The sequence below is a fragment of the Teleopsis dalmanni genome, chromosome 2 (assembly GCF_002237135.1).
Source record: "Teleopsis dalmanni isolate 2A chromosome 2, ASM223713v2, whole genome shotgun sequence".
In the NCBI taxonomy this organism is placed as follows: domain Eukaryota; kingdom Metazoa; phylum Arthropoda; class Insecta; order Diptera; family Diopsidae; genus Teleopsis; species Teleopsis dalmanni.
In genome coordinates, this window is record NC_051847.1 from 27,293,042 (window position 1) to 27,437,220 (window position 144,179).

General features: G+C 29.2%; 2 protein-coding genes across 3 annotated transcripts in view; both read left to right on the plus strand.

Moving 5' to 3' along the window:
- Positions 1–1,845: 1,845 nt before the first annotated feature.
- Positions 1,846–110,461, plus strand: LOC119682691. The gene is made up of 6 exons (XM_038096184.1): positions 1,846–1,977; positions 60,193–60,865; positions 102,488–102,691; positions 103,215–103,444; positions 106,820–108,591; positions 110,194–110,461. The coding sequence occupies exons 1-6, from the start codon at positions 1,912–1,914 to the stop codon at positions 110,342–110,344; spliced, it is 3,096 nt and encodes a 1,031-aa protein (XP_037952112.1). The 5' UTR covers positions 1,846–1,911; the 3' UTR covers positions 110,345–110,461.
- A 25,331-nt stretch (positions 110,462–135,792) lies between these two features.
- The window catches only part of LOC119682125, a gene marked incomplete at its 3' end in the record, with an annotated part of 8,820 nt that continues 433 nt past the window's right edge, over positions 135,793–144,179 (plus strand). The window contains 6 exon segments of one of the 2 annotated variants that reach the window (XM_038095492.1): positions 139,021–139,147; positions 139,203–139,258; positions 141,501–142,830; positions 142,895–143,111; positions 143,171–143,430; positions 143,493–144,179. The exon segment at positions 143,493–144,179 is cut by the window's right edge and continues 433 nt beyond it. In XM_038095492.1, coding sequence (XP_037951420.1) covers positions 141,557–142,830; positions 142,895–143,111; positions 143,171–143,430; positions 143,493–144,179 — 2,438 coding nt within the window. In that variant the 5' untranslated portion in view covers positions 139,021–139,147; positions 139,203–139,258; positions 141,501–141,556. 2 annotated transcript variants of the gene reach the window in all.

Below are 144,179 nucleotides of genomic sequence, written 5' to 3' on the forward strand. Positions count from 1 at the left end.
AGGGAATTAGCTCTTATACACAGGTTCCCGATATATTCTATCAATTTTTCGAATTATATTCAGAATTTTATTTTTTTTTACCAGGTATAGTCTTGCCTATTAAATCCACTTATTTAATTTTTAAGGGAATTAGCTGTCAGATACGGAGATGGTTTTCTTCTTTGGCAAGAATTTAAATAAAACTTGTATTTCTTATAAAAACTTTAATTCTTTAATTCTTTTTGTTAAGACTACAACAGAGATTGGAATTAGAATTAATCTTAATTACGAAGCAAGCAAGCAGACAGAGAATTTAACTTAAATACAAAGAAGGCAGAAAATTAAATTATGGTTAATAAAAATATAAACATTTTGTTTCGCTATCAACTTAGAAATCATAACTTATAAATTTAATATAAACCATTTAAAAATTAAATAAATAATAAAATAATTAAAATCTTAACCACATTTTTTCAATAATTTTTCTCTGCTTCTTCCTTCTTATAAGCGATTAAAAATCCACTTGCAGTGCAGCAAGAAAAACTCTTCTTTCTATTGCCAACAAGATTAAGACCAATTTTGGAGAGTGTATTTGTGTTAACTTCACACAGCAACCACTCATACGCAGCTGAGAGCAAGACCAACACTAACGCATTTATTTATCAGTGAGCAAACAGAAGCAGAAAACACAAAATTTTACTGAGAATTTAGTTGTGCGACAACTTGCGGTGTGCGAAGATGTTGTAGCGCAAGTTCGAAGTGAACATTAAATCCAATAGCGAGTAGTAGAACAAAAAAAAATCCAAATCAAATATAAACGAAAGATAAATAAAAGCAGTTAAATGTGATTATAAATAAATTGACAATTGTGCTCTATTAGTAAATAAAAAATCAAAGTCAGACAATAGAACGAACAACAACAACAAGAACCAGAACAAAAAATACTAAAAAGAACAAATATGGCCAACGTATGCACCGCAATTGTCGCGTATGTTTACAATTAGGCAAGTGAGCTTATCACGAAGCAATTGACATTGCGTGTTGACAGTCGCTGTAAGGCGCCCGATCAAGTGTGATGTGTGTGACGGATTCTTATTCTAATTGACACTAAATACAAATACAAAACGCAGAGTATCAGAATATATGCCATTCGTCGAACGTTAATCGCTGCACACAAAGCCTCAATCAATTAATAACTTAAGGTGTAAGGATAATCTCGAAGGATGTACATATAATATATGTAAAGCAAAATAAAAAATTAAAACTTATATTACGTTTGATGATAATAAAATAATTTTTTTTTTGTTTTTGATATTTATAATCACTTTATAAATTAAACTTAACGTTAAAGGTGTGTCCATTTTTTTTATTTTATAATTAAATGGAAAATATTATACGCGTATTTATTTTATTTTATATTTCTGAGTGATAAGAAGACTTCCAACTAAAACTATCTATCTAACTATCTGTGCTGTGCATTGACTTTGTATCGGTAGGCGTTCATTAGTCGTTTTAGTTACGCTTTAGATTTCGGTTCCAAATGACTTCAGTAACAGAGATAAAATTCCTAAGCGGTGTTTTTAATACTAATGACGTCGCGTCAACGCTTTAAGTAACGCTTTAAGTAACGCCATTATTAATTTCCGTAAAGGAGTAATAGAAGTACCGTGCACGGTACTGTGAATTCTGTGTCGAATTCTAACTTAATTAGAGAAATCTCAGATATTTTTCGTTACTTAACTTACACAAATCAAACCTTAGCTTAAACGTGTGTAATACGTATTTCTAAATAAAAATAAATAATAAAAATAATATGAAAATTTATTTCAAATAAATTATTTAATGAAAAAAATAATATATATTTTTTGCGGTAGTCAATATTAATTAAAACTGAAATAATTCAATTAAAAATTTAACTGAACGCAGGCTACCATGGATTTCCAAAGTGCTATGGAAACTTTTGCAGAAGCTTGGGTAGCTGCTAATGCTGGACAACAGGTAGAATTTATTTTTAAAAACATTTTTTTAATAATTAAATTAATATTACATTTACGTATACAGAACTTTAAACCATTTATATTTAAACTGAAATATGAATATAAAATAATAACTGTTTCTCACATGATACAGTTAGAAGTAAGGAGAGATAATCCCTCTAAACTATTCAAAAATCTAACTAATTTTTTTTAATATACGATTATAAGCATCAGAATATATGGACAATAACATTTCAAGAATAAAAATATAAAAATTTTATTGGCACCTCTTTAGGCTCACAAAGCTTATGTTCTAAAATTTAGTACAAAAAGCTATTACTTCTTTATTTTTTAGTGCAATTTGTTCAAATTCTAATGGTTTTATTGATTTCAATATATTATATGAATTCTTTCTTAACACATATTTTTAAATATAAAAGCTTTATTGACTGAAATTTAGTACAATAAACCATTATTTCGATGTTCTTAAGTTCATTTGATTGGGATTCTAAAAATTCTATTAATTTCAGTAACATATATGAATAATTTTATTGTTATTTATTTAAAACTTTTTAATTAGAAATGATCAATTTGCACTTATATCTAAATTTATAAGATTTAGTAAATGAAATCTATCTTTATTCTACAAGAAAACAATATTAAGTCTTGAAATTCCATTAATTGCAATCATTTCCATGAATTAATTCTGAGTTTTCGATCCTAGAATTAAAATAAAATAATATTTAATAGATTTTTATTAGAATCTAATAATAGAATAAATGCTTTTACGTTAAAGGTTTGATTTAAAGTTTAGTGTTCTTACATAAATTTTCTCAAACTAGTGATATCTTTCTTCATGTTAGTCATATATTGAACCATTATTCTTTAAACTAAAATAAAGAAAACAGGTTCGAAAAAATGAAGAAAATACTACTAAATGATGCTCAACTTAATTCATTTCAATTAAGAAAGAAAATAGGTTCAAAAAAGTGAAGAAAATACTGCTAAATGATGTTGAACTTAATTTATTTCAATTGATATTGTATAAAATTTAACAATGTAGGTTTCACATCCCAAATTATATATTTCTCCTAATTTTACTTAGTATTGTCTTACTCATTTAATTAATTATACCATTGTACTGTTTCAAACTGTTTAAGTTGTTCTAAAATTTAGTACAAAAAAATTTATATCTCTTTAGTTCTCTAACTATATACACTTTTATAACGTTTATATCTGAAATTACTCTTATTATTAAGAAAACCAAAACTATTATATTTTAAATACTAACACATCTATTACATTTTAAATGCTTATCCTGCGTCTTCTACAAATACATATGCACAACCAAGTACAGTTAATTGATATTTATTTTCATCATAAGATATACATTAGGCATGACCTTAAGCAAAAATCAATCCACCAAAATCTGCACTCAAAGATCAATCAAGTTATATTTTTTCTAGCTATATAGATCAACTGTAATAAGATTATCTTAAGAAGCTTATTCACACAGCAGAAGTGATTTTAGCTTTGATTGTAAACAGCAAAACTCTCATCTTATTTTATTCTTGCTTTGCTATATTCTGTGAGATGTACTCATAATATCACTTTAATAGTATTATATTGAAGTCCCCTCTTATTTTATCGAAGGTAAAAATATTATTAATTTAATTCGTTCCATAATAAGACATATTTATATCACTTAATTTGTATCACTTACTCTGTATAATTATAACATTTGCTTGATTAATAACGCCTTTTATGTCTATTCAATAAGTCCACACAGGTTACTGTTTATCGCTGAAGATAGTTAGTTCATTTCCAAGACTCTTAAAATTAAATTTAAATAAAAATTTGAGATAAATGTATCAAATTGATAGAAAATTTATAAGATATATTTATAATATGTGAATTATAAAATGTATTATATATACATAATATAGTTTTTTAGAAATTTATTATTTATGTGATTTATAAAATCTATTAGTGCTTTTATTAGGTTTAAATATGATACATTATTTGGTTACTTGAAGTGGTGACTAGATCCATGCGTTCAACCAGGGTCTATTTCTTACCATATCTTGGCTCTCTAGTGTTTAATTGATTGTTTGATAAGCAGCTGGGTTCATTCCAGGCTCCATACAACTTTAAAACCATTTTAGAATCTCCCTAAACTTAATAAAGAGCGGTTTTTCTAAGGTGAGTACAGACCGCTTTCAAAGAGCATACTATTCACAGAGGAATCTAAGAATAAAACATGGCTTTATAACAAAGAATTGATTGTTCTTATATTTATCAGTTGTCGGGTCCTATATATTTAGTACTAAAAGCATTTAAAAATATGTGTATTCACTTCAGATATATTTAATAAAAGTTATGAACAAATGTTTTAAAACTCAACATTAGTAATATATTCCAAAACAAATATTTACTTAACCATTTACAAAAGTATCATGTGATATTACTGAACCAATTTATTTTTTTAGATTACTTTAACATACACACCTATAGTTGGAATATATCCACATAAGATTATCTCATATTTTTTACTATTAAATACCGTCGGTATGATAAACTGATAAAGTGACTCTCCTCTGTCTCTTGTATTTACTTTATTTATTTATTTTTTGCATAAATGCAGTCAGTTAAGCTGCACAAATAAACTCTAAATAACTTTATTTATATAAACAAAATACTCCAGTACGACTTGGCTTCATTATTTGTTCAAGTATGCAAGTCCCAACCGCTGCTGCATTGTGGTTTGCTCAGATTACGATAATCCTTATCAGGTAATGTTTGAAGAGATACTTGATAACGCAGAACAAATAAACTTACAAATCTTTGAAAAGGCAATGGAAAGGTAAAACGAATGATATCACTTTAATACACTGCATTCAACCTCTCATACTACATTTAAAATTATATAAATTACTCATATTAGTTAAGTAGTAAATAATTTTTTTTATTTAAATTTTAATTTGTAATATACATTTAAAATTTTTTTTATCTAGAAATCATTAGATTAAACTAGTTTTAAAGTTAATTTAGTATTTATTCTACCAAAATATTGATATAAACATTAAAAATCTTTTAAGATTCAGAAAAACAAACATAAGTTGACAGTCGAGATAATATATCTGCAGAGCGGATAAATACGAGTATCTAAAATCTAAATAAACATTTAATAGCAACGAAGACGTAATTTATTGTAATAATTTTAAACATTAGTAAATTAGGTAAAAGATAGCAAAATGATGAAATATCTTTTAATCACTTTATATATTTAATATTTAATATATTTAATATACTTAAAGTGGTACTAGTATTAAATTTTAAAGAAAGAAGCATCATGTACTGATCGAAAGCTATATATATAAAGATCCCGTCAATGTTTAACAACTACCATATATTAGTACTATACTCTTAGTTATTACAGTACTCACTTGAAAATGTGAACACTAGCTTTTTAAACCCTGGATTAAAGCAATTCTGTTTTTTCCACAGTTCCACATTTCCTAATTAAGTAAAAAGTAATTATCATTACTAATAATTTGATCAGATATCATAATAATATATTATTATATATTACGTAAATATTAATTAATTTACATTAGTTATATGATATTATATATATAAATAATTTTATTAGAATAAAAATATCGGTCATCCGATATTATGGTAATTCGACCAAGCTTTCGCACTTCATTCTCCGGATTATAGAGAGATTTATAAATTCCATTTATTTAAAAATTTATCACTTTATAAAAAATAGATATATAAAATAATATATTAAAGACTAAAGTTCGGAAAAATTTTATAAAATTACTTTTGTAGGTTGGGGCGAGTCTGCGACAGACTACACATAGAACTTGTATGAGTCCGTTACTTTAACCCCAGTGCGCTTGTTTTAGCTTATTTTCGTTCCCAGTGTTTTCATATTCTAGACAGTGTCTTTAATATTTACTTGTATTCTTGATTAAAGAGAATTCTTTATTATATATATTAACTTACATTTAAAGTGATTTTATGGTACTTCTAATATCATTTTTGATGGCACTTCGGAGCTTTTGAAAATGCGTATTCCAAGAATTGTAATAGATGAGAGTTAAGTAATACTTAATTTCTTTAGGCAGAGTCGGCAAAAATTGTGGGTAGAACTCCAAGTTTCTGCGTATGCCTACCTATAAAGCAAGAGCCGATTAATAGCCAATAACCAAGCAATATAATATTGTCGATGTCCGTCTTATTCAATTATTTGATTATAATACTTTGTTATTATAGATGATCTGATAGATTTAATTTTGGTTAATGTTGTCTCATTTTCCCATCTCATTTATGGTGTTTTGAGGAAACATAATTGTATAATGAAGTTATAGTTCTTATTTATTAAATTTAAGAATCTGATATGAGTTCCTCATTTAGCTGGATTTTTGGAAGCATACTATAAATATATATCACACAGGTAAAAAATTGCCTTTTTTAGAGTTTATTGTAAATGTGTACTAAGAAGACTATTCTTGAAGGCATTTTTGCGCATATTGCAATAATTGAATTAGAAATTCTAACAAAGTATCTTTATATCACCCAAGGATTGTGATTAACAACTATTAACTATTTTATTGAAATAAGAAAAACAAATTTAATAAAAACTAAATACATCTTTTAAAAAACTTATCAAATAATTTTAAAATATTCTTATATATATTTTGATCTGTGTTTTGTTATAAAGACTTTATATATACAATCTCTGAACTACAAACCCAATTTATTTTAATTATCAATTCAAAAGTATTTAAAAACAAAATATATTATATAAAAAAAATTAAATTATAATTAATTAAAGATAAATCTTAATTGTAGCTCTTTAAAATTTTCTAAAAATATTTCTGTTTATATTACTATATATGTATGTACTCGAATGTATTTATTTATATTTATTTTAAAATAGGTCTGACTCACGTTTTCAGTACTTATGATACAAACGTTTTCATGTTATTTTGTAAACTTTTTTTCGTTTTCAAAAAGTATTTAGTAGCTTTTCAGTTTCGAAGATAAGATAATCCGAGCGACCCACTGAATACGCCGCAGTGATTTCAGCAGAATATTTAATGACGCTTCTACCGCTCGTAGACATTACATACTTCATTACTTTTTTTTCAAATTTTTTTTTTCATTTTGTATCGCACTCATATTTATCTAAGGCTTTAGTTTAACTTAGGGTGAGACACTTTTTGCGGATAGTATCGCAATTAATCCACATTTTTGATAAAAATTGATTTTATATGTATGTATGTATGTACGTATGTAGCCGCACTAAATTAGGTTGTGTATAAAACCAGCTAACCATGTACCCGGTGCTTGTTGTTGTTGGTTGTGCTGTTATATGAAACAAGCATATGTCGGCATTAGTATATTAGCAGAATAATTGATTATGTTAGGAGAGTGTAATTATTTTATCTATAAAGCTGAAAAGTTTGATAAAATAATAATTTTTGATGACTTACAGGGTGACTAAGAAGATTTGCGCTTGTATAATATATAAGTAATTGTATCAATATTTATAAAATCATGTGTCTATGAAAATGACTTAAAATGATGAAAGGAAATTAGAGGTATTATATATATTAGAAATGTAAGTATATCCGGAATATGTGAACTGTATCGATGATCTAACATATAACTCGGGTGATATATAGAATATTTTTAAGTAGGCAGAAAGGTCTGCTAAAATTGACAGTTCTTCCACTCTCAAACGATTACTGTCTATTGCGGTGTCTTCAAGTTGTTTGATAAAGATGGGTTACATATGCTCTTCCAGATAAAGCTGTACTAATTGCCCAATTCCGCTTTCATTAACTCTACTTGACCGGTAAAGAAACAGTCTCTAAAATACTGAAGTCGCTTTATCTATGAATAAGGGCATAGAAAGTTATTAAGAGATTATAACGATAACTCGTACACAATCTAATTGTTGGCATCATTAAAACACTGGTGTAAGGGCATAATCTCCTTTATTTTTAAAATGAAGAACATGTACTATTTCGATAATCTATACTTCTATATAAAATCTGAAATCGCCTTAAATGAAAGTTCTTTAAACGATTACCAACAATGTATGTACATTTCCTAATCAAGTTCGATTTCTTTACTAAATTGTCTCCAATCAAAGTTCTCTAAACTAGTACCAGATATATTTGTACATTTACTAATCTAGTCTGATTCCTTTGAATTACTATTTCACGCTCTCTATAAGAAGGAAATTGCAAAGACATAAACAAAGACAGGTAGCAGAGATTGCTGCTGCATTATTAGCAATAGGTTGTGATATTAATATAAAAGTATTATATAGTTCAAAAAAAGACACATATATTTTTTAATCGACACATTATTTTTTTTTATTTCATCTTATAGCATCACACTTACAGCTATTTCAGTCGGATTAGTTATTATTACAATCTAGTATTATTATCCTACTTATCTAGCTTTCTAACAACCGTTTTTAAACTCATGTATCTTAAGTTTGCATAATTTTAATTTTAAGATTATAGATAAATACTAAGAAAGGCTAAGGTTCACACTGGACTGTAGTGCCAAATAAGAAGAAGATAAATACTGGCTTGAATACTTATTTAATACTTATTCCAATTTTGAATAACTCTTTCCGATATGCTATATGTTGACATAACTCAGTTATCTAGATATCAAACTATATATCGCCAATGTGAAACTGACATTAACTATGTTATAACATATTATGATTCATTATTCACATTATCAATTGTTTATTGTTTGGGTAATCAATGTTAAAGTTCACAACTTTAAACCCCAATATTTCGATAATTGAACTAACATATTCCGGTGTATTGCGTCGTGAGAGAATATCCTGAAAATTGCTGACTCTACTAAAATCTAAATCGGTGTACCTTGGAAATTTGTATCGCCTCGATTTAATTATATATGTCATGTATAATATATATGATATTATGTAATCTTCATATAAGATTATACATAACATCAGCAGCGGTTTACATTAAACACCCTGTTTTTCCGTAGATTTAATAAATAATATCGTTTAATATTGAGCTTTCAAAGTGGGATTAAGTCTAATGCTTACTAAAAAAAACTATTTTTACGTAAATTCCAGAATATGGCTTATATATTTATTCATAAATATATATATGTAATACATTTCAATGTATTTCTTTTTGACTTAATAAATTAATTTTTGTGGGGATTTACGCTTTTTTATCGCATAAAATTGTGAGTTTCTGTATATTTTTTAACACTTATGTCGACATTAACTACAAAATCGTGTATATTGTATATTTTATTAAATTCGAAAAATCAAAGACCACTTAATCTATATAATAAATAAATCGCGGTATTAAGTTTATGCTGATTTCACAATCATTTCACTGCCGGTAAACTGGCAAGCTGGTTAAGTTAAGAAGTTACCACACATGTTGTCCATAGACCTACAGCTCTCGATAGGTGTCTGATAATAACTAAAATTATAATATCGCCCCCAGTACGCAGTTTTCTCTATAATAGTTTTTGTTTTTTTTTTTTTTTGTGGGTTAAATAAAATTTTCTCTGATTTTACCGCTTTAACACGATACACTATAATATGCTTGTATAGTATATCGTATAAAACAAAAAGTAGTTGAATCTATTTTTGACAGTTTTATTTAAGTTCGCTTTTGTCATAGCAGCGAGATTAAGATAAAGATACTCATATCTTTCTAACAAACTAGCGTATCTGTGATTTTTTTCAACAAAAGAATAAATATTAAATTTGGTTAAAATTATAACAAATCATTTTATTAATATTTTGTTTGTTATTTATATGTATTTTTCTGTTTGTGCTTTTATTATTTTGGTATAATTATAAAACGTTTAATTTTATTGTGTTGATAATATTTTATTGTTGCTGCGGTTGTCTTTCTGCATGGAATATTGAAATAGATAATGACATTCATATCTTTCCTATATACACAGATATGGAACGCTAAGCAGCACATAAATTTAATGCTTAATCTGTTAATATTATTTGTGTTCTCAAAAATATTTCTATACATAATATTCTTACATATATATGCAGTCAATCATATATACATATATATAGTTAGGTATGCGTGTGTGTAAGTTTTGTTTTAAGTTTATGTGGTTAAGGCATTCGCTTTTAGAATTAGGTGGCATAGATAACGGTTCAGTTCTATCTATTTTACAGGTGATCGTTACTTATTCATATCTCATAATATTTATGTCACACAATATCATATATAAATAATCTCTGTTAATTTTAAATTGTAAAACTATAAATGCGTCGTTTGCTTTTAACAATATTTGGAATAGAGTTAGGTCATACTTGTGCGTAATTTAGACGAAAGTTCTTGAACTAATTATACCATCATATGTACTGATTATTACTGAATTTATATAATAAAATTTACCAGAATAGCAGAAAATGTTCTCATCTAGTTTATAAAAGACATTATCTACAGTTAGAAAAATAATTTGGATGATTCAACCAGAATTTAAATAAACCTCAGGTTAAAATATTCTTACTAGACGCATCATGTTGGTTCAACCATACCACATGCTAGTTTTCATATCTTCTTTACCATATGAGTTTAAACTTTTCCAATAAAATGATCAGATCAATTTTACTAGTATGTGTCTAGAGCAGATTTTTCTGAGTATACAAAATACGCATTCAAATACCAAAATCAGGACGACTTTAAAAATCAATTGCACGACAACAAATTTGTGATGCAGAAATAGAAAGATATGATAATCTGAAAACAACATATTGCGATTATATGGTTGATGCATTAAAACTGTTGATGGCGCCAAAGATATTTTTATCCAGTAATAAAAAAGAAGTGTAAACGATTTAGTATTCCTCTGATTAAACATAAAATGTATTTCGTACCAATTTTGATCTTCTATTTTTAACTTGTGACTTCAATCATATTAATTACTGGTCGTATAATGAAACTAAGTACAATCTCACGAAGCACAATCATCAACTTCCTAGTCTTTAACCGCTTTACTCCGTCACACTCCATCTCTAAACAATAAATATCATTCTTCCACACCAATATCGAGTGTTCCACTTCATAGTCTTGGAAATCATACGCAACAAAATGGTTAGATTTCCAGTCAAACACATTTTTCATATACACTCACGTCCATATTCTTCCTAATTAGTATCGATCATATCAATTACCAAATCTAAACTAACCTAACTATTCCCTAACGTTGGGTCACGATAGAGTGTCCTTACGAAAGAGAGCACAAATATTTTCAAATACTTCCATGGCCTTTCTCTTCTTTATCGTTGTTGTTGTTGTTATTGATGTTATAGCACGAAGAGCAAAAAACCTACAAAATAATTACTAAATACGGATACACGGATTAGGATATATATTTGATAGGCAGTCGCTAAGATGAAGAGCAGTTGCTTGGGATAAGGAATGGTAAAGAGATGATAGGATAGGATTTAATTGACACTAATTTGGGTCTTAGAGATAATTTTGTTGAATATTTAATATTTTTAGCAAAAAATATTATTCAGAAAATTACTACCAGGATTTGGTAGGATTTAATTGAAACTAGCTTGGGTTTGGCGAATATTTCTTTGTCGCAATATTTTTGTTTTTAATACTTAATATTTATAGCAAAAAATATTACTCAGAAAATTACTATTAATATTACTTACATCTAATACATCCATATATATTGTAAATATAATTCTATTTGGCCCACTAAAATTTTTTTATCCCACAGCCAGTAAAAGCTTGTCATTCCATAGTTATTACTTTAATGTTTATTAATTAATTTAAACTCTAAATATAGTTAATAAAAATATTTTTTTTTATTTATTATAAATAAGAAAAATTATTTGAAATTAGTTGAAATTGTCCAATGTCCATAATCCATAGCAACTATTTTTGTAATAATATTTCCTGTACCTTTTTTCTCTTCTCTCCTTTTTGTTATTTGAAATCACTTTCCTTATTTGTTTTGGGAACAAAAAAACTTCCTGCTATCCGTAACCCTAATCACACCGAATGTACCATAGTGCGGCACATTTGAAAGTGTAAGACCTTGACGTTTGCATTTTTATTGTCTCCATTATTGTAGCTAACACATTCATTTATCATAACGTGGACGCTCCATGCACTTGTTGATAACCGGAGCTGTGGGCATACACGCAGCTTGTCGTACGGTCAATTTGATTAAAATTCTCACACATTCGTAACGCATTTGGGGGCAACGATTATAACAAATGTTAAATTCCAGTAGTCAAATGTGCATTTAATCGTCATCATAATAACTCCAGACGCATTGTTGTTACCTTCACATATTGTTCCCATTAAGAAATATTATATTATTTTGGTAGATGGGCCGGCCGGCCTGTGTCTACGGTTGGTGGTGTTTTTTGTTCTTTTCTTTTTGTGAATTTGTGCTCTTTTAAGTTTTCTTTGGTGTTTTGGTAGCTTTTGCTTTTAACTGATTTTTATGCGGCACTTTTATTTGGCTTAGTGCCGTTCCACAATACTTTTAAAATTTTATTAATTTTTTTCTTTCTTTTTATGTTTTTACTTTAGTCGTTTTTTGTATTTAAGTCGTTTTAGCATTCTCCGTTTTATATATATTTTATTTAATGCCAACCATCCAACAACCAACAACAGCAGTCAATGATTATTTGTGCCGTACGAAGAATGCGGTTTAAAATTATTAATTATTCAAATCCGATTGGATTATAATAATTTATAAAGATAAGTTGTCGCCTTTGCTTAGCGTTAAGTAGTACGTTGTCTGCTCTGCTCTGCGCTGCTCTGCTCTGCTCTGCTGTGCTCTGAACTTGATCGCATTACGTGGCTGACTCGTAGTATAGATTATTGACATAAAATTAAACAAAATTTATTCAAGAGATAAAGCTTTTGTGGGCTTAATTAGAAAAAAAAGTTGTGTCATTTGCCAGGGGGGTGTGGTGTGCTTGTCAGCGGATTGGAAGAGTTAAATTGCTTTGCGAAAATATATATAATAAATTTTATTTTAATTCCATTAATGTTATATAAATTTAATTTTTTCAGACTTGTGTTTTTGGTGTGTTTTTAATAAATATTTCACTTAAAAATTTACTTCAACACTTGTTAATAATTGAATTCTGCTTTCTTTCCAAATGAAAACAAAATAAAATTTTATCTCTCAGTATCAAAGTATCTGCGGGCTTTACCCTAGAAAACTGGTGAAACTAGCGCACACCTTTTCCGTCAAGAAGCTAATATCTGCAAACGTTTCGAAGCTTTCCAAAGTAAACCTGAAAAACGTTTTAAGTTAATTACAGATTTTTTTCTATTACTTTGAACAATTAAAACCCAGAAAAACATTTGAAAGTTGTGTGTTTTTTAAAAATGTTGTTTCTTTTTGTAGTTTTGTGCTTGTATTTATCTAAGCCTTTTAAATTGCCGCTCTTTTGATAATCAAACATGTACGGAGTTTGTTTTGTTATCATAACATTTTGTAAAAATTGACAATTTGATAAAAATATTAGTGAAACATTGAGATAAAAGGAGTTTTAAAGAGTTTATATACATAAACCTGTGATTGCATAAGAAATTTTCTATGTTACAGTTTATTCTCTTTTTATTTGGAACTTTATTTACTTTGTTCTATAGTGCTAGAATTTTAGAAATTTAAGATATTCTCTTAAAGCCAGAAAATTCAATACAACACCTTATTAAAATATAAGATCTAATCATTTTAGATGTAAAATCTAATATAGATGCGTGACCATTCTACATCTATATGCTGTAGACCAGTCTATATCTTTATGCTGTAGACCTACATGTATATGCTGTAGGCTGGTCTACATCTATATGCTGTAGGCCGGTCTACATCTATATGCTGTAGGCTGGTCTACATCTATATGCTGTAGGCCGGTCTACATCTATATGCTGTAGGCCGCTAAACTCGAAAATCATATTTAAAAAATTTTTATGGATAGGTTTTCGGGACGTACATCACATAACTTCGCTTGATGGAACATTACAATTAACATCAATACAGCTATAAGCAATAAAAGTCTGAATTCAAGTACTCTGGTATAGCATACGAGTATACAGTAATACAAAAGCTGTAGTGGGTTAGAGAAATAGTAATAGCATCTCTGACATATGAACTGTTATGAAACAATATAGATATTTCGATGGCCATCCCCTTAGCTTCTGAAAAGTTTTTAACCCGTACAATTTTGTGTATTTGTTTTCGTATGGTTATTCACGATATCTTATTAATAAGAAAACGTACCCCTGTCACAAATAAATGATTTTTTAAGCTCTACAGAATTTTTGCTCTTCAAAACTCAGTTACTAAATATTGTTTTATTGATCATAAACTATAACGATGAGATGATCGTATAGGCTCCAATAATTTGAATCCTTTTGCTTGAGCATCTGTGTGTCTATCAGAAAATTATTGATTGTTATTAAAAATATTTAGCATCGGAAAAATATGAACTCAATACGTGATCCACATTTCATCTGAAAGTTGGAAAGTAGAAAAACTTTTCTATTCTCTGAGGTCCGCTTGCAATGAGTAACCACAGACGAGACCAAACACCAACACTGCATGTTTGTTGAATGGACATCAACGGATAAAAACTAAGCAACCAAAGACATAATAACCGGCGGAAGAGCTATGTTAACTGGGATTTATCAATTACTTCTGGAAGAGAAAACAAATCAACAATTATTGTCATAAAGTATTCTTTTGAATGTACTTTTCTATCAAACTTAGAATCCACGTCATAAGTGAATGGTATAGACAGATAAATTAAACGATTTCTTGCACTTCGGATAGTTCTCTTACCAAAAGCATTTTAAATATATATTTCTTTAACTGTATCCAAATGTCAAATAAATGATCCGTGGAAAGAGTTTTGTTTTAGTATTTTGTTAACTAAAACAGAATACTGTTTCAACCATCTTTACGTTCTCTAGAACAATCGCTCTAGAAACAATACATGAAAATATGTTAGAAAACAGTTAAAAGTGTATGAGTTGAATTAAAATATAATGATGACATATTTATTTATAAAATATTACAAGTACTTTAAAGTATTCCACTGCCATAACATCATGTTACTATATAGTGATAGTATAACCATATCCCTTATATTGAATACAACTTCTTTTGCTTAATTTTATTTTTTATATATTTTTGTAGTACTCATTAATATTTATCAATATCAATATTTATTTATTTATCTTTTGTTAAGTGTGCACACCCTGTATTTTAATAAACAAGATTATATATCACAGTTTGCATGTTTTGCTTATTCAACTGCGTAAATTGTTATTTTTACCTTAATCTCTTCAGTTTCTGCGGATAAAAACTAATCCCCTGCATAAATACGACGATGAGTAATATAAATATTATTTGCAAATGTATTGGAAATGACAGTGGATAGGTAGAGAGGTTGAGAAGTATTTTTTTATGACTTCGATTTTTAAAACAGAAATTTATTAAGAACAGATTATTTATCCTTAAATACTTTTAATAATTAATTGCTTTCAATAAGTGGAGCAATCTGTGGATATTCCAGAAAAAAAATGTGTAGTATCGAAAGATTAAGGTAGTCATTGTACTGTCTTAGAAAAGCACAGATACTATGGTTGAGAAAAGCTATAAATTCTATAGATTCCATAGATTCTAGATTAACCACAGTCATTGTGTATGAATATTAAAATGCGCTTTAATTAGTAAATTAATATAAATTAAACTCAGTTTTATTAAATCTCTTTAAGTTTACTGACTTCTCTTGTGATTATATGGTATTGAAGTTTTAATAATACATAATTTACACTTACCGGGTTCTAGGTCATTTATTGAACAAATTCTAATATAAATAAATTAACGTTAAGATATATATTGTTAAATTTTTATCTCTTTATATTTGAAGCAATTTATATAAATAAATATATAAAAAATTAATCACATATGTTTTATAATTTTGTATTATATTTTATATATATAAACAATTATTTATATTTATTACATTATTTATATTTATTATTTATTTTATAAATATATATATTTATATTTTATAATTATATTTTCGAATTTTTTTATTATTTTATTCATTGCGCCTGTTTAAATATCAACACTAATTAGCAATGTTTATACATCGGGAACTTAAAATAGTCGATATTAGTCCTTATCTGTAATATTATAGTATAATTATAGTATAATATGTTAATAAATTAATCAAATCAGCCGGTTTGGTTCTATTAAGATATTTTCGAATAACAATTGTTATTGTTGTTGTCAATTGTTATTGTCAATTTGATATTGTCAAGATCGGATTGACAATTATCAATTTTAAAAACATTGAATTAGATTATTTATGTATTTAAATTGTATGAAATGTAATAAAATTATTTTAAATGCTGATTTAAGATTACTCAAAAAGTAATACTAGATGTCTATGAGAGTCGTAATATTATTAGAATAAAAAAAAACACAAAACACATAAAAAGGTTTTTAAACAACGCCTACACTTATACTCACAATCATTATTTCATTAATGTTAACCCATCTTTCACATATAAAAAATACTCAACAAAAAAAAATATTTTACTAAGAAAATATCCAACTTTAACGGTTTCCTGTGTCTTAATATCAACATTACTATCTTAATTTTTTGATGTCCCCTATTTTGTTATTAAAATAAATTTACCTACGCCTCTGCTCTAAATCAATAAGCGCAATAACTCGTCATAAATCAAATCGCTTGGCTAACAATTCTTAATACATACAAACTGTGTGTGCAAATCAATGGACAGGCGAGGATTAGTGAATGCATATGCGTGTCTAGATGAAGGTATGGCAAGATCCAAATGCATTTCCTAGCTTTACAAATTCTCTTATTTTAGAATGCTTCAATGCAAAACGGATTAAATGACACGATATCTTAAAACGAAATCAAAGAACCTTGCACTAATTAGTTAAGCTGAGTATTAGCATTACTAATTAAAAGTATTTTCATGTTCCAGATGCACACTTTAAAGAGGGTAAAATTTATTTATAAATTAATTTATATCTTAATCTCACTCACATATATTAAATCCACTTTGTACCATCATGTAGATTTAAAAACGTTGTTTCTTCTACTATATTTTATTTTTTAATATTTATTTGATAATCAATGCCATCTGGTTTTGCTAAATAATTTTTGTGTCTGTTTTGTTTTTGAAAAAGAAGCACCAAACACATAAATTTGCATTGATATAGTGTGGAAAACTCGATAATAATTTATAAAATTATGACAAGTGGAAAAACTGAGACAATATGAAAATTATAAAAAACCAAAAAAAAAACGAAAAAAAAATGAAAACTTAAAAAAATCTTCATCTACAATATGAAAATCCATTGGACTTACCTTCATCAACATCATCAACGCATTTTGTTGAAATCACTTGATACGGCGGACATCAGCATTTGGCGATATCATTAAATGTTTTCGTTCATTAAATCATGTTTTCTCGTTATGCCGACATACATAAATACTGATCCATCTACTCATACACATGTTATTAAGAAATTTTTTTCTTTCACATCTCATTTAATCTTTCACACTGCTAATAAGCTCAATGAATTGTGTGCGCACATCAGCGTAGATACACATCTACAGATACTCAGATACTCAGATACTCATAAATACTTATAAAGTATCTACGTCTGCAATGTTCGCTTTTCTATCTATTGGTTGGGATGATTACGAAATGATTAGGCGTGTTAATTTATATTTTTCAACACTTCTTCTCTGGTTTCTTTTTCTTCTAGTCTTTGTGTAATATTTTTATCCACCTTTTCTACTGCAACTAAATCGTTGATGGTTTATTTTTGTGCTTCATTAAAAATAAATGTATCATTGATATATTTGGATATCACAGGTGACAAATCAAATTTAAGATTTTTTTAAATTAAATTATATTAATAAATGGTTGCTAAACCGTGGTATTAGTTGCACAGGTAGTGATTTTAAAATACGAGGTTGTCATTTTACATTGTAACGTACATACGTTTAAAAATAAATGATATATTAAGTAGAGAGAAAAATATCTTTGTTATCACAGATTTGGATAACACAGGTAGCAGGTAAAATTTTTTTAATAATACATTTGAATGTATAACATTGTATAAAAGTCAAAACATGGCATTAATTGAACACAAGGCAGTGATGAATATAAAATTAATATCAGTCAGATTAGTTCCAGAAAACGGATTAAAAAATTTATATATTCTTTTACAACATTAATATTACCATTCTAAGTAATTTTACTTCTCATAGAACCACATATTGAAATCATCGAAATTGTACTTTCTTCACTTCAGCCAAATTTCTTCCCATTGAACATGGGAAGCCTGAATTAGAGCTCAGAAATGAAAAATATGCTTTATTTGAGTAAACTTTCAATCCTGATAGCATCTAATTGAGATTTGCAAACTAGAGATTTGTGAGATCGAGTAATAGAGACTGAGAACTTTGAAATAGGCTTTGAACTTTGAAGTACAAGTCTCATAATTGACCATCATCGTAATATGGGAAGTACGTATTATTTAAGTAAAATCTCCTGCCACATTTTTTTGTTTTAATTCGAAAACTAGAGATTTAGTAATTCAACAGTACTTGCTATTAATCAAGTCTGTTGAATAAGCTTGGTGAAAAATTAATTCCACATACAAAGCACATAACTGATAATCGTTATATAGGGAGTATATTAAATTTGAGTTAAACCTTCGTCCTCATAGCATCTATTTGAGATTTGGAAATAAGAGATTTAGAACTTTAATAGCACTCACTATAACCCAGATCTATGAAATAAGTTATGTGCGTAAACAGTTCCATTTATAGGTTGCATAATTGACCATCATTATAAGGAAAATATGTTTCATTCGAATCAAATCTTTATACAATTGAGAGCATCCTCTTGTGATTTAAAAATAAGAGATTTGGATATCTGATAGTTATCGCTAAGAAATAAGATAGGTGCCAGTGCAAGAAATTTGGATATCTGATAGTAATCACTAAGGAGCAGATCTGTGAAATAAGATAGCGACAGAAATAATTTGAAATTTGAAAGGTTGAATAAAGCTTATTGACAGTGGTGCATTTTTTCAGCGAAAGAGAATTTTCGCTAGAGTTGTTTTTTTTTTTGTTCTAATAAAATATTAATATTAATAAACATTAATTATTAACACTAATACTAATAATTAGTATTTATTAATAATTAATAATTGATTAATATTAATAATTGCTACTAATAAAATTATATATAAAAGAAATGAATAATGATTAGGGAATATTGATTATTCTAGAATAGAGCACTGGTGTAACTTACTAAGGTAATCTTATAAATTTTCAGTATCTTTTCTAATAATGGTGTTCTACTTACAACTATAAATATCACTCAATTAAATGCTACCTTTAAAATACAAACTCAATAAGCAAAAGTAGATGGCTTATATTATATGAGCATTCATAAATTACCAAATATAACGTTTACTATGATTATTATGTTTCTAATAAAGTCGAAGCTTTCAGTTAAAAATCATACTAATAGTATATATTTGATTAAGTCTCAAACGATTATTAGATTTCTGGTAATGTCAAAGTTTTCAGTTAATAATCATATTACAGTCGAAATAGTTGAAATAGTTTAATTTGAAATTCTTAAAAAATTTATCTCACAAAAATAATTAAAGATGTTAAACCTAAAAAATTTTAAGCGTACCAAATTCCAAATCTTAACAAATATGTGTTTTTACAAGTCATATATTAAATCCGATTTTTATAATACGCCCCTACGCGTTTAATAACACAAAATATGTTTCCAACAAACTTAAACCGCTGAACTCTTAAGCTTTCTATCAAAGCAACAACCCAACATACTGAGTCCAAAGATTTCCATTGTAAAAAAGAAAAAAAATGTGTAACCTCGATTTATTTAAAGTATTAACTGCTAACTACTCATACCCAGCTTGATACTAAAAGTATTGGCTACAAGGTACGAATAAGTCTTCGAAGTCGGAAAAAAATGGCATAAAGTGAAGCTTAAGTCAAAAGCATGATCATGCAAACTGTAAGCGAATTAAACGAATTGGAATGCCTTAACACAAACAGCTGAACATTTTGTAGTTGGACGGACTAAAAGACATGCCTAAATATCAGTGTACATATCAAGTTAAAGCAAACAAAGATCAGCTTAAGATCGCTGAAGACGCGCTACAGCTAATGAATAGCGTAGAGCTTCATTGCGATATTTGCTGGCGACTCACAAGGCATGTATATAAGAGTCACAAATGTGGACATACATACATACATAAATACGTTCATGCGATATCTATGTAATATACATTAATGAATGAGAAAGCAATAACAGGTGATCATGGCAGTGTAAGAAGTGATCATGCTAGCATATACAAAAGAGATTAAAAGTTATAAACAGAGGAAATAAATGCTAGCGTAGAGTAAAAAAAAAATTGTGAAAAAGTATGTAAAGAAATAGCAACAACAATAATAACAACACTGAGAGGAAATGCCTTTATACTCATAACGTTTGGTGCGGTGCTGAGCTGCTTAACTAAATCCGGCTTAAAATCCGACACAAAATTAATGTCGTTGAAAAACACAGCAAAAGTCACACATTAACACAATACTGTATGGCATTTTAGAAAGGGATAGAATACGTGTAAAGGAAAAAAAAATTTAAAAGATTTAACATACGTGAAATAATGGAAGAGGAGCCAACATAGAAGATTGTACAGGAAATCAGCACATTTGATATTGATGTTTAATACCACCGAGATAGAATGAAGTATGCAGAAAGCATTTTAGTTATACGAAATGCAATAAAGCCGCCAATATACAGGGCAAATCAGGGAAGTCTTCTGCAGACATGTATATGTATTACATGGTACTCATTATACGTTAATTAAGTTGATTAATATTTTGTTTTGAACTTCTCACGACACTTAGGACAATGAAATATTAATTTTTCATGCTCTCATTTATTTAATATGGTCTTTAGAGAAGGAATAAAAATTAATAAAATCATTGTAAATTATAAATATGGTCTTAAGACTATGGATTATATTCTAAAGCGGTGAACACTTAATGAAAGAATGATCAATTTCAGTGTTAGAACTACATAGGAAACTTAAATTAACTATAATGACAAAAGACAGCTGAAGCAAGCAGTTGTATCACATCAAGATGAAGGGCAAGACTATACACCTGAAGCAGTAGTGGGACCTGGACACAGGTTACACTAATGGAATTCTTAAATGATTAATAGGAACCCCAGCTTGAGGTAATACTTAATTACTCCCGTGGTAGGACAAGGTCTCAAATGAAGGAGAGTGGTTTAGTCTATGCGAGTCGTTTTTGGGCTGCCAAATAGCGATCAGTGCGTAGGCACTACACTCCTTCCCGCCATAGAACAAAAAATATTAACTATAATTTAACTATAATTTCTTTAATTAATAAAAAAGCTGAAGTGAAGCCTTTTCATCAATTAAATATAATTTAAGTACTCATAATAAAATGTAACGAAATTTCAAATAATTCATTTTCATATGTATATAATCAATGCTATAGTGGATGAAGAGGTTGCGTACGACATGAAATTGCAGTTAGAGTGACGTTTCATTAGCAATTCTGCTATTTAGATAGCTCGCATTAATCTTTTATTCAATATATGTTATTATGGATCTTCTTAAAAAATAACTACCTCGTCACAGACACCCTTTATAATAAGTCCACCATGAATTCAATATGATGTACTACAATATTCGAAATCTTAAATACAATATAATTACATCTTAATACTAAAACCTCAAACCACTTTATTCACCCTGTTAAATCCACATACACACATAAAAAAATTAATCAATAAACGTGATCATGTCGCAAAGCGATCAACACATGTTAAAGGATTAGTAAACCGAGTGAAGCAAATTGCAGAATTTGCAGTAAAAATAAAATTAATAAAAAACAAAAAATATACAAGCAACCTAAGCCGCCGAAGGATAGGACAAATATTTTTAATGCCAATGAGGTATAATAAAAAATGGATCAAATTGCTGAAGATTCATTATTGACATTGATCAAATGAGATTATACCGGTATACGAATATGTACGAGTGAAAAACGAGACAGAAATTAAAGGATTTTCGGTTATTGTATTGTAACGCGATTGTCGTCGTCTATGCGATCGTCAGAGGGTGTACATATTTAAACATTTCAAATTCCCGGTTCCTTTGTCGTTAATGCATATATGTGCGGAGGATTAGTCGTACTAATGAGATTAAAAATTGTTTGTTTGCATCTTCCAAAAATAAAATAAACATACATATTCACATTCGTAAGCGTTTATATTAAAACTTTATGAGGGTTTAAGTGTGTCATTGAACCATTAAGCAGCACTCAAGGATATATATTGTGTAAGTTTTAAATTAACGTATCCTTATTTTTATGCATTTTTTTATTAGAAATTTTTCCACACAACATAATAATCTATTATCGAAATCTTAAGTATATACACATATGTATATATATATGATTAGGTTTGAACAATTTTTAATACTGGAAATATATCAATAAAGCAGCTGTTAAAGAAATTTTATTTTTATAGAAATAAAAACAATTTTTAATTACCAATTCTTTTTGCTAAAATATAAAATCAGTTCATGTAAATCCTATCTGTCTTTAGATAAACTAGGGATTATTGTTACTTCTTACTAAATAAAATATTAAAAAAAACAGTATACTTTAAATTTAAAACAAAAGTAGACAAGTAATTTTAGAAAAATAGTTCTAAACTTTCTAAACAAAAGTAAAAAATCAAAATAATAATTAAAGTGAATTAAATATGGGAGTGAATTTAACTTATTAAAACCACCTCTTAGGAATGAATGGAAAATATTTCCAGTAATTAGGGGAGAGTAATTAGAGGAGAGAGATATAAGCAAGATACTTAATATCTAGTGGACTAAACTTATCAAAGCCAGAAAGCAAGGGAGTAGCGCAGGTAGTTGAGAGGTCATCAAATATGAGTAAATCACTATATTAAAATTATCACAATCTTGTGACAATAAGTTAATTCTGCCTTTCTTAGTAATCTTACACTTATATATTCTTAAAAATAAACTAAAAATTTTTTAATGATCCTATTATTATATGTCTTCACTATGTTACCCTAAAAACACTATCAATACGATATTTTTAAATTATGATAAAACATTTTCAAATAATAACCCCAATGATATTAATCGTAAATACATGTGTACCAACACTTGCGACTTAATTGCTTCAGTCATATATATTTTATATATGGCCTTATCCATATTAACGTCTCACTTTTAATACCCAAGAAAATTAATAATCGATTAGACAAGTTAACTCTTTTATATGTCCAATTAAAGTTTTATTGGCAGATAAAAACCAATTAAGCTAAGTAAAATATTGTTTAAATTATATTAGTGTATTTACTTTGAAATCGAAAATTATTCAATTAAGAATGCATTTACAAATAAACAGATAATTATTTTCAAATTCTTTAAAAGAATATTATTTTGATTTCCGAAGGAACCTAAAAGCCCTTTATAAAGAAAACTTTTATATACTTCAATAAAATATTGTCTAATATTTTTGAGGACGTAATTGCAATAAAAACACTCAAGACCTTTGTTAACCAAGTTATAATATAAATTTTATAATATAAATAGATATCAATTCAGTTAAAAAAAATATTTTTTCACGCCAATGTTAGGTATGTATTATTTTTTGGATATGCTATAAATAAATAACCGTCAAGTTCATTAATCAAAAAATCAACAGCGGTATCTGAGTTTGTTATATAAATTTATGACTATGATTGTACAAAATGATCTACAAAAAAAATTATATATTTATTAATTCCAAATAAATCCCAGAAGCCAGAGCTAATGCCAATCGCACAACTACTAAGTCGAATAGTTAAATTGTTGAATAGAAAATCCATAACTCGAATATCAAATATCGCCAAATATTTATCAGTGGACTATATATAATTTTTGGACAGTAAGTTTCAGCAATTGAATCCTGTCAAGTTTGAACCGTGGTCCCGCTTGTGAACATACATAGACACCCTACACTTTACTTGGATTATTCACATTCAGAGTTAGAGAATTCAGAGAATTTTAATTAAAACCAATCATTGCACTAGCTGTAAAACTCACAAGAAATAACACATTTATATTTGAATATTAGGTGATATCCGAAACTGTTTCTGAACAATCCAAGAATTAACTTATTACAAGAATCTAAATTTCTTGACACTAATAAATTCATATGTTTATCTAATAAAAGGAATCATAGATTTCTAAATATGAGAATGTAGCTTCAAAGTTGGGCGGTAAAACTACATTACTGCCAAAAGTAAAGCTCTCTTACCTTGTATAATTTATTTAATAATAAACTATTATTACTGATATTTCTATATATAGCAAATTACCTTATACCATATATGTAGTTTATTCCAGTTTCATATTATAATTACTTATCTTCTGCCCATTAAACTTTAGTCCAAGAAATATTAACCCATTGCTGCAGATAACGATGGTATTAACATTTATATGACAAATCAGAAATGATATCTTATAACTTATCGTATATTTTAAGCATGTATATTAAATGTATTATATTTGCCTACGTTTCGAATAATTAATATTTGTCAACTTATATTTGTAGAGTTGTTCCCTTACTGCTACATATCACAAATACTAATAACGATAAAATTAATATATCTTTGCTTTAATCTAACCGATTTCTACCAAATAATAATTCATATCCAAAATATAATCAATTTTGCAAAAGGCCATATAAATTACAATACATACAGCAATGCAATATATATATATATATCTATATACATTCATATTCATATCTGCAAAAGCAAAAATAACAGAAATGTTTACTTAAAATTATATATATATATGTATATATTTATATATATATTATAAAATAAAATATGTAATAAATCGTTTAAGGCAGTTTTATCAAAATCCCATTAATAATTCATTTAACGAATACGCCAAAAAACGTCGCCGACATTTATTAAACGCTGGTTAATCTAATCGCAGTTAACATGCGTTTAAGTAAATTAAACCAAAAGTAACCCCACACAAAAGTACAAGTACACAGTACAGTATTCTAAAGTAGGTCTGCATTCACCGGATAGGCACAATGTTGACCAACCTACAACATGCCAGCAACAAGCTAATAGATAAAGTTATTTGTTCCAAAAATTGTTTCTTCGGTTAAATTACGATAAACCGAATTTTATCTTTATTTAACTTTTTTTAATACACACTCAGCGGATACATAGCTTTTTTGTTGGTTTTATGTACTAATGGGGTAATTTGCGTGATTGATTAGGATTGCGTTAAAACATATTCGTATTACTTGGAAATTCCACGGTTTATTGAGTGTGACACAGTCATAGTTGTAAGGTACATTTTTTGAACATTTTAGATAAAGGTATTAAACTTCACTCATAAATTTTGCTTATTAAACAAAATTTACAAGCTTATATATGAAAATCATAAAATTCATAGATTTTAATATTAATAAATATTTATACGCCTATATTCATATACGAGTATGCATGTATATATATAACTTGTCACAGATCCAATGAGACTAGTAGATACTATGTTGAAGAAGAAAAATTGTACAGTTTTGTTTTAGCAGCAGCACTTTCTAATTTACAAAGAATTAATAATAAATTGCTTACTAAAAATGGATTATACTCATAATATGGATGGCTATTATAAGTAAAGATACTTAAAAAATATACACAGATACTTGAGTGTGTCAGTAACTTTAGTAATCAATTTTTGAAACACCTAATTTGCGTGTCAACTTACAACATTTTTGCACAATCTAACATAGGTCTTAGTACAAAATTTATACTAACAAATTTCTATATTTACGATTGAAATACAAAACGAATTAAAAATACAACAAAATGTACTAAAAAATCTAACACCCGGCTTGCATGTGTTTACGGAGCTTATCTCAAAACCATTAAAATCACAAATTAGAACATGAGACCATGAGACCATGAGACACCCCCTGAAACCTTTAATTTGCGTGTTATCTCGGCTTAATCCAGTTCCGCTATGAGTTTGTTTAAGTTTTGAGATATTTTTATTCAATATTTAGTACATTCGAAAAAACAACAAAACAAATATTTATTTATTCGTTGCGTGTATTTTTTATTATATTTATTAAAGCTTAATAATTATAGTTTTTAGTGTAAAATTAATCTAACGTATAATTATTGTGTAAAAAAAACAAACTTGTCGATTAATATTGAAAGAAAAAATTTTAGAATATCTGTATTAAATTATATGAGGTTTCATTGCAGTAATAAAATTTAAACGCAGAAATTCTACAAACAAATCTATCCTGGCAATATAACCTATTGCTACATATAACCTATATAGTTAAGTTGGGAGTGGTGGCTTTACGCAACAAAACCGTCTTATGCACAAATAATGGCACAAGTATTATGCCTATAGTTTCTATAACAACATCTGAAATAGTTTGAAAAAAAATGTTCTAAACCTACACCTCCACACTAATATAATGCTCTAAGATAATATTTAAATTAAAATGCAAATTCCAATATACCATAAATATAATATACATAAAGTTTAATATATATAAACTTTAATTCTAAGAGCTATTTCAATTTTAGTCTTCTAGTATTATCTTCTGGTATTGAAGAGAAAGAAACCTTTATTTATAGGCTTTATTATTGTAATTATATTAGAATTACTTATAGGCTTTTTCGCATTTTACATAATAAACCCAAGTGTGACCACAGAAACTGTAGCAATGTTTTAGTATCTGCTCTTGTTTTGATTGAAGATTAACATCATCAGTATTATAACAAACTACTCACTTAAAATCATTTAAGATTTATACATAAGATATGAATTTACTACAAATTAAATAATCTTCAAAAAGTCCTTTTATTTCTAAAATGTACTTCTACAAATTACTTCTAAAAATTGCTTCTAAAAAGTTATTCTAAGAAGTGCTTCTAATATGTAGTTCTAAAAAGTGCTGCTAACAGAACTTCTAAAAAAAACTTTTGAAAAGTACTTCTAAAAAGTTGTTCCAAGAAGTGCTTCTAATATGTAGTTCTAAACAGTGTTTCTAAAAATAACTTTTAGGAAGTAGTTTTAAAAAGTGTTTCTAAAAAGTTATTCTAAGAAGTGCTTCTAATATGGTATATAGTTCTAAAAAGTTGTTCTAAGAAAGGGTTCTAAAATGTAGTTCTAAAAAGTGCTTCTAACAAATGCTTCTAAGAAGTGTTTTTAAAATTATAAAACATTCTCTTAATTACAGATTTTCTCGAAATGTGCTTCACGGAGAGAATAAAATATGCATAACATACATACTCGTACAATTACGGGACTGTTCCGCATTACAAAATTAAGATTTATTTAAGTATTTTCTATAATAATAGAAGTTGTAATCAAGTTAGTTTGTAGTGAGTTTGATATCTATACATATATGTAGAACAGCGAAAACTATAAATACCGTACTTTCAATTACATATATTATATAGTACATCCCATTCCCTAGTTTTAAAGTTGTTGATATTAAAAATAGTTTACGTTTAAATAAGTAATTGAAATTTAGTGTCCTATGTTCTAATCCTTAAACTTTTAATCTCAAATAATTGAACATGTTTGAGAACCTTTAGTCGCAGGTATTAACTTAGATGTTAACAAAATTTTACTACATATATTCTGAAAGATATTAGTCTTAATATTGTCTCCATATAAGTTGAAGCTAGTTGAAGCTGGGGGAAGAGCTGCGGATTAAACCAAAAAAAAAATCGTATATATCTTTAATCACTACTATGAATTCATTGAATTATTTCCTCAATCAAATTAATTCATATTCCATATAAGACGTAATAAATGTGAGCAAATGCTGCTGTCTCAGTTATTAATGACTCTTTATAAAATTTACCAGATTTATTTTCTTCTAAATACTGAAAAATGACGTTGTGTTGATATCAATTACGCATTGGTATTTCTAGAACAAAAATTTGTTGTCAGATTATCCCATAATTTACGAGTTTGTTTATAAATTTGTTATGATGATCCATGGTAAATAGCTTCTAACAATGTTGGCAGTTTTTCCCGCATTGTCTTCGATGCATTTGAGAATTTCAATTTCCGAAGATCATTACGCATTACGGTTCACCTCGTCTTATGTACACGCAGGTATGATATGAATCGAATGACAAAAGAGCAAAGATCATTTGGGAAACTGCGATATAAGAAGACAATACAATAACACAACAACAAACAAAGCCAATTGTGCTATGTTGCAGCACTTAATGTGCAGATGACACAACGAATTTGTGAAAATTGTGTCAAACAAATGCAATGTGAACAGGATATGATGAAAAAAATGGCATAGAGTTGAGCATGAATGCGTAAAAGAAAGGCAATAACAACAAAAACAAAAAAAAAAACAAACCGGAAGATGCTTTAGAAAGAAAGATAGGTATATAAGGAAGCACAATTAGTAAATTGTGTGTTGAAAGTGCGTCCGAAGAGAATAGTTAAAGTCCATAAGTGGAACTATCTGTGAATATGATTCGTATATGAGCACGTAGGCTGCATATGCGTTTATGAAAAAGAAAAATAAGTAAATTGCATCGGAAATGCAAACCTAAAATGTAGTGAAATAAGAAAATTATAATCAAATACTAAATAAAATTAAAAAATTAAAAAAGCGAATTCAAAAGTAATATATACATATACAGTATGTGGTTTTGAAAAGAAGTACTTGTATGTACATGAAAAAATGTGACATGCTTCCGTAGGGCAAGTTGCGAATGCAATTAATAACATTTTTACATTTCTCGTGCAACTTCCATAAAAAATAGACAAAATTTAATGTAAGAAATGGGGAAAATGCAATGCCAGTGCAATGCGACTATGCAGTTGAAGTCGGTAAGACTGCTAATTCACCTGTTTACATCGAAAACCGGTGGTAACAATGTTTAGCCGGTAGTTAGTTGTTTATGTTGTAATGTCAGTGGACGCGGTTGAAAAAAAAACGCGATGTGCCGGCTGTTTTCGTGTAATATTTTTTTTTATTTTTATTTTTTTTTAATTTTTGTGGCTTTCCGAAGTTGGCACATGTGTGAAATGTTTTGTTTACAAGGGATGATGGCACAGCAGCAGCACTTTTTCTATTTCTCGCTGACAGAAGATGCCTATCAACACCGTTTCTTAAGCAAATGAAATGAATGAAAACGAATTTCATGAGATACAAAATGTCAACAATGTAATATCTTTCGTCATAGACCGACAACAATGTCATTTTAATAGTTTTGTTGCACTTTATTAACTCCCAAAATAACTTCACTTTGTTTCCTTAAATTAACTTAACTTAAACATCACTTAAATTAGTGCAAATTAACGCAATGTTATCAGTAATTTTAAACTTAATATTTTTAACGAAAATAATAATATCTGTAGGTTTTTTAATTGTTCAATTAATTATAAAAAAAAATTAAATTTAGTACAGTGAAAGTGAAGAAGTATATTAAAGTTTGAAGCGTTGATTTAATAGTTTAAATTAGACATAATAGGAATTTGTTAACGTTTTTAAGTTTATTATTTAATAAACAGTTACTTATATATTTCATATTAGGTGTTTATATTTCAAGTGCTTATTTATTTACCAGATCTTCCCCACGCCACTCATCTCATAAGTCACTTCACTCTTTATTTGCTTGCTCGTATTCATCTCATTCCATCATTCACTCATTCGAAATCTATTCAATTTCTTTCTATTCACAAATTTTCACAAACGTTATAATGAAAGCGAGAACTGCTTTCAAGTGTAGCAGTTGGTATGGTATGTATGGTAATATTATAGAAGGGAGAGAGAAAAATTATCTAACAAATTTGTTTGATTTGTGCCAAAATTACTCAAAAATAATGCTCTTTGTTTAGTACATATATGTAAATTACTTAAAATGTATGAATGTGATTTATAGAAGTTATCCAGTGGACATAAGAATAGTGTACATAAACAACATGATATATAGAAGTTCTCCAGTGGACATAAGAATAGTGTACATAAATAACGATTTACTTAGTCGAAAAACATACCAAATGAAAGTTTTGCATCGTCGGCAAAGATGTCTTTCCGAATGTCAGTACAAGATTTTTGAATAGGTTTTAAGACCACAAAATATATTTTTTTCATTGACATTTCAATGCATTTATCGGGAAAAGTAAATATTTCACAGTTCCATATCAGATAAATATGATTGACTTTAGAAAATTTTTATAAAATTATGTTTACTTTGGAATTCTTTTTGCTATAAACAACTACCAATCTGTACGAAAATACTAAGACGAAAAAGTTCTTCACAATTTTATTGAATATGTTACCCCCGTCATATTTAGATCAAATCTCATTTATTGTGTCCAATATGTTAGAGTACCACTGATCGTATCAGTGTTGAACTACGAGCAACAAACTGCTCTTAAAAGGACCTAAAACAAACCTAAAACAAATTTCATCATAAGCCGATAGCGAAGAGAATGACAATAAAAAATTAAGAGAAAAACGTGAATTATAATTATTTTTATCTATTTAAGTACGAACTATATATGTTGATGTATGTTGATCCTTTTCTCGAGTCAGCGCAACTGGGCACTTTTACTCTTTGATAGCTGGGGGTACTTCAGGGTCCAACCCATCTCATTGACTAATTTATGTATTCCGTATACGCTTCATGATTATTCAGTGATTGATCTAAGATCTGCGTACCTTCACGTGCGGAGAGTGATTACTCTACGATTAGATAGTGCTAAGTAGGATAGCCTGTCAGTTTTCGCATATAACTTCAGGGTTTTGTCCCTTTATGTATTTTTTGTTCGGGTCTATTCTAAGGTCTCTTAGCATATCGTTTGTGCAGATATACCAAGGTACTTTGAAGAAACTTCGGAGAGTCTGACTTTGAGCAACTTGTAGCTTTTGTATAGTAGAGTCGGCAGCTTTGCTATACACAACACATCCATAAAGTAATGCTGGTCTAATTATCTGGCTATAAATCAGTTTTCTATTCCTCGCGCTAAGGGTGTTGTATTTGAAAAGTGGTTGTAAGCATTGCAGTGTTTTAGCGCAACTGCTTCTTTTGACTTGTATATGCTTATGCCAAGTGAACCACTTATCAAACGTGATACCTAAGTATTTAATGCTATCCTCCCAATTAATTACGATATCACCAAATCTTACTCTCGGTGGATGTTGCCTGTGTTTAGGAGTAATAAAAAGGGCTTTAGTTTTCTCATTGTTAATTTTTATTTTTCATTTCTGGAAAATAAATAATAACTTTACCTAATATTAAAATAAGTAATATAAACTGATACTTAATATTAAAAGTGTATTTATTGAAGGCTAAGCCAATACCTTTCAGCCATTTTGTAATTCATATAGGTTTCGGTTCTTACCCTTCTTCAAACTTTTCACTATAAGTAGAGGCCGAGTTGTTTTTCTTTGTGTTTAACTATATATTAAATTTTTTAGTATATTATATATTAAATAATTTAAATATTTTATGTTAAATCTTGTACTTATTTATTTTGCGTACATTTTCATGCGTACTACAGCATTTATACATCGTGGTGTAGAAATGGTAATTAAAAGGTATTGAATCCCTATGAAGCGGAGGACGGCGATCTTGGTAGATATTTTGCCTGAATATATTTTCATAGTATGTTTAATCAGAATTCGTGGTATTCAGTTATGTTAACATCTTCGTTAAAATTTTTGAAATAGTTTTTGTAATTTTATTCGGAATTGTTGAACGTAATTTTAATTTTTCCTTACATAGCTTTGCATTCCGACTTAATGAGAATCAGAAAATAATTTGTGCTTATAAAAACGTTCCTTTTTAAAAATTCACTCCAAGGATAAGCAATCATTGCCACAAAATTTAATGTATGTAACGTATGCAATGTTGACGGCATTTGTTTAATTACATAAGCTATTTTCAAAATATTTCTTTTATGAATGGGCAACATTCTCATAAAATTACAATTAAAACCATTTTAATATATCATCCAGTACTAATTTTCTACTTGTTGGCTTGAGTGAGCATCAAATGCCGCAATTAATTCCACACATTTACTTGATCTTCGACGTCATTATATGATCTACTGAAAGAAACTTTTATGATTATGGCACGCGATTGTCGTTGCAAATTGTCATCAACAGCAATATCAGCCTCAGCATCAGCATCAGCATCAGCACCAGCATGAGTACTAGTACCAGCAGCAGCAACATTATCAACATCAGCAACAATGGCAGTGACAGCGAAAGCGACAGCGACAGCAAGAGCAATGCAAAGAGCAAAATGTTCAAAATGACAACATTGCGAGCATTTTTGCTATTACAGCGAAGAAGAAGCAGGCTAAGTGCGATCGGTACATTCAGCAATTTTGCACTGTTTGCGGTCGTAAAATAGGTGTAAACGGGTGTGATTAAAAATGCAATTAAAATGCGTGCGAAAACGTTTAATGCTGAAACTGCTGAGATGTGTGTAGGGTTCTGCGTATCCAAACCATTGCATTTATTGAATATTATTTATTTAGAAATGAAGGGATATGATGTCTTTAAGAAATCAATTGGGGTAAAAATTTATTATGCTTAGACAGTGCTTAATATAAGTCGTCTAATTTTTTATATACTAAACAAGGTAACAATATTAAGTATAGTAATTATTGAGCATTAATTAAAACTTTATTATAAATAATCAAATATTCTCTTGATCAGTCAAGTCCACAGAGTTCTTTCTCACGACCATTTCATTAACGTTGAAATTTAATTTATTTTTAATAATAAAAAAACGAAATTATAAATTCAATACTTAAGAAAAAGTCATTAACGCGCATTTCGTTAATAACATCTCTGACATTTGATGTGGTCAATATTCCTCACACGTTTTATTCCTTTTAATGTCAAATGGATCCAATGAGTCTTCTTGTTTTTATTCTGAATTCTTTAACTTCTATTTAATAAAATCTAGTAGCTTTTAAGTAACGCAACGGATTTGTATCCGGCTGTACTCATATTTTCAATGGAAAAAATAGACTGTTATTAAAACCAGTAGAGAATTTATATGAAATCAAAGAACTTTAGATGCATTTCAATCTTAAGATGTGGACTAATGAAACGGTGTTTGATTTAAACATGACTTCTCAAAGTCCTTTTGTATAAATGTGACAAAAATAAAATGATTGCAAAGTTTTATAAGGTAATGGAAAACTGTCGATGTAGATATAGATATACATATTTTGTATATGGAAAACTTCTTTTGTTGTTCTTAGGGACAATGAATATCAAAGTTCATAGAAATTTTAAAGAAAAATTGAATTTCAAAATTCGGTCCGCAAAACAAGGCGTATATTTTCGATTTTTGGAAATGTAAAATATTCGTTTCCTTTTCTGTTGAAAGTTGTATAACAAAAAAATTATATCAGTACCCTGAATTTATGGACTATGGACTATGAACTATATTCAAATTGTTGCTGGCAATAAAATATATTTTTCAAAACATTAAATTACGAAAAAAAATATTATTTTAATGATTGTAATAAATGTAAGCGAAAATAAGCGTACAATTCAGGTCTTATTTCCTGGAAATTCAATACGCTCCTAACATAAAAAGTATTTTAAAATGTGTAGTGTTGATTAAATTTATTATAACAGTATTGCAAAGTTATTTTCTCTTCTGTCTCTTTAAATTTCGCTGCATTTTTGTTTCTGGTATATAGCAGAAACATAACCTATTAAAAATACCATACTTCTATTGATATGTAAATCAAAAACTAGCCAGATTCTCAACTTAAGTTATCGATCAAAAAGTTAACTGATGTCTATTTATTTACAATTCAAAGCTTCTAACTTGAATAAGAAATAAACCAGGATCTCAACTGAGTCTGTAGATCAAAAAGTTAACCTAACTCAGGATCTCAATCAAGGTTGTAGATCAGTAAGTTAGGTTAAGGATCTCAATCAAGTTTCTAGATCAATAAGTTCGATTAAGGATCACAATCAAGATCAATAAGTTAGGTTAAGGATATCAATAAAGGCTCTAGATCAATAAGTTCGGTTCAGAATCACAATCAAAGTTTTAGATCAATTAGTTAAGTGATGTACACTTATAATTCAAAACAACTAACTTGAATAAGAAATAAACCAGGATCTCAACTGAGGTTGTAGATCAATAAGTTAAGTTAAGGATGTCAGTCAAGGTTGTAGGTTAATTCGTTAAATAATTTATAACTCGAAGCATCTAACTTTAATAAGAAATGCACCAGGATCGCAACCACGATTGGCAATCAATAAGTTAAGTAATGTGTATTTATAAGAAACCTCTAATTTCCAAAGTTTTGTAAAAAATCCTGTAAAAATGTAGTAAAAATCATATATATATATATATATATATATATATATCTGAATGTTTATGTGTTAATATTAAATATATTGTAGGACAGTATCCAAAGGCATATCCAGGGAATTAATGAAACCATCCTTTACAATATAACCTGCATTATTTGTAGATTGTAGACTCTAAAGAAACCGTTAAACAAAATTATTTTCCAATACATTCACATCACAATATTAGCGATGCCACCGGCAATATTATGTATAATTATAAACTTATTGAAATGAAATCTTAAGTACCAGTCTTTATTAATATTCACTAAGTACAAACTATAAAATTTTTATTGTAGATTTCTTATTTTCACTACAAATCGAATGGTACTTCAATTACACTTTATAAATTCTCAGGTGTGAACAAAATTAATAGCAAACTGTTTCCCGCCTGCGTGAACTCCAATCTCCTGCTGGGTGTTCATGCTCATAAAATAGTGAGTCCGGAACTACATCGTATTCGCATATAAGCTGTCATCTTTAACAAATTTAGATTTAAATGGTTTTTGCACTTCTGTGACATGTTGAAACCATTAAATGTTTGTTACACCGAAGTTGCAACTTCAACGCACATATCACAGGCACATCGCATAGCTCATAAAAGTTTATATGGAACTTGCAAAAACTATGTATTTAATGTATTTTAAAACTAAGAATTTAGCTAAACAGCTATTTATACAAACGTTTTTAAATGAGTAAATATCTTTTCGCTTGAATTCCTCTAAATCTATAAATATACATTGAAGAACGTCGAAACTCAGCGAATAGTAAATTTTAAGAAAATTTAATTACTTCATTAGTACAACTCTTAAGTAAACTTTACGCAAAGGTTAATATTAGCGCATTTACTTATAAACATGAAGTAAAGTAAAACATACATATTTAGTATGTAAAACAGATACTTGATGAATTAATTATTTTTATAAAAAAAATTCATTTTTTTTATTGATGATATGAAACAATTGATTGGATACTTAAAAATTTCACTTTCGCTAGACCTAAGCGACCGGTACGCGATAATTTACGTCTTTTTTGAATTTCATGCAGAAAAAATGCAAATAAATATTGACAGCAGCAGGACGAAAAAATTAAGTAGGCCACGCTTAAGCCAAACACACTGTAAACACCGCTTCAACGAGGGTGTTTAATAAACCCCTCAGCAAACCTCTTGTTATCAACTGCTCGAAAATTATAACAGCACCCTCTGTTCAAAGCGGCAGTGTGTGCCGTTAAGGGTTACGGCACAATACGCAATGCAAGGAAAAGTATAGACTGTTTAAGCCGAACTGCTAAAGCAGACGACAAACGCCTCTTAACTTACCCTCGCTCCCTTATTAGATTACGTGAACATTTCTTAAGATTATCTTAGCATCAAAACCTCGCACCTAATTTTAGTTGGCACAGTTTAAGTTATACAATATCTTGCACAATTTTTCAAGTTTTTTCCTACTTAATATTTCGAGCGTTTCCTGACTTCCTGTCTGGCGAGCAGCACACAATAAATATTGGTGCAGTTCAGATGTTCCTTTAGTGTTTCAAAAACACATATATTTGATATATTGGGGTAGATCCTCAATTACCTTTGTACACATATGAAGCGACTTTTGTTTGACGTTTATCTCTTATGTCTGATCTTGCTGTAGGTCTTTCGCTTAGGCCTATAAGTGTTCACCTTACGAGTTAAGAACAAAGAAAATAATCGAAAAAAAAATTAAAAAATACTATGTATAAAAGTGAAAACAAAAGGTCTACTAACTTTTTCTGTATAGCAGGAATGGCTTAGCTTTTTTTTTTTACTTGCATAATAAAATTGATAGAGTGATCTACAGGAAATGACCTATCACAAAATTGTAAAAAATTGCTGTAATTTTAAACGGCAAAAAATTTTTGTAGTTCTATTTTTACATTGAATTTACATTGTAAAGAAACTGAAAATGCTTAAAAACTTTTAAAAAAACAGAGGAAACTTATTACAAGCACAGCTTTATACAAAGAAATTGAAGGCTTCAAGTTAAGGAAGGAAATAAGCAGCGAGGATTATCGATAAAAAAAAGTCATCATCCAGAAAAAGTAGAGTTTTAATGTATGGAGGTCGTTTTGTATAGAAATAACTTGAAAATATGAAATAGTGAAAATTTATAATTTTTTTAAAAAAATGTGTGACAACTGCTTTGGTTAATGTCACTTACAATAAAGAGACAAAAAACTTAGAACTTGAGAATTGAAAGTTTGTTTCTAATATGACAGGCACGTGTCATACTGCCTGACACTAGCAGTCCGACAAATTATATACGGGCTATAAACATATTAAATAAAAATTCGATTATTTCCTAAAATCACTGATGATTAGTGCTTGGCAATACTCGAAAAAACGTTGTGTGGTCAGCTAAATTTCAATGAATTGATTAAAATTTTTGTTGTTGTTTCATCATTACTGTTCGAACCCTTCTAACTTAAAAATAATGACATTTGGAACAAAAATAATTATTACATCATATTAATAGTATAAGTATTTTGGTAGTATTGGTAGATAATTCTTATACTATAATAGTTGCTAACTCTTCACGTAAGTATCCTTTTACTATAAAAAAAACATGTTTCTAATAAAAAGGCAATCAATTACAAATGCAATTAAAATGGGAGTTACATATACATATACTAGTATTACTTATAAAATATACACTCTATAAAATTTTATATAATTAATTTATTTTTCTAGTTAACGGTTTCAAGTTTCTTATTTAAAAAAATATACCATTCAAAAAAAACTTACAGTTCAATGAGGACATATTGTGTCCTTTTAGATGCATAAACTTTACCGCTGCACTACTCACATTTGTCCACTCCTCTTTTATCTTATCATTTTAATATAATTTTTTTTTTAAATTTTGACATAAAATAAAAACAGAACAAAAATTATTGGTACCCAAATGTACCAAACCTATCAAGGATTTTTATTTTAATTCCTGCCAGACATCACTACAGCAGAATCAAAAAGACCAAAAAAAAAACATATGTGCAAAGTCAAATTCTGTTAGAAATTTAGAAAGGTCAGCGGTATTTCAAATGAAGACTCCTTTGTTGCAGAATTTAACCCTGAACAAAATTAAATTGACTTCCTGTCTATCAATAATAGGTTATTAATAGGTATTTCCGTTCAATTAAGATTTGTTATGTTTTTATTGGCGTGTTTTTGTCATAAGTGCTCTATATGTCCTTTTTATATTTTATGTAAGGACGTTTTTTTGGTTATTAGTGCAGTGAAGTCGATGCAATTTTAAACGTGGAAGATTAGCATATTTATATGTATTTAGAAATCCATATCATTTATTTAAATGATAGATTTTTTAGTAAATCACTTTAATGACTCAAATTGTAAAGTTTTATAAAGTTAAGTGTAGATCAGTTATGTTTGATTATTATTAAATTGCCATTATCTATAGATATTCTAGTATGATATAGGATATAGTGGTTTGTTTTCAGCTAATCCAAGTAATCAGGACTTATTCCCAAAAAGTATATGTGCAAAGTTTTATGCTCAAAAAGGTCTAGTAGAGAGTATTCGATGAATACTCAACAAAAATTATTTTTATATTATTTTAATTAATTGAATTTTTGGCTGACCACACAACAATTTCGAATATTTCCAAATACCCATCTTTGATGAAGATGTTGGAAATTAGTTCTTATATTTAATTATTCATAAAAAAATGTTTGATAGTACAAGTACTAGGATTTGAACTCGTACCCTGCCAAATTTCAAGCTTAGAGTCAGCGTTCATTAGCCAACTGACCCAAAGCCAAAAAGAAAAGAAATAGTTTGAATTAAAAAACACAAATGGTCAGCTCTTGAAGCTGATCAAGAATATGGAGAATCGGATACTTTATGGAGTTTTGAACGATTCTTTCAATGCTTTAAAAATCTTGAGAATCTTAATTTACTCTTTTTACACATTTTTGTGTGAAGATTAGTTTGTGCTCTTAAAAATAAATGTGTGTGGAAAAATTATAAAATTAAAGGAATTCAATGAATTCAATGAATGTCGATATGACTTTCTTATTACTTTTATTCCAAATTTTTTCACGTTGTAATTAATATAAAAAATCCTTGACCTATTTAACGAAAATATATAAAAAATATTGAACAAAAGTTATCCAAATATTAAAAACGAATTAAAATTGCGTTATCCTTCCTGCAGGAGCGTACAGAATTTGAGTGTGCATTACAGTGCATTCCTTTATCTAAGTAGGGCGCTCGATTATCTTTTCGGAAGTCTGCCTACAATCGTTCATATGTATTATTATTTTGTTTTTTTTGTTGATTCCCTTTAATTTCCTTATTAAATTATGTGAATATATACAAAACAATTGGTAAGTAAATGTTACAGGAATACACACAAACAATGCAATGCAATGGAATATTTTTGAAGGGAATCTATCCAAGTGACGTGTCTGCTGCAGCCGAAGAGTGCACTAGGCCTATTTTGTTTACACAGTAAGCAACAGAACACAAACACTTTTATGCACTTCCACCCTAGAAGCAAATTTTGCTTTCAGACATTTATGATATGCTTACCTGCACGTTCGTAAGCCCCGCACATGAACGCAAACAAGTAATGCATGGAGTTGATCCAACTTATGCAGCACCTTGTGCCCTTTTTTCAATACTCCATGCTCTATGCTTCTGTTCTGTTGCTGTTGCTATTGCAAGTGGGGGAATAGAATAGAATTTTTTGCGATTTTTTAAACATTTTGTTCTTGTTATATTGTATTTTAGTAGCAAATTTTGCATCAATCTCATTTTGAATACATTCACGTATTGAATGTATAAAGTAGCAGACTATTAGCACAATGGGAAGTACTTGGAGTGTGCAAAGTTAGTGAATGGTGAAATAGATGGAATATATCTACAAATAGACTGTTGCATTCCATTAATTGCTTGCAAGTGTTAGTCACCGAGACATGTAATTATTAAGTTAATAGATGCCACAGTTGCATAGTCTCAAAAGTTTACACTGTAGTATGATAGGTGCATATAACTATACCCACTCATTGCTTAAGGACGTACTTCTTAGGTGTCCGAGTCACAGTGTTTATTGTTGAGATTGTTTAATATGTTGTTGTCTATTATGTTGTGCTTCTTGTTGGCTTAATTGTTGTCGTTATTGTTTTTAGTGTGAAGTATTTGCGCTTGTGAAACATGACTTAGTTACACATAATTTGGCACGTCAGGATACGATTTTCTAACAATCAGTTAGATAAAATCTTGTATCTTAATTTGATGAGTGTAACTGAATCGCACTTTAAGGTATTTTTTATAAATAAAGTTACTGTAAATAAACGCAGCGTGTGTTTATAAGCTAAAGTAATGCTAAAGAACTTTAAGCGATTCATATGAAACGTTGATATGTTCTGCGCATATCAATCATAGATTTAGTGAGGTGATCATCACACATCATCGATGCTCTCAAATGAAAATTAGACTAAAGAATATTTAAAATGTTAAATCAAGTTATCATTCGTTCACAAAATGTCCAAGTGAAAGTAGGTATCTTTAGGAACTAACTGCTCCACAAATTTAATACAATATAGGTAATCATATTTATGGTATTTATGGAAAGCTGTTGTTGAGAATATAAAGTAGCACTAAATGATACGAGAATAATCAACAAACTTTCATTAAAAGAAAATTTTCAAAATATTCTTATTGGTTTAAGTAACATAAATGGGAGTGGTCACTTTACATAAGTAACTTGTAGTTGGCTTAGTAAACTGGAAAAAGGTTAATGCCAACTTTTCAGTTCCTTTTATGGTTTACTTATGACTGCAGTGGACATAACACTGTCCATAAATCGGTAATTAAACTACGCGAGACTAAGACTGCGCCTTATGTGGAAATTATTGTAAGTGTCTGATGAATTTTATTAAGTTTAATTAACAAAATTTTCACGTTAAGTTATATGTGTGTTCCACACCTCATCTTGGTGTAAATTGAAAATGATTTTCTGATATGCTGTGCAGCGACATTCTTTTGCAATGTAAAGCAGATGAATTAGCAAACTGCAACACTAAATACTATGAATAAATGAAAATAAAACAAAATATGGCCATTCCCACAGCGAGCTTTAAACTCTGTATAAGGACAACATTTTTATAGTTATTCCATAAGTGTTGACAGCGGAAAAATGCTTGCCATATTTCTTGATAGACATTGCGTTCAATCTGAATGCGGAACGGTCTGAGAATTTACTCTGCATAAACAATAAACAAAAAAAAAAAAGATATATACTTGCTCCTTCAGGATACTTGTAGTGTTCAAGTGTCACCGTATGTTACAGTTTGGCTAGCTAATAAGGTATGTTGTCAAAGTCTGAGTTGTTAATATTAGATAAATACACATTCAGTGAAAAGTATTACTGATCTATGGATGAATAATTCTTATAGCGTACACTTTCACGTGCAAGTTGGAACTAAGTGCGTTTTTGTATATCAAACAGCATTAAATTAAATAGTTAGTAACGAAATTAAACAGTTAATAATCTGTGAAGTAGTATCTAAATTTATAGGATTATGAGAAAGGTTCAAACGGTAATGAAGAAACAACAACAAAAATTGGATTAGCTTAAATTAAAATTTACCATACAATGTTGTGTCAAGTGGTATTGCTAAGTATTTATCATCAGTTATCAGTTCAAATTTCTATTTAATTAGTTTACAGTCCGTATGGTCTTAATGTTATTTTACGTAACGTTCTATGTTATGTTGGTCTCACACAACGGTGTTCAAAAACGCAATGATAAAAGGCGTCAACCAACGACCCATTGGAATCTTCTTAGTAATTCCGCCGGTAACAAAAGAAAAATACGTGCAAGACATAACTTTTATATTGGTACAATGCGAGGCCTATCTAAAACCTCTGCAACAATTTGGGGTTTAGCACTCGGTGGTGAATACGCAACTCCATACTGAATGTAAACATTCTTCCCGCATAATTTTGAGTATTAACCACAGCCACTACGAGTCCAACCTCAATTGGTCAGCACAGCCGAAGCTGCGGACCCACTGACTTCCGCAGTACCGGATTTACACCTCCGGTTGAGTGTCGCAAGTGCCGTGTCATAGTCCATGTGTAATTTGTTTACTGGAATTATAGGTATACGGAGTTTATTTAAATAAAAATTTGTGTTTCCTGTAAAAATTTGTCAAAACCAAGTTGCGCTACTTCAACAGGAACAGGAATGACTTCTTCATATTCTTTAAAATCCTGTATTATATTATACATGTTATATACTGTAAAGAAGCATTAAAATGTTTTCAATTATTTATTTTATTTAATATACACAAATACAATTTTTTTAACAAATTCGGTGCGAATTCATTTAGATCCCATCAATGCTACTCTTATGTGCTCAGAGACTGGGATTTAATAAATCAGAGAGTTTAAAATATTGTTTAAAATGTTGTATTTTTGATACTAAAATATTTTTTCCAACTTTATTACTAATTGAGGCCATAATAACTACGATATTTTTTATGCTTTAAATTACTTTAAAATGTAAAGGAAATTTGTTATGGAATTAAACAATATAGGCGTAAGTATCGACAATAAACTCCTCAACTTTTCATTTACCTACATATATATTTACATATATATATTATATGTATATAATAGATATGTATATTATTTTCCCATCAAATCCATCAAGCATAAAAACAAGGACATCATAAAAGGACAATTATAATTAGTAATAAAATGCACAAATGCATTAAAGGACATAGAATGAAATATAAAAAAATTATACCCTATAGCTTATGTGTGTATGCCTATATAATTTGTGTATTTAGCCATGTATGACAGACAGACAGACGTGCAGGACGGACTATTAATAAAGGCCGTGTAAAGGTAGTATAACTAGCAAGGAAGCATTATGTCAGCTTCTTTTTCTCTTTTTAAATTTTTACTAATAAAATGTAATATTTTGTAATGAAATTAGTTGCTCCTAAAATATTAATAAAATGTTTACTTTCTGTAATTTGTTTTAAAAATATAAAAAATTAAGTGCATATAATTTTTTTAAAAAGACTTTATTATTTGCCTTACTAAATTTTATTATTTATGGTAATAATGCAAAGTTGATTTGACAAAAAAAAAACGTTATGATAAAGAAATGCAAATTTATACAAATTGATTGAAATTAATTTAATAATTTTTTAGAACTTAACAAGGTAAAGTTTCTATAAAAGCTTTTGTCCTTGTTAGAATAAAAAATTATATGACAGTGGTAGGTAAGTTACCTATTGCAGCAATATACACACTATTTTCAAAACTGTCTACCAAAGTATCAGTCTACACAAACCGTTAAAATGTGTCGACCGATTCAGATATTTTATAAATTAAGTGTATACAAGGTGATATAAGGTTATAACACTGAACTCCCTAGTCGGTTAAATAAACCCGTAGTTCTGAAAAAAATTACTATTAATCCGGAAAATTCTCTGAATGACAACAGATTGAAGTAACAAGCGTTAGCTGACTTAATAAGGATATCCAATATATCTGCTAAATATCCCATAAATATTTTACAATAGTAAACAAGTGTCCTTCACAGACAATTTAAAAAGTAACGCATTAACTATTTCATTATAAGATATAACATCATTAAAGATATAGGATTGATATCTGATATTCAGTAGGTAAATTGGTAACCAGTTGAGTGAACTGAATCGGTATAAATCAAGTGAAGTAATCAAAGTTCGTCTTAACGACATTGAATAAAAAAACTATTATAAACTTATTCTATAAAGCAGTTTTGGTATTTTAATAGGACGTATTCCCAAAAAAATTAGCATAAAATGTTAACGATAATAAAACGTTTCACATGATAATGACGTTAGTCAAAGTACACTTCTTGCATGAGAACTAGCTTCTTCTTTCGGTATATTTTCTAGGTCTGGCACAGGTACTATACTTTGCCTGTAAAAGATCTTTAAAGAAATACTCTTAAGAAAAATTGATCGTGAATGTTAATTTATTTTAAATAAATTATTTCATAATCAAGAGTTATGAATGTCAAAGAAGCATAAGAAAAATTATACTATAGTTAAAACAATATACTAATGAATATAATCAGACTTTGAAGAAAATTTAATTAGTAGAGTGTAATAATCACTTGCAGTGTACAGTCAAAATGTGGTTTTGGGGATAATTGAAATAGCAGCATTTAGTAATCAGTGGGAATGTTAGCATATAGGGGTCCAAAATATGGTTTTGGAGATAATTCAATTAACAGTACTCAGTAAACAGTGGCAAAGTAAGCATATCTGGACACGGAACGTGGTTTGCAAATATTTCAATTATCAAGATGCTAACAATTCGTGTTGTTCAATATAAGTAACGAATTTTTATTCCGCAGACTCAAACTTTTTTAGCCCGCTTTTCACTGTATTTCATACAGTGAGTGCTACAAGATTTATAGTGTACACTCAGTCATATAATGTTATGTGTTTATTAACTTAATCTATTCTAATTTACATATAACCCTTGTGAAAAGTTTTATTAGCTTGAACACTGACTGACTTGTTTCAATGTCAAAAAGACAGAAGAAAAGATAAAAGCCAGGACAAATGAATTTTGAAAACTCATCTTATATTTATTAGGATCATAAGTAGTTTGATTGCAATTCAAGTATCTTAACAAACTTATATACTTATATACTTATATATTATATATATACTTATATATACTTATATACTTATCTTTATTCGGAATAGTATGAAGGGTGTAGAACGCTTTAAAATTGTCTTAAAAATTATATTTAATCAAGTGTAAAGTTTTTATTTCTTTTCATCAATATCTAATTTAGTAATTTTTTCAAGCAAATGTCAGCTTGGCGTAAGTACTACTTTCTCCTCCTTTTCTATCAACTGTCAATGTTGATTGTTCAACGGTATAAACAACAAGAAAGAACCCTTTTCATACAAGCACTGTTCTCGTGCATCACTAGTGACCTCAAATAGCAGCTGACACCTTTCCGAGCATTCCTGCACTCACTTGAGTCCCTTTCGTATGACTTTGACGAAACGCACTTTATGCTGCCTTTGCCAATTTCATTTTCAAGTTCACATATTTTCAATGGCGGGTGGCATAATTTTTATATCTATCTATACTTCCTTTCTACTCTTCTCCGAGGTCAGCGTTTATTTATATCTAGCTTACCCTTGCTTTGCATACGAGTTTGAGGATCATTATAGCATTCCCAAAATTGTTCAAGTGTAACATACATTTTACTACAAATTTCATTTTTATTTTCGTTTTCTGCTGCATTAGTACTAATTCATTTTCACATGTCTGTCACATAAAAGCGCATAATAGCAACAATAAAAGTTACAAAATTTCAGAAAAAAAAGAGATACAAATTTATGTTCGTAAGAAAACAATGGTTAAATTCATCATTCCTAACCAAAGAAATGAAAACGAAAACTAAATTCAACTGCACTTTTCAGCTCGGAGTGTTGCGCTTCAGATAGTTTTGCTTTAATAAAAAAACAAAAATAAAAATTAAATTATTAGGTGCGCATATGTCCTTTAGGTAAGCAACTTTTATTTTTCTCTCCTATGGACTTTTTTCACGTTTTATCTTCTTTTGTTCTAACCCAATTATAAGTCAATTAAATAGGTTAAGTTTTTATTAAGTAAAAAATATATAACAAAAAGTTACTCAATTAATAAAAAGGGACACAAATTTTATGCATTACTGAACAATAATAAACAATAATTCTAGTAGCTAGCAAAGGATTACAATTTACTATCAGAGATGTGAATATATGCCGACTGAAATATATTTATATGAAATTAATATTTGAATTTGTTACTATAATTCTTTTGAATATGTGATGTTATATCAATTCTATATATATTATAACTATATATATATATATTACATATATCATATATATATATATTCTATCATATCAGTTCTTTAATACTTTTAAATATAGTTTTTCAATACTTTCTTACCACAATAATTCCTAATTAATTGGCTTCAGAAACAATTCTTATCTTCTTAAACATACTATATATCAAACTGGATAACACTAACTGTCCTGCATATTACCCTAACCCCTCAGCAATGTACAATACAAGTAGCAGATTGTCTTGCAAAATTTAGACGACTCACTTATACTCCGAGAAATTAAACCACAGTTTATATATATGATAGGTCTTTGCATATAAAACAGAAGTATTCATAACGCTAAACATTTCAAGATAACCCTAACCCGTACCTGTTGTGGAAACGTCTTATCGAAAGTAGCAAGATATGTACCGTCTTCAAATATAAGTACCGTCTTGCAAGATATGGGCTACTCACTTCGACTCCGATAAATGGTACCTTAGTTTATATCTGTAACATATTTATGCATGTAAAAGAAAAATATACATAACACTAAATATTTCAAGAAAATCCTAACCAGTACCTGTTGTAGTAAACCTTATATTGAAAAGGAACCCTAAACCAATACCTGTTGTAGGAAACCTTTTATCGGTCGATATGCCTATCAATAAGACAGTATCTGGTCAATACGATGAAAGTGTCGGACAATGAGTGACAAGCATGTCTTAATAGTGAATCAGCTATTTTCAAATGATAGACAAATCACATGATTTGTGTAGTTAGACACTTGTGCTTAATGCACCATCTTAAGTTTGTCATTTTAAAATGTTTCGTGGTTCTGTAGCGGGTATAATGCTATAATGTGTAGCAAGTTTACTGAGGCTAAGGCATTTTCTACATCTGACAGGATTGTTGACAGGATTTGTCCCAAGTTTTACGAAACCATTGAGTTTACAATTATGATGAATATTCTTATGACCTGTAATCTATTTTTACATTCTGACACATTCTGAAGACAGTCTTACTCTCATTATAAATTCATATAATCCAGCCAATTTCTCAATGCAGCAAAGCCAAATTTTGTCCTTCTAACCAGTCAATATAACGAATAACTGCAAATTTCTTTTTCTGGCAATTTGTCTATGATTAGAATTTGTATTTCGATCCAATATTTTTGCTCTGGTGTATAGAAGTACATTTTAATGGCATAGAGTAATGCACTACACGCAGCTCCATTAAAAATTAAGATTATTGTATATTGATTGTGGAACTAAAGGATACAATTGAGTGCACCATGTTTAGTTTCCAAAAACTAAAGCTCCAGCTTGACTGTTAAGTTTGACAACATCTGCTTAATATGCGTAAAATGGTATGTTTACCTGTATAAACCCCTTGTACTGAGGTCATTGTTGTCATACCGTTTTCAAAATATACCAAACCGGTTTACTCCACTGCTTGATATTTCATATACTTGGGGGTTTGGAAATGTTTTTAGAAGTACATACCTATACTATTCGAAAAGGATTTATTTTAACTAATTTTGCAATTAATTAAGCAAATTTTTTTATTGAACTATAAAAATTTTATTTTGATATATAATTTTATATATTATTAAATCAAAAATACAAAAATAAATAAAAAGAAAATCTTAAGATTTGATCAAAGCTTGCTTCAAACCCATTCTATGGCATAATTATTTAAACTATTTTTTATGAATGAAATGTTTTTAATATTAAAATTAAAAGAAGTAAACAAGCAAGCCACATATAAAAATAATATAATTAAATACAGTTTAAATTTTAACTAAAACAGCATTGATTTCCACATGTCACTTGGTCGTCACTTGATCGTCACTTGAAATAGTTTGATATGCAAATTTTCTAAGGCGACAAATAGCAGCTTCGAACTTACAATTGCTTCATTGATCAATCATTTCAAGTGACTTAAGTGATCTCGATTGTGTATATCAATCGTATATTTGCATTTGACTGTATGTGCGCGCACTTAAAACTAATCAACACTTTTCTCTTAATGTGCTTAAGTAACAGATACGACACAGCCAAGATACATGAATACAACAACAATAAGAAGAAATCTACAAAGAAGTTGAAGCTAATAAGAAAAGGCGTATAATATGCGGCAGCAATGATTTTAATTAAATCGCACCAATTAAGCCGCATTCGGACACACAACTTCACGATCCTCGCATCTACATGAGATGTGATTCGACTTTGGTGCACATCGATCGACATTCTATGTTAGTGGAATGAACAACAATTAAAGGCAGATGCATTAGAGAATTCTATTGAAAATAATATAAGTAATAATAATAATACTTTAGTCGTAATAAATAAAACATATAAAAATAAAACTTAATAGGAAGAGAGCAAAGAGTTGTCTATTTGCGTCACTGGGCCGACCTAGTGACTGGCGATGAACATTTGCACGTTCCTCCACACCCGACTTTGGGGGTAACGTTTAGCGCCACATTTACCATTAGATTTTCATTGTTTTCTCCAAGCATTAGAATAAATTAAGTACGACTCGTATACGTACGTAAATGCAATGAATTATTAATAAAAGTTGTTCTATTCTTGAATGTTGATTTTTATGAGCCACTTTGAATATTTTTCTCCCAGCACAGTTGGTTATTGGTTGGGTTTTGAACCGCAGAAATTTCACTAATCTGTTGGGGTCAATCGATGTTAAGTAGAATCACGAATACCAAATTAATTGGTTTTGATAAGCGATGTGTGCTCAGTTCACATATGAATATAGGCATACGAGTATATAGCACATGAAACGATCCATTGAGTCTGCGTGAGATGCAGAATTTCTTTGGGACGCGTGTATATATGTCAATCTGAGCTTATAGTAACAAATTGTAAGAAATGAAAAGATGACATGAAAAGTTATGAATATTTTGAATTAAAATTAATTAAAATCAACACTGCGTAATGCTGGGTTAACCGAATTTTCTGTATTCGTTCATTTTTGGAGACGAAATAAATCTCTTATTGATATTAATAAAGTTTTTTATATTTAATTAATGTTATGTAGTAAATTCCTAATTACTCTAAAATATATCACACAGTACTACCTTTAGGGGCGTTATATACACACATATATATAATCTGTAGATACGCGACTTTATTATTACTTTCAAATTCATTGAAGCCAAATAGCATACTCGATACCTTCTTGTTTGGGAGTCAGAGGATTAAAACTTAAGTTCTATTCAGTTAAGAGTTATTCTAAATTCTTATGTGAGAACCTTTTACAGCATAGGACGCACTACCGAAGAAAATACGAAACAGTTATCCATTCCATTAAATAATATTCTTTTAAAATACTTTATATAAGTTTTCATCTGCTTTCTTCAAATATTCTAATATCTATTATCAACAATTAATATTAATTCTTTTAGCATTGAAAATTGAATTTACGTAAGTAATATCTTCGCCTCTATGCTGCGTAATCACAATTCTGGATGTTGCAACTCATAAATAATGTTGCTGTTATTGTTGTTGCATACTCACATTAAGAATTCTCAACATCTTTGATTGTTATTGATATTTAATTAACAACAAATTGACAATTATATATATATATACAGTAACATTTTCGTTTGAAGTTTAGACAAATTTGTACTCATAATCATTTTACGGTGTTTTGTGTCAGAATTTAAGCAATCAAATTCGAGGAGAACACAAAAATTTGTTGGTACTGTTATTATATTTATGAGTAACTTGACGGAATATATATTGCATTCGATTTTGGAGAGTACAATTTTGACACGTATTAATATGCCCAAACATGTTATCAACGCAGCGGCTTAATAATTTAAACATAGGTGCAACCAATACACAAAACAGCACCAACTCGATAAGCTAGACACAATGTATATAATTTCAAACTTCTCGTAACTTTTTTTATAACACAGAGTATGTAAAATTAATGTGGAACTGAATATATGTAATATACCTTCTGCTCAAAAAGTAACCGGATTTTGTAAATAAAACACACAAATTTAAATTTTATTCCAAATTTGTTTTATCTCCTTCAAAATATGCTCCTTCTGAAGCGCTACACATATGCCAACGCTTCCATACACTTTTCGTAGGCCCGTGAAGGTATGGCTTTTAGTTCCTTCAGCGAATTCTCTTTTACCGATTCAATCGACTCAAAACACTTACCACGATGGGGCAATTTGAGTTTCGGAAATAGGAAAAAGACGCACGGCGCCAGATCTGGCGAATATGGTGCCTGAGCGATGACAGTGGTGCCGTGTTTGGTCAAAAAATCGCGTACAACAAGAATTTTCCATAGTAAAAATCGCTAAATGCACTTGAGATAGTCTCACATTAACAGCTGCTGTAAACAAACTAATTGACAGATGGCGCTCAAACTTGTACCACATGTCAAGAAAAGGTGTACCAACATAACAAAAAAATTTTTGAAAAAGGTCTATTACTTAAGGAGTAGTTAACAAACAACAAAATACGGTTACTTTTTGAGCAGAAGGTATGTATTGTACTTCTGTTCCATCCGAACTACTGTTCAGTGATTTAATTGAAATGTTACTATTCGGATATTATAAAAGCTTATTCTATTTAAAAAAATAGAAATAATTTAGTAATATAACTCCTGAAAAGGTTATTGCTTTCTTTACTTTTAAAAATTTCCAGAAATTATCATTCAACAAACCACTTGAATTTTATTATGAGTACGTACAGTATGTTATTGGATAGGCTTTAACTCAACATACCCAATTATGTTGGTTGATTCAATTAAGCGAAAAATTTTATAAGTGTTAATGTTTTCATATCTTTTATAATTATACAATTGGGTGAGTAAATTCCACGCTTCTCGTCACTAAAATTTCATATAGATATTCTTTTTTTTTTGTGCTTAAAACGCACCTCACGCATAACACCAAGTGGAGTATATTGAAAAACGCTGTTTTTGATCCTCGAAGACTTGGCCATTCGCATAAAATTATTGCTTCGCTGTTAAATTATTAATATTTTGTGTTTTGGAACGAATTTTTATATAAAAATTTTGCGCTTGCATGAACCTATAATTGGGGTAAATCTCAGTACAGTAGCACACAAATACACAGATACATATGTTACACAGATACAACCGAAATATCCTGGCACTCGCTTGTCTGTAATTACGAAAGCAATTTTATTATATTTAAGTTTTTATAAGTGACAGTGGGCACACATAATTAAGGAATGCATTACGCGATTTTCCTTCGACTTTTAAGTTAACTGCAGTTGCAGTTTTATGATTATTGTTATTATTATTAATGCTCGCTTCTGCTGTTGGATATATATGGAATTTATCTCTGTCAATTATTAACGAACGGCAGTGCAAAACCAAAGAAAGTATTGCAAATATGCGTTAAGCTAAGTAAAAAACTCAAAATTTATCTAGATGAGTAAGAGCAGCTTCAGTGAGTTTTAAAGAGTAGCCAACCTAAACTGCACTGTATAATGAAGTATAAAAATAATTAAATGTTTATCGTTTTCGTCCGTCTTGCAGTCCTCCAGCTCGCTGTGGTAATTTGGTAAAATTCTTTTCATGTTCGAGTACAGTCAAGACATGACATTCCATCTGCTGGTGGTTAACTCATCTTGAACTCTTATATTTTACTCTGTCAACCAGTTTCGATTTGGCAATTAAGTTTGTCTTTTGTTTTTCTTTGCAATATCATTCTGAAGTGTCATTAAATAAGGTTTTTTGACACAATATTATAGATCTTTTGAAATATTAGACAGAAAAACATTTTTGATAAATATTTAAATATATCTTATACTGAATTATATGATTAAATGAAAATTTAAGGAAATGTATAAGAAAAAATTAATACTAATATAAAAGGAACCAGTCATAAAAGATTAAGTTATTTTTTTTAAACACTAAAAGTGCTGCTATAATGCTGTAGCGTTTGCTGTCTTCGAGCATTTATTTAGGCGATATATGATCATAGATAAAACATATAACACTCAGTACACTCCAGTGTTAAGTCGGCAGCCTGCGGAGTTTATAACAGAGCAGACAAGCTGCCCCAAAAGCACAAAGTTTTATTAATAAGGTTTTTGTGTTTGTTTTTTGGGTTGCGAACGATTTTTTAGTCATAGATTACTTTAGGAAAGATAGCATAATCAATAACAAATAGAGTTATTAATACATCAGTATGAGAAAAAATTGCGTAAAGTAATGTTTTAAGTGGTAGAAGAGTATTGCAATATAATATAGTATCAAAAGTGGATTATAAGGACAGTCCAAATGAATAAATCACTCTTCAAATTTTTGCCCAATTTTTATATATGACTTCCAGTGACTATAATCAGTCTCCACACTTAAAAGTTACTGACAAATAAATTTAGCGTCAATGGAGTAATATCGCCGAAAGTGAAATCTATTTTTAGATAAAAAAAATAATAAATTGTAGTTCTAAAGGCATGAAAAGTTAAAAAGGCAAAGGTATATTTTAAGATCAAAAATAAGAATTTCTAGTTCTAAAGGTATGGAAAAGTTGAAAGAATAAATATCTAACTTTTGAAGAAAATATGTACATAAACACAATCGTATTTTGCTTAATTGTTCTTGTGTTATTAGTCGCCCTACGAATCTAATAGGTAATAAGTAATGAAAAAAAAAATTTAACTTCTATGGAGAAGCTATTGCTAAACCCTATTATCCGACTAAAAATAAAAAATTCTACTTCTATGTTAAAGATATTGAAATGTTAGAAAAGCATTGGAATGAATCTGTACCTATTGAGAGATATTATATTGATGTTTGGCTAAATAGTTGTTGTTTTTTAAGTTATCCTACGTATTTATAAAGTATTATATTATTAATATAATTAGTTCTTAGAACTGTTTTAAGTTTAAAGAGCTATTTTCAAATTAAAAACAATAAAAAAATTATTTTTCTCCATAAATAATTTAATATTCGCAAATATTCACAAAAAAAATGCGGTCTGTTTAATCTTCTTAAAATGGATTTGATTAGTGGTGATCATTTCTACCTTTTTCAATGTTCTAATAACCTTTAATCAAGATCTGTTCAAATTCTTTCATTCGTATATCCCAGCTTTCTCACAGAAAAACTTTCACGAATTTTATGAAAAAGAATTAATAGAAATAACTTAAAAATTCAGTGATATAAAGTTTTTGTGTAAATAACAAAAAAATTCGTAAATATTCACAGTCAATAACATATGATTCCACGGTTTATTATTTAAAACGAGCATAAAAACGGCTCCACCCAATCGTAAAAACACCAGGAATATACATATAATTTTAGGAGCCAATGATAAAGTCACAAAAAACTAAACCAGACATAATCTCAGACATTAAAGAATGCAACATTCATGGATTGCCACAAAAACACGATACAAAATTCCATAAGTAACAAATTTCATTTAAAATGCCAAAACTTCCACAAGCACAGCAAAAAAAACCGATAAGATACTTTATAAAAACAAAGCTAAACGAACAAAAATATTTGATTAAACACGTTTATGAACGTTAAGGAACTTAATTTTCCGATAGAGATCACAATTGACAATTTTAACCCCCGCGACTGACAGCTAAACACATAAAGATCATGTAAAAATCCACTGATACAAGCCCAAGAAATGTTTTCCTCCAGTTAATGCCACATCGAGAGCGACAATACCCAGTTGCGCACGTAGCCGTCGATATGTCAAATCGGGCACAAGACAAGCTGCCCAAAATGGTTGGCACAAAAAATATGCAAAAGCAAAAGCAAAAGCAAACCCAAAGATAAAAGTAATAAAAAGCAAATAAGAAGAAAAAAAGATATTATAATAAATTGGCAATCCATTCCATGATCGATCGTATTGTGACAAACAGTAGCTGATCGCGTGAATTGGTATGAAAAAACTGCCAGTAACATGTACGAATTGCTTACAAATATGTATGCGGAGGCAAAAATCGAATAGGCAGCACAGCTTCGGAACGCCTTCAGTTATGCTGATGCAGTAGCCACTGGACTTTAAGTGAGCCCGTCGTATGGGCCAAGCGAGTAAAAGCCAACGGGCAAATGCGCTTTGAGCGGTGCTGAATATACTGAATACACTCTGTTTTCTGTTTTCGTGTTTTGGTGATCAGCACTGTGATTGCAGCTTTTGAATTTTGTAAAATAATATTTTTTTTCTAAATTTTTTCTTTTTTAACAATTCACTGTTTTTAATACACTTATTTTGTGCATTCTGCGCCAAGTACTCCATCCTTTTGCCCGCGGGACATTTTAGTTGGGCAATTATTTATGTGCTTAAATGAAAAATTTCTACTGCTCTACTGCTACATTGTCGCCATCGTCATCGTCATCGCCATCGCCATCGTCAACGTCATCCTTAAATTCATGTGATGATCGTGATGATCTTCGCGTATCAGTTATGAATACTAAAACACAGTATGGATGATAGAGATTTAGTCGATCATGGCATGCATTTAGCCAGTGCGCGAAAGATGCATGAATGCACTCTATAAAATTGAAAATGCCAAAAGTAAATAATTTAAGGTTTTGTCTCCATTGTGATTGGTATGCTGGTATTATGGATATGTTTGTATATATTTAAAGGGTCTCATAAAGTCTGTAAGTTTCATATTAAATTATTTGTATGTTTTGTGAAGAACGATTTAATTCAGCCAAAGGGTATACTTCACGTGGACATGACCACAGATCTGCAGATTTATTCACTTATAATGACTATCATTAACGCACATAATGGTCAAATTATAATGAAATTTTACTTTAATTCCACTATAAATGTTAACTTTTTTAACCGTATTTGTCTTATACTTTATTATAAAACTTATTAAATTATAAGTTCATATTATATTATAGTTTGCTGATTATTGGTGATTGCCCACAGTGGCAGTTCAGAAACTAACTAACCGCTGACCTCAATTAGCGATCTTAAACCAGTTTGCCACCTTTTTCCTTGCATAATATGTTACCTTAAGATATAAAAAGACAAATTCTAAGTTCATCCCGATGAATTTAGTTTGTTTAATAGATCTGTTCTTCTGATCGATGAATACACTGACAAGCCGTCAAAAAAGTACTTTCCTAAATCCTGTTTCTTCTGGAGGTTACAGCTGGGCATGCTTAAATGAAATTCTTAATTACTTCTATTTTATGTAAGTTTCAACAACTTTTAGATCGAATATTATAAGGAATTCATGAGGTCCCTTTATTGACTTTCTAAGATTTGGTCTAGTTGCATGAGCGTCATATTAACCGGAAAGTTACTCCTGACTTTCCATTTATGATTGGCAGCCCAAAGAAAGTAGAGGTAAGTAGTTTTCATAACGATTGTCAGGAGAACATTAGGCGGTACCTCAAGGCATATATTTAGGAAAGCACCCAAACGTACTAAACTGTTGTTTTTTTATTCCCTTCAATGTTCCTATCTCCAGGAACCGCTAATTTATTAAGTAGCCTAAGGAACAGAAATTCGTACTCATTCAATATTGGAACAACTTTGATTGAAAATTAATCGGAATCTTGTTTTATTTGTTACAAACTAATGTATATAAATATTCCTTAAAAACTGGCTATTGAATTATTTTAATAATCTTTTAAATAAAGTTAGTTACAATCCAATGTTGACCATTGTTCATTGATCATAAAGTTAAAAAAGAAAAAATATTACTAAGAGAAGTCTTTGGTTCTTTAAGCTGATGATTGTTTTGAATAATGATTATTATTATTATGGATAGGCTGTGCATGTAGTTCGACCTGAAAGATCTTTTGTACAGCATTGCGTCCAACTAGGCCAATTCCAAACCATATTTTAGCTAGGTGTTCTGGGCAGACGCTTAGAACGTGTTCTGCTCTTTCCTTCCGAAACTGGATTAAAAGTTTGACAATTCTCAGGTTTCAGGTTCATTGACATTTTGTAAATAAACAAGGATTACCATATTCACTAAACTATATTTACTATTAGTAATTTTAATTAAATGCAAAACATGAAATGAACATGCAATTCTTAATCGCGACAAATTGTGAACTTGGCTAACAGATCCTGTCACTTGCTTAGATAATTTATAGCGATTAATCAAGTGATTTTTAGTGGCCACATACATTTCACTGGGCTTAAGAAAGTGGCCCAACAAGTTTGTTCGTAGTGCCAAAGCAACCCAAAAACTTGGCCACAAACCCGTCAACGTTAGAGGCACAAAGATGCGCGTGGTGATTAAAACACATTAAAATATCCAGTAGCCAAAGTTGATCATATTAACATTTATATTCGTACCTGTCTGCACACAACTTACGAAGGCAGACAACATCAATTATGAGCATGTGCAGCAGCGTCCACTGCCACTGCCACTACCAGTGCCAGTGCCAGTGCCACTGCACATATGGATGTAGACATAGACGTGCATCAGCAAAGGAGACAAGTTCCAAACTAAAAATGTTTACAAATTTTATTTTTTTTATTTTTATTTTTAGTTTTTCGATTATAATTTATATTATTATTAAATTGTTTTTTTAAATTTTTTTTTATGTTTTTAATACAGGGTGTGTGTATGTGTGTAGCTTATAACAAATAATTTCGTACATATTCGTACAATTGATTAAATTCTTGAGCGGTATGTGCACAAATTATTGATAATGATCATTATCACTACGATGATCGCTGGTATCCGTAATATATTTGGCAACGTCATATCTGCACGTACTTTTTTAAAGTCGAATTAATTTTTGACGTTTTTTTTATATATAAATTTTACTTTGATTTGCTACCAAAAAATTTTTGATGAGTTAAAGCTACCTGTTGAGATAAGTTATTTAACGATGTACGACGACAACCGAACGTCGTCCAAAATGTCTCATCATTTCAAATAAGACAGGAACAGAACTTCTGATCAGTTTCTCAAAGAAATATATAAAAAAACTAGAATAAATAAAATTTAAGTAATTTTTTGTTGTAGAAACGGAAGCTGCTCGAGAAGATGAGCATATTATACGTGGCAGTGATTATAGTTATCCTTTCTCATCTGGATCAATGTCCAATATTTTTAATAACATTATAAACTAAAGTCAATCGTTGTAGTTTTTTCTTCCGATAAGTGGAAAGGCTTAAAAGCCACAATGTGAGACTTAAACTGACTGAAACCAACTCTTGAAAACAAATTGAAATTATCTCAGCCATCAGACTGCAAAAAGCTTCTAGAAGAATTCCGATTACTAAGATTAGGGGATGAAAGTTCAGGCTTCTGTTCAGTTGTCAAATACATTTGTACATTTTCTTCTAAATGACATTATTAATTACTTTATATAATTTATACTTCAAAAATTATTTAAGTTAATTTGACTGTTCATGACACTGCGCTCATTGTTGGACTATTGTATCGTACTTACCTTGTAGTCACTAAATGGTTTCTTTCAATTCGTCTAAAACCAGAGTAGTCTTAATATTTTCCAGACCGATGTTTGACTACTAAGATTTATTTATCCATTGTATGCTCTAAATTCTTTTCCTAACCTAGTGCAAGGGCAGAACATTCTTCAAGAATATGTAAGAATATTTCTGAGTGTTCCCAAAATCCTCTTCAATTGTATTACTGGTAGTGGACTGCAACAGTAAAGTTCAATTTGGCAGTTCTATGAAATTAGTTTATGGTGACTTTCATAATCAGTTCAACTTCAGCCTCAGGTATCCAGTGAAAGGTCACTTAATTTCACTCAACTAGATTTTGTAAGACATTACATTATGTGAAGATGTGTACTCCTTTAAAATTCTGAAACACATTGTTCTATGAAGTTCTTTTACTGAATTGTGATAATGTTATAATGTATAATGTAGCAATAGATCTCATAATATAAACATATTATAGGAAAGCTATAAAATATTCCAGTTTTTCGTTATATTGTGTACATATTTAGGTCAAGTTGAGCACTAAATGCAGGTGTAAGTAAACTGATTGATACATTCTTCTGATATAAGACTAATCTTGTTAGAGGGCAAAATATTCTGAATATAAATTATCTGCCAGTTGTTAATATGATTTTCACTAATAACAGTAATACCAACTCTAAAAGAGCACCTTTTATATGTGTAATTAGAAATCCACATCATCTCTTACTAACACACTAACATGATCAATATCATTATCTGGTCCCAGCAATCTACTTTCATTTAATGTAAAATTTAAAACTGCCATGTGATAAGCCGGCTTTAAATAGAGCTTTATTAAAAAAGCCGCCAATTTATTTATTATACATATTTTCGTATCTTACATGTCAATTCAAACTGTAATATTCTCATAAACGATCTTACAGGTACTAAAATATTCGATTACAGATTTCGAGATAAGAAACATATTTTTTTAATCATTTATATCCAATATAACAATATCATCAGCTTATCTATAATAAAATCTTAATGCTTTATCGAAGTCTCATAAAGCCAATATTTTGTGGTTTCCATTTAGACTCAACATCCCAAATCCAAGATTGTTATATCAATCACAATGTGTGCAGCGTTAGCTTCGAATATTTAGCCAAAAGCATTTAAATTTCCGGTACTTTGACAGTAGCGCCAAAATATGATCATAAACACGTCTTATCTGTTTTTCTTGAGGAAAAAAATTAAATATAAAAGTGCAAAAAAAATATTCAGATACTTACGTTGTATCTATTGTGCAGTAGCGTATGCTTTAATCACGACCACTTATCATCAAGAACCCTTACAACATACACACACACACACATAGAAGTACAAAATGCAATGCATTTACTAACACTAATATAGGGAAAGTATCAAACAATTATTGGCATAATCTCCAGCTACCAACAGTATCAATTCCAACATAACTGCAGGGCTATCAATTAAAATTTTGATCGAATTTTCGTCAATTTTTTGACATGTGCTCCAATGTACGCTGATGTACTCGCATATAAAAATCATTTTAATGAAAGCTGTGCCCAAAGTTCAATGTAAAAATTCAGTGCTCCGGGCGCATGTCGCTTATACGTAATATCTGCACAAACAGAAAAAATAAATAAGATCACCAACGGAAAAAAAGATTAAAAATATAAAAATTGATTAAAGCGTAAATGAATTTTTCGACTGGCACATAACTTGCCAAAAATCACAGGATCTCATGTATTCGTTCTTATTCTTGTGGCTGCTGTGTGTTTATGCTGGAGTTCAACTGACGGAAGGATGATTATAACTTGAAATCAATCGGTGTGTCGTTGATCGCTAACTTGATGGAGCTACTGTAGCAGAGGCATTTTGTCAAAAATAATGCATGCAGCAGATACGAACCACTCAAACTCAAATGCATTATTAAGTTTCAAAACACGTCGTTTTTTGCAGGAACAGCACCAATTTTGACAACTTTGCCATAGGCGATATGTAGCAAAGTCTTCTCGTAATATGGTATCGAGAGTTTTTTTCGGATTTTTAATGTATACAAATTGAACATGGTTTATCCCAACGATAAAGAAAGGATGAACCTTTTTGAATTAGTATATAAAATGAAATTAATCACTTATGTTCAAAATATTAATATTCATGAAAAACAAAAAAGAATTTATATTATATTAAAAGCATTTCATTAAGAAAATATATGCAGATATGAATGAATTTTAATTTCTGAAAATATATTCTTATAACCCAACCTCAAATAAATTAATAGGAGAAAAAAAAATTTCATTTAAAATCACTTTAAAAATATCTTATAATTGTAATTTACATTTTACTACATCTTAAATAATTAAGTTTGCATTTCGGAATTCTACGCAGCATTACGTACTCGTATGACCTCACTTGGTACAAAACTGACACTTGTTGATTCGTCGAGGACATTTAAATTCTATTGCAAAATAGCAGAAAATATACTTTCTAATGACGAATTAATTTTATTTCTTTATTTCTTTATTTGCGTATTTACAAATGAAATAACTAATAAATTTTATTATTCTTTCTAATATAAATTTATTTAGCTACGCTTGAAGCTTGAGGCTGTATGTAGCGAAGAAAGCAATCATACAAGATCACTTAAGCGATCAGTCGCAATATAACGAAAACCACAACTGATATTATTTATTGGTTTGACGAAATTTTCTTTTTAAGACCTAAATTAAATAGAGCTTTGAACAAAAGACCTCGAAATCGCATTTAAGAAAAAAGTATTCACTTTAGTCTGATCTTGCACATGATCACTTGTCTAATAAATATTGAAAGCAATCAAATCAATACAAATTAATAGAGAAGAAGCATTAAACTACTGCTTTCAACTTTGTCAAATAATAAACAATAATACAAAATTGGGTTATTTTCTTTTCGATTTTTTTTATTCGATTCTGTTGGGCTTAATTGGTATTGAACGTGCGATTTTTGGCTGCGGTGAACAAACTCTTTAAGTTTCGGTGAAACTTTTCTCAAAAAAAAAAAATGTTTTTTATTAACTGCAATAATAAATAAAAAATATTTAAGAAAAAAAACTCTATTTACTTTATTAAAAAAATCATTTAGTTATACAAATATTTTTAATAAACATTTATGCTTTACAACTTAATTCATATCTTAATTTGATAAAACACTCGTACATACTCGTACATATCAATTATGACTATTTTTAGAAAAAATAAACAATAATAATAAGCTTATAAGTATATATAATAATAAATGAGTTCATTTTTTCTTTTTTCTCTATATTAACAGAGCCAGGCTTTGGCCTTAACACGTGCTGCAAATGCCGCCGCTGCTGCTGTAGCTGCAAATGTGAAATCACCGACGGGTAGCATCACAGATATTGCTGTTAAGAAAGAGCACTCATTATCGCCAAGCAATAATATAAATAATAATGCACAAAGTTCCTCAACGGGTGGTGGTGAAGATACCCCAACACATCATCGACGCACTTCACTGCAAGGCGTACAAGATAAACTGTCACAATTACAGATGCAACAACATAATCAACAACAGCAGCAGCAACAACAACAACAACAACAACAGCAAATGCATCAGTGCAACGATGATGAACAGAGTCCACGTTATGTGACCCCAGGCTTAAACAATAATGTTGCTAGCAGTGGTGTTATTGGCGGTCGACGTTCTACAGATAATGCATCACCCATACCAAATGTAGACACTAAACTTAATCTTACCTCTTCAATATCTAGTCAAAATCTCATACTGACCTCAACACCAAAGATCGAACGCGATGAACGCAATAATGTTGGGAATTTCGCCTGTCTGCCGCCCTCCGCTTTGAATGCAGTAAGTGGGGCTATGAGTTCTTTAGTCGCCCAACAGCAGTGCCATAATGATAAGCTCATAACAACAACCGCTGGTCTTGAGAACCGACGCGATTTCGACATGTCCAAAGTTAATTGTAAGTAAAAATATACATTCTATTTATATATTAATACAAAAACAATATTATATTATATATATTTATATATATATATTAATATATATAAATTTTTTATTTATATGAATAAGTACATTATATGGTCTATATAAATAATACAATTTTATGTATTGTATCTATTTTAATAATTAATTATTATTTCTACCTATATTTCTTTTTAAATTATTAATTATTAAATTAAATTTCATAAATTAATATTTTTATTTTTTATACATATTTTTATATGTAAAACATATTATTTTAAATGGTTTTGAGAACAGACGCAATTTCGACATATCCAAAGTTAATTGTATATAAAAATATATACATTAATATTTTATACATATAAAATTATTTTTTAACTAAATATTTTAATTTGTATATTATTTTTAAATACATATTAATTAATATAAACAAACATTATTTCGTTAATACAATATATTTAGATATTTTAAAGTAACTACTATAATTAATAAGAAAACATGCCTTCTAATATAGATATTAAACGCTGCTATACTAATAATATACTAAATGCATAAGTCTTGACATAATGTAAAAAAATTGAAAAATAATTAAAAAAATTCTAAAAAAATTAGGAAATTTTTGAAAGGTCTTGATATGATATAAAAAAAATAATATATAAAAAATAAATATTATAATATATAATTAAAATAATTTTAAAAAAATCAGGGAGTTTCAAATCATATACTTATTAAGACATATATATATATGCTAGAGAAACTATCTTATAAGAAATGTTTTTTTAAAATAAATGTAGTATATGGCGCTAAACTTATTTTACTATACGTATCTATTTATTCTTTCAATATTATAAATATTAATAATAAAATGTGTCACTTTAAATATTAATTTATTAAGTATTATCAGTTACTTATTCTTATGGATCTACCACAATCTATTCATTACTAATATATAACGTTTTACATGATTATATGTTATATTATTATAAATTGTCAGGTATATATTCTTGTAATTCTATAGCCATCTATTCATTAATAATTTTATATGCTTATATTTTTCTAATATAAAAATCGTTCTCAGATTTTAATTTCTTAATTAATCATACAATTTTGCATATAAAAAATAACAACAAATTAAAATTCTTAGCTTTGATATTTTTATCTCTCAGAAATCTACATGACTAATGGCAAATGTTATGAGTAATTCGTTATCAGTGAAGTAAATATACATTAACTTTTTCAAATATTAGAAAAAAATACTAATAATACTTTTAACAAAAACTAAAACCAATAAAGAAATATTAGCTCATGCTAAGGTATCAAATAGATTTGTGTTCTTAAATTGTATTTTGTATTACTTTGGTTTATTTTACAATTCAACGAGTTCTAGAGAAATACTCAATATATAGAAGTTTAATTTTATACTTAAATTATCAAGGTACAAGTTCAACCATCGATACTATTAACAATTATACTATTAATAATACTATTAATATTAATAAATAAATATCAGAAATATTTCCATAAAAACTACTGTTGATAGGTATTTGGCAATACCAGAATTAATTAAAAGTAAAAAACAAAAAATAAAAAAAAATTTGTTGTTATGATTCACTATTGTTAATTATTATTATTAAAAAAAAAAGGGATTGCGCACTGCAATCTAAAAGATCTATTGTGCTCCTTACTCGGGTTGGAATGTTTCTCCAAATCCGATTTCTTTAATGAAAGACAGTATAGACCCTACCTTAACTAGTCTTGAATCTTTATAATTCATGAAATACCTTCCTAGGTGTTTCTTTCGCTTGTACATCAGTGCCGGGCACTCCCCAAGCACATGGAATGCAGATTGTCTCTCTTCTCTACAGTATCTGCAGTCTCAGTTGGATTGAATTCCTAACTTCGATAATTGATTATTTAATCTACAGTGACCGTAATAATTCTTAGGTTGTTTTTTGATTGTGCTATGCCATCTTTGAAGCGTTTTAAGTTGTAAGTCTCTAACAGCATTTTACGTTGTGAGAGTCCTGATAAACTTTCCCAATAGAGTTCTCTTACTTTTTCCTCTGCATCATTCTTAAGAATAGATAGAGTTTCTTTGCCTAGACCTTTGCCTTGTTATTTAAATATAGGAAATATTTCTAAAAAGACCACTCATTGTAGGTATTGTAGGCATTACTCAAAATAATTAAAAATTAAAATTTTATAAAAAAAATTGTTGTTATAATCTACTATTGTTAAAAAACCTGTTGTTAAATTATTTTATTTTAATTTTTAAAACCAATAAAAACTCTAACTATTCTTTTAATATTATTCCTATGTAAAGAGAAGATATTACAAATAAATTTATTCATTTTTTATTCTTCAAGAAAGCAGTAATTAGTTTCTTCCTACCGTATATCAATAAACACCTTCTTAATGTTCCTGATATTAAATATCTGTCAACTTTAATATATCAACCACGTATTTGAAATGGAAATAAATAAATAAAGAGTTTTTTTATGTATCGAAGCTATATATATATATATATATATATATATATATTCGCATAGCATATAGAATCCGATTTCTCTGCAGAAATTTAAAGTATACTGCATCCTTTTATGTTAAATGCACACTCTTATATGAAACTAATAAAGACCATTTTCGCCAAACGTTTTTACTTAATAGCCATAAATTATTTCTCATTCGCTAAAAACGTGTTATATTCTTGACAAATGAGCTGTGAATTCTTGGTATCTTTATTTCAAACTTAATTAAAACACAACTTTGCTGACTCCTCTTTAAAAAGTTACTTATTGTGAATTTTAACATATGGAACAATAATTGGTGCTTAGAAGTACTGCAATTTTCAATGAATTTCTTGCCGTTTTCTGAAGTATTTTTACTAAGAAAACTTATAAATAAAATGAAATCTTTAATAAACTTCATGTGAAAAGCGCACATACTCTACTGTAGATACAACTGTAGATGGAGTCTCAATAGATAATCAAAAGCGTAAAAATAAATGTTTACGTACCTATGTAATCACACTTTTAATGTGCAGAAAAAGGATTCTCGCCAAAACGTAGTTTAACTTTTAACACTTTGTGCTGGTATTTCTGTTTCTAACATTCTGCTCCTCTACTTATGTTAACAGCATTTTATAGAGTCCCCAATGAATAACGTTTACCAAGGAACTTTTTCATATCCTTGTTTAAGTATTTTCAAGTAAAGATAATTGTATATGTGTCTCTTGTTGTTGAGATTATTATTTTCAAATGCTGATAGATATTTTTCATCTAGAGTTTTGCAAATTTTTTTATTATAAAGATAAATTTAATGCGTCTGTTAATAACATTTTGTATAATTCATTTGTATGAGGTGCATTGTAACACATATGTTTTCAATCTGCCCAAACATTCCTATGCATTTGCAATTCTGAAATTTGTATTGTGTGCCATAGGTATGTTCTTATCAACCAATCCCTTCCATATTTTTTTGTGTAAACTTTTACAGAAAAGCACAATATTTACGCTGATGACACGTTTGTGGATCAAATGGTTGCTTATTCGTATGTTACAAACATTGCCTACGTAAGCGATAGGTACTCCCTTCTACTATTTGTGCTGTTCTACATTCACATATTGGCAATATTATTCTGAAGTACACAAGTTCATAGGAATTTTTTAATGATTGTGCAGTATTAGATGTCAACAGCATTACTATCCGTTGTCAGTTTTCATCAAACTCTATGTGAAAATGTAATAGGAAGTCAACAAAGTACAGTAACGATTGATATTTTAAATAAAGACAGATATTCAGACTATAAACTTCGACTGAATAGTAAAGGATCTTATAACGTATAAGTGGCTTTTTTACATAAAATAATTATTTTGAAAGTTATATATAGTATATAGGTCACCGCACTGTGGAGAAAATCATTAAAAAAATTAAAGAATGAGCGGAACAAAGTCGCACAACTTATTGAAAATGTGATCCGGAAAAAGAAGAAAGCCTTGTACGCAAACTAAAATTAAGCAATCTTTAGATAAACACTTTATAAATCAAAATCGGAGTGGGGACCTGGGCGCAGGTACTACAAGAGACATACTATTCGTTGGCAATCTATGCGAAAGCGGTTTCGGAGGTGACTGATCACGAAGAAGAAGTGGGAAAGCTGAAGAAAGTAAAGGTAAATAATTTTCTTAACGAACTCCAAAGGAGCATAATCCGGTACCGGTACCGCAAGGGATACAACTAGAAAAGTACCGAAATGGCCCAAACTGATTGCTTTTGTGTTCGCTTTAATTTTCCTAAGTCCAGGAACTTAAATTAGAGTGACGACGGCTAACCGGTTTAGCTCCTCAATTATATCTCTATATTCTTCAACTAATTTTGGCTTTTTCATGTAGGACTGAAGGGTTTTTTTTTGTCGCTTGGCTCTTGCGATACATATATATATATATATATATATACTGAATCTAATCTCAATTATTAGGATTAGAGAAACCCAATATACCGAGACCAAATTTACCGATTTCATTAAATAAATTTCGTATTTATAAACCTACAATTTCGTCGGAATCATTATTCTGATTGTTTTAATATATACATAGCATAATCATATGAATGCTAAATTATTCTAAAGATTTTGAAGTACTCATCATAAGCATTATATTAAATTTCTGCACGCCACTGTTAACTTAAATAACATTTTCTAATCATGTAAACGACAACAATAGATTTCATTTGTTAAATCACCAGAAATGTCGCCTCCAATATGCCACCTAAAACAAACTGTTGCAGCACATGAACCTGAAAAACGTTCAACAAAATCAGAGATATACCGATATAAATACAAGCCCCTACACACAAACCTACACGTAAAGATCCTAACCATCGTTAACAAACAAACAAATAAGTAGGAGTATAAGCAAAATAGAATACTCGTAGCACAGAGCAAAACAGAGCTTAGAGCTTAAGTGTTAAGCGTTATACAAACCCCATATGTGACGGGATTTTCACAAAATTTTAAGTCGTACTGGAGAGGATTTTTACCGCCCTCCAGCTGTGCCGCAACAACGAGACATGATACGATTCAGTACGATTCATGCTATGATACAGCATTGAATAAAGCACATTTATAAGCAGCAGGAAGGAAAATTCGAATTATAAGCAAAAAAGGATTTGCACTACAAAAGCTTTTTAAAAAATACAATACATATACAAATGCACATACATAATCGAATGTAACAGCTTGAGTGGGTTAAGTGTATTGCATACAAATGCACAAATAATTCTACACATTTTAATGCCAACAAATGTGGAGGTGTGTATGGTGCCATATATCAATATGTATGCACTCGATAGGACTCGATAGGATGTTTGTAATGTTGCTGAATTTATTTACGAAATGGGGACAAATTCTGAGCTTCCGAATGTTTACTGTATTAAATCCCAAATCTTTACTCATACTGCAAGTACTGCAGAACTAAATTCTGCTAAATTCTAAGTACAGTCACATACGTTCACACAATTATACAATTTTCAAACAAAAGTTGCTTCTGTATACTGAAGCATATCACCTTTTGAGTTTTGCATACACTTAAATGTGCGTATTATAAACGGATTAAAATTCCTAATACTATTGGAGTTATTCGTTTTCCTAGATAAATACATTTCGCTTATAGTTGCCTTCAGTATTACGACAAATGCAAGTGCAAACGTTTATAATTATTTGTGGTATGAGAGGGGGTACCAACTTGTACGAGTACATACTCCATGGCTTAAATCTCATCTAGTATAGATAGATATTAGCGCCCAGAACAAATTTGATTTTGTTTCTGCAGCCAGAGAGATTTGGAAAGCAGTTTTGCATTGGAAACGATTTAGGAGAAGAAACAAAAACAACTTTAGCAGAATGATTATGAGCACCAAATTCGATTGAAAATGTTATTAAGTTCCTTTACTGTTATTATATAAACACATTTAGACATTTAAAGTTGTAGAGCTCAGAACTATGATTGCCAAGGAAAATTGTGTTAGATAAGAAATAATAATGTACACAAAGGTAAATATTAAATTATGACATTGAAATAAATTTAGATTTAATTAACAATTACTGTTAACAATACCTAATAAGAACAATTATTTTTTTTATATTAATCAATCGTTTTCCAACACTGCATCGTACAAGGTACCGAAAAGAGTAATAGAACAAAGATTTTGCAATTAAGTTTTTTTGAAAATTAGTTTATGACATTGAAATAAATTTAGATTCATATAGTGTTTATAGTTAACAAAACAGAGTTACTTAAAATAATGTAGTAGTTTCATTTATATTAATAGTTCGTTTTCCAACATTACATTTTATAAGATATCGAAAAACGTAACCAAGCTTAGATTTTGAGACTTGATTTATATTTATTTGGCAATTATATTTACTATCATATTTTTGAAAGATTTTTAAATTAGGAAGTACAACTTTTAGGTACATATATGTATAATTATATACAATTTGGAAGAAAAAATATGTTAGCAACTAGTTAAATTTTTCGATTTTATTTTAACTCTTTGGTGTAGCTGCCTATAATGCACACAATGGTTCTAAGACGATAGATACAAAAAACATGCTTTGTGAAACAATGGTAACAACATGGATTCAAAATAATTTCATTTTTAGAATACAGCAACGAACTGGTGTTTTTTAGGAATTGTGTAGGTCAGATTCATACCAAGAAGTTTAGTGGTTTAGCACCTAATTATCATACTATCGCTAGTGTGCTATCAAATTTGGTGCTTTGACTTTCATCCAACCTTGTTAAAGTGTTAACTTTCATTTACTGAAGTGCTTTCTCCCAGTGGTATGTCCACGTCTCTCCAGTATCCACCAAAACTTTTTTCTCTCCAGCCATTCATGGTAAACCTAACGGTACAGTTCAAAAACAACAACGGAAACCGACAATTCATACGAGTCCGATTTAGAGTGTTAGAACCAGTTGGTTGTATTTTAATGGGGCCAATTTATAATTGAGCTACAAAAAAATTATTGCTACTATATGAGAAAACTAATCAATTTAATATATATATACTGACATACTATTACATGAAGTATTATAAAGCAAGATTTGGAAATCTAAGTAAGAAGATAGTATGTAGGATTTAGTGAAGTTTAAAAACTATTATAAAAAATATTTATTAAAAATTGTTTATTTTGAAGTTTTGTCAGTAAGAGAGATAGTAAATTTTATCTTAATTCAAATATCTTAAAATAATTAAATGATTATGTTTAATTATATTTAACTTTATGAATTTATACCAAAAATTTAAAGCTATCTGTGCTTTATTGGTCACAAAAATACTTGGAAATATATATTTATTTAAAAAATTTAAAACTATCTGTGCTTCATTAGTCTCAGAAATTTTCGGAAATATATCTTGAATATTTGTTAATTAAATGTAACTTTTTCTGAGCTTTAATGTAGTAATCTTTTAAGCAATTATCTGAATCCTTTTACGTGTCCTGACTCATACTCGTACATCTCCATTTAGTTTACAAAATACAATTCAATGAATCTTTGATTGTATCTGTGAGTGTATATGTAACTGTGCTCAAATATGTATACTCTCCGTTTTCGCTTTTAACCAAAAACGAAAATCGAAATTAAATCCAATAGCTTACGTTGACGTTGGATTTATCTCGCAGTCGACGCTATTGAGCACGTTGCGTTGGTGTATAATCCTCACTTTCGCAAACATATAACGCACCAAAAACAACCCGAATAACAACAACAATACACTTCCTTTACCCCAAAATAAATTTATATTCAATGCATACTAATAAACTCCTCCAGCACAGTAGCATTCGTTCTGTGCCTTCACACTCTGTAAAGGTAGTCAGTTCACAGAGTTGGAGTAAGGGCTTATGCCGGCATTGGGATTTATTAGCGTTTAACTGTATTTGTATATCCTGACGCTGACGTTTATGAACATATCTCATAGCCGTTTAAATACAAATTTAATAGCAACAGAAACAACTTTGGAAACAACAACTGACAGCCCATAATGAATAATGTTTTATTATTCAGTGCTTAATCCAATGCCACACTATACTCAGTGCTTAATGGCAGTGAGAGCTCAACAGAGTCATTCAGTCGTTCAGTCAGTGAGTCAGTCAGTCAGCCAGTTCCCCAGTCAGCCAGTCAGCCAGTTAGTTACTGCAGTTTTATATAATTTTTAAATCCCTTAAATATTCTTCGGCACAGTTGTAGAGTTCTCATGTTATTGGGTGGGAAGTAAGGTCTGCATGCTTAAAGTTTTTATTTATATTGATTTTAGTATTAAGTGTTAAAATTATTATATTGTATGTTTGTGTATATAATTTTATTCCAAAACTAAAACGAAATTATGACTTAAACATTTCCCAGTAAGATTATCCCTATGACATACATACATGTAGGTTTTAGAAAATTTAATTAATTTCAATGACTTTAGCTTATTGGATTAAAATTCAGAATTTTAAACCTAATTGTAAGGGAAAGATATTTTTGTATAGTTTTAAATAAATCTATTCTATGTCTACTATACTTATAAGAGTATAAATGTTGAAAACTTTTCAGCTGAAAATACACACACCTATTTATTTAATTGTCAGCTGCACGAATATAGAAATTTATTTTGTCATATATATTTTATATCCTTAATCTTATTAAAAAAAATGTATATATATAAAAAAACAACTTTTATTTAAAAAATTGTTTGATATAAAATTAAATGTAGATATTAAATTCAAGAATGTTTTGCACCTCATCTAGAAAAGTTTATTTAACAAGAGTTACTAAGTCTTACAAAATCTGTAATTAAATAAAAAAAGGTAGACGTTAGTTCATCAATACAATTTTTATGATATTTTTATTAACGTTTAGCATTTAGTTTTAGTTAAGTATTTAACCCTTCTATGCTATTCCGAAACTTTAACATTTGATTTAAACATATGCACCCTATACTCACACAGTATAGGGTTGTACTCAGTAGTCCGAAAAATATATGTCTAGAATAAAATGTTAAGAGATTATTAAAAACCTTAACTACCAAACAAGCTCAATCATTTCATTAGAAATGAAATTAGAAATTTCTATTATTGAAGACGATATAAGAACGGTAATATGGTTACATTCGCAGTTAATCAGGAAATAACATATTTAATTTTGGCACAATAACCGAAGATACTAAAATTTAAAACTAGATTGGGTGATACCCATAAAATAATACTTGATTGGTTTAAACTGACTAATTTGTAGGAAAGGATAGTTTGATTCTATGGAACTTAGGCTTTTTCCAAGATATTCTGAATGTATCCACACATAAAGCTATCGAACATGAAAACATAGGTAGGTGCTAATCATACAATATAAGTTAATTCAAATAACTCATTGGTGTGAACAGCAAAAACGATAACTATTTGGATTCATATCAGATGAACTAATGTTTTTCGAACTGATTTTATTTATGTATCCTTACATAAAGCTATCAAATATAAACTATTACCGGAGCCTTAGATCTACCATATATTAATCATACAATATAAGTTAATCCAAATAACTCATTGCTGTCAACTGCAAATACGACAACTATATATATACCTTTAAATTAGTATCAGATAAACTAATATTTTTCTAACTGATTTAATCCGGTTAACTATTATATTTGAAACGAGTACTAAAGGACCTCAACACCTAGAGGTTTCGTAAAATTCGACACGATCAAGAAACAAGTCAAGTGAATTCATTTGACTTTTATTAAACTATAGACAGTTTGTATTCTTTAACTAAAAGATATATAATCTTGTTTTTTTTAGTTCGTTCAAAACGCAGAAAGCCTAGGCGTAAGACTTTAACCCATTTAAACCACCTTTCGGAAATGATATGTTAAAAAAAAGAAGCACTAACTCAAACCATAAGGTTCTGATAACATAAGATAACTCCCAATGGTGATTTAATTTAATTTCAATTTAATTTTTTTAAAGTTATATATTAAGAAGATAAATTAATAAGAATTCATAGAGTATATTACCCTATAAAATAATAAATTGAAATCTTAATTTTATATAAAAATTTGAAACTTTAAGGTCAGATAATTTATGAGTCAAACTATATTGATATATGGTATAGTAAAAGAATTGACTCACAATATTAAAATTTAACAAAATCCTACGTCAAATTGAGGTATTCCAGAAATCGTTATAGTATTGCATCTACGAAATGATATTAAATAATCGTGTTAAATGACATATGATAATAATCATATGTTTAATTCTAAATAAGTTGTCCTTTGCGCTATTGGTTTTTTTGTTTTTATGGTTCTCATTCGATCGTTTCATTAATTAAATCATATTAAAATATTATAATTAACTGAAAGTCATATAAATATGAAAGTAACTACTCAAGACGCAAAGCACCTTTGAAGAGCGATGTATCAAAAAACTTATAATATGGACTTTGTGATTCTACTATAATTGCAATACACTATTTTGGTATTGGTTCACTTTTTCTGACGTTGATCTTAATAAGTAGTTGATCATCGCACTGTTTTTGTAATGGTGTGATAATTCATGAACTTTTTATATAACCTTATTTTGCTATAGGATATCGTCATTGAATACAAATATCATATTGTACTACTATGCTGTCCACTTATAAACTATCTTAAGGTTTCAGAGGTAGCTAAGTGGTCATTAATTTATTATCACTTGCAATTTCTGCTTTATATTCTTTTTTTCAATGCTATAAGTCATGGATTATATATGGTGCCTTTGTAGCCATAACCTTAAATAGAAATAATGAATTCAATAATTTTAAAATTTTTTTTCATTTAATAATTTATGAACTAGAAGACTTAAATTTATTAACTTTTCTGCATAAAATTACTTATCACACTAAAGATCTAAATAATTAACTCATTTAAATAACTCTTTACTTTAATATAAATTTTACCAATCAAAAGTTTTATTTGAAAATTCAATCGAAATGCAGCCAATTGATTTTGTATTTATGAAGTATGTATTTGAGTGTATTGAACAGTGCATCCTCAGTGACAGTTTATAAATCTATGTTAATCCACAAATCGTGCTCATATGCATAAATATTCATAAAAACAACAACGAACACTTTTCATAATAAGCCAAATTGAAATTAAAAATAAAAACAAAATATTAAAAATCAAAATTTATATGAAAATGTTATAAAACCGAATTTGATTTAACGTAAAGCAACGTAACATAACGCAGCATAACTCAACGCAACGCAACGAAACGCAACGAACGCAACGTAACGTTGCTCATACAATATTTTTGCAAGCTTAACCTGGTATAACAAACCAAATAAGACAAAAGCAAAAACAACAACAATAACACGCACGTTCAATCTCTTGCGTATAAGCGTTTGTGCATTTGTGCGTACCTGCGTTTATTTGGCTGATACTCAAATAATCAGTAGACAACAATGTGCGTCATTATGATAAATATGCATTATTTCGACAGAGTTTAATCCTTCCGTACACATATATAGTTGTGCACCGTAGTCCGAAATACATGCGTGTATTGAAAGGACGTTCCTGGATAAATACGAACTGAGCTCAACAAAGCACATTGCATTGTATGTCCATTGCATTTGAAGGTAAAAGTTTAGCTTTATGAAAATTTATAATATGTCTTTAAGGTTTGCTAACAAATTTAAACCTAAAAAAAAAAATACAGTCTCATCTAATAAATATAATATTTAAACGTTATGTGTTTGCACTTATAATTTCAAAAAAAAATTTATTAAATTTTCTCTTTTCTGTTTTTAAATAAATAATTTTGCAGGTAAAGGGTTAAACCAGCTGTTTCAATAATCTCGTGACATTTACTAAAACGTAAGCATAAACTCTCTAACTCAGACAACACAAACAATAACAACAAATTCCGCACAAGCAAAATGTAATCCACCAAACATACCATAAAGCAAATATACACTCTATCCCGATATACAAACAAAAAGTTTAAGTATTCAAGGTATATAAAGTATATCCTTAAACTTACTTATCCACGCTAATATTGTAAAAATAAAGCAAAAGGATCAGTCAAATACTGTTGCCTGCAGTACAACAGCAATATATTCCGACCTACCGCAAAAGGAAAACTTACACATTTAAACACCCCAACAACCTTTCGCACTTTGCGTTTGTGGATTTGTGTATCCTGCTTGTATCCTGGACTCTACTCCTCACCCGTGTGTGAATATGTGTGTGCGTTTAATATTTTACAACTGTGTTTGCGCCAAAATTGGGGAAAATATCAACTGACTGTATTCATAGAACTGTGAAAACAGCATTACCCTGAATTCTTTATCCCTTTATCTGGATTTAACTGTAATCCCATCAGGCACAAATGCGGAGAATTGTAGCAAATCTTTTCTTTTTGCTGACGTTAAGTTTTGGTTTATGGTTAATATTTTTGTTTGTATAAATCAACTTGGAAAATTCGAATATATAAATCTATGTATATATATGTGTGTATTAAGTACTATTATGCCATAAAGTATATTTTCCTTCCAGAAAACGTATATTTTAGATTGGGATGAAGATATCTAATTAGATTGATTTCATTAAAAATAAATCTAAGATTAATTTAATTAGAAGTTAAAATTAAAGTAAAAATTATAGAATTATGAAACCTTTAAAGTGAAAGGTAATATGCTGTGCAATATCCTTTGCATATTATAAATCAGTTATTCACTATATACTTTTGAAATTTTTCATAATAACGTGGAGTGTCTGAAAAGTTTTGCGCGTAAATATAAAAAAGATAAAATATTTTAAATATTTTTATATATTAAAAATCACTTATTTGTATATTCTTCTTTTAGATGTAGAATGCCTAAAAAGTTTTGCGGTTAACCATAAATTTATATAAAGGGTTTCAATATCCTGCGCGTAGACAATTACACATTATGATAAATCAAGTCTTTGCTATATGCTTCGGGATTTTTGATAATTAAGGAAAGTATCTAAAAAGTTTTACCCTTGTGTATGAAGAAGGCAATTATATAGGTTTCAATATCCCTTGGGTAAAAAGTTGTACATATTATAAATCACTTACTTACTATTATATACTTTGTGTACTATAAAGTATAGTTTATTACTATACTTTAGTTATAGTATATATCTAGTTATATACTATATTTTGTAGTTACTTACAAAATATAGTATATTTGTAGTTACTTATAAAACAATGTTTATAATAAAGCAGGTTGTCTAAATAGTTTTACATCTAAACATTAAGAAGAAAAAAGGTTGCAATATCCATTACGTAGAGTGTTTGAAAAGATTTACAATAAAACAGATATTACACGGTATATCTATATATACCGTATACCATATATTTGTTTTATTCTATGAATAGTATTTTAAAATCGAATTAATAAAATATCATCTGTTTCTGTCTCAGTCTGTTTCTGAGATAGATAATTCAAATGAAATTACTTATATTGGAACCTAACCGCACCAATTTAGTTAGTGAACACCTAAATAGTCTAAATAGTATTGGTTGAGACACCCTTCTGAGCTTTTGATGCTGCGTTTGTTAACGTGGGCTAAAAACTTAACCATTTGATAAATTGAAAGCATTTATTACTCTAGTAATCTTAGAACAAAACAAAATCAATATTTTGCGCAGAGTTGTAACGGCCGACAACATATGGAACCACCATTAAATTTTGAAAGCCAATTAAAAATTCATACAGTTGACTTAATTGAACAAAGGACTCTGAGAGAGTGAAAGGCTATGCTGTTAACCGAAAGTGTCAAAGCAACGATATGTTCTGAATTGACGGTTCTGTATTTCATAACTGAAGATATACAACATTATTGAATAAATTAAACATCGTACTTACCAAGAATCATCAGCTTTTTTACAAATACACTAGATTCCCTTATTCACTAGATTTGCATGGTGAACATACTCAGTAGCCCTCTCTACACTTTACATGACAGCTACACATGATCCTATGTTTTAAAATAATAATGGCTGAATAAGTTGTGCTGTAAAATATCAGCTGATCTCTTCTACCTTATAGAAAACAATGTTTTCGATTATTCGTACCGGTGTGAAAATAAGGGGAAACGTAAGTACGAATTGAATTTTGCTTTATTGACGTAAACATAGGAGAAATCATATATCAGCTGATATAAAAATTGAGAAATGCATTGCATTGCATTGCTTTGTGTGTGAAGTCTTCAGTAATCAGATTGAACTTGTGTTTTTTGTGTTTTTAAGCTTTCATTCTTAGAGCGTACTCTATCACAGCTAATCACAGCTAATTTGTGTTTTAACATTTAAATTTTTTTCATTTGCTACATCTACGAGAATTAATTCAACCTTAATAAATAATAACAAAAAATTTTATGTATAATGATTTTTCTATATTCTTTTTATCCGGCTATAGTTCACTTTTTGTTAAATAATTAAACTTTTCTTTAATATTTTTTAATATATTCTATTTTTTTTTTTACTCCTTGAGAGTCATTATCAGGATCACGATCTAACATATTTTAATATTAATATAACTAAATATTAATAAAACGTTGATATAGTTTTATCAATATTAATTTATATTAGATCGTGATCCTGAGGATCACCCTCAAGGAGTCAAAATATAGAATATATTAAAAAATATTATGCAAACGTTTAATGACAAAAGTCGTGATGATGACTTTTAAGAAGAGTCGAAATATGGAATATAACAAGCGCTGAATTATTTAACAAAAAGTAACAAAAAACATATATATATATACCAAACCCATTATAAAAAGACATGGCGATAAATAAATTTAAAATTTTACAATTTTAATACATCTACAGGAAATTTTTTCATATAAAACATAATTATACTGTATTGATAAATTTAAGTGCTATTTCAACCTCTAAAATTTTTAAATCGATTTAATCATAATAATGCTCTAAAAAATAACTGTGAGATATTTATCTCTATAACTTCATAAATTTAAAGTATTTATAAAAAAACAAATAAAGATGCACATACATATATAATCACTCACATAATGTATACTATGAATTGAAATCGTTTGTCTATATATAACAATTTATTGATCGAAGGATTATCCTTTCGCATTAATTCGAAAAGCAAAAATTCGTTCATACAATAGACATGGCAGCACTGGCAACGTTTTGAAAGGCATTTGTTGTGTTGAATGTGAATACAGTGAAGTACAGTGACGTACGGTGGCAGCGTCGTACAGTAACGCACACAAATGAAAACACTTATCCCCTATAATCCAGAGACCAGTGCAGTAGAAGACTATACCAACAATCTATAACTTTGCCGTTTCAGTACTTAAGCCATACGCTAAAATAGATACAAACACACACACGCATATAGATATAGATATAGATGTAGATATAAACACGCAAATGATAAATCGCAAAACGCACATGACAAGTTTTGCATTCGTGCTCGTGGATTTACTAGTATCGCTTGCAGTGCCGTTTTGGCTACATAAAACCATCCATTGTTGCTTACGTACGCGTATGTATCATCTACCCGCCCGATTGTTCACTTGCTTACACGCTTACTTGGACCATCAAATGAATCATCTGTACGCTGCGCCTTAATCCCAAAACAGAACGAGCCAAACTCCCCAATAAATGCCAAAAATATTCATTCTCGTACAGCGCACCGCACGAGAATCCCTTGGATTCATTTAAAACGTAGCAAATAACAGACGTCGGTTTGGCGCATTTAAATGGGCAATGGCACTGCTAAGCATATTTTCGAAATAAAACAGATCCCACATTAATCTCAACGACTTTGTGCTTTGGGCAAATGTTGAGTTTGTATTTGTGTTAATCCTTAAACCGGCAGCGCTGTTGCTGCTAGCAGAGTATAAGCTGTGCTCTGCTATGCTTTGCTGTGCTGTGCTGTGTGTGTATGTGTGTGTTAGCACGCGCATTAAAATTGTGCTTATTGCTATTGTGCGATAGGAAAAAGGGGTAAGGAGTGAAGAGTGAAAAGCGTTCCATTATGATAAAAACTTTGTGTTTCGTGTTGGAAGAATCATCGTTTATAGCGTTCAACTTTGCAGCAGTTTTGTGCGTGTGGACGATGTGTTTGTGTATGTGCGTTTGAGTGTGGGCGAGGATTTTAATTTCGTAAGGGATTATTATTTTGGATTTAATTCCTCGTTTTATGAATCGGATGGCATTAAAAAAAATTTTATAAAATCGACAGTGGCAACTTATGAAAATATTCTAAATGAAATTTTCATACCCAATTTCAAAATATTTGCAATGTTAAGATTAGTCTAATTATATATCTATCATATATAAATAAAGAACTATATATATATGTATATGATTCAAAAGCTGAAGTTGTGTGAGATGTAATATTAACTTGAAATCACTATACAATAACTTCCAAATATTATCATTATATACTAAGTCTGAAACTATGTGAATCAAATTTATCCAAAATTTTAAATCTAAGACAGTCTTATGAAATAATTATTAATATAATTTTCTTTTAAAATTAGAAACAGAGTCGTACTCAAATATGCCAATAATAAGCCTATTATATTGCATTATATTGTATATCATTTCTATTGCCGTTAAGTAAATGATTTCTGCGGACATCTGTATATATTTCCTAAGAAGTGCTTCTTGTCTACGATCTTCAGAAAGAAACAAACCATAAATGTTCATCCTATAGGTACAGTTTAAAGAAAATTTGTCATGAAAATATGGCATCGCACCCGATACAGTGTGTCTTTGATAAAGAAGTATCCTGGAGCTGACCAAGATTCGGAAAAATTAAGCTCCTGGCATAGCCAATCGACGCCGTATATGCACTGGACAGTAACAGAGTAGACATGATACACTTTCATTGTAATCTTCACAGATTCACTCTTCAAGCATGGTTCCCAAAACGGCTGTGACCCCTCAACACAACTAACACAAGATTAATATCTTTGCAAGGCATTTCAATGAGATTGCTAGATTTTGTGTATAATAGAATGCTGTTAATTAGCTTATTGAACTGAATTATTAATTCTTATTACTAATTTTTTAGAGTGAACGTTATTATATGGAGTATATTATTAGCCTCAATAATGTTATGAACTTTCTGTCTTATAGTTATGTTATGAAGGATTGTCAAACTATAGCTACAGATATTGCATTTTATTTAAGTGCTAAAACAAAATAATCTCAACATATATTAATATTCAACTCATTAATAATTATCATAATTATAATAACTCTTTGTCTTAATTATTAACCATAAAAGTTTTACTAAACATCATATTTGAATTTTAAAAATAAATTTCCAGTAAATAACAAAATTTAAAATCTCATTTTTAAAGATTGTGGTTGATTTTGTAATTTTGAAATGTCACTAAATCTTTTAAGAAACCTGTAGGTAAGATTTCAAACACTGGAAGTCCTCAAAATATTTCATGAGATTTCTCAAAACTATAGTCAAAATCATATACATATGAATTATATCTATATACAAATAGTTCAAATTGGAAATCTATATAAATCTTATTCCAACACTCATAGGAACATCAGTGATTATTTTGTTAGGAATTCTCTCTGACTCAAAAACAAATACGCTTTGGTAGGTGCATAAGCCATATACCATTAAGTTATACAAAATAAACTACTTATTATAAAAATTACAACATTCACCAAATGTGAATCTGTATATTGAACACAAAACGTCTGCAACTAGATAGATACCCTTTTGTAGTTACAAAGTTACAACGTGTTAAGTTATCCCAATAGTTATCGGCGGTATATTCGTCAGAAGAAATGTTGAAGCAGTGAGTTAAGATCACTCTCCTTCTCTCAACCGTGTCGATAACCATTTGTTTTTTATCATGTAATTTTTTCATTAAAAAAATATTAACAGAATGAATAAAAAAAATTTTAATAAGATGAGAGTAATTAATGTTTCACTCTTATAGTCTGGTTATTTTTCTTCATATATACATACGTATTTATTCCCAGCTACTTTGTTATCAATTATATTTAATTAAATATTATAAAAAGCTAAGTATCTTATAATTTTCTTATTAATATTCTTAAGTCTAGACAATCACCTTCACCGTCGGCAATTTTATAGAAATAATATAATCAAAAATTGTTAGTCTTCTGACTGTATTTTTGTGTATCTTAAGATTTTATATTTATTTTAAATGAGTTTTGATTCTTATTTGATTATTAATATAATTTACGGACTTTAATTAGTATATGAAAAATATAAATAAATATATACTGATATGATTTAAATAAATATTTATATCGATTATAATAAACCTCTATGTATATAAAGCTAAACCTAATCTTAATACAATATATTGAAACTTAACTATTGTTTGTGGTAAATTATTTTGTACAAATTAAAGGATTAAAATATTAATTTTAATAACACAGCTTGATATAGACCAGGTGACAATATTGAGGTAACCCCGTCGGCAAATTGGTAATCTTGTAGAATAAATATTAATGGCTTCATTAAACAGATAGGGTATCTACTATGCGTTTAGGGAATTGTTTATGATAATGGGGCTGCTCAGCCCCATTTGAAATTTTTGTTAGTAACGATAAATTTATTTTTTAATTAGTCCATCATAAACGAATTTAATAATAAAATGCTACACAGAAGAAAGTGCCGTCATTTTTTCATCATATTTTTAATTTCTGTATTAACATTTTTCTTTTAATCACAATAATAGAAAACTGAAATCATTTCTATACTTCTAAAATATTTCGTACGGCTGCACTGTCTTTTTGACAAGAAAAAAAATTGTTACATTGTCCGTATATTAAATGCACCATTCATAGCGAGCACGTTTCAACACAGCCAGAAAGGAAGTACGCGCACACAAATAAATCTACATTAACTCAGGCATAAAGCACAAAAACAGAATTATCCCGTTTAAATGACATCCCTTTGAAATTAATCCTTAATTCCATTCATTTCGCATAATCCCACAGATATGTCATGATAAGCGTAGCTGCTTAAACAAGTGTATGTGTGAGAGCGACAACGAGAGAGCGTATACTTTGAATGCTTTGTGTACATTTTACTTGCGAGTATGTGCCAAGGTCTAGTCTCTCTTTGCCATTGCCATACTGCCACATGTTGCTTGTTGCTTGTTGTTTACAGCGCCTTATCATACACAAGCTCACATAAACAGTTAGTTTGTGGAAGCAGTAAACAGTGATAGCTGTGTGTGTTTCGACAAAATGAAATGCTCTCTCCTCCATGGCAATCAGCTTTAGTTGTGTGCTGAACATGCTGGAAGAAGGTTAGTGTACGGTTAAAATTTTATTAACATTTTCTTTTCGAATATTTTAGGCGGGATTAAAAATGATTTATTTGATTTGTAAATTGTGTTATTGAAAAATACGAGAATATTGGTTGACAGTGATTAAGTGAAATCATTTTAATTTATATTGTGTAAAAAACAAATAAAAATATTTTTTTTAAATATTCTTATCATAACTATTTGTATGTAAAAATCATATATATGTTATAAATAAATTTATATGTAAAAAACATTTTTATAATAACTAACTAATAATATTAACAATAATTACTTATATTAATAATAAATCATATATATAAAAAAAAAATTTTAATTTAAAAACAACACAATTTTATTTAAATCAATTTAATTTCCTAATTTATTATACAAAGTCATATTCGTCAACTCCTTCTATTAAAATTTAAAAATTAAATTAACACCTTCAAATAGTATTTGCTATGCAACTTTTCTAACCATCAGACAGACTTGTTCCTCATAAAGAATTTTCACTCTTCATATAAACAACAACAACAATAATAATAACAATACAAAGTGACTGACATTGTCTCAGGCAAGATTTTCTACACCATTGTCAAGTAGAATTTGTCAACAACGCCAGTCAGCATACAACAAAAGTAAAAACAACATCATTCACAGAGCTTAAATGAACTTAAAAATGTGAAATAAAAATAAAAATAAAACCAAAAAATAAAACAAGGAAAGGAAGAAAGAGAATAGCAAAACCTTTTAAATCTGATGCTTTCGTGCAGGCTAATCCCTGTGAAGTTCACTAGATTTATTCTTGTTATTATTGTGGTTGTTGTTGCTGTGCACACTAAGCAAGACAAGAAATAGCACAAATCTGGCATGCGAAATGCATAGCACAACAACAATTACTGTTATTGTTGTTGTGCAACAACAATAACAAGAATAGTGACAAAAGTAAGTGACACTCAGAAAGCGCAGTTGTAAATAAAAACAAAACAGTAAATTTAAAATAGAAAAGTGAAGCAACTATAGCAACTATAGCTAAAGGGTTAGAAGACAAATGAGTGTATTATGCTTAATCCAAAAGGATATGTGGTTTTTATAGTGTGAAATAAAAAAAAACTCACAAAAGCAACTCAAAATAACACCAGAATTACAACAATAAAATATTGCAAATGTGCACACTTTATAGAAGTTCCAACACGACAGTGGCGTGTACAGAAATAAATAAAATAAATAAAAAAAATTAACAAATAGCATTATTATGAAAAATGCTACTAAATAGTAAAAATTACAACACTAAGTTTGGACTGTTTTATCCCAAAGAAGTCATTTGAATTAAATAATTTTAATTTTTCAAAAATGAAAGCCTTATATATTATTGAAATTATATATATTTGAATATAATATATGTGGAAAGGAGAAACAATGCAAATACACCTAAGAGTACCTCTGAGGCTTGTAGTTTTGTTGGCTTAAAAATAACTATAACTTATAGTATAATATATATCATAATTAATGAAAATATATAATAATGTGTAATATAAGACATCCTTATAGTTTTAGTTTTATCGCCAACAAGACAATTTCAATAAAAGTTGAAAGAGGCAAATAATGTATTTCGCACCGTCACCCAAATCTCTCAGAAGAAAAATTATTCTATATTCTATAAACATATATGAATAGTTATAATTATGACCAGTAATAATCTCGGACAAATATACAAAAGCAACTCGAAATAAAACTAAAATTACAACAATAAAATATTGTAAAAGTGCATATTTCCAACAAGACAGTGGCGTGAACCTTACTGTATATTTAATGCTTCCTAATTAAAAATATTCCCTCTTAATAATATATTTCCATTTATTCCGTTCAATAGTAATGTTAGTTATTTTAGGCTAGAACTTAGAACTTAGGTCTTAGTATAGAACACAAATATTATTAATTCTTGCGAAAGAAATGCTAGGCACAAGGATGATTTGTATCGGGGAATCAGTTTATGAGTCAGTATTCACTTTTAGGTTAAGGGGTTGTTTTATTTAAAGTATTTAGACTTGTCTATTTCGTCATTTTGCCTCTCTGACATATAATTCAAATAAATACAATATGTTGGTGAACAGTTACATCGCTGAATACCCAATAGCTATATTATTATTTGTGATAAATAATATTAATGAGACTAAGGTTTATCAATTTATCCAAAATTTTGAGAACAATTTAACATTAAATGTTAATTAACATAACAATATTTTTAGTAATGTTAAAAATAACTCAGATATTCTACGTGTTATTTGTTTAAAGATATATATCTTATTAAATATATATATTATTAGATATATATATTATTTGATATATGTATTATTTATTGTTTATAGTTTTAAAAACAAAATTTTATTTATATGTTTGTAAACGGGATAACGCATCAGCTGTTTAAGTGATAAACAGTATTTTATATTATTTTTAAACTCTATATATATTATTGTCACTAATATTTTAACTATAAAGTTTGAAGATTTATTACATCATATACATAACAGAAGCAGCTCAATAAATGACCGGAACTTATACACCCTGTTTGTGTTTAATTTTTTAACAACTTCACTACCTATAAATTTATTTATACTTTTTACTTAGATTTACTGTACTATATTATATTATATATATATATTATATTTATATTTATACAAAGAGTATACATTTATATTGGATATATATATATCCGTGTTTTTATTTTAGTTTCTTATAAAGTGTAAAGAAGAGCAAACCACAACAATATTTACACATAGAACTTAGTCACTGCATAGAATCACAAAAAATTAGCAGTTAATCCTTTCAAATTGAATCCCGCACATGTCGTTGATGGCCATATGAAACCAAAAGCGAAACTAAAAAAGCGCAACACTCGTGCTCTCCCCTCGTACGTACAACAAACACAAAACAACACAACACAACACAGCACATTACGCTTAACAATTGTTGCGGTGCATGGCAAAGCTGTTTGGCTGTTGGCAGCATATAACCAAACCACCTTTATGTCTTTCTCCATTCACATGTGGGGCAGCAGCTTAATGCAGCACGGCAATTAGCCAGTGTTGCCACATAATACGCGCGGATAAATATTTAAGATCTTAAGTTCAGTTGTGGATTTAACAGTTTTGTGTGTGTCGCTCTGCTCTTCGTATGCTCTTATATGCAATCTTTTGCTTGTTCATTTATATGTATGTTTATATGTATGTATGTATGTATGTATGTATGTATGTGTATACTAATGCCCTGTACGTACATTTTTGTGACGGAATAGCTTTGGTTATCATTTGCGGTATCACTGTGAACAGATTTTTGTTGTTCTCCGCTTAGATTTTATACTTTTAATTGGTAAGCAAAGATTGACATTATAAGTTTTCGTGTGCGCTAAGCCATTTAAATGCGAATGAGTGTTTGTGCTTGTGTGTGTCGTATCAATGTGTCGGATTAAATGACTGATTTTATTGCGGTTGGGATTAGTAGAACCATATATTTACTTGGTATTTAATGTTTTTAAAATTAAATGAATTGTGTATTTATATTCAATTCAAACAATATGGAAACATTGTATGGGTTTCAGTTAATTAATAATTATATTTATAAATATATACAAAATTATTTCTCAATCGGTTTTAAAATAAAAACTATAAAATAATCTTTTATCTAAGTTTATAAAAATTTTGAAAATGTTTTTTATAAGTTTAGTAATGTTTTACGTAAGTTAATGACTGCATAACAAAATACTTTATTTATTCATATTGATAATAGTGTGAATTTTCAAAAATATCATAATTATGGCAAAAATATCATAAGTAATCTGAAAAATTTTGGTAATGAACCTGAATATTAACAGATACCCTAACAATGATTTTTATTCAAGCAAACTATTTGAAACTCACTTCAAGCAAAGTACTATTATAGGAGTCATAAAGCAACTTAATTATTACTTTAAACCTATATTTCTATATTTCATTCAAACTCTCTTTATTATTTATCAACTTTAATTTTCCTCTTGATATTTTTATATCAACTTTATGAATAAAGACAGAATCTGATTATTGAACCAGATTCATAATATTTCGTTAACAATTAACAAGTTAACAATTTTTCTACTTTAATTCTTTCCCATTTCAATGATTCTCTTATTATTATTTACCAATTTTTAATTTCCTAGTGATCTTTAAATATTAACTCAATTGCTCTAAATATAAACAACTCTAAATTGTACATTAATCCTTCCCTATTTTAATAACTACAACTTTTGCTATCCCAATAAAAGTGTTAGTCACAAAGTTGATTTTATCTTTTGAAGAGAAATATGAATATTACTGTTCAAACCGAAATTCTTTCGAACTCCTAAAAGTAGTGCCAGACACAAAGGTGATTTGTATCAGGGAGTCACTTTTCGAGTCAGTGTTCACTTTAAGGTTAAAGTGTTAGTTTATTTAAAGTCTCTAAACTTGTCTATTTTGTCATTTTGTCTCTCTAACTCAAATACATACAATAATAAGAGAAACAGTTATGGTACTGCTTGCTTGATGACTATATCATCATTTGTGATAAATAATATTATTGAGACTAAGGTTAAAGCGTTGATAGCTTTTCTCCTGATCTTTATATATTTACTGGTATACTTGCTTTCAATTGCAACTCTAAATAGAGATAATTACGAAAACTTAATTATAGCATTTCAATAATAATCAATTAAATTCTGACTTTAATCCTTCTCCATTTCAATAGAACTTTCAATCATGATTTTCATACATTAATTATCTCACTCAGTCTTTTTTCAATTGCAGCACTAAATGTCATAAATATTCACATAACTATTCTCAAATTCAAACATAATTTTTTGTATATAAATATTTGTAGCTCTTGTATTTGAATAAAAAAATTAGTATATTCATATTTTGTATTATTAGCTATATAATCTGTTTCTCAATTTTTCTTATCAATATTTTTAACATCAACGAACAATGTTGCTAATGATAGCTAGTCAAATCTTTTAAAAAATTAGCTTAATCCTTTCACAAGATTTGATACCACAATAAATCCCATCTAAAATAAAGCTCCTTCTTGTCCGTGTCAACGATTCTCATCACAATCGCATACTTCGTTGTCAGCACGGCAGTTGAATAGGCAATACACTTACATTTATGCTTAACGCAAATACTCGCTCATCGCATTCTACATTCGTTATGGTTTAATGCCCGTACACAATCTACACCGTCTACACCGTCTACGTCTACTGGATCAAATTTCATCCCCATCAAAACCCAAATGCAAAATACCAGCACAAAATCCTGCACAATTGTCCTCGTGCCCCGAACTTCGATATTTGTCAATGCATAGATTTAAAAGCATTCAGATTTGTATATTTTTTTTTTGTTTGTTTAATTTTGTTCCTCATTCAACGGCAGCGGCGGTACACAATTCACAGTTCATTGGTGGCAGATTAAGGCACAACAAAGACGCTGGATCAATTAAAAAAGAAAACGAAAATAAAAGAATACAAGAATAAAATATGAAAATCAGAAGCGCAGCAGTTGAAGTTATCGCAAATATACACCATAAGCAGCAGTCAAAGAAAGCAGCAGCACACAGGGTTACCAACAACAAAATATTCATAAGTACTATTAACTTGTACTTAACCGTCGAGTGAGTGGCATCAAGGTAAAAACTGACTGTGGGGGTGGGTGTCACGGTACCACGGTTGGTGAGGCGGAATTATACTTATTCGGTATATACTATAAGCAAAATGCAAACGTCTTCAAGCGGATTATATTAATCAATGCAATACGCAAATAACAACAAGAAGAACAAGAGCAACAACTACACCAACAACCACAAGAACAGCGCCAACAACACTGTCGGCAGATGAAGGTATTCAATAAGGTTTTAAATACCACTGCATATCCCCCTTCGCTTATTGTCGCACACATTGCTTTAGTTATGAGGTATTAAACTATATGCAGGCCACCAGGCTTAAGCATTCAAGCGGGATTTTTTTGTAACTGATTTATATATATATTTTTTTTTTTATTTTTTAATTCCGAATTAAAAAATCGTTGCGAAATATGAATCAATATAAGCGCTAAGTTCCTCTTATACTCGTACCGCTTTTCTTAATTTTTGCTTTTAGTTAAGAGATTGAAATGGTATTTAAATGGAAACAGATACGAATCCGGTAGACTGTAGCCTGCAGACTGTAGTATTGCACTGTAGCAAATATTTCATAGTAACTTGAGGCTAATGAAATACAATGAAATGCAGACAAGAGAACTGCTAACTTAGGCGATTAAAGATTGTGTATTCTTAATACCATCAAAGCGAAGGAGGATTTTTGTACTAAAAAGTTTAAGTGATCTCATGTTATGGACTTTGTGTTCAAAACAAGAATAGATGTTATATTTCAAATTATAAAAATAAAAGTAAATATTTATTCCAAGATGTTTAATGAAAAATATTATGAGACTTTTAAAAATACTTATTAATAAAAAAATTTATTTCTTAAAGTTGGAAAGAAATTAATTTGTCTTTCTCGAAACGTTAATACCTTTCCCGAAGATGATTTTTATTCCACATTAATTACGTAATATAAATTTTAGGTAAAGTAAAGAAGTCTCCGTATAACTATTAGTAAACGAAACTCTGTTTAAAATTAGAAGGAAATTTTTCTTTGGCATTGCCAAAGCTTAAACACCTTACATACAGTTATTTTTATTACAAATCAATTATTTCCTGGTGTGTCGGAAACACTGATATTGATAAATATTTTGCTACTAACAGCATGACAGATTGTATCAAGATTAATACGTTTAAGCTGTTCAGCACAACAGCTGGTCATCCTAAGATTTGTTGGGAACTGCTTTAAAAAATTATGAAAGATGAAAAGAAGATTTGTCGATACCTGTAATTATATATATACAAAAAATTGATCGTATAGATTTTAGGTTCTTTCAATGCATATCAAATTAATTAATAAGAAAATTAATACAATTTTCTATTAATACAAAATTAATCATACATATATTTTTCTTCCTTGTTACATATCATATACGTTTATTGTTATGTACAGTTATAACCCGAAATAAAATACAGTTGATCGAAATAATGTAGAAGCTGAAGCGAATAAAAGGGAAAAGAAACCACTAAGATTTTGCTAAAGCAAATGCTTAAGCCTAATAAGATTGAGGTATTCGATTATGAAAGTCTGAAAACTAATGAATTTGCAAAAGTTCAAGTCGTCCATGATTTCATAGAATTCCATGGTAAAGCGTTTTAATTTTGGCAAACCTTACCATTTACATAAAAAGTCTTTAATGGATTAGTTTTTTTTTTTCATTTCTACTTTGCAATTCCCGCATTTCTAGTTAAAAGTGATATTAAAATTTCCATCGTGAAAGTGTCTTAATCTTAACAGACCTCAATATTTGCATAGAAGGTCTTTAGTAGATTGTTTCTTCCGTTTTACACTGCAATTTCTTTATTTCTGATTGAAAGTAATATAGAAATTTAAGTATAGTTATCTACTGGTCAGTGATATATCAACACTATCATAGATTTTGCACTTGGTTGGATATTAAAGTTACTCTAATTAAATGTTTTCAGGTGGGAAACATAATAATAATCATAACGAATATTCCTAACGTTAAACTTCGAATATTAATTTCCTTTATGAACCACGCAGTTTGATTTTAGAACTAAGGACAGTCAACCAATTGTCCTCAACAACTATGTGTGTAAGGCATTTAAGTTGTGGGTAATCTAAAGCTAACTTCTTTACTTCATAAATCAATTGTTAATAAAGAATATAAAATTTTCTTGGTATAAGTATAATCAGTTAATTTTGTTTTGATTTTAGAACTTAGATTTGTATATATATGCGCTACTTGGATGAAATAGGAAGCTCTGTCACTACAATAACGCGTCAATCAACCATCCTCAAAAACTATGTGTGTAAGGTCTTTAATTTGTGGGTAATCTAAAGCTAACTTTTTTACTTCATAAATTAATTTTTATTACGAATATAAAAAATCCTTAGCATAAGTTAAAACCATTAATTCTGTTTCGATGTCCTATAAGACCAAATCATTGAACTCAGAACCTAAAATTTTAAACCTAACATTTTAATTACTTAATTAATTAAAGTCATTCGTATTTAATCGATACAATGTTTGTCATTCACAGTCCACTAAATAAGTAAATATCAGAAGTTCTTTACTACTTAAACTATTTGAACCCATTATATAGTAGTATCGATGCGATATGTTATTTTTTTTTTGTGTAAAAAATTTCGTTCCGAACAAATGTTCAAATCGAATCATTCAAGCAGCACATTTGAACCTTTAATCCGGCTTTTCAATTTTCTATTTGCAAATTTTTTTAAGCTTTTTATGGAATGAATTAAAATCTTCAATATTACAAAGAAAAAAAAAAAAGAAAGAGTTCATCTACAATGTACTTGTACTGGATATAATCACATTTTTACACATGCACTTAATATTCACAGTTCTTTGGCAGGGCACTCTCAACTCAACTCAACTCCACTCAGCTGAGCTCAGCTCGGCTCAACTCGACTCAAAACTCAATGTCAAATATTACTGAAGTGTGTACGAACATTTTAAGACTTTCCATTGATTTGTGTTCGTCCACACATTCTCACATGCGAAATTAACAAACAAACTTGACATTTACGATTTTTGAATGTGCTGAGTGCACTCATTATTATTTGTTGACTGTTGTTGTTGTTGAATTTGTTGTGTTTGTATGATTTCAACTACTCTTTTAATTCGCAAATTTTAAGTCAATCATTGACATTTTCAAGCATTTTTCTACCCATTTAGTTTTCTTGTTTTTTTTTGTTTTTTTTTTGTTTTTTTTTTTTATTTTGGTTTGATTTTTTTAATACCTACTTTAAAGGAAATCTTAATTCCCTCTTTCTGACTATGCACTTATCTTTTAGTGCTCATTTGCCACAATAAAAATCCCTTTATGCTGTGTGCTTGTATCTGTGTACTTAGTGTATCTGAAATCTTATTGTGGCTCAGGCTTACATACACACACACACACACACACCACACATACATATATGTTGTTTGCTTTATCCTTAATACATAATTTTAATCCTTTTTCTACATTTGTATGTAAAGGTCCTTGTCGTATTTCGTTTGTTTTGCGTTACAATTGAAAATTGTGGTCAGAGGGGATATGCGAGGGTACTTACTTCATTGCGAACAAAATTGTCTAAAATTATTTGCATAACTTTCGTTCCTCCATTACTCTTACTTAACCCCTTCTTCACAAAATCAGCTCAAGGAATCGAAAATTTAACATTGTACCACAATTTCATGCTTTGCGAGTAAAAACCGAGAAGGGTTGGAATCAACAAGGTGTTTAAGATTAAAAACTATACAACTATTTTAAAGTTATGTTCTCAGATTAATTGTGAGCTCAATGAACACAATTTTTTTTTGTTTTTGCAGTTTATTAAGAATTTATATATATTCAAAGGATTATGCATAAATAATATAAACCGATTTAGAAATAATAAATGAGTAGTTAATGCAAATTTCTTAGGGTTTCATGTGGTTCATATATGTGATAGGATATTGGAGAATTCATGTAGCCATGAAAACAAGATTAATTCTTATTTTTTCTAAGACCTCCGTTGAATTGGGAAGCAATTTTTATCAAAAAGAAATTTATCGATTGTGAATTAGTATTTGATAGGAAATGTATATATTTAAAAAATAATAAAATAGTACAATCATAATTTGATGTTTGTATCAGTTATAAAGCACAGAATCATGAAGCAGTGGTGGGAGTTTTCAAGAGAAAAGTTATTCATAAGATCTTTCGTCCCCTATATATTGCCATCGATCACCTCAACTGTTTAAACTACGCAATAATTGAGGTTTAATATGCCATTGATATAGTTAAGCGATATATAATCCAGTTACGTCGCTGACTTTGTTATGTCGTGAGAATGGATGAAGACTAAAGATTTTGAGGCGGCAGTTATACGAAGAGTATATTTGAGAAAAAAATTTTAGGAAGAACTAACTAACTAACATTTAGTGAATGAGAATAGAAATGATATACAAGCAGCTTAGACCCCCTGCGAGACATGCCACATCAGGCCAAAGCCCGGTAACAGGTTGCTATGGCCATTTAAGTAAGTACGAAGCATTGTCTGCTTCTACGCTTTTTACCTGCTAGTCGATATAAGAATACACGGATAATTAATATACTTGATTGTATATAAAATATGAATTATATTTCAAGTCTTTAATGTCAATTTCGTTTTAAAAAATAATGTATCATTTTCGTTTGAAATTTTTTTCTTTTCTTTATTTGTTATGAATTTTTTGGATTCGTAATCAAAGATTTATTTGTTGGATTCATTCCCTTCGTCACAATTATTTTTTTCGATCCAGCTAACAATCTTTAGAAAAATATTTATCACCTTTTATTGAGAAGAATTTATACATACCGCATAATTTCTGCTTTAAAAGACAAAAATAGCTCTAATATATTTTCTGTAGATAAAAAGTTGTATATCTAATCACGTTTCAATATGCTTAGAAAAATAATGGCGACCCATTTTTTAAGTATATTGTTTCTTAGCTAAAGTATATGAATTATGGGTAGGCATTCTAAAACTAATTATCATATGAATACCATTCTTTACAGAAATTAAGTAACGTACTAACTTCTGGAATATTATGAGTTCTTCTTTAAAATTAGTACTTCATAAAAGCTGTTCCGTTGTAGTCAACAAAATAATCCGTTTTTTGTCGCACTCAGATTTTTGATTTACTTTTTTGCTTAATATTTTCCAAGCTTAAGGATGATTATGCTCCTTTGTATAATGCATTTATGTACATTTGCTTAACTATGTTCTGCCTTCTAAGGTTCAAAACAACTCTTCATGTTTTTATACATAAGTTTATATCAACTTACAAATTTCATCTTATGGAAGTAGTTCATTAGAGATACTTTTTGCTTAACCAGATGAATATGTATCACTTTGTTGTTTTGACCAACATTTTTAGTCAAAGAATTAGCATGCATGACAATTGGGGTCTAATTATGCTGTTTGTACATTGTTTTTTAATTATAATTGGAAGAATTAAAAATTTTTCAAAAGGATCAAAAATTTATTTAATCATTTCTTTAAATAACTGTAACGATATAGACATAGATAAGGCTTTGGATATAGTTGCATACCTTCATGGTTTTTTTTGTGCGAAAAGAGTTTCAAAAATGTTAAAGAGCCCATGAGTAAATGATGCCTGTTTGATGCGATGGATCAGTTGTGATGGTAAAAGTTTGTGTATATTCATAGAGTCTGCTGCAAAAAAAAAATGAGTTTTAATTGAAAATGTTTCTAACATTAATTTTAATGTTAAAATAATTTTTTAGTAATTTTTACAATAAAATTTAATAATTTTTTTAATAGAATTAAAGTGTAGTACATTTTTGATTATTAAAAGAAATGTATATTGTCTTCTTTCTGAACTTATGTCCTCCGATCATGCCTTGGCACGAGATATAGAAGCTATAAGCTTATAATGAATACCAGCCCTGCAGTTTACAACAATCATTGACTATTACTTTAATAAAGGCTGTGTAATTTAAAAGAGAGATTTCGAAAACAAGAGAACTACAACAACAAAACTTTTTTTATATTATTTTAATTAATTTAATTTTTTCTATGTTCTTGAAAATAATTCTTGAATTAATTTATTCGCAAAAAGATTTTTTTTTTTTTTGAGACTGCAAGTAACAGGGATTGAACTCGTGCCCTGGGAAATTTGAAGCTTAGACTCAGTTTCAGTTAATAATTATTATTTTACTAAATAGAATTTATATTGCCAAATACCCATTATCGGTGGTCTTGGAATTTATTTTTTATATATAATTATTTGTGAATATTTTTTTGAGACTGCAAGTACTAAGTGTTGAATTCGTGCCCTGAACCTCAAAGTCAGTGTTCATTAGCCAAACCTTAATCTCTTTTAAGATTTAAAAAATTCAAACAAATTAAATATGATATAATCTCTATATTCGTATGTCCATTTATGCATGTAGACTATATATATTTAAACTATATACGATAAACTATTAGTAGTTATATTCTATTATATTTTAATAAAATTATCGTTAAATTTAAATACCTAACAGCAATAATTTCTGCTTAAGTTATACTAGGCTGTACGCAAATACAGCCGAGCTTACTGGGCGATGTGTGCTAAGCTTTAGCTATCTATATTCTAGTTAATATTGTCATATATACTTATTGGATTATTTATGAACACATACTTGCACTTTTCTTGTGCATTACATAGGTAATGAAGCTTTCTGTTCTAGATACTATTTCCAATTGCAAGTCTGTATGTTTGCCATATTTAAGCACTTTGCAGTTATTGCATTATAAGACGCTTATGCACGTTTATTAGTTTAAATAAAGTACAAGCAATATCCATACCTAGTGCAAACATATCAACCAGTACAGTGGTATTGTGATATATAACAAATGGTAAACACAATAGGAAAAAATTTTATGAAATTTTGTATGAATTCGTTGACTTGTGAGGTGATTAAGCACAAATGCATGGGTGGCGTTAATAACTGAAATGGATTATTTCACACTACAAACGCCGGGTAGTCAGATTTTAAAATGACTTTAATATACAATTTGTGAATTCGTATAATAATAATAATTTTTTTTAAATTATATTATTAATATAATAACTTAATGATTATATATATTTAAGATTTGATGGTGTAAAGAAATCACTTTAATTTTTAATATAAATTAAAAAATTTATTTCGATTTATTTTGAACTATTTTAAAGTTTTTATAAATATTATAAAACTATTGTCAGATATGCAAGAAACAAATTTCATTTAATTTTTGATTTTATTAAATAGTTTTCCTAAAATTGCTTACAAAAATTAAAGTTTTGTGCAGAGAAGTATGAAATCACTTAAGAAAATCCTTTCTCTTCAGTATTACTCGTATGTTTAGTACAAATTTTGTTTTAATTTTATTTATTTTTATTTTTTTTTCTTTTTTTTGTACATTTTAAATGCTGTAAGACAAATAACTTCACCTGATGATAGTCCCAAATCACCATTTGTTGTCTTGTTGAAATTTTTGGGAAAAAGGATTTAAACTTAATTCTTGTGCTATTGCTGCTTTCCTTCAGCATTGCCTTGGCTTCTTTGAGCTTTGGCTGGAATACAAAATATTTATTACGTAAATAAGTTGAGACAATTTAAATGCTTTTCTTAATACCACATAAGTATTGTTTTTATGGGAATCCTGAATCCTTTGCCCAAATTCACCAAATTCACTAACAATAAGTGTGAGAGTGGATAATATAAATTGCTGCTTGAGGATATATTTTATATTAAGTATTTTTGAAATATTCATAGAAATTGATAAACTCTATTTTATAAAAATAAATTTTATATATATTGAATTTATTGACATAAATATGTGTTTAGTATATCACATCAAGTAAAGAAAAAATGTTTATATTCTAAAAGCGATGTATTCCTATATATATATTAATAGAATGATGGTTTAAATAATAATATGAAATGAGATTTAAAATTTTTTAAAAAAGTGCTTTTTAAACAATCCAAAAAAGAGCCCCATTCAACACAAGTACAGTCTTAAAAATTTCTAAAATCTACTATTGATACCATTGAATATCATATATTCAATTAAATATTCGTCAGATGTTAGAATAAAAAAGTAGAGAGAGTAGCTCTCCATCGGGAGAACTACCTAAATTGTAAATCATATTTAAAATTAAATTAAATAATAAAAAAAAAATTTAATATTATATATTAAATATATATAGTCTTCGCAAATTTTCACACTTATCTGAAAGGCCGAATAAATTCAAGACTATAATTTCATCAAAGAGATCAATTTAGGACAGATTGCCAATTTTATTTAAATAAAATATATATTTAAATTAAATAATCTTAATAGCACTAATTTTGAATTTAAATAGACTGTTCGGTAATATACAGTTAAATACATTAATACGCAAACTCATCACGGGGAAATTGATAATTTTGTTAATGTAACATAGTTTTTTTTTTTGAATAAAAGAAAAGCGCAAAAGCCTAGTTAGTGGTGGACTTAAACCGTTCTAAAATCTCCCCTCGTGGCTCATACAGGAACCACCATTGGGTAATACGTCTGAATATTTAATGAAGCATTCTACTTAATCTCCACAATTGCTGTTATATTTTGAGGAATAACTCTTAATGATTTAATATGATTTGTATAAATATGATTTGATTTGATATAGTAATACAGTAGGCACTGTAAATGTAACACCCAAAATGATATAGTAAGTGAGTTCATTTTGATACACTCATTATACTAATATTTTTTAGTCATAGTTGTGATTATTAAGTATTTTGAGCTCAAGAAATCTAATTCAAAAGGTTTTAACTATTTAAATCATTAAAATTATAAAATGGCAATGATTTTCATTAAGAATTTATGGCAATTAGTATTTTAAGAAAACTTGAAGCATACTTTATGGCGTACAATAATGGTATTTGAGTAAAATTATTTCCACTGAGTAAGTGTATTATGTTTAAATGCATGTATTTGTTAGTGTTTTTATTGTCTTCGAACAATTCAAGTACTGTAACAATATTTCGTGGAAGCTATAAGCCTTCACAAGCTTTGTGTTATATTGTTTAATACAATTATGTAATAAGCTGAGTATGTGTAATATACAAAAGCTTTTAAAAAGTGAGTTTATTTTAACTAATTAATATCTTACAAAACGTGTGGATTTGTTGACTTATTTAATTTTTTTTAATATACTGCATTATAATAGACATACTAAATGAACTAAAATATGTTTAGATCATAACTAAATAGGTCTTGAGTCTTGTGCTCAAAGCGCACTTCAGCTAGTAATAACTAACTAAATATTTTATTCTATAAGCACTTATTGTACTAGATTATGTACTGAATAGAGTTTAAGTTTCAAATCTAGTAAAATACCACCAGTTTTACTGCAGTATATATATAATATATTTTGCAGTATCTTAATCCAGTTACCGCTACGAAAACCCAAATTGTGTATAAACAGAAAAATGCATAAAGCTACTTAAAATATGAACCGTAACTGCCATCATGCCATCATGCCAATATGATAAATGTTAAATAGGTTTTAAACTATTTTACTTAACACTAATACGCATATATTGTGTATAATGCCACCATGTAACGACAAGCGTAAAAACGCGAAATTTCTTAAGAATTAATAATAAGAAGCTTAAATTTTTAACATGTTTCTCACACAAAAATACATAAAAAACAAAATGAGAAAATAGTTAGGAGGGAGGTGGGAGGGGGCGGTTAAATATTTAAATCCGAAGAATATTCAAAATGTACATACATACTTAAACAATAATTTCGTTAGTTAATGTACATACTATAGACTTGCCTTACATATGAGAAATGCAAATTAAAAATATTCTTTAAACTTTCTTCTAAATCTTCTTTGAAAAAGTTCAGAAAATTAAATTCTTTTAAAACAACAATTTTACACAAACCATATGCAACATAGAGCATGCAGCATGCAACAAGCCATATTACCTTTCCCTCCCTCCCTGCACTCGTTTAATTATTTTGTATATTGCAGATACTTTCTTACTCACGTTGACGATTTTACTGACGGAAGAAGAAGGATTTATGCGTAAATAATAAACACCAAAGACCAACTTTAGTGTTAAACTTGTCAGTTTCGTACTGTACAGACGTACCGAAAAAAGTACAACTAAGTACTGTACTACAGTGTACACATAGTAGCGAACAAGTATTGAACCTTTCAAATTGGAAGGATGTAGTTAGATTCTTCTTAAGATTGTTAATGCAGATGATGAAAGTTCAGCATCAGCTTAACATAGACATACATACATATATAAAAAACTTACAAGAATTTTATGGCATTTCTTTGTTTTTAGTGTTTTGTGATTATTTTCGACTTTCGACTACAAAGCAAAGTATTTGACATACAAAATTTCACGTAAAGAACTTTAAGAAGAGTTAAACCATATCGTTATGCTTAAAAATTAAAAAAGTATTTAATGGATTCAAATAAAAAAAGACTAAATTAAAAGAATATGATATATATATTTCTGAAAAAAATTTTGTATAAGAAATAGATCTATTATATTAAGATCTGTAAATAAATTACATTCAAACTTGATCAATTTATATCTTCATTATAATCTCAATCCATTATTTGAAAAACATTTATTGCACTTAAAACTGGGGTATGAATTAATTTTATTAAATTAATAATATTTGGCTGCACTAAAACTTAAGACTTAAAATTTTGTTATTGCAAAACCTAAGTCTGAAGATTTTAAGAGCATTATTTTTGCTTCACATGTTTTGTTTCGTAAGTTGTGAGTTTTTTTTTTGCTACTCTAAAAGAAAAAATTACGGTTTATATGTTTATATATGCCCCATGGTATGTAAGAGGAGCCGATATCCACAGAGATCTGAGAGTGAATTCAATTGAAAAATACATTAAAGATCGTGCTCTGAAACTGTTCAATACAATTGACAGTCACAATAATCCAACACTCAGTATCCTAAAAATACAGCGAAATTTGATAAACACAGGCAGATACAAAGACATCAGATCCATCATATTATAAAGCCCCGTAAAGGCCCGTATTTAGTGTGACTTAAAACTGTCCACAGATAAAATAGAGTAAAGGTGCTGATTCACCAACTCAGATATCTGAATATCAATATATATTATATTGGTTTATAAGGAAGTTCCAAAAACTTAACTAATAATAAACAATTTGTAGAGCATTCAATCTCGTTTCACGAGTATTTTTTGAAATTTACATTTATATATGTATATATGTTTTTATATTTTATTTTTTTTTTTTAATTTTTTTTTTGTTTGTAAGATCAAGTTATTTTTGTAAGCAAATATGTGCTTAAATAACTCTCTTAACAGTAATAAATTAATTATTAAAAGCAATAATCGTTTTCCAGAAAATTCTAAATTATTTTTAATACTCCAATTAGTTTAAGAATTGAGGTTAAAAATGTAAAATCCTATCACAATTTACTAAAATTGCTAAAATCTAATATAATATTTATTTACTATCTTCTTTGGTCTGTTAAGCTGCTACTTAATTTCCGGTCAGTGTACGAATCCATGGTCTTAGAAAAAAAAAGACTTGCTTTAAACTAAAAACTGTTCAACCACTGATAAGAAAATTTTGAAGTATTTTCATATGGAAACTACCCATAAGATATTCTCATACCAATTTAAATTGAAGAATTCTTTTTCATTTCTTACCCAAATCACACATAAATTATAATAAGAAACTTATTAATAAAGTTGCTATTATAAATAAACAATAAACAATTTATTTCTTAAGAAAAGTCTTCTTAAAATACACACTTACACACATTTAACCCATACAAACTATCCTAATCCTTTTATACCTTTTTTAATTCTTATTATTATTTTAACAACACAAAGTAAGTTTGAAGAAGAGTTGAGAAAGAGTTGAGAAAGCGTTGAGAAAGAGTTGAGTATGTGCAACAGCTTAAGTATGTTTATGTTTATATATTTGGCAAAAGGATTAAAATATTTTCTTCCAACAATTATTGTCTTTAAAGGTTCTTATTTTTGCCACTAGCATTCGTTTGTCGGTCTGTGGTGTTTATATGGTTTTGCGGTTAGCCAATTGGTCAGATTTTCTACTAACAAAGGATACAAAAAGTGAAAAAGAAATTATTATACGGTCATTTATAAACATTTTATAGATCATAACTATGATTATTAAGTATTTTGTGCTTGAAGAAATTTAATACGAAAAGTCTTAACTATTTGTGGCATTAAATTCATACAGAATTTATGGCAATTAGTGTTTTAAGAAAACTTTAAGCATACTTTAGGGCGTACAATAATGATATTTTAGTAAAATTATTTCCACTAAGAAAGTGAGTATTATGAGCGTTTATATTATTTTCTAACAACACAGGTACTACAAAAACATCTCGTGGATAATTTGTAGAGGTTTATGGAACGAATTATAAAATAATATTGTTAAGAATGTATTAAAGCTAAACTTTATTTGCATAAGTATATATCTAAGAGATTTATCACAGAAAGCATTTTCTTAATTTTACTAATGTTAACTAATAAAATGAATTATCGACTTTTTTGGCGTGAAAATAAATTACGGCGTACTTGAGAAATCTGATTTGGTTAATGATATTTTTAGCGAATTATCTTGCACCTTACCAAATCAAAATCAATTTAATCTTAAGCTTTCCGGTTACGGTGTCAAATTCAAAATTCAATTTCTTTGCAGTCAGATAAGCGCTGTAACTCATAAATTACTTCGGCATTTCAGCTCGAAGTAATTTGCTCTAGCACTCTAACACTGTGAAGGTAGAGTAGCGATGAAGATGAAGAAAGTTTTCGCGGATATCTTTAAATAGACACGTTAAACTGTCAATTTTTTTGTACTTATAAAGCGTATTTCCTTATAAATCTGTGCACTGATTTTGTATTTATGAGATTCAAGAGAGCATAGAAAAAATTAATAATAGATAAGCTTAAATGCTTATAATAGTAAAAACATTCAATCAGTTAAGTTTGAGTATTTATAATATAAAAAAAATTAATTTTATCGTAATTTACATCCAAAAATATTATAAAAAATTATTAAAATTTAGTAATTTGAAATTTTAATTAAAAAATATATGGACTAAACATAAACCACATTGAGTAAATTTCATATATTGAATACTTAGATATAAGCTGTCCATCAATGTTTTTCTATATACTCGTCTACAATTTGTTTTTTCGTTTTTTTTTTTTTTCAACTTTAAATCGGATTTTATTTTAGCCTCAGCTCTTCGCTCCAGGATAATGGTTTTAATGAGTTCAGTACTATTGTGCGGCTGTGAAAAATAGGAGGAAACATACTATTCACTAACTGGCTTTATGCGCTAAAATTTTATTTCAACTACACTAGAATACATACATATTTCAATATTTTTGTAACAACAATAATAGCTTCGAAACATTTACTATGCCTACTACAATCCCAATGCAATAATGGCAAAATTTGCCTAAATAGGCCCAATTTGCGTTTTCGGCTGCGTAAAACTAAATCTCTATTGTTGTGGGTTGGCTAAATACCAAAGTTAATGGTAATTTTTACCCTTTAGGCCACTATCAACTGCACATGCTTTTAGTATCGAAAAGTCCTCTTAGTGCTGGTCTAAAAGCCTAACATTCATTTACGTTGCATTTAGGAGCAGCGTTAATAATTTTAATATAAATTATCACATAGTTTGGATCTATTTTACAATTATTTTTGCTCTATTCATAATGATGAAGAGTAATTTTTTTAATTTTTGTAAATTACTAATTTTGTTTGGTAAATTATTGCTAGCAAATTACCTCAATTTTTAGTAGTTATTATTTAAAATATTTTGTAGTGCCCAAAACTAATGACTTAAATATATATATATATATGTATATGTGTATATAAATAATTTCACATGAATTTAATTTTTAAAAACAAAAAAATTATTTCAAAAAATTAACAAAAATTAAATATGCAAATAATATTGAAAGTACAACTTAGACTATATAAAGGTATATAAAAGTAATTAAATAGTACATTTCAGTACTTCAAAAATACTTGCAATAATTTATTAAGTTTGCTGTGATTTTTTCGCAGCTGTATAGTAACTTATAAGCATAAATATTTATATTTATTAAATTGTGTATTTATATAATTAAAAATAAAAATTTTAAAAATGTCCTTTATACCACCCCATTTGATGAAGGGCTGTCCTGTATGATGAAATGCCGATTTATCGAAAATCGTATATTTTAATATTATGCCGAACGTAGTTGATTGCAGTGTCTTGAGATGATGCTGCTGTCAACATTTAATTGCAGTAAAAATAAATTAAAGCAATAAAGAAAGTGCAGGGGAGATTATAATTGTCTCGGCTTAGGCTATACCTCAAATTATTCACAAAGTCTAAAATGCTTTTCAAAAAGGGTGCTTTGTACCTGCAATCATAGGATCATCACCATAAAAAAATAAATAATAATGAAAGTAAAGTTATAAGGTCTAGGACTCAAAGTGAATTAAGATTTAAACTGTGAAAGCAGTATATGGCGTAGTACCAACTGCAATTTCTAGAAATATAGTTGGATTGTTTTCTTTTTAACATTGGCACGAGGTTAGAAGATGATTGAGACGTTCCAGCGAGATTTGCTGAACACGTAATAAGAACCAAGAAGATTTTTCTTGACGCAGAAGTGCGTGTATAAGCAAAAATGATGCGGAAGTCTAAACCCTGGCTATTAGCAAACAAGGAAGATGACAAAAAGCCAATAAAAACAGGAACATTCCCGAAGTAATACCAAAGTGGTTTCAGGAAGGTGTGTAAGAGTCTGGTACATTGATATCATAACGATGGTACTGACGTACCATGATGGGTCTCACAGACCTTACAGCAAAAGCTTGGCTACAGTATAACCTTTGTTATCAGTAAGAGATAGCAACTTATCAATTTAATAGATCCTAAGATTACTGATTGACAAGTGCTTGACAAAGACATGTTAACGGACGACCATCTTGTCGTATAACGACTGGCTATTCAAGCAGGTTTCTAATTGATTATAAAACAATTTCTAACATTTTTACATGAAATTGTGAAAATACTAAGTGAATTTAAAATATTAAATGTTGGAATTTATATTCTATGACGATATTCATATTATAACATTAAGTTATTAATATATTACTTCACATTGACTAACCAATTTAGTGATTTATATTCACTTAAATATTAACTAAACTAAATAAAAAAATTAATTTACAGCAAATAAATAAAACTTCAAGTTCGAAACCACAAGTCAAATACTGCTTTGGCTGAATTGACCAATGAACACTGACTCTAAGGTTTAAATTTGGCAGAGCATATATTCAAGCCTTGATATTGGACAAATACCAAAAAGTTATTACCAAGTAATTAAGTATATTAAATAATTCCATGACTACTGATAATGGCTATTTGGCAATACCAGAAACAGCTGTATGGTCAGCCAAAAATTTAATTTATTATAAAGAATAAAATTTTTTTGTTGTAATTTACTACTATTCAAAATACATTTTTATTGAAAACAATAGTTTATATTAAGATTATAGTTTTTTTCTCAAAGAGGGAAGTTAAAAATCAATTAAAAAATATTAAATCGTTTTTATTTATAATATAAGCAGAAGCTAATGCATTTTTTACTTCACAAATTGAGTTGTATTATGATTTAATCGGATCTATATAAAGTTATTTAGTATTTTTGACTCTAAACAATACATATTTATATTACAAGTTTATTTGAGCTGCAAATAACCAAAAATTGCCTCACTTTTGGGTCCACCATGCGTATACGCAACATTTTCTAGTACGTGCTCTGATACTATTATACTATGATGTACTTGTCGTTTGTGCGTGCAATTGTGGTGGGAAATTATAATGAAGCTTAAATCAGCTGTTGAATTTAACCGCATAAAACTCGAAAATAAATTTCATAAATTGAATTTTAAAAAACTTTATTTTAATATTTTAATAATGCATTTCACTAAAATTGCATATTTAAATTCAATTGCAGTCAAATTGAATTGGACTTGCGGTTGCTGTTATTTGTTGTGGATTTACTTTCATAATTTGCATATGCGTATGAAATTCGTATAAAATTTTTACTTCAAAAATTAAATAATTGGAATAATTAATAATAGTATTACCTGCGTTAAGCTTATTAGTAACCGTTCAACCAATCATACTACCATTATACCATAAATGATTTCATATCAACTATAAATTCAATACTACCTGATGAATACTCGTACTATTGAACCAATTGACAGCTTACATATTGTTCTTTAATTCCGTTTACTTAAATTAACGCATATTTTATTTAATACTCGTGCTATGGCGAACATATCAGTTTATTTTAAACTGAATAAATATGATTTAAATTTTTTATTTTTTAAATATAATTTAAGTTTTTTATACCTTCATATAGAAGAAATTAGTCTATTAATCTATTAAGTATATAGTATTAAAAAAATAATTTATGTTATAGTGGACTTTCATTATCTAAACTAATATTTTTATTTTGTATTTTTTTATTTTCAGCAAAATCAATACCACTACATTGTGTTGTAGAATCAGTGCATTCCCTACAAGCATCACTTAATATTGATACACGAAATCCTTGGAAGCGTCGTCCAGAAACAGATAGCTATGTTATTGTGGCAGCAGCAACGCCATGGTCTGAGATAGTGCAAACTGCTCTGCAACGTTTGGGTTATTCTCAGGAAACAGCGAATACAGCAAGAGGTACGTTAATATGTAGGAAAATATAAATCAAAAATTTATCAATTAATATATTTATTAATAATATTAATATATGTTATATATTATAAATATATAAATATGTATCGCTCAAATAAATTATAAATTTATAAATATCTATATATATTAAGATTATATGAATTTTTTGCTCTACTAGGCTTATTGCCTTTATATGAAGGATAAAAAGAATTTGTTTAAGTATTATTTTTCAGGATTTGCTATTTTTTCGTATTTATTTTAACAAAATACGCTGTAAGATATGAGATATATCTTAATCAAAAATGAACAAAAATAAAATATTTATAACTAAATCATTTTTTATATTCAAGAATAATTAAAAATAAATATACTATTAGAACGTAAATGTAGTACTATAATAAAAATCCTTTTCATATTCGCTTAGAAAAAGATTTTTATATATTTTTTAATGAGCAAATAAATTTCTATAATAATTTTAGACAATTTTTTTATTTTTAAAAATATTCAATTTGTATTTTATATTTTATAGGTTCATTAATTATAAAAAATTGGAAACCCATACCGCTTGAACAGATTTCTGATAATCCCACAATACCTGTTTGTGATATCATTGGTGAATTGACTTCTGTGGTGACACTACGTATTGTTATATTACGTACCAAAACCTCACCATTTGGTGAGATTAAAGATAAATTATTAAAATTATTAGTTTTACAATCACATGCAGTACTACGATCCACCGGTTGTCCATTGGATGAGGTAAGTCTTCTAAAATTATGTCTAAAAAAATTTATTTTTAATTAAATATATATTTTATTATAATTTGAATATTTTTTTTTTTATTAATTCAATTGAGTAAATGAGCCGTTAGTAAAATGAAGCAATACTAATATATATATTCATATATATATATATCGATATATATACATATATATATAAGTCTACTTAAAGCAATTAATTCGAAAAGTGGAATGAATCTTTAAGTTAAAATTTTGCATTAACAGTTACATTATATTAGAACTATCTGGAATCATTTTTTTCTAATACTTACTATATTTGTATGACATGAGTGTTGTTCTTATTGTTCAATATTTATATAAATTAATATATTAGAGATTATAAGAAAATAGCGAGATATTTAAAACGAAAGAATGTTAAAGTTCCTTTATAAGATATCTTCTATATGAAGACAAGTATCTACGAGTATTATTTCTTTGCTTTTAAAAATTTATAGTATCATAAAATTCGCTTAATTATAAATATAACATTTAACAAATAAATGAAATACTTTCTTTTATGTGATTATAAAATTGTGTGTATTTTAGTACCAAAACGCATGTTCTCCATCTTTTTCTTGATGTATACTATTTAAGCGTTTTCGTAATGCAAAATTAATTCTTAAACTTTTTCGTCAATTAATTATTCACTTTGAACATAATTATACTTATCGGTTTATCATTAAAATTTTATGTCAAATTCTTTGAAATATTTCATCGCCATTCTTTACTTCTACGAAATGTCGAAATGAAACCTCTTAAAATCACAAAGTCTATTAACGAATACATAATCCTTAAAACTACTTCATCTCCAACTACAAAAATAATTATTTTTTTTTGTGCGTAATGCTGATGTATATCATCTACGTCATTAAGTAAAGAGATACATACAAATATTTTTTATTAATAGACATTGAAGTTCTAAGGTTGACAGCTTCAAAGCAGGGTTGCTTAGTTAAAAAGACGTGGCTTAACTATTTACATATCATTAAATCTATTTATGAGATTAAATCGTAAACTATAATAGTCAAAGAAATTTCTATAAAATTTTAATCCCTTTCAGTTACCTTATTATGATGTTTTATTTTAACTTTTAACAGAAGAAAAGTTTCATTCTTCATAATGATTTGAGTAAACAAAAATTTTCTATTAAAATAAATAGAAAAAAAAAAAATAAAATAAAATAAATAGTATACTACCATTAAATAATAAATTTTATTTAAATTAAAGAATTTTATAAAAGTATTATATTATTATATTTTATTATATTATGTATTATTGTTAATTTTTAGTAAATCAATTCATATCAAGAGTTAATTTGAGTACACAAAAATTTCTATCAAAATAAATAAAAAAAATATTATAAAATAAAATAAAATAGAAAAAATGAATAGTATTAAATAAAAGTTATTATTTAAATTGAAAACTTACCATATATAAAAAGCTTCATCTTATTATATTATTATATAAAAAATATATTTTTTTAATTTTTAGTAGAACAATTCATATCAAAAGTTGATTTGAGTACTTAAAAATTTCTATTAAAATAAATAAAAAAAAATAATATAAAATAAAATAAAATAAAAAATGAAAAAGTATTAAATAATAGATTTTATTTAAATTGAAATATAATATAAAAATTATTAAACTATTATAGTATTATGTAGAAAATATATTTTTTTATGTATAAAGCTGATTTGACTACACAAAAATTTCTATTAAAATAAATAGAAAAAAAATAATATAAAATAAAATAAAAAAGAAATAAAATAAAACAAAATTAAATAAAATAAAATAACGGAGAAAGTTAAATAATAAATTAAAAATTACATTATTTAAAATAAAAATTTTATATATGTGATCTCTATTTTTAAATTTTTTAATAGAACAATTCATATTAAAAGCACACAAAAATTTCTGATAAAATAGAAAGGATAAAATAGTATAGAAAAATTATATAGAATTAAACGATAGATTTTATTTCAAGTGAAATAATATATTAAATAATATAATAATATATTTTTGAAATTTTTAGTCAATCAATTCATATCATATAGAATAAGGAGTTCTCTTATTAGTTTATTGACGTAAGCCGTCGTACCTAATCTAGGCACATTATACAGGGGTCTTAAATTAAATTTTAAGTAATTTATTTTTTTAATATAAACTTTTTATTACAATAAAATTGTCTTAAAAATCCCCTTCAACTAATATTTCGTTAGTTTGTTTTATTGCACGTCTTAATATTGGCAACTTTTATTAATCACATGATAAAAGTCTCTCTGCCGTAATTTAATCCCGATACTTTGAGGGCCTCTGTGTGCGTATTTTTGCTAGCAAATAAATTAATTAAATCAACTTGAGTGCCCAATAACAATAAATAATAAATTTTATATTTATTTAATATATAAAAATGTGTTTATCTGCTAATTGAACTACGCTAGCAAATCGCATTTGGCTCCGTACGACTTACCATAGCCAGTTTTATTATATATTTTGGTGTTTTGAAAATAGAATGGCTTAAGTGATTTGTAATTCTTCCTTATCTGATAATAGTCACTATCTGTTTTTGCTGGTATGCCTCTATATAAGCTTATCTTGTACTTACCTTTCGACATTGTTGGTTATTGGTTTTGTTATTGGTAAATATATCTATTCAAGTAGATTTTTTCATTGGAAATCGAATAGTTCTTCCTGAAGTCTTAAGCTTTGGTAGCTTAGTCATATCAAGGGTTGGCGATGAGTACACGTCAAACTTTCATACCCCATTAGCTACAACACTGCTCTGCTGATATAACAATTATGTAAGTAATTTAATCACTTACACTCACATAGTGTATATCTAATAATTACCTGCAGTCGGACACAATTCCATATCAGCACTGGTGTGGCCAATTTCGTTTTGATTTAACGTTTTGCAATCACGCTTACCTTTTTATGGCTTACTGAATCCCATACTTGAGAATTTTATGAAAGCATTCGCTGTGATTTTTATGACTTGTGCTTAGTTTGTTGTCAAAAATAGGTTGGGAATTTAGATATAGCGTTGGCATTAGGCAAAGATTTGCACAAGGGATTTATATTTGGCCGGCTTTGACAGGAGATTACTACGTTACTACGTGTTTTTATAAATGTTTTATATATACTGTATATATTATATGTATTGGGAATTTTTACAATGACGTCATTTACTCAAAATACAGCAAAAGTTGTTAAGCGGTGGATAAACAAACCGCTGAAGTGTTAGTTCAAAATATTTTACTTCAACATTATTATTGATAACAATTATTGCTAAATCTTTATCAAATTGTTAAAAACAAATTTATTATATTCTCATATCATTTTTTTTCTCTTACAGTCAATACTTTCGCAGCTATGCCGTATCTCATATCAAAACGCGTATGCATTTCCTGACATCTCCGAGGACATACGAAGAAAATTTGAACAATGGTGGTCAAATCAATTATCGCCTCAAGCTGCTATGACTCCAAAAATGCTTCCTTTTATGGCTGTACCACAACCAGTTGCGAACGATATGGACTTTAAAGTTGGTTCTGCTGCAGTGGCCGCAGCAGCTGCAGCGGCAGCAGCACAAGCAGGCCTACATGCGGCAAGTGGCAATGCAAGTGTATCCAGTTTAGGTGTACCGACCGGCATTAATGCAAGTCATGAATCGTTAATGTTAAATGAGCATGGTGGACCAGGAGTGCCCGGAAATAGTGCATCGCATCACCCAGGCATGTTGGTACATCCCGCAATGCACGCTTCTATGCACCATCATCATCATCATTCACATTCCCAGTATCCAAATCAGAAAACACGCATGCGTACAAGCTTTGATCCTGAAATGGAGTTACCAAAACTTCAGAAATGGTTTCAAGAGAATCCACATCCTTCCCGACAACAAATACAAACTTATGTAGTACAATTGAATGCTTTGGAATCGCGACGAGGTCGCAAACCATTGGATGTGAACAATGTTGTTTATTGGTTTAAGAATGCGCGTGCTGCACAGAAACGTGCTGAAATGCGTGGCGGTCTGGGAGCTATTGGTGCTTTAGGTCATGTAGCTATGAATGGATATTTGAGTCAACACGGTCAATTGAGTCAAAATTCAGGCAGTAGTGCTGGTAGCATAACTGGCAGTCAACAGCTGAGTGGTGTTGGTATGCCGTTGGCACATGACTATCTCAAAAGTCCTTTGAGTTTAAAATCGGAAGATATAGATACAATGTCACAACACTCAGATGACATGGATGAAGATACAAGTCGCCCATGCTCCCCACAATTGCCACTATCATTGACAACACATGAACGTAATCGCAACTCACCCACAAATAATGATGAACATTGCGCTGAAAGTCGTCGCACAAGCTCCTCGAAAGATGAGAATGATACACATAACTTAATTAATGGTACGCCACTACAAATGGAGCGATCATGCTCGCGTGACTACAATGAAGAGGATACTGTAAAACGTGAAAAAGATATTGATGAGAATATTGAAAGCAATAAAAGTGATACAGTAACCACACCAAATGATGTGCAACAGAACGAAACTGAAACTAACAATAACTCAACCAATTCCAATAACAATAATAACAGCAATCCTAGTAACGAACAGGTAGAACAAGATTTAGCTGAGAACTCATCACCGAAGCATATAACAACTAAAGAGGAAGATGACTATCTTGATATGGATGAAGATGATGAGGATAATGAAAATGATACCAGTCAATTGGATGATTTTCGTTCACCTTCACCGGATATGACGAACTCAATGGCAGATCGTAAGGATTTACAATTTCCGATGGTACCCAACTCTATGTTCTCACAATCGTTCATGTATATGAGTCATTACATGCCTGGTTTTGGTCAAGCAGCTGCCGGCCATCCACATACACATCATGCCATTGCGGCTGCAGCTGGTATGCAACAGAGTCCTTTAATGAGTCATAGTGGCTTAAATTTATCTAGCCTATCAAATGAAGAACGTCGTAAACGTAATCGCACGTTTATCGATCCAGTTACAGAGGTACCAAAACTGGAACAGTGGTTCGCTATGAATACACATCCATCACACAATTTAATACTGAAATATACAGAAGATTTGAACACGATGCCATATAGGTAAGAATGATTTAAAATTAGATATGTATATATATATATGTATATGTGTATACTTATATTAGAATTATTTAAATAAATCAACTCAATAAGAATTCGATTAATCCCGTCTGTATAATTCGAAGACGGCTTATTTGGGTATTTTAAAATTTTTTAATTTACATGTATTAATTTTTCTTATAAGTCAATTCTATGTATTCTTCATTTTGTGAAAAAGTCCAAGGTACAAATATACATAATCATGTTCATAAAGTTAACACTACATATTATATATAATACAGTCCTTCAATTTTATCCAATAACTGAATTGATCCACCTTGTAAAGCCTAATTCGATCAAATAAAAATTAAGTTCTTTACTAATTAGATTTCTCATAGGTTGACACAGCTATATATAAAGGGAAATTTTGGGGTTCTCCACCCATACAATTGACTTTTGTATTAATTTTTTAATCAAAATAAATATAAAAATTTGCTTTATATAAATGCTATATTCAAGAGAAATACTTTTTTCCCGGTTTCCGGTAAATCTGCCTCAGTGTTGAATGTTTGAACCCCATAATGTTACAATTTATATTGATAGGTATGAACTTATCAATATTACAAAAAAGAATCTCATATTTGCTTTGCAATTGTTTAGCGGGTTTGCAACGACGATTGATCAAGCTAGGGACTCAATTATTTTAGGATCTTCAAGACCTCTTTGTAAAAAGCCTTTTAGTCTGTGGTAAAAATTCAAGATCGTTTTAAGCCCTTGACTTTTATACGAGAACAAATTAAAACAATTGATTTAAGTGGATCCCTAAAATCGTCGGTAAAATCCTATCCAAGCATTTATAATAAGTAGAAATATGCAATATTATATAATTGTTAGAAAACAAATATACAAAACAAATATATATAATAGATATATAAAATATATATATAATTTCTATTATATATATAATATAATGTATAATAATTTATATGTATCATACATTAAGACTGAAAAGTTTTCGGAAATTCTCATTTAAAATTCGCGCGCTGTATATTTTTCGATATTTTAAGTTTATGTAGTTTGGCAGCACTTTCCTTAATTACTATGCCAAAAATGAGCGCGATCTGTCAGACAGTTCGTTTACGGCAGCTGTTGAAACCAGTTCACCTCAGTAGTGCGTTGCGAAATGTCTTCGACGGTCTTACGACCGTCCTGAAAGGCTTTGTACCACTCATAAACTTGAGTTTTCGATAAAACTGATTCCCCATAAGCCTTTTGTAGCATTCGCAACGATTCTGCACACGAAATTCGTTCGAAACACAAAATTTGATGCAAACTCTTTGTTCAATATTTTTTTCCATTGTTTTTTTCGCAACGCACTACTGAGGTGAACTGGTTTCAACAGCTGCCGAAAACGAACTGTCTGACAGATCGCGCTCATTTTTGGCATAGTAATTAAGGACAGTGCTGCCAAACTACATAAACTTAAAATATCGAAAAATATACAGCGCGCGAATTTTAAATGAGAATTTCCGAAAACTTTTCGGTCTTAATGTATATATTCCTAATAATAATATATGTATCATATATATGTACCAACTAAAGGATCACTCTCTTTTATCTTTCCAGGCAAAAGTTTCCACGGTTAGAAAGCAAAAATGTGCAATTCTGGTTCAAGAATCGTCGTGCTAAGTGTAAGCGCCTCAAGATGTCGCTGTACGATAACTCACAATTTCCCGCTTTGAACTCATTCGTGCACAAATACGATGAACGTGATTGAAATATGCTGGATATGGACTGTTCGTTCTTAACTGAAAGCCATAATAAGATATCTATATAAATGTTATTTATTAATTCGACTTCTGCAACTTATATGACATTCTTCAAAAAACTACTAGACTCATATCAAAATTATTAATTATAAATTATAAATTATAAATTACAAATTCGTTTAATGTGTTATTAAATAATCTAACGCATAAATCCAGCCAATTTTCTAGTTTTAAGACTTTTAACTGAATTAGTTTCCAATTAGATTAAAAAATTTAATAAATTTTGAATACTTAATAAATAAAATTAATAGCTAAAAATGACAAATAATTACGAAAAATTTAGTAACGTTTTAATTAAGTTTTAACAATTGTGCAAAAAATAATGTTAAGACCCAGTAATTTGCATATATGCATTTTTTTTTAATGAATGATAGTTTTAAGAAATTTTCTAGTTAATAATTAAATTAATTAAAGAACTTCAATTCCGCATTGTTCTAATTACTAAAGAATTAGTTAATATAGTAGTTGAAACCAAAGAATTGTATCTATTTTAACGTGAGCCGATAGAACTCACCCAACTTAATGCTAAATTAAAAATTCGTATAAATTAACTTGTAAATAATTAAAGCATTTTCTTTGCGAAATCATTTATTGCCTTATTTATTATTAATGTTTATTTATAAAAAAAAAATTTACATATCTTTAAATTTTAATTTAAAAAATTAAACCTTCTTATTTTAAAAATTCATTATGTTTTTTATTTAAATCGGTATAAAATACCAAAAGTTTGAACATAAATATTACCAGTAAAAATTAAAATAATTAATAAATTTTTATAAAAAAAAATTACTGTAACATTTGAGTATTTAAATTATTTCCATTCTCATTTAAATAGTCACGAATTTTTGCATAAAATAAATATTTTAACTAAAAAATTATATCAACTGAAATTGTAATAAAAATTAATTATTTATTACTCTATTATAAAAACAGGAACTCATACATATATTGCATTAGTCATATATACAATATATTGAAAATTGTTTATTTTTAGTTATAAAAAATCAGGACTTCATATACATAATTATTACTTCCGTATTGTTTTAATAATATATAATGAAAATTGTAAAATATTTAGAAAGTAATTTAAAAGTAATTCAATTTAATTTATATAAAATATAATTAATTCAAATAAATAAAGAACTTTTAAGTGTTAAAATAAAGAACTGTGTTTTTTATATTGAATATTTAATTTGCTACAAAAAGTATCAGAAACAGAGATATATTCATTTTGTAGTATGAGCTAAAAATGTTCTAAGTAAAAAGTTTTTAAATATAATGGATATCCAAGTCCAAGTAGTCGAGTGATTAATTACAGTGACGGATCGGGAGATACTTTTCCACCTCTCACAATAAACAATTATTTGCCGTTTTAATACCTTCACAAAACACCCTTACAGATATACTAGCACCAATGACTATACTTACCAACTGTGATGCACTCGGCCACAGAAGAAACAAAATATTAAGTACATACCAACTAGAGGATAAAGACCTTTAAAAACTTTGTCCGGAGGAGCTGGTTCGACTCCTCGAATTACTAAATGTCTAAATACAGAGGCATGTACAATAGATGAAACTAGTCGCAGTGCAGAAAGGTGTTAGCCTAAGCCATAAACCACTACATTATATTACAATGGTTATACTTATTTCAAATACAGTTACCTACACCCAATATAAAGGAATTACTGTGTAGTACCACTGCGATAATAATTATAATATATAATATGCGCTACTTGAAATAGAGAAGAGAAAGTCTTGTGTTATATATTGAAAAAACTAAATATACGAAATATAGGATTAAATTAATTTCAGTAAAGGGGAAAGTGTGAAAAATGTGTAGATTACTTTTGATTCTATACTATTTTTAAAACCTTTACGATTCCATATAATTTTTCTAGTTATTTCTAACTAATTAGTTAGTAATAAATTAATTCAAAATATTTAGATGATATTGTAACCAGAGATAACGAAATCGTAGAGATGTTGAAAGCAGTCAAACATATTTGGGCAAATCCTTTATATGCCTTAAAGTACCTCATCTTGAAGCGGGTTTTAAAAGAGAACCATTAAAAAGGATAGAAATGAGTTGCTGTCAAAAGAAGAGAAATGAATTGCCAAAAAAATAAAAACTAATCTATTTCTCACTAACTCTCTCAGTTGACATATGCGGAGCAAGTATCTTCCTTATAGAAATATTTTGCACTATTTTGTACTTCCATATGCCTCACCAATTTCTAATCTAGTTATTTATAGTTCTTTAGAATGCCATTTACAGTTAACATTTTTATGTAGTTCTAAATAATTTAACCGGTAACTTAAATTTCTTGAGATCAATTTGTGCATTTTGGTGCAGTATATAACTACCATATATATTATATATATTTATATAATTTATATTATATATATATATTTAATATATATATTATATATATTACATATTTATATATATATATATATATTTATTTTTAAATGGTATGTATATTTTTTTGTGGGTTTTGTTTTGAGTCCGAAATGGTTGTACTACTATCTGTAAAATATTTCAGACGCATTAGTTAGTAATAATTTGCACTGCTGAATTTGGTATAATAATCACTAGCCAAGCTCTTAATTCATATATCTCTAAACCTTAATTTTAAAATCAACTTTAAAGAATATTCATCGTTTATTGCTACAGTTAATCATGTTTCGACACCGTATGCTAAAGACAAGGAAAAATGAAGTAAAGCCAGGGACTCAAAGTTAACTCTTGGAGAAATTCCAGAATATTCCAAACCTATTATCTATTAACTGTCCCATCTTATAAAAATTACAGGTGCAAGTTTTACAAGTAAATTTCTCTATTAGATTTTCATTGTATTATTATGTGTTATATATTGAATTCAATATACGAGTGGGTTTCAAAAAGTTTTGCCTCCAACAGAGAATCAATAGTTTACGCACTTTTTGCTTTAAAAACAAATTTTATATTTTCAGATTGGTTCAAAAGTTTTGAAAGGAAAAATGAAATTGAAAAAATGAAGTGTGAATTTTTTAATAAATTAGTTTTTTTATTGAAGTCTTGCGCAACTTTAATACATATATTGTAACAATCTTTAAATAATTTTATACCACCTCTGATTTTCCGGATGCTCTGCAAAATACTGTTCCACGGCTGCAATGAATTCTTCATTCAATGAAAGCCACTTACTACGAAGTAATTGCTTCAAATTTCTCAAAAAAAATTCAGAGGGAGCCAGATCTGAGGAATACGATGGGGGTTCAAGCAAGTCGGACTTATTATGTTCAAAACACTTGTATAAACTCGTACATTGTGTTAATGAAAAATTACTTTTTTCTTCCGTAAGCTGGGTATTTTTTCATTTATTTTTTATTTAACTGGTCCATAAAGTCCATTCATAATTACACTTTTTGCCTTTTTTAAGACAAGCAATCAATAAAACTTCTTTAGCATCCCAGAAAAGTGATGCTATAACGTTTATTGCTACGGATCTTTGTAACTTCACCTGTTTTAGAGCGGAACAACCAACTTCAGTCTACTGCAAACGTTCTTGTTTAGAATCATGATAGTAGATCCAGGTTTCATCCATAGTTTTAAAACGATGAACACATTCGGTTTCATTCTGCTCATAACACTGCAGATTACGGTGAGAAATTTGTTTTCGATTCAGTTTTTGTTGAATTGTCACAGAATGCGGCACTGACTATCCGTTAGCTTTTTCTTACGTTTTTCTTCTTTTAAAATGTAAACTACTCGTATGTCTAAAATGTCTATGGAAGCAATATTTCGTGTTTAGTCAAATTTTGATATCTATGTATATGTCGTAGACTTTCTCATTGATTTCTGGTATTGTGAAACCATTAACGTAGTAACGTAGTAAGAAATGTCCCTTATACTGTTCAATGGATCTCATTGTGGAATACTAATACAGCCTTCTATATATTTTAATATCATTTATCTGATCATGATTAATGCCTTAAAGTTCCGGTATATGGTATGTGAAGAGTCTTAATTAATTTGGTTTTGCTCCTTCTAATATCGAATGACTCATTTATTAAGATTTTATTTGCATTACTGTACTAGTGACAGCTAAAACCGACAGACTGACCTACTTAGCTCTATTTAATCTCAGAGTAATCACTAATCGTACGGGGCGGTACGCAGATGTTGGATCGGTTATTGAATAACCACGAAGCTTATAAGTAATACACAAATTAATTAGGAGATGGGTGTGACTCAGCAGAAACCCCCCAGCTATCAAGGGTAAAAGTGCCCTGATGCACTAACTCGGAAAGGGCTCAACATCTACATCAACTAGTGACAGCTACAGGAAAAAATATATTACTGTTCTGTGATAGGTACATCAATTTTTTGCTCTCATTTACTCTATATATGTTTGCTATAAATAAATAAAATAAACAAATAATTTGTATTCCAATAACTGCTTTCTTTTGAAGATCTTTCATAAAATGTTACCATAAAAAGCCGATCAGAATAAATGGATATGGATAGATTTTTCGATTTACAACTTTACGTTAATGTGTAAGGATACGAAACCACACTTTTAGTACGAAAGGGTCCATTACATTTATTGGTTCATAGAGGTATACTATGTTCTCATTCGAACCGAATGTAACTGACAACTGAAATCGTATTGTAATAAAATATGAACATTTTTACGAATTTAATAAAAGCAGTCATTACACATTATAATTTATATGTGATTACCGCGTGTGCAAGTTAATTTTTCATATGCAAAACTTAACATAAAGAACATTGCAAGTTCCTATATCAGCGAAAATACACACACCCACTCATTCAACCGAAATGAATTATGGACTTACACAAAAGTTCATCTTTGTTGAGAAAAAAAAAATTATATAACATAAAAATGAGCGGATACGGAAACAGAGAATGCACCCTGTGGCAGCTAACTAAGTACATTTTGGGGTGGAGGAGAAGAATTTGAATTTGTACCTCAAACTCGATGTATTCTTTTATGAAATGAAAGATATTCTCCTTGTGCTAATGTGTAATAATGTGTTTCGGTATTTCTTACTTATTTCTTTTATTTTCGCTTCTTGTTATTTATTTTGGTTTTTAGCTGATAAGCGAAATGGAAATAAATTTTCGTAAAAATGCAAAATTAGTTTTTTGTACGGTAAATGCAATACACCGTCCGTCTGCCTTTGCCGGAGTAATATATGAGTTATCTGCCACATATGAGAATATATAAGCGAAGTACCAATAAAATAAAAACGGAATCATTTTGGAGATATGAAATAATATATTAAGAACAGCGCCAGTGTGAGTGTAATGTTTTAAATCAGTGTCTACTGTTAGAGTATTTATTTGGTAGTCACTCCTAAGTAGCTGTGAGGCAAATCTTAAAGATATAATATATCGTTTTTAACTGTAAATTGTAATTCACATTATTAAATGTGTAAAATACAATGAAATGTATATGAAGAAATAACGTACAGTCGCTATTTTGGCTTATTTATATGTAAAGAGTTTAAAAATGTTGCATGCTTTTAGGATGATTATAATTTTTAATAAAGTTATTGTAATTCCAATTAATTCCAATTAGTTTAATAGCATGTTTCCACTGCAGCTAAAATAACTTATTTTAATGAGATTAGGATTTGATGGTTTACACTGCCATAAGCTGATTTATGCATGTCAAATAATTTGTTTGTTCATATTTTATATATAAAACATATGGAAACGGGTTAAATTTTCCTTGTGAGAAATTTGTTTTTAAGGATTGCATTCGACATTTTTCGCCTTAAATATGTTAATTAAATTATAATGAGCTCATTTAAATGAAAACTATTCGTATGGTAAATTATATTCATTAACGGCCTTAAAGAGCAAGACTGCCTTAAAGAGACAAGTCGAAACATGGTATAAGGTTAAGAAATCGATTTATGCTTCAATTCTTTAAAAAATTACCATAATTCTATAGATAACCAATAAATTCACATAAATCGTATGAAGAATAATTGCATAGAGAAGAAAATACAAGAATTATTTCCAAGACCACTGATGAAGGGTATTTGGCAATACTCGAAACAGCTGTATGGTCAGCCAAAAATTCAATTAATTAAAATAATTTAAAAAAAAAAAAAAAAAAAAAAAATAAATTTTTGTTGTTGTTTCACTTCTGTTCGAAAACCTCTTTATAGAGAAGAAATGTTATATTAACCGCAACGTAAAAGAAGTAATGTTAAATATGTTGTCATTTAATTGATATATGACTTTGTTAAGGCACTGTAAACGTAAAGCTAAGATTTGAAGGAATTTTAAAACTAAAGAATAGCAAAATTTCTTCATATCTCATCTAGCGATAAATTTGAGTAAACTAATCATTTGAGTGAGCACTATTTATGGATTTATAAATAGTAGTCTTAGAAGTATGTATATAATATCAAAATAAATGAGTACTTGTTAGATTCATACTTTGGATATATGTTCGACTATAAAAACTCTTGGTGAAATGAAACTTAAGCCGATAAAGTACACTTTTGAATAATTCTGAGAATGTTCGTCACTGATGCATAACCGGAAGAAACACTTAAGAGGGTGTTTCATGAAACATAGGAACTTAAGGCTAGAAAAGGTAGACTCTATACTGTCTTTCATTAATAAAATCGGACTTGGAAAAGCACTCTAATCCGACAAATAATAATAATATTGTTAGTAGCTTAAATCTATTATAATTCATAATAAATAATACCATTAATTTTGAATAAATAATATTACTTACTATTAATAAATAAATAATAAAACTTATAATAAATAAAATTTATAATAAAAAATACTATTTATTTACTTTACTAAAAATTATTGTCAAATCGAAGTATCTCAGAAATTCGAATCCTGCCAATATATAATTTTTGCACTATATTGAACTAAGGGATAGAAAGCGAAGTTATGGTTCACTAGAGTCCTAGATTCTGAAACGTCAAGAAATGGATTAGTTATATTTTACTAGTAATTTCTTCAATGATATGATGAAATTTATGATTTTTTTTAACTATTATTTTTAGAGATAAGTTTTTTGTTTTTTTTATTTATTAGCTTAACCACTAAGTAACTTTAATGTAAAAATTTGTTTATAAAGTATTGTTTATAAAGCCCTACAAAATTTGATTTTTTTTTGTCATTAATCCATTAATAGTTTTATATAAGGCCTTTTTTTATTTTCTCATTACAATATAAAGCATTTATGGTCATTAGATCTACTATACATATAATAAACATTATAGATTGTGGAAAAAGTTAATTATTATTTTAATTAAAGGTACAAATACTAGAATTGCATATTGATCACTCTAATAGTGATCATAGTCATAAGCATAGTCATAATATTGATGATTAAATTAGAATGATAAAAATGTTAATAAACTTACTTTGATAATATATTAAAAATCTATACAAAAAATTTTTGAATATAAATAAATAAATAAACAAAAATAAAAGAATATAATGACTACTTATTAAGATGTCTAAAATGTAGCTCATATAACATAAAGCATATAGTCAAGACTTTACTAAAGTAGATTTACTTCTCACTAGTAATATAAAAAAAACTGTAATAAACCAGCAGCTATAAGATAAAAACTCATGAGCAGTAAATAAGACCGCCCCCAGCACATAACAAATCACATCAAGAATAAATATAAATAAATAAGAAAACCCACATACAAATCCTATTTATACTAAAACACGCCCCGAAAATTGCTAAATACTACAAAGGCATGAAGGGAATAAAAATCAACTTCAAAAGTATACGGAATTCCAAATATTTTTCATTTACACAAGAGTTGCCAAGTAAAACAACAGACCAACGCCAGCTCAAGACGATTCCTGTTTGGCTTTGTGTTTCGTACACTTTCCTTCCTTGCTCCAAAATAAACATAATAGGAATAAGGACGATTTTCCCCACCCTTTTCGTTTGTAGCGCATTACGGAAACAGCTGCCCACGCTATTTTTTTCTATTGCTCTGTTGCAGCCTGCAATTTTCCGAAGAATGGAGAAGCTTTGCCATTAAAAATACTCAGCATTTCTAGCGTCTTTTCGTCCTTTTACTTGGAAAATTCTCTACAACTTTAACCATTAATTAAAATTGTTAACATTTTTCCGAGGTTTGTGGAAAAATGCAGCGATTTTCCAACTACAATTGTATCTGTTGGAATGTGAAACCGTGAAAAATCTACGAAATGGTTCTGCGGAAGAATGGTCTTTAGCAGTTCTTTATCGCTACCTCGACTTGTGTTTGTAGTTGGAAAATCATAAATAAATTATTTACATAAGGTGTATCTATGGTTCTGTTGTATCTGAGAAGAATTTCGTGGTGCTTGAGGTTCTCTACTTTCTGGCTTTCTTTTTTCTTTTTTCATTTTTGTTTGTTTGGATGTTTTCACATTTTGTAAATGTTTGTAATTGCTGTTTTTTATGAAGTCTTGATAAATCGCTTTTGTTGAACTTTTTAATTTGCTGGCAAATATTTTCTTGAGTTAAAAGTACCGACAATATTTTATGTACTCAAAAGCTAAATTAAGTGCACTTTTGCAAAGTTAAAAAAAATAAATTTTTATGCTAATAGGAAACTTTCTGCTTAGGGTTGTGTTTTATAGTAAATATTGTAAATAACCGAATATAAATATTTCAAAAAAACAATATTAATTTTTTAATTTCTAATATAAATTTATCTGTTAATATAAATACTCTAAATAGTTCTTCTTTAGTTTAGCTTAGTATCGGTAATTATTATTTAAAAAATTTATAAAAATTGCGAGAATACTAAACATGTATACCCTTGAGTACTCACATCATGTATCTGTTTACCTTTCTGCTTCATAAAAATGACTTCGGCCAAGCACATAGCCAAGAGGAGGATCACGAGATTATTAAACATATATACGCTCATGTCCTCACATCATGTATCTGTTTGCCTTTCCGTTTCATAAAAATGACTTAGGCCAAGCACATAGCCAAGAAGAGGGTCATGAGAATACTAAACATATATACCCTCATGTCCTCACATCATGTATCTGTTTGAAGATGACTTAAGCCAAGCACATAACCAAGAGAAGAGAAGATTTCAGTGGTTTTAAGGCATCGAAGGGTCACAAGAATACTAAACATATATACCCTCGTGTCCTCACATCATATATCTGATTGAAGATGACTAAAGCTAAGCACAAAGCTAAGAAGAAAGAAGACTTCAGTTATTTAAGGGTATCGAAGAGTATGTATACATTTGTCAATTCATTATCAATATTTTTTATCATGACTAAATGAGAAATAAAAGTATAGTTGTTCCAGTATTTTATCTGAAAGACACACCCCATCCTCTCTTCCGAAGTAATTTTGTGGCTATACTTTTTCTGCTTATACTTTTTCCTGATCACATAACACCCTTTTTCTCACATCTTTAATATATATATATATATATATTGATTGTCAACATATTTAATGAAAAAAGTTTTTTTTGATAACGCATATATTTGACATTAAGTCACATTTTCGAGTACCATAGTTAAGGGTCTCTCTGTGTTCAAGTTTTTTGGAACATGAACCTTTGAAAGGTAAATAAATTCCTATAAAAATATTGTGATTTATGCTAATATTCTCATTTTTTTATTTCCTGGATGATAACAAATACACATATATGTATTTAACTATCTTCCTATTGGAGCATAGGGCGGTATTTACCGTTTGTCGGGTACACAAAAAGATCTTATTCGGCTAATTTACCACTTTAACGTGAAGATTTTTTAACTGAACCCATTGACGCTACCTTTGACTTTTGGTTTAATTTATCCGCCACCGTCATATTCCATTACACACCAAACTAGCGTATATAGTGAATTTTCAGTACTCCTCTGTTGCATACCTTGTCTCTCATTTGGGAAAGGGGCCCAATCTTAGACAAGGTTGCTACGCTTAGCAGGGTCATCACATGCAGGTGAAGGCGGGCAATTTGAGAAGGAGATAATTAATATTATTACTTATTTTAATAAGAACTATTGCAACACTTAAAACTATAATAAAAGGATAAAATATGATACCCCAAGAAAACTTAGAATTCGAAATTTAGCGAAAGTGTAGCAGTTTTTTTCCGGATATTTATTCCAAATAGCCCACTATTCAAAAATTTTCTCCTTAACTGAGAACCCTTCTTGCTTTTGTCAACTTCTCGCTTCTGTATTCACCGTCTGCAGCCATTCACAACATATGTTTTTGACGTAGTGGGAATTTCCATCAAAGGTTTAGGTTTAGGGTCCTATCTTTTTAATAGTTTAAGAATGTATTAAAAATTTAGATCATGAATAATCAATCATCTAGCAAGAATATATTTATCTAATTAACAAATGTTAGCGTTCCATATAAATATTTATTATTGTTTTATATATTATTAAATTTTAAATTTATATCAAGTCAATTTCTATTATCAATTTTAAAAAAATTTTTTTCCTAATAAAGCAACTTTTGTGTTTTGATAAAATCAGTGTCCTGCAGAATAAAAATGATGCCAAAGTCGTAATTAGCACTCAAAAGGCATTACACTCAAGCTAATGGAAATATAATTTTAAATTAATTAAAATCACTGAAAAACAAATAAAAACTATTCAAGCATTAAAAGTACATTGAATTGCATTTAGTCAAAATCTGAAACAAGACCAGGACAAAAATTTCAAAGGAGCAAATGTGAAAGGAAAGCATTCAAGGCATCCTTTTTGAATTAGTCTATACCAGCAAACTTAGAAAAAAATAGAAAAATAGTTCAAACGTACAAAACTCAAGCATAATGGCAGTAAAATCGGCAACATAAATAAAAACATTAAAAGGATAACTGCCAATTTATTAAAAGAAAATTACAAGAGACTTAAGAGGCAACACTACAGCACTAAAGTACTACAGTGCCACAGTACAAAAGGCAAGGATGGCTAAATACAATATAAAGCAAAGAACAAATAGTCACCACAACGAAGGAGTTCCATCAAGGACAATCACACAACAACACTTTAGGTAAACATTACAGAAGCACACAGGACACATCACATCACACACAGTTAGAGAAGAGACTAAGTTGCTGGATGACTTCTAGACAAAATCCTCCCTAAAGTCCGAGCAAACACACAAACTAAGAATATTATCGCCAATTATACAGCAAGTAAAAATCAAAATTAAATGAATATAAACCTTCCACGCCAGGAGGAACGAAAAAAAATTAATAATAAAGGAAGCTGAAGCGGAAACAGTCCCCGCCACCAACAGCGCCACCGCATAAATAGTTTTGTGGCTTTGACTGATATGCCATAGCAATAAAACTAATGAGCTCCATAACTAGTGTGCAAGGACTCCCATGCATCCGTATTGGTGGGAATTAGTTATTCGGTTAGCTCTACTCGTATTTTTGTATTTTTGTATTTCGGAATTTTGGTATTTATATGTGCGAGTGTGTGCTTAGGGTTGTATGGCCCCAGTAATTTGGCAAATTGAGAGCAAACATCGCAAACATAAATGAATGAAAGTCCAATTAAATGGCCATAAGTAATAATAATTCCGCTTTGATTTGTGATATTATTTGATGCTCAATGAAAGATGGCAATAAGGTGGGGGAGACAATGAACTGAAACTGAACTGAAAAATAATAAATAACTAATGGTCTTTAAAAAGTATATGAATTAGCTAATGAGGTTTTTAAAGACAGAATTTTCTAATAAGAAAAAGTTTTTGATAATTTTACGGGATTGACTCCAAAAAAAAATAATTTATAGAATAAAATCCTAATTAACATATTATATAGAACCAAATTTAAAATCAGGTACTAAATTGCCACATCAACAAAATCAAGACTATTTGTCAAATGCTATAATAACAAACTGTATACAAATTTCTTATCGCATTAAGTGGATAAAGATATCTTCGAACCATGCTAGTAGAGTATATCTTCCTTTTAAACATCACTGTCGCAGTTGTGAAAAAGATTATGAAAAAGCCACAAATCATCTTTTTTATCACTTAACGCATGCACCTCACCGATGTCCTATTTATAAAGCAACAGATCAATCACAACTAGAAGCGAGGAAAGGAGTGAAAAGCACGATCCTTGTCATTGTTCTCTTCAATTAGACACACAGCCTCCTAGCGGCCCCCTCTATATAGCTACAATCATTGGTATGTAGTGAGCTAATGTGTGCAACGAAACCCTCTTCTTGGATATATAGGTTATATAGGTCATATCCAACGAAAACGAAGAAAAAGCCTCGGATAAGTAAACCATCGCATTTAAGTAATCCAGATGAGAAACAATTTGGGGGCGCTCGGTATTACCAACTGGCGCCAGCAAGCCAATAATAGGGCTGGCTGTCAAAGGCTGAAATCGATTTTTTTTTCAATCAAAGTTTGCATGTTTGACCGAATGCAGTGCCAAATAACATGTTAAGTATTAATATATATGTATGAAGTCAGAAATAGGAGCTTTTGATGTGAATAGTCTTCAAGTCTAAATTTACTTCAATGGACCCAATTCTCGGAACCTAAAAAAACCGGCCCTTCCACAAAACGTACCGCCGCCTGTACCTATTCAATTTTTTTCCTCTAAATATGATATTCAAACTAGGAATTGATTGTGAGAAAGATCACAAGAGTATTTAAGTTTTAATAAGCCGCTACTCTTACAAACTAAAATTTAGATTTAGATATTATGGGTAGACCTTTTGAAATGAGAATGCCTTATTTCATACAGTTATTATATGATACCAATACACTTGCTATCTTCAGTTTTTTATCATACTTTTTCTAATATTACTATCCCATTTATCAATAGTAATATTTGAAAAGGCTAGTTTCAATAAAAGTATATTTAAAGTACTAATAGTAATTGGATATATCCAAGTTTCTTATCAGTTACTTTAACTCACATATAGCTTATTATGTCTTACCCATTTATAGTGACCACTGCACCCCACTTAATAATAACTAAACTATTTGGGCAAACTTTAAGAACTTTTTTAAGGTAAGCAATTATATCTTAAAATAGTATAAGTGTCATCAAAAGATAATAATTCTTAATAGGGATACGTAAAGGCATTTAACGTAAAGGGACCTCAAGTGTGTAAGATTTGTGCAAAAAAGAATTATAGCCAACACGGTATTAGGCATTTCGTATGCGATATCAAAGTCGCTATGGATGCTTTTGTTGCTCGTTAAGATATTTTCTAAGAATATGACAACAAAGGCTTAAGTTAGGGTGCACACTCAACCCCTGTACTCACGGGTAATAAGCAACTTATAGCAGAACAGCTGAACACGCATAAGCCATCACTCTGGCAGCAGGACCACTTTTCCTTGCTGCAGGACTACGTGCGGGCAGCATCGCTGGCATAAATTCTGCCATTGGACGATTATTATTTATTTTCTTAATTACGTCTTAGAATGTTGCAATACAAACTTATATGAGTTCATAGTTAACCTTACGTACGACATGTTCGCTATGTGCGCACCAAATACATATATAGTCGTATATATTTTAAGTCCTTTAGCAAATCCTTTTGCATAATATATTTGCTTAGTAAGCGAGGCGCGAGATAATTTTTTGTTTTATATTGAGCAGAGTCCTGTCGCAAATTTTAACATCAATACAGCGCATTTGTTTGTGTGAGTGTTACCAGGCTTTTCCTAGCACACATGGTTCCTTGTTTGGCAGTTTTCTAAGCCTTATTGTATGCGCCGTACTGGAGTTACCTTATCCTGAAAATATTTCCTTGCGCCAAGTTTCTTCGTTTTCCTGCTCTAATGAAAACACTTAATAGCGCGATACTTTTAATTATTATTTATGATGGTACAATTTAATTCTTCGCCGGTATCGTCTTATTTTCCGTACTGCAGAGATTATTTGAATGTGTAGGAAAATCAGGATATGACACATAATTATAAGCGGATATTTTTTCTAATGTGCTATAATTTACGTGCGAAAATAGATGGCTTATGAAAAAGGTTAAGGATAGGATTTTATTTAAAAAAAAAAGGAGCTTTTGAAATTTATTATGAAAATAAGAATAAATTGAATAATATATTAAAAATAATATAAGTTATTTTTCTATAAATCATTTTTCAGGTATTTTTTTTTTTATAATTTTATTTTTTTTTTATCATTTTTTATTTATTTTATCTTTTATCATTTCATTTTTTGTTTTAATTTTATTTTTTTATTACTTTTTTTACTGAAATTTTACTTGAAAATATTCGCCTTGCAAAATAATATATTTAAAATTTATTTGAAATAATAATACCGATAAAGAATATTTAAATGACGATAAATATATTCCTCCCATACCCTACTCTACCATATTACGAGAATATAGCTAAAAAAGATGAACGCAAACCCAGAAAACTAGCGAATAATAAATTACCTCGGGGAGGTATGCAGATCTGAGGTCAATTATTGCTTAGTCTGATGATGTGATAAACAATATTCAATCAAGGCATAAAGAGTGGTTTTGAAAATACCTTGAGTTAAGAAAGCGTAAACGTGCTTAAGTGCACTGGCTCAAATAGCTTCAACATAATAAAATCGTATGGAAATAAAGACCTCAAAGAGAAGAGATTGAACCTAGAAAGGAGAATCAGTAACTCGGGTGTCTCGGGTAGACACCAAAAAATATGGTAAAATGTAAAGGTCTGCACGCAGATCGTAAAATAAAAGAGCATAGTCTAAAATTCGGACATAAAAGAGACAATTCTGGAACTACACAAACAACAAGTCTCTCCGAAGAGGAGATAATCTCGTCCGTTTACTACATAATAATATGTTTAGGAATTAGACAAATCATTCCAATGATGATCGATTGGATGGTATATAAACCATTTCATCTCCTCACCATAAAAAAGAAATTGCCCCACATATTATCAAGAAATTCCATATTGCATCATAATTGATCTGATTGCAAAAAGGAAACTAGTAGTGCTGCAGTATGTCCATTACAACTACCGTGGGTCCACTAGTTTAAAAATACTTGTATAACTCCATTTGTAGCGCAATGTGGAAATTAATCAGTTATTATTTGTGGCAGTGGATAGACCATCACCTACTTTATTGGCGTGTGTGGTTATGGTTATGGTTATGGTTTGTAGTTTGGTTTGGTGCTATATTTCTCAGTTTTATCAATTTTGCAGACTCTAATCTTTAAAAACTTTAAGATAAAGTTCTTTAACTTACAATATTTCTGAATAATTGATAAGAAAACAAAATTAAAACATAAAAACTTCAAATGAACTGTGAAAATATTCATTTAATTCAATCCACAGGTAATTTCAATTCATTTTAATAAACTCACAAAAAAATGCGTTGAAAAACTTTTTACTTTTAATTACAAAAGTGCTCTTCCTTTTAGATAATTTACGATGATAATTATGTAAACCAAAATTACCCCCAAGGGAGTTATCTTAGTAAAAGAAAAGAAAACTGTATTAAACGTTCGCAATTGTCTTTGGAATATGAGAGATACAAGCAGATACCCGTATTCTAACAGAGCAGAGAAGTCACACTGTGGTCTAATGTAAAAATGATAATCCCATTGTCAAGCGATAACTCATAGATGCAGGAGGAAAAAGCTATTAAAAATGAAATAAAGTCCGTTTTAACAGAAAAAAACAATAAATTTCGAAGAAATTGGTAAATACTAAGGTTAGCTGAATATGCAATGTAAGAAAATCCAACAAGTGTCGAAAGCCACCAAGTAACATCAGGGAATGGCAACTTAAAACCAGAAAGAATTATTTGCATTTTCAATGAATTTATGGACAGTAACTTTTGGCACAGAAATGAATATGAATATCTTTTTCTGCCACTCATTCAAAAACTCTACTTTTCTACTTTTCGGGTGTAAACTGGTTATCATATCAAATGAATTATGACGGCGGCTTAAAAAGTGCAAATCACTATGCAGAGGAGATTCGCAGAAAATACACATTTCGGAAAATCTTAGCATACTTACAGGGGGAAAGGCATAAAGATTTGCTATACCTATAAACATTTAAGCAGTCCTTACGTATTTATTTTCAAATCAAAATATGGGTAAGAAAGCAACACCATAGAAAAATAATACCTAAACTGGCACAGTGCTGCTACGCCTGTTATCGTGCAATGAGATTTTCTCATTAAGACTTGTAACGAGTACAATGAAGTTGCCTAAAAGTAGACACGAGAATTTTGTTTTTTTTTTGTTTTTGTTGTAGCGTTCGCCGCAGGAATAAATTTTATAAAACTAATACGAATTGATTTATTACTCCGTTCTTAAGCATTGTGTATGACGACATTAGAAACGTTTTTATACTCGTAACAGTAGAGCAGCAGCAGTAAGTAAACGTCTTAATACTTTAAATTCGATATTTTTAATACTTTCCATTGCTTGGGCTATGTACGCAGTAAACTGAACTGGCATGGGTATAAATGCTGGTGCATGCCTTCGGTATCCTCTGAGTCGTCGCTGAATGGAAAGGGTTAAGGTGTTTGCTGCTATCTGGTTTGCTCGTGTCTGAAGCTTTATTGCTGTCAGCCAAAAGTAAAGAAAATTTTCGACAAAAGTTTTTTACCTTGATGGCATGTTAAAAATGCTTAAGACTCTTTAACCCCCTTTCTACTCATTACGTGCTCTGACATTTCTGTATGTTTGTTGTTGGGCGTAGGGTGCAACTGTTGCAGCCCTCATTCTATGGCCATAATTATGTAAGCTTATAATTCATAAAGCATTTAAGTTGGCAAAAATCGAAATTTATTGCCATTTAAGATATTTAAAAATTTTCGTATTTCGAATTTTCGTATTTCGTAATACAGATTTAACATTTTGACGGGGTTGGAGATGGAGTTAAAGGAATTTCTCTCAGCTATCAAAGATTTATTTTAAGGGTGGAGATAAAAATCCGTTCAAACTGATGCTCAATGCAAAATTATAACACTAAAATGATTAAATTCACATAAATTAATAAAGCTAGTTATAAATTATAAATATGATTTGAAATTTAAAAAAAATTATACTTATTGATATATATTAAAATGCAAAAAAAAAACAAATACATTGAATAAAACCTCGGGGAGATATGCAGATCTGAGGTCAATTATTGCTTAGTCTGGTGAAGTGATAAACAATAATCTAGTCAAGGCGTAGAGAGGGGTTTTGGAAATACCTCAAGTTAAGAAAGAGTAATAGCGCTAATAACAAAGAAACGGTACAAATTCCAATGCCAGCGCTCACCATTCCTTAAGGATTTAAGCGTAACCTCAAGATTGTGAAAATATTTATTAAGCGACAATTAGCATATAAAGAGAGCTCATAGTCGCTTGTGATAGTACCGAACTGGATTTTTTTTTTAAAGCTCGAAGAAAGAGGCACTCCTAAACCAGACTTTTTTATAAAGGTCGAGTTCACAGAGAAAAAACCTTAGGATTCATCAAGGGTGAAATCGAATTTCTGCCAAAATCTTCTTCTGAAGACATACACTTTGCTGCGGTGAAGTCCAAGATTTATGAAATTAAAAGATTAACTCTAGAAGTGTTTGCTGATGAATTGAGCTTGAACGTTTTGGCTATACAACGACTATTAAGCAATCGTCTTGTATCATGGAAATGGGTTTAACGACTTTTAACAGAAACCTAAAGAGCGACACGTTTCGGATCTTATATTGTTTAACTGCACAAGATGGCTAGGAGAGAGATCGCCGTTAGAAGAAAACGTAGGACATATCTCTGCCGAAAATATCATTCAAAAGATGAAGATACGAACAAAAAGCTGGAATAAAATCACAAATTTTGGAATTTTCCTGATGAAGGCAAAAGCGAATTTACAGAAATACGTATAGAAATATACTAAAAATAACGATCGAAATAAACGCTAAAATTCTTAAAAAAAGACAAAACCGACTTTAATCCAACGAAAATGGACTTTGAAGCAAAGAAGCAGAGTGTGTATATCTTGGGGTGTAATCTTGGGAAGTAAGGTGCTAATAATTTCAAACCTGACTAAAGAGAGAATATACAGAATACTTTGCTTGATACGCAAAGTATTCTTCAACCTGCACCCAAGAAAATATTAAGAAAGGAATATTTACAGAGGAGAACATTTTTCGATTTTGAAAACCGCATCATCAATTTTGAGAATTCAATAATATTTTTCAATTCATTGTATTTTAGTCTTCAATTATTACTCCTCCCTTACCAAAACACAAAAAAAAAAAACAAAACGTAATGAAATCTTAATCTCGAATTTAAAGCAATTTGAACTAAAAAACAAATCTGCACCCCATTTGCCATCCACATCAGACCGAATGAAAAAATCAAACCGACAATCAACCACAAAATGAATAAAATATGCAAATTGGGTTTTTGACGAATCGCACGTCAGATAAGCGCAAATTGTTTTTTTTTCCTTCTAGATATGTGTATCTATGAATTGTAGACGGGTGGGGTATATGAGAACTGTGGAAAATAAATATTAAGAAATTATGATTATCAAATATGAATGCCACTTCTAACTAACTTCAGGCGTCAGGCCATAAAAATAATCAGTTTCCATACAAAATGATACTTAAGAGGAGTGACAACGACCATAGCAGCGAACAATGATCGTCCTGCAGTAGCGCCTGGTGCTACCGCTAAAACCTTCGAATTCCATTGCTATTTTATGTGCCCAATTTGAGAAGTAATGTGATTTTTGTATTTGGCATTTATCTTTATGACATCTTTGCGGTGCGTATAAAAAATAAAATAAAAAAAACAGAAAATGCGTTTGCCCAAGGTTTTGGCATTAATATATTTTATACCAAAAAAAAAAACCAACCTAATGTTTGTGAAATATAGGTGTGCTTTCCTACTCTTCTTAGCTGTCATAATTGCAAAATAAATTCAATTGAAACCTTAAATGTTTAGCTAAACCTGTCAGAAAATCATCAAGTCCTTTTAGCAAATGCAGCACATTTGAGTTATCAAACCAGCAATGCTTCTTCATTCATTTCCGCTTCCCAACCACATAAAAAATCCAAAATGAAGTCAAACTTTATCTCTTGGCTTGTGTGCACTTTTGGGAAAATTACAACAACTACAACAACAACAAGAACAACAAGAACAACAAAAGTGTTTTTCCTAACAATTTTAACTTAATTCAAAATTAACTGTCATTCCAAGGCAGGACATCGCTTATCTTTGCGCAAAGGTAAGAAGGCAGTTTATGTTTTGAATGTCACTTCCGTTTCGATTTTCCTCTACTGACATTTGCTCACAAAAGAAATGAAAACCCAAAAAACTTTAGTTTTGTCAAGGAATGAGCGAAAAATATTACATTTTTCGTGCAAAAAATTATTTTTGGTCCATAGGATTTTCTTCTTTTTTTCTTCTTCAACATCAACAATTTTCATTGTTTAAGGAAAGTTAATTAAGCGTTTTTTTTAAATTTAGAAAAAAATATGATATTTAAATATTTTAGAATTGATTTAAGTTATTTAATGAATAATAATAATTAGAGATTTTTACCGAGGTCCTATAGTCATCAAAAATGTAAATCTTCGTCAATTGTTTCGGTCATATGTCAAGAATATCGCAGTCGAAAAGAGAAAAACCCTTGAAACAAAGACAGAAAGAAGTCTTCTTGGGCGCACAAGATTATAATTTATCCATAAAGTTTTAGAGGCATTGATAGCAACAGAAAGAACGATAGCTGAGAAGATTCGTACAGAACAGTGTATCAAAGAGATTCTGCAAAAACTCATATTATTACTATAATTATCATATTTAGGGAATTCACATTAGTGATCTATTGTACTCACTACATGGAATACGAGTATTTTTACAAGTCCAAGTTCCCTATAAATTATAGTATTAAATCTACATTACAGAGTTTTATTTCTAGATCCGATATGAGTTGCCCGCCTATGTACTTTTAAGTATCATTACTGGACAAAATCCCAACACTTGTCTTGATGTCGCATTTCTTTTTAAACAAAACTAATAAATTTCAGTAAGTACCCAGTTTTATAAGCAGAAGAAAAGATATTATTTTATCAAGTAACTCCGCCATCTCAGAAGTCGTTAGCTACAATAACGAAGTTATCTGCTACACTTCGAATGACTTTCTCACCGACTGTGTTAGCCAGGTGTGGTCCCAAGCGACTACTATTTATTCACTGACCTTAAAAAGATGCTTCAAAGAAAAAGACATTTGTACAAGGAAGAAGTGATTTCGGAAGCAACGCTTACGTTTAGGTTAAAGACTAATCTTTCTAAGGAAAAAATATCAAAATATTAAAGAGTATAAGTACCATTTTGCCAAAAATAATGTATTTTTATGATTTAAGCGCGGACCTTTATATTTATTTTATTTAGCGATTCGTGGAGTAAAATTAGCATGACTTTCTCCATATTACATTCCTAGATTAGGTTCTACACTCAAGAAAGAGTAAATACATCAACCAATACATAATGCCTCTAAAGAGGAATAGTACTGAAATTAAACAAATAAAAATAATTAATATAATTAATTAATTCAATTATTCTATAGTTGGTTGATGATTTTGTCCTAAAATAATACAACAAGTTTAAATGTTAATGAACCTTCACAACAAATTAACAAATTAACGCATACAAGGGAAATACGCTTTTGGGACAGTTGGCTAATGATCACTGAGTCCTGTTCGAATTTGACAGGACTTGAGTTCAATCTCTGGCACTTGCAGTCTCAAGAAATTGTTAAGGAATAATTAAATATAAGAAATAATTTCCAGACCACTAACAATGGGTATTTTGGTGATACTCGAAACAACTATTTGGTCTGTCAAATTTTCAATTGTTTAAAAATTAATAAAATTTTGTTGTTGCAATTCACTACTGTTCTAAAACCACTTTAGTGAAAGCATTACATTAGGACGAAAGACATCCTCAGGGTTATCAAGATTAAACCCATAAAAAAATACATAAAGGATAGAGCCCTGAAATTTTTTGCGAAAACTGACAGACTTACCAACACCGCGTTATCAAATCTCAAAATCGTTACGGGCTCGTCGAGGATGTATGCAGATCTGAGGTCAATTATTGCTTAGTCTGATGAAGTGATGAACAATAATCCAGTCAAGGTGTAAAGAGGGGTTTTGAAAATACCTCGAGTTAGAAAAGAGTATAAGTGCTTAAGTGCATTGGCTCAAAACAGCTTTAACATAATAATAATAATATATATTTTATATATTATATTAAGTTTCTTTTATCAAAATGAAGATTAAATAGTTCAATCCTATTTAATTCAATTATTATTAATAAATTTTAAATCTCTTATAGTTATAGTAATATCTTTTATTTGATTAGAAATTGAAATAATATAATCAATTGACTTAATAAACAGAACTGTACTTAAGCTTCACTCTATCAAATCTTAAGTATTTCTAAAATAAAAGTTTGCCACCTTTACTGCTTGTATTTTATAGTAAATCAATGACAAAGAAAAATATTTTTTTAAAGTCAAATCTCATAAAAATTCGATTTAAAATAGAAATTCAACAGAAAAGCCAAAAAAAATAAAAATAAAATAAAATAGAATGAATTCAATAGAAAAATCCTTAAAAGTGCGTTTTAAGGATTAAAAATCAATCCATTAACAAAAGCTCATAAAAGGAAAAACCGAAATAATAAAGACACAAATGTCAGAGCGAAGCATAACGAAGGAATTAGCTTGTGTTTTCAACTGTGTAAGTTCACATCGCCAGGACACGTCTTAGCATTGGCAATGCCGCTAATTATCCTAGCGCCGTTGTCAATGCAAATGCCAAATACAAAGCAACAAAATGACAATGGCAATATAACGAGAACTTCATTAAAATGACAAAAAGCAGAAACCGCGATTTCCCACTAAGTACGAGCAGATAGAGCCAATGCTTTGGCTCATTATCGAAGGACTTATCGAAAGTATTTGAATTTTATACTTGCGTATCCTGGCAAGCGCAACGCTTCAGATACGCATTTGAATAGTTTCAGTTTTCGATGAGTAGGTAATACCGGAGCAGGGGTTGGATGGTTTAATTTTTGTGCCAACAGATTTTAAAACACGCACATTTTGATCCTTTCTCGTCAGCTGACATTGTTCATGTCTGTCTTATCGTCTACTTGTGCTCTGACTTATTTCCTTTCAGTGATTTTATGCTTCCTTTCTGGTGTTGTGCTCTGTATTGATGCGAATGTCAACGAATTTTTAACCTTCTTATGGAAAATACTTGAGTGCAATTCAGTGGCGGTGCCTGTCACTGTGACTCTGTCTGCGTCTGTGTCTGTGCCAGTATCTTTGTTTGTTGGTTCCGTAAACGCGTTTGATACTTTCTTCTTCTTATTTGTTACTTTCACTTATCTTGCGTATCTTGCGTATTGCTCTGAGTCTCAGCACTAAATGCTGCTGTTACTTTTATTTGTCAGATTTCGTGTCTGTTTGTTGCACACGCTTCATTAGAATAATTCAATGTGAACCGCTGTCACCAATATCCTGAGAAACTCTAAGTAAATGTGACTTCATGCAAGGATAACTGTTAGTGTCTGCACAACAACAACTTGACTCCTTCGTTGATCATCTCATCAAGTTGAAAAAAAGACACTTTAAATAAATTTTAAAATGTTTTACAATTCTTTTATGAGATTTTCAGTTCAAAAATAGAGTTAATGGTAAACTAAATAAAAATAATATTTGGCTTGAATTGCGGTAAGATACTTTCTTCTCTAAATATTCTTACGGCTTTCATAACTGCTTTCTACACTTCGTCAGCTTAACTCGTGGTTTCTTCTTTGTATTCTGCTGCACAACTGCAGGTTGTGACAACAAAATCCTCGCATATGACAACATGAATAAGTTGCAGTTTTCACATTGGCAATCAAGGATACCAAGGATACCAAGGATATCAAGGAAAGTGTGTTTATTTATTTCTTTGATAGCATCAATTGTCAGCAGAAGTTTATTTAATGTTAATGTTAAGTGTGTTTACTTAAAAGATACTTGAACTTTTAAAAAATGACTGCAAATATGTTCCAAGAATCAGCATAAGTTCAGATAGTTCCTAAGCATATTAGTCATATTTGTAGTAAGTTAGTGTAAATTTCAAAAGACGCTAATGGCATGAGAATTGCAGTAACTACTTTGTTATGTAAATAGCATGAGAATTAATTAATCACATATAACTACACAAATTTTTTAAAAGAGAGAAAAGAGAAAAATCACTTCATTGAGCTGCTGAAATACTTTGCTTAGTCGAATACTTTCATAGCATATAAATAACTCAACTTTTGTGAATCACAACAAAATCGCTTCACAGCGTAGTCGAAGAACTACTAAGAAAATATCAAACAGAAATCATGAAGAATAACACTCAGTTCAAGACAAAACTAGAGAAAACTACAACTGTTTCAGTTTCCCAACGATTCAAATTCTGATTAGCGTATTTATATAATACATATAAACAACTAACAAAACTTGGTGTCTCTTCGGTGGAACCTCCTATCTCAATCCTTGCTCCTGCCACTCATAAACGTAACTTGACATATAATTACTTCAGCCACATACAAACGAAACTTGACAAATGATGACTTTTACTGACAGGCTAACAAGAGTCGGGCTAATACTTCTTTAACTGCTACTTCAAGCATAATATAACATACCCACCTCAAATACAAAATCTTTGACTTCATCTACAGGAGTAAGACGGGGGACTCAAAGATAATATCGGTTCTTACTGGAACCTGAACTATAAAACGACATAAACCCAGGCTGGGTCTGGCTTAACAAAACTCATACTTTATATATAGAACCCCTGGCTTATTCCATGGGAGCAAGTGGGAGAGTCTAAGACAAAGTCGATTTTTTACGGAGCACTGGACTGCAAAAACTCATACTCCAAGTGTAGAATCACTAATTTTATCTTCAAAGCAAGCCGGAGATGTCTAATTTAAATCGGTTCTTACTGAACCCTGAACTATAGGCCTGGCTGTGTCTGGCTAACCAAAACACATACTTTAAAACTATAATTATTGGCTTAATCCAGGGGAGCAAGTCGGAGATGTCTAAGACAACAAGACATTGGTCTGTAGCACGGCATGAAATGAGGGTAGGTCTAGCTTGATAAAAACTCTAGTAGATCGTAGTTACCAGTGTAAGTAGAAAAAATACCATTACACCTGTTGTGTCTGTACTCAAGCTTATTTAAAACCAGGAAGAAGCTTTTGAGTTAAATTTATATTTGCTCTTCCTTGCACCTAAACTACTTGTTGTCCATGTGTTATTCTTGTTAAACTATTTGTTTTTTTCCAGATATAGCTTTCAGGATCTGAGAAATTTATTATCATTTGTTATCTCTGCTATAACAGTGAAGAAATGATCTCAAATGCTTTGAAGTCGCTTTGTCCCTAGTCCTCTCCAAAGACATAGAATGTTTTTAGTGAATTTCAATGGATTTTTATTCTTCGTAAATCTGACCTAAAGTTCTTATTAGAGTTCATGCCCTTCCTTTGTAGGTAATCACACTCAAAACTAAATATTTTGCATAAGCGATAAAGTGCAATCATCATCTTTAATGGCGCAACGATACTAGCTGTATCTTGACCTCCCTGATAAAGTGCAACTATAAACGGAAGTAAATTCATAAAAATGGTATTAATTATTTTTCCTAATACCTCAAGAAGATGCAAAGTTATATTTTTAAACATAACTATTAATTATATTAACTATGAGTATTTCATTTCTTAATAATCAGTACAACTGATAAAAAATATAATGAGCACACATAGTAACATTATTTAGCTTAACAGTTCTGTTAGCAATTCTGTTAGCTTAACAGTTCTGTTAATAACTGCATGCACGATTAATAGGCGCGAAAATAATAGCTGCTATATAATTATTAATATTTTATTTTATTTACAATGAAAATTTTATTAAAAAACCTGGAATTTTTTGCAATTGTGATACATTTTATTGTTATAATAAATATGTAAAATATATAATAATAATTATATTATTTATATATGTATATTCATTATATATCGAACTTTATTAAACTTCACACAAAAGCTTTACATTATTTGGAAATATTTTATATTTTCTTACTAACGAAGTTTAATTATTCATGCGCTCAATTGGTTAAACTAGAAATTAATCTCAAACTGTTATCAGCGCTTATCTTATCAGTGTAATAATTTAGTCTATACCGTATCGAGGCAGCAAATACTAACAGGTGAGTAAGCTGGACTAGTATTTAACAAGATTTGAATGGAAACGTGCGGGCACTACGAAAAACGAGTAAATTTTTAAAAAAATATTTAGAAAAGATATTTTTTGAGTTCAGAACTACTTGAGTCATTCTTTATATATTAAAATGTGATTTTCCAGTTGATAAATTTGGTATCAATATTAAAAGTTAAAATTATAGAAAAATAATAAAATTGATTATAAGTTAAAATATCCAAATATAAAACTGAAGACGTAATTTCAGACCGGGAACAATGCGATTTGCGTGCAATTCGCTTTGATTGATAAGAAATTTTCCGTTTCGATTGCACTTTCAAAATACATTGAAAGGTAAACTTACTGCCAAGTGTAAAAATTAATAAACATAATCTTAGCAATAAACTTATCAGCTAAACTAAAAATAAAAATAATAAAAAAAACTACAAATGTGTAATTAATGATGTCATCAAATGATTAAAATATTTATATAAAATATTTACTATCTGCAAGAGCTTTTAACTTTGAAAAATAGTTTTCAAAATATATATTGCCCCCTCCCATTTTTAATGTTCGCTTTTTAAATAGATACTGCCAAGTGCTACCAAATTGTTATCTATATTATATACACATTAAAATGTAAATAGTTTGAGTAATTTGAGGTTATTTGGACTATAAAAGTAGCTTCTAGAAATACGTATAAAAATACTTCTGAATATTGATACAGAGTATCTCAAAAACTAACAGAAAAAAATTATTTGTATATCAACGAATTTATTTATAATAAAAAGATTACTTGAAATAGAGTAGAGAGGTTTCGAATAGTAGTGAATTGGAACAACAAAATTATTATTTGTTTTTTTATTAATTAAATTTTGCTGCTTTAGAGTATTAGCAAATACCCATCATCAAAGGTTTTGGAATTATTTCTCATATTTAATAATTTGTAAATAGTTTTTAAGATTGCAAATAAAAAGGGTTGAACCCTACCAGATTTTTTAGCTCAGAGGCAGTGAGCTTTGTTATATTTGTCTCTTTTTTAATTCTCGACTTATCATATATATTTTATCAATCAATATTGCTTGGAATAGCCAATGGAAAAATTTACGTAGGCGATGTCCATTTACCAATAATATCAATTGCTCAACAGTAATGCAATAGGACCTTTATAGTGCTTATAGTTTATAATCTTTATCACTAGATCATATGTTTTCTTTACCATATTTCGAGTAGTTCCCTGACTTCGACGTAATAGTCACTTTACACAATTAAAGAGTAAAATTAGTAAAAACGATTCCGTGACTTAATTCAAGCATGACCGTAGCATGAAGTGATGAATAATATCAGAAACCATTCAGCTGGTAATGGATGATGTCAATATGACTATGTAGCCCACTTTATCTTTGTTTAATTAGAAATAGACTCAGAAATAGTTGGAAAAAAGTTGAAAGCAAGGCAGAGAATGGGAAGAACAGAGAAATAAACCAAAACATTTGTTGGAATATATGAAGTTTATTATATTCCCGGTAATAAACCAATAGAACCTCTAACTTTTTGCTTTTGTTTAGAAACAGAAGGAGAAAAAGTGAGAAGAAGGAAAGAGAATGAAATTATAAATCTAGAATTTGAATAAAAATATGTTATGTTGTTTCTACTCTCAGTAAAAGTTATCTCTTTCAGAATCCTTCAGAGTTTCACTTGATGGCTTACCTTGTGATATCACGCTTAGTTATGCTTTGATTGGATATTCTCTGGAATAATTCATTATGTTTAATATGAGGCTTTCAACAGGAAATATTTAATATTATTTCAATATAATATACATTAAGACCGAAAAGTTTTCGGAAATTCTCATTTAAAATTCGCGCGCTGTATATTTTTCGATATTTTAAGTTTATGTAGTTTGGCAGCACTGTCCTTAATTACTATGCCAAAAATGAGCGCGATCTGTCAGACAGTTCGTTTACGGCAGCTGTTGAAACCAGTTCACCTCAGTAGGGCGTTGCGAAAAAAACAATGGAAAAAAATATTGAACAAAGAGTTTGCATCAAATTTTGTGTTTCGAACGAAATTTCGTGTGCAGAATCGTTGCGAATGCTACAAAAGGCTTATGGGGAATCAGTTTTATCGAAAACTCAAGTTTATGAGTGGTACAAAGCCTTCCAGGACGGTCGTACGACCGTCGAAGACATTTCGCAACGCACTACTGAGGTGAACTGGTTTCAACAGCTGCCGTAAACGAACTGTCTGACAGATCGAGCTCATTTTTGGCATAGTAATTAAGGACAGTGCTGCCAAACTACATAAACTTAAAATATCGAAAAATATACAGCGCGCGAATTTTAAATGAGAATTTCCGAAAACTTTTCAGTCTTAATGTAAAGTAATCAAAATTAGATTGATAAGTTAAAGTAGTAAAAATTATATATTCCCTTTCTTTTTTCCTGCAACTCGTCGATATTTTCTTTATTTCCGATACTTTATTCATTTGGCTTTTTACTGCTTCTGTCATTACCATAGTTTTTATGTTTGACGTAGTATGTGTATGCATTTATGTGCAGGTATGAATGTAAGTAAATATCAAGTTCGCTGAAAAGTAAATTAATTGTTTTTAAAATATTTATATTTATTATTAATGTTAAAAACAACAACATAGAAGTAAGCGCTAATTAATTTGTTTATTTATAAATAATTATTTATATTTTTTTTTCTAGAAGTCATGTTCAATATTTAATATAGCTAAATCAATTAATCAGCTTTAACATTTCTTGGTAACATTTGCAAGGGCGCTAATCGCTCCATATCAGTTTTAATTCAATATCTAATTTTTGTTGTGACAAAATATTTTCCGGTAACCAAAAAGCATAGACTTTCTTCTTCGTATTTACAAAAAAAAAAAAAAAATTATTTAACAAAACCCATGGCATTTGGAAAATGAGTAACATTGACAGTTGTGCTTGATTCATGCTTCAGAACTTTCTTCTTCTTCTTTTTTTAATAAAATTTATTTACGAAATATACGCAAATTATGATAGAAAAGCTTATCAGTGATATTGTTGGTTTAATTGATAATTAATATGAAAAATGTTTGTAAATAATTATTTGGTTAATTTTGTGTAATACAGAGTTCGAAATACTTATAGAAAAAAAATAATTTAATAAAATTTGTGCAAATAACAAATTCATTTTCTTATTATTTAACTGAAAATATTTTTTCAGAAATTTTCTATATAAATTTTTTGAGAAATTTATATGCTTCTATTTTTTAGTGCTGTTAGCTTGCACTTTCTTTTGAACTTATTTTCTCATATATATTTCTACTTAATTTGATTTCTTTCATTTAACATGTTGCATTGTGATCCACGCTGTTCATTAGCACTTTGTTTATTTTATGCAGTTCAATTTAGAGAAGAATCCCGGAATGAGGTTCCAGCGCTTGTGAAGCAATAGAAATGTCTCTGTATAAAAATTTTTCGGAGATAATAAGTATTCCACCTATGAAGTATGTATAGTCCTTGTATGGTTTTGTTAATAGTAATGTGTTGATATATTTATAGGAAATTCTGTGTTAAGTATCTTGTAGAAGGAATGATCTGAGGAAGTGTTCTATAAAGTAAGTTTGTATTTATTGCTAATCTACTGTTAATGATTGGAAATATAGAAGTTATTACCATTAGTTCGAGTTAAGTAAACCTCTGTCGAACTCTTTAGATATATGTATTATCTTTATTAGTGATCAAAAGTACGCCATTGTACAATTACTGGAGTTTTAGTTAAATATTTTATATGGGATATAGTGGTTTTGTTTTACAAAAGTAGCATATAATCACCCATATAGTATGCATATAGCTTTCAGCTAATCTTTTGAGTACTGGAATATGCAGCACATATACATAATATTGTATGTCATAACCTCTTTTTATATCAACTCTTTAATATTTTCGTATTGCTCCCGTGATTTCCATAGCAACGGCTGAGTTGAAAATTTATATCAAAAAAACTCCATATTTCTCAACAATTAATATTAGCAACAAAACGATTTAGTTGAAAGATATCACTTCTGACTTCATTACAGAGATCGTTATAAGTTATTGCAACTTGGATGTTACCTATTACTCTGAACTGATTACCTAGTTTAAAAATTATGAAGCTACGTGACTCTCTATTAAGCTCAATTAATGCTTACTCTGTCAGAAACGGATCAGTTACAAGTTTACTAGGTCACTTGTTAAAGAATTATGATAGTATAATGGAAATACTAGCTATAGATTTTTATTACCTTGTTACCTGATATAATATTTCTATTATTTTATATATAATATACCATATCGTTTCATTTGACATTGCATTATCCAACGACTGCGCAATCCAGTTTGAATGTATAGTCTTAAAAAAATTCTATGAATGATTAGAAAACAAATAAATTTATAATAATATTTTCTGTAAAAAGACTTTAGAAGCTTTAACGGAGCCATTTATTTTCTTGTATTTTCATATATATAAATGCAAGTATGCAAGTATTATCTTTCATACTAAACAATCTACCAAATAAATACCCAGTACTGGTATCAGTAAAGTGAATGAACACATACACTAACCCTTCCGCTTTCACAAAATAATTGATAACAAAAGATTATGTCGATAAGTTTTTTGTTTATTTAACAAAAACAAAAAAACAAAAAAAAAACATTTTGTGTATATATAAATAAATTATTATATATAACTTATGTGTATCTGAATACATCTTCGTAAAAAAATTTAACCCACATTCACGCATATTCCGAAGTTCTCTTATCAAGCCGTGATATATTGTAGATGTGTTTGAAAATATTTACCGATGGATGATAATTAGTTAAATCCAATAATTCGACTATTCCAATAATAAATTTATTTATAACAAAGTGAATAAATATAAAAAAAACTTTTTTAAAATTATTAGAAGTAATTTACAATGAAAACATTCAATTAAACAATATAACATCTAATAAAAAGTAAGGGAAAACTTGTAAATAATAATTATTATTTATATGAGAAACTCTCAGAACTTAAATACACGCTTATCTTACAAAGATAAGTATTTTCACTTTTATTATATATGTTATTATATTATGTATTAACTTATGATATATTTGAATTATGATAATAATTTTAATATAATACTTCTCTCTTTTAATATATAATACCGAAACCTTTTAGTTACACATCTTTAGTTCCTTTGGACCTCAGCTTTAAAATTTATAAAGCAAAATAATAATCAAACAGTAGTGAATTGCAACAACACATTTTTTTATTATTTTTAATTAATTTGATATATGGCTGACCATATAGCTGTTCCGAATATTGCGAACAAGCCGTCATCAGTGTCTTGGAATACGGCTTTGGGTCAGTTGGCTAATAAACACTCACTCTTAGCTTTAAATCTAACAGGTTAAGAGTTCAACCTTTGGTATTTGCCATCTCAGAAAGTTATTTACAAATAACTGAATATAATAAATAGTTCCAAGACCACTGATGATGGGTATTTGGCAATGCTCTATATTGCAGCTCTATGGTTAGCCAAAAATTAAATTAATTAAAACAATGTAAAAAGAACTTTTGTTGTTGTAGTTCACTACTTTTCGAAACCTCTCCATTAATTAAATATAAAAAAAAAGTCGTTGTTGTTGCAATTCACTACTCTTCGATAAAAACCACTCTACTGAAATATTAAGAATTTAGTTTATTTCATCAAAACGAGTGTTGAAAATCAATTAAATAGCAAAATAATTATTAAACGATAAGGTCAACTATTTTTTTTCCTTTTTAAAAATAATTTAATACAATAACTTTTCAATCTATATCCTTTTTTCTTTCAGTATTTTTATGATTAATCAGTCATACCATTTTCGCTTTAATCGATTCCTCACCAACGATGAGGTCGCAACAGAACAAATTTTTATATAAAATTCTCATTCTTATCATCACTGCAACATCACTCTCTACGGTTGCTGCCGTCAACTGTCCGCAGAAGTGTAGGTGTTCCTGGGTGCTGGATAGCTTAGAAGTAAATTGTGCACATCAACAGTTATCGGAGTACCCCAACTTCAGTGATCTGCCCATACAGCATTTGGACTTATCACATAATCTTTTTGTGGAATTTCCAACATATTTAGCCGATATCGAATCACTCATTTCATTAGATTTGTCCAACAATAACATATCATATTTATATACGGATGCACTTGTTGGCTTCTCATCACTACGTACGCTCATCTTGGCTAATAACAGCATTAACAGTTGGGAGGACATAAACCCAAATGAAGTTTTTCTGAATGCAATTAGTCTAAAACGATTAAGTTTAAGTGGAAATCTTCTGTACACTTTCACAGCAGATGATGAGCTGTACACACTTGCCAGCGAATCAATTAATGTACTTGAGTTAGAGAAATGTGGTATAACAGATGTCAACGGTGACATACTCGTCAATAGTTTACCAAATCTTGAGCGTTTGGGTTTATCTCATAATTCCATAAACTCGATTCCCACATTACCATCGCGAAGTTTGCGCAAATTGGAGTTGAACAACTGCAATGTGCAGCAAATCAGTTCCAACTTACTCCGTGGCTTACCCAATCTAGAGAAGCTACATTTATCAGGCAATACAGCCATTCAGTTGGATGACATCACATCAGATTCCATAACAGAGATCGATATTAGCTATTGTAACTTAGATATTGTTAATTTGAACGGATTACCTAGTTTAAAAATTGTGAAGCTACGTGGCAATCTATTAAAATCGATCAATGCCAAGTCTTTCGCCAACAGTACACAATTGGAAATGATAGATCTCTCCAAGAACAATCTACGTCTTATCGAAAATGACACTTTTTCCAAATTGAAACATTTAACGGCACTCGATTTGTCTTACAATGAAATAGCACGATTGGATCGCAATCTATTCCGCAGCAACGATATTCTAACTACATTAAACCTCAGCCGAAATGTTATCGAAAGACTAACGAAACTCATTTCGAACTCTTTGCGAGACATCAACTTGAGTTGGTGCGAAATACACGCAATCGAAACTACAGCGCTTTCTGGTTTAACTACGATACAACGCTTGGACTTATCCAATAATCTCCTTAGGGATTTTCCAGGTGGCATGCGTTCCGAAACTTTACAACGACTTAATTTAAGCAACTGCAGGTGAGTTCTCTTAAGATAATATACATCATTTAAGTAATGTTTGGTTTCCTCTTTCCCTCCATAGATTATCTGCAATACGCAACAGTACTTTCCGTGACTTTCCGGAGTTGGCATCACTGCACTTAAATGGCAACCGTTTTACCAATCCCTTTTCAGCGAAATATTTTCGTTCAAATAAATATTTGGATGCAATTTGGGTGGGCGATAATCCCTGGATTTGCAACTGTCATGACACTGAATTTATGGACTTTTATGATTACCTAGTAACGAAACCACAGAAGGTATCCCTTCTTCATTCAGGGCTTTATTTTAAAGAAATTAATAAAGTATATTTTTTTAGTTACAAGATAAAATAAGTCTACGCTGTGCATCTCCTTCAGTGTTGTATGGTCAGACCTGGGAAATGTCCTGTGCCAATGTTTGGCTGCCAAGACAACGCAACAGCAGTGCCGAGAAGGTTTGGACTACCATTTTAACGAGTATTATGGTTATTGGTGTATTGATATTTTGTTTCACTTGTTTTACGAAATACATGAGGAAACGCAAAGAAGAGAATGACGTCAACGAATACCGCCAAAACCAAGAGGAAATGATGGAAATGTAAGGAAATATTCAATTTAATTTTTATATTTATGATAATTGCTTTAATAACTTCACCTTAGACGTCGTCTCAACCAACGCATACTAAGTGAAGAGGCTTCATCGACTGCAGCAAGTCTCCGCACATCAAATCTGCCTTCTTATGAAGATGCGCTTCTCATGCCAAAGCCGGAACGTCCAATCAAATCTATGTGGGACTTGACAGCTGCGAGTAGATCACGCAGAAAACTACATCGTACACCAACTGATCCTGAAGGTGATCCCGAAGATAGCGATCTTCTTTTAGACAACAGACAACGTTTTCGTAGCGAAGAAATGCTCTCTAATCGTGCTAAAGAACGTACAGCACAAATTGAACCATTTCGACGTACTGGCCGTATTGAGCACAATCCTTCCGGTAGTCGTCGTTTTAGCATAGAAGACTCACGCTTCCCAGCTGCTCATCTAAAATCACAAAATCTGCAGTCAGCAGAGAAAATCGGTAATTTCCATGGTTATGATTATAGTCCATATACCAAAAGAAAACCGAAAATTGCCGAAATTCCACCTTTTAAACGTGCTACGCTCTTAGCAGATAGTGTTGAATTTTTAACTGATCCTGAATTTGACGTAAATAGTAAACCTGGTAGTCCATTCGCACGCCGTAAACCCAAGCCATCCGTTTCATCTATTGGTGATGACTGCAACGTGAATATATATGCCAATAGCAGTGCTATAATGCTTGCGCCAGCCATAGAAAACTACTTCGC

Bases quoted from the DNA above. Each gene is read 5' to 3' on its own strand.
- LOC119682691 (XM_038096184.1), top strand. From the start codon at position 1,912: ATGGATTTCCAAAGTGCTATGGAAACTTTTGCAGAAGCTTGGGTAGCT. The intron at 1,978-60,192 runs GTAGAATTTATT...CTATATTAACAG, and splicing joins CTGCTAATGCTGGACAACAG to AGCCAGGCTTTGGCCTTAAC. The intron at 108,592-110,193 runs GTAAGAATGATT...TTATCTTTCCAG, and splicing joins TTGAACACGATGCCATATAG to GCAAAAGTTTCCACGGTTAG.